At 40.9% G+C, this 128,965-nt stretch overlaps 4 protein-coding genes and 3 non-coding genes across 15 annotated transcripts; 6 read left to right on the top strand and 1 right to left on the bottom strand.

Annotated features, from left to right (window-relative positions):
- The first annotated feature begins 19,313 nt into the window (after nt 1-19,313).
- LOC121325328 (cell wall protein DAN4-like) lies at nt 19,314-22,732 on the top strand. The gene is made up of 5 exons (XM_041267757.1): nt 19,314-20,741; nt 21,312-21,450; nt 21,860-21,976; nt 22,103-22,219; nt 22,712-22,732. Exons 1-5 carry the CDS (start codon nt 19,645-19,647, stop codon nt 22,730-22,732), a joined length of 1,491 nt encoding a protein of 496 aa, XP_041123691.1. The 5' UTR covers nt 19,314-19,644.
- A 1,196-nt stretch (nt 22,733-23,928) lies between these two features.
- On the top strand, nt 23,929-26,005 carry LOC121325327 (adhesion G protein-coupled receptor G3-like). Its single transcript, XM_041267756.1, has 4 exons — nt 23,929-24,019; nt 24,172-24,293; nt 24,912-25,180; nt 25,914-26,005. Exons 1-4 carry the CDS (start codon nt 24,017-24,019, stop codon nt 26,003-26,005), a joined length of 486 nt encoding a protein of 161 aa, XP_041123690.1. The 5' UTR covers nt 23,929-24,016.
- A 4,965-nt stretch (nt 26,006-30,970) lies between these two features.
- Nucleotides 30,971-63,024, top strand: LOC121325525 (protein VAC14 homolog). Its single transcript, XM_041268085.1, has 19 exons — nt 30,971-31,835; nt 33,350-33,500; nt 33,776-33,943; nt 34,457-34,519; nt 34,969-35,076; nt 35,160-35,269; nt 35,411-35,532; nt 35,921-36,058; nt 36,332-36,472; nt 39,175-39,238; nt 40,781-40,925; nt 41,207-41,272; nt 45,268-45,415; nt 48,833-48,965; nt 54,368-54,542; nt 55,248-55,366; nt 56,854-56,933; nt 58,157-58,307; nt 61,337-63,024. The coding sequence occupies exons 1-19, from the start codon at nt 31,732-31,734 to the stop codon at nt 61,494-61,496; spliced, it is 2,346 nt and encodes a 781-aa protein (XP_041124019.1). The 5' UTR covers nt 30,971-31,731; the 3' UTR covers nt 61,497-63,024.
- Nucleotides 36,793-36,863, bottom strand: trnag-gcc. Its single transcript has one exon. It is a non-coding gene; the product is annotated as a tRNA-Gly (tRNA).
- Nucleotides 37,057-37,127, top strand: trnag-gcc. The gene has a single exon. It is a non-coding gene; the product is annotated as a tRNA-Gly (tRNA).
- On the top strand, nt 37,588-37,658 carry trnag-gcc. Its single transcript has one exon. It is a non-coding gene; the product is annotated as a tRNA-Gly (tRNA).
- Nucleotides 63,025-64,806: 1,782 nt separating the features above from the next.
- mtss1lb (MTSS I-BAR domain containing 2b) lies at nt 64,807-109,584 on the top strand. Of its 9 annotated transcripts, XM_041268094.1 has the most exons (16): nt 65,316-65,410; nt 72,184-72,245; nt 72,651-72,724; nt 96,768-96,852; nt 98,244-98,335; nt 98,857-98,931; nt 100,509-100,517; nt 101,282-101,439; nt 101,834-101,941; nt 102,730-102,827; nt 103,916-104,135; nt 104,413-104,487; nt 105,455-105,604; nt 106,413-106,589; nt 107,166-107,331; nt 107,482-109,584. In XM_041268094.1, the coding sequence occupies exons 1-16, from the start codon at nt 65,342-65,344 to the stop codon at nt 108,276-108,278; spliced, it is 2,415 nt and encodes an 804-aa protein (XP_041124028.1). In that variant the 5' UTR covers nt 65,316-65,341; the 3' UTR covers nt 108,279-109,584. The 9 variants fall into 9 exon arrangements, with proteins under 9 accessions (XP_041124024.1, XP_041124025.1, XP_041124022.1 ...); XM_041268090.1 differs by lacking the exon at nt 105,455-105,604 and having other exon boundaries at nt 64,807-65,410; nt 104,003-104,135; nt 104,413-104,532; nt 107,482-109,583; XM_041268088.1 differs by lacking the exon at nt 105,455-105,604 and having other exon boundaries at nt 64,808-65,410; nt 107,482-109,583.
- The last annotated feature ends 19,381 nt before the right edge of the window (nt 109,585-128,965 follow it).

Raw genomic sequence — 128,965 nt, 5'->3', positions numbered from 1 at the left:
CAGGTTACAATTCACTGAGAAATAAATGATTAAGAAATTCTGTATATTTACTTGACCTCTGATCCTTATCGGTATGCAAAGTGGAACACCTTATTTTTAAAGGCTAGTTAATGCTCGATTCCAAGAATAATTTAAAAAAAAAATTACAGTTTTACTGTTTGTCACTTTCATCTTTAAGAAGGGCTAAGCTTCTGTTGAACAGATCTCTTCACTCTGTAACCTGTAAATAACCTGGGTTATAATTCAGCCCCTGGGGCGTGTGTGTATATAGTGCTATCTGTTTCACTTGATGTGTCAGTGTACCCACTTTGGCAACGGAACGTTCTGATGGATGGGTGCGGGCTATGGATAGCATTCTGATGTCTCCTTGGTAACGTCTGGAAGGAAAAGAAAGAAACCTAGTAATAAAATTAGACAACAGTTTCAATGAGAAGGCAATAGGCTTGATTCTCTAAGCTATTGTAGCCATGAGCACATTTTTTTTTTTTTTCCAGAAAGAAATAAACTCACCTGGTAAAGTTACCGAACACTTTTAATGAAGTGCTTTTTAAGTAGTCTTAAGGTATTTATTACTCATTTTAGAATTGTGATTTGTGTTTCTTTTCTTTACGAAAAAATGTGCTAGGGACAATTTGAAGCAAGTACAGTCTAGTGCAGTCTTCTCTGTATATTATAACAGAGTGTTTAAAGTTACTCTCTGCCCAGTCCTTTAACCTTAGATTTAATTCGCTCTGCCATCTGCGAAACACTCCGCTGCCTAACCAGAGTGCTGTCCAATAGACAAACTAGACAGCAGTGTTTTTTTTTTTTTTTTTTTTTATGAAAAGCCCATATAAAATGAGTTGCTTGCAGTTTCATTTTCATGTCAAGGCTTTCCTAGAACCCATCTACTGTAGACAGTGTGCAAAGATCACTTTCTCTTTGTTCTAGAACTTGAATTTCTGCCTTAAGACTGTTTTCTGTTTGTTTGTTTGTGTTAGGGGGTGGGTGGGTGGGTGGGTGGGGGGGTGGTGGGAGGGGGCGTTACAGTTCCTCCAGAGAAGGGGAACCAGGTGTTTGATTGTGTTGAAGCAGATCAACCCTGCTCATCCTACCAGTTTGACTCGTGCAGATAATTCTTTTGGTTTTTCTGATATTCTTTGGGAGGGTTGTGGTGAGAGAGGGAGTGGGGAAGTTTCCTGGTTCATCCACAGCATTTGTCTGTTAACTAAGCCTTTCTGTTGTATAACGTCTAAATAAAGATTGATTTGTATAGTACAACATTGGGATAAACAAATAAACTCGCAGTGGCACAATGCTAGATTGATTTGCATTGCACAACATTGGGATAACCAAATAAACTCGCAGTGGCACAGTGCTGCTCAGCTGAGGGTTGGGAACAATGCAGTCCTTTATTCTGATAGTTTTGGTTTTGCACCCCTTGCTGTGTGGAGGTGGCATGCTTCAGTTTGGCCAGTCTGTGAAATGGCCCTTCAGGCACTTGTTATATTCAAGTCTGATCAGACTGGATAGGCTCAACAATGTCCTATACTGCACTTGCTTTACCCCCCTTATTTAATATTTATTATCAGGATATATAGGCATTTAGCTGCATAAATAGTTAAGAGGGGAAGGGGAAAGTGGAGTTGGCAGTGAGGAATGCAAAGTCGAATCAAAATGTGTGTGTGCAATACATTATGTTTAAATATTAATGAATGATATTTAGTTGTATTTCAAATGTATTATAGTTAGATATGGTATTCAGTATAATGTGCATTGTAAAATCTGGATGGGTGCCCATCTATTTATCTGTCTGTCCACGTGCAGTTGAAAGGTCTCTTTTGGGTTGGTGGCTGCCCTCTCAAAGGCATGCTTTAAGGCTGATATCACCCACCCCAAGAGCCACTATAGTTAACTCCCCATCTCCACCTCCCCTAGCTAACCCCTGTTTTATCAGGGCAGGACTTAACCTGGTATCTCACACCCAGCTCTTATTACCTCCATGTAAAATACCTCGAACTCACTGTAGATGACCACAGGCCGGATTTGCTCATGTATTATACCATAGAGAGTCAGATATATTCGTGTTACAGGTACCTGCTATGGACATTTTATTTAGATCACCGAAGAGCATGTCGCCATGGAACCCACCCTTGCATGAAATTATGCTCTGAATTGCCATGTGTCTTGTATTGTTTGTGGTACAACGTTTTGCAGTTTTACAATAAAAATTTAAATAATAAAAAACACCCCAAAAACTTTTGCCGTTGTCTACATTAAATGTCATCACCAATGCACAACTAATTGTGGCCTGGCCAGCAGAACAGAGGGAGACTGGTGCTGCAGATCAGGGTGTTTTTAAAGGCTCTGAACCCAGCCTGCATGCTGGTGGTTCACTTCAGAACAGATGGAGACTGGCGCTGGTGATCAGGGTGTTTTTAAAGGCTCTGAACCCAGCCTGCATGCTGGTGGTTCACTTCAGAACAGATGGAGACTGGCGCTGGTGATCAGGGTGTTTTTAAAGGCTCTGAACCCAGCCTGCATGCTGGTGGTTCACTTCAGAACAGATGGAGACTGGCGCTGGTGATCAGGGTGTTTTTAAAGGCTCTGAACCCAGCCTGCATGCTGGTGGTTCACTTCAGAACAGATGGAGACTGGCGCTGGTGATCAGGGTGTTTTTAAAGGCTCTGAACCCAGCCTGCATGCTGGTGGTTCACTTCAGAACAGATGGAGACTGGCGCTGGTGATCAGGGTGTTTTTAAAGGCTCTGAACCCAGCCTGCATGCTGGTGGTTCACTTCAGAACAGATGGAGACTGGCGCTGGTGATCAGGGTGTTTTTAAAGGCTCTGAACCCAGCCTGCATGCTGGTGGTTCACTTCAGAACAGATGGAGACTGGCGCTGGTGATCAGGGTGTTTTTAAAGGCTCTGAACCCAGCCTGCATGCTGGTGGTTCACTTCAGAACAGATGGAGACTGGCGCTGGTGATCAGGGTGTTTTTAAAGGCTCTGAACCCAGCCTGCATGCTGGTGGTTCACTTCAGAACAGATGGAGACTGGCGCTGGTGATCAGGGTGTTTTTAAAGGCTCTGAACCCAGCCTGCATGCTGGTGGTTCACTTCAGAACAGATGGAGACTGGCGCTGGTGATCAGGGTGTTTTTAAAGGCTCTGAACCCAGCCTGCATGCTGGTGGTTCACTTCAGAACAGATGGAGACTGGCGCTGGTGATCAGGGTGTTTTTAAAGGCTCTGAACCCAGCCTGCATGCTGGTGGTTCACTTCAGAACAGATGGAGACTGGCGCTGGTGATCAGGGTGTTTTTAAAGGCTCTGAACCCAGCCTGCATGCTGGTGGTTCACTTCAGAACAGATGGAGACTGGCGCTGGTGATCAGGGTCATTTTAAAGGCTCTGAACCCAGCCTGCATGCTGGTGGTTCACTTCAGAACAGATGGAGACTGGCGCTGGTGATCAGGGTGTTTTTAAAGGCTCTGAACCCAGCCTGCATGCTGGTGGTTCACTTCAGAACAGATGGAGACTGGCGCTGGTGATCAGGGTGTTTTTAAAGGCTCTGAACCCAGCCTGCATGCTGGTGGTTCACTTCAGAACAGATGGAGACTGGCGCTGGTGATCAGGGTGTTTTTAAAGGCTCTGAACCCAGCCTGCATGCTGGTGGTTCACTTCAGAACAGATGGAGACTGGCGCTGGTGATCAGGGTGTTTTTAAAGGCTCTGAACCCAGCCTGCATGCTGGTGGTTCACTTCAGAACAGATGGAGACTGGCGCTGGTGATCAGGGTGTTTTTAAAGGCTCTGAACCCAGCCTGCATGCTGGTGGTTCACTTCAGAACAGATGGAGACTGGCGCTGGTGATCAGGGTCATTTTAAAGGCTCTGAACCCAGCCTGCATGCTGGTGGTTCACTTCAGAACAGATGGAGACTGGCGCTGGTGATCAGGGTGTTTTTAAAGGCTCTGAACCCAGCCTGCATGCTGGTGGTTCACTTCAGAACAGATGGAGACTGGCGCTGGTGATCAGGGTGTTTTTAAAGGCTCTGAACCCAGCCTGCATGCTGGTGGTTCACTTCAGAACAGATGGAGACTGGCGCTGGTGATCAGGGTGTTTTTAAAGGCTCTGAACCCAGCCTGCATGCTGGTGGTTCACTTCAGAACAGATGGAGACTGGCGCTGGTGATCAGGGTGTTTTTAAAGGCTCTGAACCCAGCCTGCATGCTGGTGGTTCACTTCAGAACAGATGGAGACTGGCGCTGGTGATCAGGGTGTTTTTAAAGGCTCTGAACCCAGCCTGCATGCTGGTGGTTCACTTCAGAACAGATGGAGACTGGCGCTGGTGATCAGGGTGTTTTTAAAGGCTCTGAACCCAGCCTGCATGCTGGTGGTTCACTTCAGAACAGATGGAGACTGGCGCTGGTGATCAGGGTGTTTTTAAAGGCTCTGAACCCAGCCTGCATGCTGGTGGTTCACTTCAGAACAGATGGAGACTGGCGCTGGTGATCAGGGTGTTTTTAAAGGCTCTGAACCCAGCCTGCATGCTGGTGGTTCACTTCAGAACAGATGGAGACTGGCGCTGGTGATCAGGGTGTTTTTAAAGGCTCTGAACCCAGCCTGCATGCTGGTGGTTCACTTCAGAACAGATGGAGACTGGCGCTGGTGATCAGGGTCATTTTAAAGGCTCTGAACCCAGCCTGCATGCTGGTGGTTCACTTCAGAACAGATGGAGACTGGCGCTGGTGATCAGGGTGTTTTTAAAGGCTCTGAACCCAGCCTGCATGCTGGTGGTTCACTTCAGAACAGATGGAGACTGGCGCTGGTGATCAGGGTGTTTTTAAAGGCTCTGAACCCAGCCTGCATGCTGGTGGTTCACTTCAGAACAGATGGAGACTGGCGCTGGTGATCAGGGTGTTTTTAAAGGCTCTGAACCCAGCCTGCATGCTGGTGGTTCACTTCAGAACAGATGGAGACTGGCGCTGGTGATCAGGGTGTTTTTAAAGGCTCTGAACCCAGCCTGCATGCTGGTGGTTCATTTCAGAACAGATGGAGACTGGTGCTGCAGATCAGGGTGTTTTTAAAGGCTCTGAACACAGCCTGGTTTGCATACAGTGAATCACAAAGCTTTCACTCAGTCTGTTTTGAGAAGCAAGATTTAACATTACAGTGGTCCAAAAAAGAGTTATGAATTACAATTGTTATTATCTAGATCATTGTAACATTCTTTAAGCACTGTAATTAATTTGAGGTAAGGGCTGTGTGGCTTGGACCCCCATATTAGACAATAAGAATATGAAGTGAATGTCAGTCTGAAACTGCATACTTGCACCATACTATATATCAATATGCACAGGATTCAAGGCCTGCTCATCATCTAGTGCTGTATTGCCTTCAGTTTAAGGCCTGCACGTTGTGACTACTGTGTATATATCACCCCACTTACCGTGCAAGGAATTCAGGATGTTAAATGCATAAAGCGCCGGCTCTTCAAGGGCCCCGAAGTTAAAGAACATGATCCCCCACGTTAATCCCAGCAGACAGAGCCCCAGCAGCGTGCAGACATTCCTTCTGGTGCTCCACTTTTCAAAGAGGCTGGAGCCGGACTTTCCAAGCTGGACTATCTTCAGTGTCACCACTGAGAAAATCACTGTGCTGTGCAGAAACAGCAGTGCGTGGCAGGCGATGGTAACATAAAGGACTGCTGGATCTGTCAGCCAGCACCTGGTAAGACTGAAAACAGAAGGAGTCTTTTTAAAAAAAAAAAAAAAAAAAAAAGCTGTTGCTTTTTATCACCTGTCCAAGCAACACTTACAAAGCTTTATAAATATTTTATGCAGGTTCAAAATGTTATCAGATAACATGTAAGAACTTATTGATTTTTTATCTTTATCGTTTATTGTAAAGCTAACTCAAGCAAAAACAAATATTAACAATCCAAAATACAACTAAATATGCAGAAAATAAGGATTTTTTTTCAGGGAGCCTCAAAATTAAATAAGTAGTAGCCAGGCAAATGTGGCATAAAAAGTGTTTGTTTAAATCTTGAGCATTAGATGCTGCGCTATAGTTCACATAGTCCAGTTTCCTTACAAAGAATAACAGTTGCTTTCTGACTTCTCTTCATCAGTTAATGTTGGGGCTGTTGTCTTTGCAGTGCTTGTAAAAGTATTACTTTATACTGGTGCTGCTTTAACTGAACAACAACAATCTGTGAAAAAAAACAAGAGCAAAACACTTGATGTTACAACAATATGGTAGTGGCATGAGACGGTTCAAATGAAAAAGGTGACATAATGATGTCTTTGTATGAACAATCGACTTTTTAAAAGTGGAATTTCTCGACGGTGGTATTATTATTATTATTATCATCATCAACATCATCAACACCAGGCCTACAGATACCCCCAAAATAAACAACAAAACCCCTGAACCTGAAGTAACACCTTCGATGCTGGTACTGAGTTTGCAACTGCACTGCAAACCTGAAACATCTTAAAGTGGCTCCAGTTTAGTTAAATTAACAGGTGCTTTTCTGCCTTAAAAAAAATATTTCACCCCCACTGTGTGAATTAAGAAGTGTGATCAATACCTGTCTTGGAGGGTTATTGTTTTTACGCCAATAATCTTCATAACATGTTCTGTCATATTCAACATGCTTTTTCTTTATCATGCAGAGGTAAACCTGTATTGCCATATAGATCGTGTTTGGAGGTGGCTGGATGCTCTTGATGTTTTAGATTGCTGCCCCTGTACACACACTGCAGTAACCAGGTATGGGTGATATTCAACCTCTATGGGTCATTCTGATTAGACAAACTAGTATTTAAAAATCACTATACTTACTCATCATGCTTTCACAGGCAGTGGGAACCGCATTACAGAGGTCTAGAATACAACAAGAGTATGTGTCCTTTTTAATCCCATGTGGGCATATTTATTAAATTACCTTTTACATCTATACTGCCCTGATAAATTCAATAGATAAATAAACACAGTGATAACACATGATTATACACCTTATATAAGGATGCAGGCCAAGACAATATCATAATATTCCTCAGGCAAATAATATATACTGTCTACTTCAAATATGAAAAAATAATTTTGATACTGGGGCCATGTGTGACTCCACAGTTTCAAAATAAAAAGAATACAGATTTTAAGGGGACCCATTAACAATAAGAAATGTGTACATAGCCCTCAGTGTACACTGTCATCCAACCACAACAACTGGCAATGCAAGATGAAAAGTTTACATACTGTATAGTTACTGTAATAAAGTGTTTTTTAATAGTTTTTGAAATTGTTTCTTAAACTTAAGTGTGACAGAATTGTTTCAACTTTGGAGCTATAACCGAATGACCTGCTGAATATATAACTCACCTGGGGAAGTGCAGAAGGCACTCAAGGACGTCAGTAAAAGAACACAGTGCCACAGCCCTGCAGAGATCACACAGGAATTCCAAGTGGGCCAGACTATCCTGGAGCTAAATATGAAGACTGGAAAAATATAGCTGAAAATGTCCTTTCTTGGGGGTGTACCATACAGATCATCTGAGCAAGAAATCTGTGATGAACTTGAGTAAAAAACAAACAAACAAAACTTTATTTAATCAATTAAATATATTATAATGTGCAATTACTAATCTTCATAGAGGTATAGTGCTCTTTTTAATGTGATTTTTTTTGTAACACTAACCATATAATATAAGAAAAATCTGCTGTATAAATATAGGCTACAATAGAAATGTACAAAGACGTTAATGTGCACAAAGAAGGAAGCTTTTTCTTTTGACTATTTTTAAAAAGGTAGCTTTCAGCATAATAATGTAATGTTTTACTTTTCCTAATCTTTTTAGCTCCAATATTAACTTCCCTTTTTTTATAAGGTGAAGTAGAATAACTGATTTTAACATTAGTAACTGAATTCAGTTGAAATCATGTTTGAGGCATGAGTTACAGTGTCTAACTTATTTTAATATTAGGTGGATGAATTTATGACGTTTTCAAAATGTATTTAAAATAAAACAAAAAATAAATAAATAAAACCAACATCGTATTTCCTAAATTAGTTTAAACTAGGAAATGTCAGCATTAAGACAAAGGACCACGTCTGAATTTTCACATAGAATTAGCAAATATCACAATAATTCTTAACGCTATTTTTAAAATGATGATTCGTGAGGATTTCATTATCGCCCCAGTCCTACTTTATACTTAGAATCGCACTTTTCAAACTTTGATCTATTTATTCTGTTAGTTTAATTATGTTTGTTTAATTATGTTTATTTTATGTTGTATTCAGAAATGCTAATTTATCAAAGCTACACCGTACATACTGTAACCGTTACCGTAATAAAGTTTATTTCATGCAAAAAGTGAATCAGTTTCTTATTTCAATTCAAAGGAGGCAATGTAGTATATAATGAGAAGCTGCAGTTGGCCTACAGTCTGTGCAGTATGCAAAGTCAGCTGAATTTAGAATTGTGTGGGTGCCCCGACATGTGTTCAGGGAGATGACTATTTTTGTGTGAATAAACAGAAATCATACCACACAAGCTGTAACTGTTGCATAATTCATAACAGTGCTCTGTGTCATTGCACTGTCTAACCCTAGAACACTGCAGGGCGATTTTGTTTCGTGCACAAATTATGCAAAATAATTCAGACAACAAAGCTTACAGTCTTTCCTAAAACAATTGTGCGGCAGTACATTCAATCACTGATGCATGTTAGAATAGGAAGGATACAGTCCTGATCAGGTAAGATTTTGGAGTAATTTTCTTGTTCTCTTTATGCCCACTGTTCAGACATACAGTCTGTTTTATATATATCAGTGTTGAGAGGTTTAGCCTTGAATGACAGTTTTGCATTCAACATCAGAAAGGGTTTTATTTTTTTTGTATCTATCTATCTTGCATTCTTTTAAATCCAGCAACAGAATGACAGACAAAGTGCACTGTCCCAAATGATGGCACATGTGCCTTACCTAATAGTAATTTCATTACAGTTCACAATATCCCTGGCAAATCCTTTACAAGAGGGAAAATAAATTGCTAATTGTTTCCCTCCAGTTTACTCTGTTTTTCTCTACAGTTATACTATGCTTCTCACATTTTAAACACAGATTTTACGATGCTTCATCCTTATCTGTGATGTGCTAACTTTGTCAGTGCTTTCCCTGTTGTTTTCTCTATGCTGTTTCAAACATTTCCTAAGATTTTGTTTAAATCTGGTGGTGGAGTCTGTCGTGTTTACCTTGTCAATGCTTCTTCGTAACTGCTCTGTGAATAAATATTGTTTGAAGGATCTAAAACATTCAGTGAATATAAACTAACCCATAGACCAGTATATAGAAAATATAAACAAGAACTTAGACAATCTGAAGAAGCACTTTCTGGGCGCTGTGCTGCAAATATAATTAGACCACATGATTTCCCCTGCTTTTAGATTGATTATTTACATTACCTCATTGTTTTTCCCCCTGTAATCCACTGACAGGACTTAAACTAGTATCTTGTGTCATATAAAAGGTAATTGCAATCCATCAATCTACACAATGCGTATGCTGTAAAATACTGTGCATTTGCTGGACAATCTAAACCTTCCATTGTGCTCTGCATACATGCAATGATTCATAGCCTGTTTAATAATGGTTGCTTGGTATTCATACTTTTAATATTCATAGAACATTTTAAATGGTATTTTAATAAGCAAAAAATCCCATCCAAGCTGCAATTAATAGTATGCAAAATTTGCACTGGAAATTTCGAGATTAAAACATCGGTGATCAGAACCAGTAGAAAATCTACTGGCATTTTGGAGTTTCCTATTACCAGGATCTCTGATAGATGAAATGGTAGCTGCATCAGTCCAGAGATGATAGACACCTGAAGAAGAGACCTTTGAGGTCTTGAAAGCTTGTAATTAATTATTCTTTCAACTCCGATAAAAGGTATCACATCTCCTTCTATTTGGCTATTACCAGTATAAACTTTACTACCAGTAAAAAGTCCCAAAAAGACTGCTGCCAGCTGTTAATCAGGGCTGAAGAAAGAGAAATGCTTCTATTTTATTGATTTTACGTTTAGAGAAACTGAAATGGATGGTTATATTATTAAGAATTTGTTTTGTGGAATCAGCTGCTAGTGCCAGTAAAAATCCTACTGCAGGAATATCTGCCCTAAAATATACTAAGAAATCAAATTCACCATTTGTTCCATTCTTTGTTATTGCTATATGTTAACTGTATTGTAAAGGTACAAAGCTGAAACAATAGTTACATTATTTAAAATAACCGCCTCTCACAGTCTACCAGAAGAAACACGAAGATTTAAAATAAGTAAAAGTAACACAGCATAGTGTAGTGTGTGAAAGTCTTGTACACACTGTGAAGGTAGTAAGAGGAGGTATGGGAAGCAGAGCAAGTAGAATAATAATGACAATAAAAAATGTCTCTGCCGATTTAGATGACATACCGACTGTATACCACAGTTGAAGGACCAATTGTGCTAATTAAACACACTCATGTCAAGCGAATAAAATTGCTTTTTATTTGTGTTTATAGGTTTCAGGTGTGTAGTTTTTAAGAATGCCCAAAAAAGTTATACTATGCAGATAGATACAAGCTTAAGAGTGTTTTTTTTTTTGTTGCATGATTTAACCAAGCTAGAATATATACATATAATATATGTGAATGTTTTCCAATTCCCACTTGTAGCCCTGATCTGCATTCTGCCCTGGACAGACTGGTAATCTCTGCAATGCTGTGGGGCTGTGTTATGTTACTGCTTGTTCACACTGCCTCGGGCGACTGCAATGGTAAGTGATAAATCTGATCGATAATTCACATACAGCAGTGTGCACATTTATTACAGCACCCCAGTGCTTTTGTTCAGTTGTTGTGCATGTGAAATCAAACCCCTGTAACTGAAAATCTTAGAAAATTATCAAAATAGGCAAACTAGTGATTGTCTAATTTAATGGATGATTTCAATAGGCCACACGTGCAATTAATTTAAAATAGTAAGAGAACACTGAGCCACAAATGGTAAAATGCAGGAGACTTTTTAGAAGTTGTTTAAGATGCCTAATTAAAGCACAAAGTGGTCTAACATTTTCATACACAAGGGCCTATTGTTTCTATATCACAGATTACTGATCGAAAATCGAAATACTCACACCCATGAGGTGTTCATTATGGTTCGCCCCAAGTCATTCTAAATGTGCTGTTTTTACCTGGAACTAAACTAATCCAAATATAATCTGGATATTTTAAAATAATTTTACTCTGTATTTGTTTGACGTTCGTTAGTCTGAATCTGATAATCAGAGCCAACATGGAGGCACATTTACAGTATTGGTTTTCATTGGATGTTGTTGTTTTAGCTGATTTATGTGCACATATACAGTATGTACTTTACCTTTCTGCTGCATTTATAAAAATGTAAACTTTGATTTGCTGTGCTTCTACTAGCAGATTAAATGTTACTCTAAATACAACTGAGTGTGTCGGTTATCACAGTATAAATTGAACTGTTAATTATAGTGGCGCGGTACCATAGGGTTGAGTAGGCGCTTCATTGTTAAACACCAATTTTTGCACTTTAATCATTTCGACCCCGTTAAATGGACTGGCACAACATTTTGCATGAATGGTCTTCGAGTAAATGGCTCTTGACGTGATCAAATTCGTTCAAGTTAGATGTGCGGTTTTTGAGTCTTTTTAAGAGGCCTAGCGCTGAGAAAGTTTGGAGTTTTAGACTGAAATTTTTAGGCTATGAGGGGATGGGCCAAAGATGGTGCATTTACAGGCAATACAAAAATATTAATATCATGTTTAAAAAACACTGCATTTATAGCGAATTTCGGTAAATGTATAATGGTGAAACGTCAGGCTACTCTCAGATCTGTTCTTCCTCGGCATTAAACAATGCAAGCTCTCAGAGTTCACAGCACAAGGCTTTTCAGGAAGTGTCTTACATTTCCCACTTTATAAAGAACAGATTTTATTCTTGATGTTAAATAATTAAATTAATCTTCAAAATTTAACAGCAGATAGTATTTTTTTTTTAATTATACAGGAAACTAGGATTTTCTGAACACTGGTATTGTTTTTCTTTAAAATCAGATTGCTCCAGCTAAAGTGCATTTATAAAAACTATTACGACATAACAATAATAATAGCTTCAGATATATGAATGCACTATGGAAGTTCTAATATAATAATAATAATAATAATAATAATAATAATAATAATAATAATATAATAATAATAATAATATGCAGATATATGAATGCACTATGGATGTTCTAATATTAAATAATAAATAATAATAATAATAATAATAATAATAATATAATAATAATAATAATAATAATAAAATAATAATAATAATAACAGAAACCCCAAATACAACAGCTAAAACAGAAACCCCTAATAAACAGCTAAAACAAGAATCATAATAATAATAATAATAAATAATATAATAATAATACTACAACAGCTAAAAGAGAGACCCCAAACACAGCATCAATAAAATACAACAGCTAAAACAGAGATGCCTAATAGCATCAATAGAAATACTACAACAGCTAATAATAGATAATACAGCATCAACAGAAACCCCTACAACAGCTAAAACGAGACCACAAACACACACAGCATAACACGAGAGACCCCACAATATTCACAGACCCCTATTATATACAACATAACTGAATCCCAAAACAATAAAACAGAAACCCCTAATAAAAAGCTAAAACTAGATACAGCATCAACAGATACTATAATAACACAACATCAACATAAACCCCTAATACAACAGCTAATAATAGATACCCCTAATAAACAATAAAAACAGAGACCCCAAATATAGAAACCCCTAACAGCTAAAACAGAGACCCCAAACACAGCATCAACAGAAACCCCTAATACAACAGCTAAAACGGAGACCCCAAACACAGCATCAACAGAAACCCCTACTACAACAGCTAAAACAGAGACCCCAAACACAGCATCAACAGAAACCCCTACTACAACAGCTAAAACGGAACCTCTAACACAGATCAACCCCCTACTACAAGAGCTAAAACAGAGACCCCTAAAACAGCAGCAACAGAATCCACAACTACAACAGCTAAAACAGAAACCCCTACAGCTACAACAGAAACCCCAACTACAACAGCTAAAACAGAGACCCCTAGCACAGCATCAACAGAAACCCCTACTACAACAGCTAAAACAGAGACCCCTAACACAGCCAACAGAAACCCCTACTACAGCATCAACAGAACCCCTACCCTAAGCTACAACAGCTAAAACAGAGACCCCTAGCACAGCATCAACAGAAACCCCTACTACAACAGCTAAAACAGAGACCCCAAACACAGCATCAACAGAAACCCCTACTACAACAGCTAAAACAGAGACCCCTAATCACAAATCAGCATCAACAGAGACCCCTACATCACAGAAAAGCTAAAACAGAGACCCCAAACACAGCAGCAAAACAGAAACCCCTACTACAACAGCTAAAACAGAGACCCCTAGCACAGCATCAACAGAAACCCCTACTACAACAGCTAAAACAGAGACCCCTAGCACAGCATCAACAGAAACCCCTACTACAACAGCTAAAACAGAGACCCCAAACACAGCATCAACCGAAACCCCTACTACAACAGCTAAAACAGAGACCCCAAACATAGCATCAACCGAAATCCCTACAAAACAGAGACTCCAACAGAAACCCCCTACTACAACAGCTAAAACAGAGACCCCTAGCACAGCATCAACAGAAACCCCTACTACAACAGCTAAAACAGAGACCCCAAGCACAGCATCAACAGAAACCCCTACTACAACAGCTAAAACAGAGACTCCAAACACAGCCAACCGAAACCCCTACTACAACAGCTAAAACAGAGACCCCTAGCACAGCATCAACAGAAACCCCTACTACAACAGCTAAAACAGAGACCCCTAACACAGCATCAACAGAAACCCCTACTACAACAGCTAAAACAGAGACCCCAAACACAGCATCAACAGAAACCCCTACTACAACAGCTAAAACAGAGACCCCAAACACAGCATCAACAGAAACCCCTACTACAACAGCTAAAACAGAGACCCCTAGCACAGCATCAACAGAAACCCCTACTACAACAGCTAAAACAGAGACCCCTAGCACAGCATCAACAGAAACCCCTACTACAACAGCTAAAACAGAGACCCCTAGCACAGCATCAACAGAAACCCCTACTACAACAGCTAAAACAGAGACCCCTAGCACAGCATCAACAGAAACCCCTACTACAACAGCTAAAACAGAGACCCCTAACACAGCATCAACAGAAACCCCTACTACAACAGCTAAAACAGAGACCCCAAGCACAGCATCAACAGAAACCCCTAGAAGACTCCAAACACAGCATCAACTACTACAACAGATAAAACAGAGACCCCTAGCACAGCATCAACAGAAACCCCTACTACAAGAGCTAAAACAGAGACCCCAAACACAGTATCAACAGAAACCCCAAATACAACAGCTAAAACAGAAACCCCTACTACAACAGCTAAAACAGAGACCCCTAGCACAGCATCAACAGAAACCCCTACTACAACAGCTAAAACAGAGACCCCTAACACAGCATCAACAGAAACCCCTACTACAAGAGCTAAAACAGAGACTCCAAACACAGCATCAACCGAAATCCCTACTACAACAGCTAAAACAGAGACCCCAAACACAGCATCAACAGAAACCCCTACTACAACAGCTAAAACAGAGACCCCTAGCACAGCATCAACAGAAACCCCTACTACAACAGCTAAAACAGAGACCCCTAACACAGCATCAACAGAAACCCCTACTACAACAGCTAAAACAGAGACCCCTAAGCACACAGCATCAACAGAAACCCCTACTACAACAGCTAAAACAGAGACCCCTAGCACAGCAGCAACAGAAACCCCTACTACAACAGCTAAAACAGAGACCCCAAACACAGCATCAACAGAAATCCCTACTACAAGAGCTAAAACAGAGACTCCAAACACAGCATCAACCGAAATCCCTACTACAACAGATAAAACAGAGACCCCTAGCACAGCATCAACAGAAACCCCTACTACAACAGCTAAAACAGAGACCCCTAGCACAGCATCAACAGAAACCCCTACTACAAGAGCTAAAACAGAGGCCCCAAACACAACATCAACAGAAACCCCTACTACAACAGCTAAAACAGAGACTCCAAACACAGCATCAACCGAAATCCCTATTACAACAGCTAAAACAGAGACCCCTAGCACAGCATCAACAGAAACCCCTACTACAACAGCTAAAACAGAGACCCCAAACACAGCATCAACAGAAACCCCTACTACAACAGCTAAAACAGAGACCCCTAGCACAGCATCAACAGAAACCCCTACTACAACAGCTAAAACAGAGACCCCTAGCACAGCATCAACAGAAACCCCTACTACAAGAGCTAAAACAGAGACTCCAAACACAGCATCAACCGAAATCCCTACTACAACAGCTAAAACAGAGACCCCTAGCACAGCAGCAACAGAAACCCCAACTACAACAGCTAAAACAGAGACCCCTAGCACAGCAGCAACAGAAACCCCTACTACAACAGCTAAAACAGAGACCCCAAACACAACATCAACAGAAACCCCTACTACAACAGCTAAAACAGAGACTCCAAACACAGCATCAACCTAAAACAGAAACCCCTACTACAACAGCTAAAACAGAGACCCCTAGCACAGCATCAACAGAAACCCCTACTACAGCAGCTAAAACAGAGACCCCTAACACAGCAGCAACACAAACCCCTACTACAAGAGCTAAAACAGAGGCCCCAAACACAACATCAACAGAAACCCCTACTACAACAGCTAAAACAGAGACTCCAAACACAGCATCAACCGAAATCCCTATTACAACAGATAAAACAGAGACCCCTAGCACAGCATCAACAGAAACCCCTACTACAAGAGCTAAAACAGAGACTCCAAACACAGCATCAACCGAAATCCCTAGATAAAACAGAGCTCCCTAGCACAGCATCAACAGAAACCCCTACTACAACAGCTAAAACAGAGACCCCTAGCACAGCATCAACAGAAACCCCTACTACAACAGCTAAAACAGAGACCCCAAACACAGCATCAACAGAAACCCCTACTACAACAGCTAAAACAGAGACCCCTAGCACAGCAGCAACAGAAACCACAACTACAACAGCTAAAACAGAGACCCCTAGCACAGCATCAACAGAAACCCCTACTACAAGAGCTAAAACAGAGGCCCCAAACACAACATCAACAGAAACCCCTACTACAACAGCTAAAACAGAGACTCCAAACACAGCATCAACCGAAACCCCTACTACAACAGAGACCCCAAACACAGCATAAAACAGAGAGACCCCTAGCACAGCATCAACAGAAACCCCTACTACAACAGCTAAAACAGAGACCCCTAGCACAGCATCAACAGAAACCCCTACTACAACAGCTAAAACAGAGACCCCTAGCACAGCATCAACAGAAACCCCTACTACAACAGCTAAAACAGAGACCCCAACACAAATCCCTACTACAACAAAACAGAGACCCCTAGCACAGCATCAACTACTACAACAGCTAAAACAGAGACCCCTAGCACAGCAGTAACAGAAGCCCCTACTACAAGAGCTAAAACAGAGGCCCCAAACACAACATCAACAGAAACCCCTACTACAACAGCTAAAACAGAGACCCAAACACAGCATCAACAGAAACCCCTACTACAACAGCTAAAACAGAGACTCCAAACATAGCATCAACCCCCTACTACAACAGCAAAACAGAGACCAACACAGAAACCCCCTACTACAACAGCTAAAACAGAGACCCCAAACACAGCAGCAACAGAAACCCCTACTACAACAGCTAAAACAGAGACCCCAAACACAGCATCAACAGAAACCCCTACTACAACAGCTAAAACAGAGACCCCTAGCACAGCATCAACAGAAACCCCTACTACAACAGCTAAAACAGAGACCCCTAGCACAGCAGCAACAGAAACCCCTACTACAACAGCTAAAACAGAGACCCCAAACACAGCATCAACAGAAACCCCTACTACAACAGCTAAAACAGAGACCCCAAACACAGCATCAACAGAAACCCCTACTACAACAGCTAAAACAGAGACCCCTAGCACAGCAGCAACAGAAACCCCTACTACAACAGCTAAAACAGAGACCCCTAGCACAGCATCAACAGAAACCCCTACTACAACAGCTAAAACAGAGACCCCTAACACAGCATCAACAGAAACCCCTACTACAACAGGGAAAACAGAGACCCCTAGCACAGCATCAGCAGAAACCCCTACTACAACAGCTAAAACAGAGACCCCTAACACAGCATCAACAGAAACCCCTACTACAACAGCTAAAACAGAGACCCCAAACACAGCATCAACAGAAACCCCTACTACAACAGCTAAAACAGAGACCCCTAGCACAGCATCAACAGAAACCCCTACTACAACAGCTAAAACAGAGACCCCTAGCACAGCATCAACAGAAACCCCTACTACAACAGCTAAAACAGAGACCCCAAACACAGCATCAACAGAAACCCCTACTACAACAGCTAAAACAGAGACCCCTAGCACAGCATCAACAGAAACCCCTACTACAACAGCTAAAACAGAGACCCCAAACACAGCATCAACAGAAACCCCTACTACAACAGCTAAAACAGAGACCCCAAACACAGCATCAACAGAAACCCCTACTACAACAGCTAAAACAGAGACCCCTAGCACAGCATCAACAGAAACCCCTACTACAACAGCTAAAACAGAGACCCCAAACACAGCATCAACAGAAACCCCTACTACAAGAGCTAAAACAGAGACCCCAAGCACAACATCAACAGAAACCACAAAACAGAGACCCCTAACACAGCATCAACAGAAACCCCTACTACAACAGCTAAAACAGAGACCCCTAGCACAGCATCAACCCCCTACTACAACAGCTAAAACAGAGACCCCAAACACAGCATCAACAGAAACCCCTACTACAACAGCTAAAACAGAGACCCCTAGCACAGCATCAACAGAAAGCATCAACAGAAACCCCTACTACAACAGCTAAAACAGAGACCCCTAGCACAGCATCAACAGAAACCCCTACTACAACAGCTAAAACAGAGACCCCTAGCACAGCATCAACAGAAACCCCTACTACAACAGCTAAAACAGAGACCCCTAGCACAGCATCAACAGAAACCCCTACTACAACAGCTAAAACAGAGACCCCAAACACCATCAACAGAAACCCCAACTACAACAGCTAAAACAGAGACCCCTACTACATCAACAGAAACCCCTACTACAACAGCTAAAACAGAGACCCCAAACAACAGCATCAACAACAGAAACCCCTACTACAACAGCTAAAACTGAGATCCCAAACACAGTATCAACAGAAACCCCAAATACAACAGCTAAAACAGAGAACCCCTACAGAAACCCCTACTACAACAGCTAAAACAGAGACCCCTAGCACAGCATCAACAGAAACCCCTACTACAACAGCTAAAACAGAGACCCCAAACACAACATCAACAGAAACCCCTACTACAACAGCTAAAACAGAGACCCCTAACACAGCATCAACCGAAATCCCTACTACAACAGATAAAACAGAGACCAGCTAGCACAGCATCAACAGAAACCCCTACTACAACAGCTAAAACAGAGACCCCTAGCACAGCATCAACAAAAAACCCTACTACAACAGCTAAAACTGAGATCCCTAGCACAGCATCAACAAAAACCCCTACTACAACAGCTAAAACAGAGACCCCAAACACAGCATCAACAGAAACCCCAAATACAACAGCTAAAACAGAAACCCCTACTACAACAGCTAAAACAGAGACCCCAAACACAGCATCAACAGAAACCCCTACTACAACAGCTAAAACAGAGACCCCAAACACAGCATCAACAGAAACCCCTACTACAACAGCTAAAACTGAGATCCCAAACACAGCATCAACAGAAACCCCTACTACAACAGCTAAAACAGAGACCCCTAGCACAGCATCAACAGAAACCCCTACTACAACAGCTAAAACAGAGACTACAAACACAGCATCAACAGAAACCCCTACTACAACAGCCAAAACTGAGATCCGAAACTCAGCATCAACAGAAACCCCAACTATAAGAGCTAAAACAGAGACCCCTAACACAACATCAACAGAAACCCCTACTACAACAGCATCAACAGAGACCTCTAGCACAGCATCAACAGAAACCCCTACTACAACAGCATCAACAGAGACCTCTAGCACAGCATCAACAGAGACCCCTAACCCATCTACGACTAGGACTCCTAGCACAACATCAAATGCAGTGTCCCTTACCACAACATTAATAACTCGGAACCTTATCACAACATCTAGAACACTGTACGCTAACACAGCCTCCACAACAGCGACCCCTACCCAAGTTTCTACAACGAAGACCCCTACCACAACATTTACAATTGAGAGCTTTACCACAGCATTTACACCAGCATCCTCTACAACAGCTTCAATAACTAAGATTGCAACTACAGCACCTACAACCATGGTCCCTACCATGGCATCTACAACCGCATCCCCTGCCCCATCATCTACCACATTATCTACAACAGAGAGCCCTACAATTGAGACCCCTAACACATCTACAAATGAGACTCCTAGCACAGCCTCCACAACAGTGTCCCCTACTCAAGCCTCTACAACAAACACCCCTCCCATAGCATCTATACCAGAGGCGTCTACCATTGCCTCAACAACAAAGAATGATACCACAGCATCTACAACTATTATCCCTACCACTACATCTACAGCTAAGAACTTTTTCATAGCATATACAACAGTAACCCCTACCACAGCATCTGCAACTCAGATCCTTACCACTACATCTGCAACAGTGTCCCCTTCCATAGTATCTACACCCAAGACACCTAACACAAGTCATACAACAGAGACCCCTTCAATTGCATTTACAACAGCATTCATTTCTAAAACATCTGCAACAGTGTCCTCTTCTACAACCACGAGCCCTGCCACAACATCTGGAAAAGAGTCCACTGCACCATCTTTAAAAACCTCTACAGTCTCCCCTACTCAACCATCTAATATAGTGTCCCTGTCAGAAACATCTGAAACACAGACCTCAACCACAGGAAAACATACCATAGCATCTACAACAGTGTCCCCTACAACTACATTCATAAAAATGTCCTCTTCCACAACATCTACAACCAAGAGCCCTTCCACAACATCTACAAAGTCCTCAACTGCAGGACCTACAAAACAAAACTTCACCACAGCAGCTACAGCAGTGCCCCCTATATTTGAACATACAGCTGATCCCCCTACAACAACCTCTACATCGTTATCCCCTAGCCCAGCCTCAAAAGTCTCCCTAACCCACATTTCTACAACAGAGACCATAACTACAGAGTCTCCTACCATAGCATCTACATCAGAGGCCTCCACTAAAGCATCTAGAACAGCATTCCCTACCACTTCTAAATCAGTTAACGTTCCTGTTCAATGCCCTTGTGAATTCATGACAGAAAGTCTACAAAAACAAGATAAGGATTTTTTAAGTCAAATATCCAAGTGTGACAAAAAATCAGTGGAGCAGTGTAATGTCGTCTCTTCAATATTAAGGTAAGTTCTGTTTAAAGTTATATTAAACATTTCATTTAAAATTTATTTGCAACGAGACTCATATATATATATTATATATTATATATTATAATTTTTTTTTTTTACTGGATCTCATTTAACCATAGAGACTACGTAAGTAAATTTAGGTGGTGAATTACAGGGGAATCGCACGTGCCGAGGTTTACCCTTGGACAGTGCGATCAGATGAAAAGGACTTAGGTTTCAATGGCACATATGCCTTTTATTTTTTTATTTATTGAGAACCTCTTTACCGCTTAGGCTAAACCTTGGAATTAAGTTTTCTTTATGTGTCCAATTTTTACCTGACTAATCTCTATATGTTTGTGTTTATGGCCATTTGCAAAATACTAATAAAATAGAAGAGAGTAACCTCACAGCTTCTTTGAATTTGATTGAAAATTATTGGTCATTTAAATATAAAAAATGATACCACATATGTGTTTATGGTGGAGACCTGCATTTCCAGGGTCCTGACACCTGTAAGACGCAGTTTATATCACTGACAGAGGGTACTGTATTTGTACTAATTACACACATTATTCATTGCAGAGGTGTTAAAAATATTCTTACTGACAAAACTGCATTTAATGGGCCAAAGAAGGAGATTCATTTTACCGGTTTTTATGGGGTTGTTGCTAAATACAACATAACTGACGAGAAACCTCTTCTGATTTCATTACCTGTACAAGTAAGTATTGTTCTACTGACCATGCCACGTTTCAATTGCAGTAGCAGACAAACCATATTTAAAACCAGTGATTGAAATAGTTTATAGAAATAATGTTAAACTAAAAAATGCTGTTGATCTTATTATTTTTTTTTTTTCTCTCCAGGCGTTATTTTCTTTTGAACACCATTTACTCTGTGCATGTAATTTGGGTCCCACCTGAGTCTAATGTTCTAAGCTGCTTCTGTGTAGGGCCTGGTGGAGTCCAGAGTATGATCTTTGTGATTTACAATAAGTTAATAACACAAACAAGAGAACTTATTTGACATGGTCTTAGAAGCAAAAAACAATATACAACTAAAGACACCCTACATGCAAAATGCTGTGGCTATTGCAGTTTCTTCCAATTGTCTATGCTCTTCTGTTTCAGGGTATACATCCAGTGGGGATCAAACTTACACCTGAAGCATTACAGCAGGCTAGTGGTCACAATAATGACTCCTCACAATATGGTGTTGGCAGGTTTATAAACTCCAACTTATTTCCGGTAAGGCAGCTCAGGTTTACCCACAGCAAAGATCTAAATTTGGTTTTGTATCTGACCTAATTTAACCAAATACCACTGGTCTTGCACATTAACTGTCTCAAACCCTCATACCCTTGTCTATTTCAGGATATGCAGAACAGTTCTCTTCTCTCAGATGAGGTGATTGCAATTGAACTGGGGAGTGCAATCTCCAATCTCACTGACAACATAACAATAACCTTTTACCATCCAGACACCTTGCAGGTAAGGTCTCTCCAAACTGCTTGATCATTTTGCAACTGTTTGCAAGGACATTTTACTGAATTGTATAACACATTAACACAAATGTTATATATCAAGGAGACTAGTTTCTTTTGTTGATCAGTTTTTTCCCCCCGAGCGCCATGAAAACAGAGGCATATTAGTTACCAGAGACACAAATTAGACACCATTGTTCACAAGTCAGCATCACAATCTGTAAATCACTGAAAAGGCACCTAAACCGAATAAAACAATCCAGTTACATAATGTATATTATGTAGTTATAAAATAACTTGGTGCTCCAACTAAACAAAACCTAGCGAGTCCTCAATCTCACCTCCAATGGAGTTCAGATACTGAGCACTGGACACGTATTACATTGACTAAATAATCCCATTCTCACAGCTATCAAAGAAAGGACATGGATTTTCATTTGACAGGCTAAATAATGACATTGGAGCCATTCTGCATCTCCCCCTACCCCTCTCACTACAGTCAGAGCTGGTGTTGGGCTAAGAAGGTAACAGCAGTGGTAACACATGAGCTACAATTGCTATATGCTAGTTTGTAAACTTCACACACAAAATAGCAGTTTCTCAAAAGCCCTACCACCGCTCCTGCTTCCCAGCCCAGCATTCATACGCACACAAACTGCTCATTAACATCAACATCCTCCCAGCTCTCTCCTCGTTCTTCTTAATTAAGGTTTATAAAGTATTCAGCTACAATTAAACTAATGAATCAATTACAACGCAATTTCCTTACACAAGTTCACACGTGCTTTCAAACAACAATAACATACAATTATAAATACACAATATAGTGTTTAAAATCACTTTGTATATGCATATGTGTATGTTGGACAGTAATGTGATTTTTGAAGTTGCATCTTTTGTGAATTGAAGTGACTGACGTTCTAATTTCAGGGAAATGTACGAGTGAAATGTGCATTCTGGGATCTGATTCAAAATGGTAAATTAAATACGATTTTAACTGAATAAAGATATTAAATGTTATTTTTCTTTTATGTTAATTTAGACAAGCTCCCATGGTGTGTTCCTGCTTTCAGCTCTAACAGTATTTTTGCTTCTACAATGATTTATATTGCTCTAGTCACTTCCTCTGTGGTTAACTGTGCTTGCCGTTGCTTTACCATGCTTTTTTCTGTGCTTATGCTGTACCATGATACAATAAACCTTCATAAGAGGCCAGCACTGCATGTACATTCACATATAAGGCTAAAACATTTAATCATAAGACCATTTTATTACTGTGAATGCCCACATAGATTACCAGTACAGTGTTCCATTAATAACAATAATACTATTAACATAATGTATTTCTGTTGTACAACATACACTAACTAAACTCTAAAAAGTTGTAAATATATAATTAGCTGTGTAAAAACTGTGTAATAATACTCCATGACTATAAAAACACTCAATGGTTGTGTGTGTGTAGGTGTATATATATATATATATATATATATATATATATATATATATATATATATATATATATATATATAGTAATAATACTAAAACAGACTCTTAGACCAGAAGTGTTTCTCAGTGTTTTCAATAAAGCCATTACATGTCAGTCCTTGATAACCACGTCTTGAAATGTTTGAGAAAGTGTAACTATATGAACCTTATTGCAAGGCTTAGCTGTATCCAAGATACCCTCTAATTATTTTTTACAGGGACAAAAGCAATATGGAATGATTCTGGTTGCCAAACATTTGGAGACAAAAATAAAACTGTTTGTAGCTGTAATCACCTGACTTACTTCGCTGTATTAATGGTAAGAATCGCATTTACTGACTTTAGCTAAGATGTAATGCTGGTGAATAATCAACTGTTTACCACACTCCATCAAGCATCGGGACACAGGGGATCAGATTTACCGCTATCCAGGTGTGTTTCTCACTCAGATATTTCCTTATATTCCCACAGAACCCTAATAATATCACCCTGAGCGCTAGCACCTTGAAAACACTGACGTACATCTCCTACAGCGGCTGTGGGGTTTCACTCTTTTTCTTGGGAGTTGTTCTATTCATGTACATTGTTCTATGGTAAGGTATAACTTTCAAACATTGGGAGATAATACTGTAACATGAATTAAAAAAAAAAACAACAACAATACAGACTTACAGCCTTTATGTTGCTTTCTGGATCTATGCACTTTGGATCGGAGAGTGAGGAAGGCTGCAACCTCTGCTTCCTCCTTTTTAATTATATAAATACCTGATAGGAATATATGGATTTATAAGCCTGTGTAAAAGTGTTTTGATCTGAGTTCAGGAGCTGCTCTTCCGTTCACGTTGCCTGCTGTAGATATATGTAACATATGGTAGATCACATCAGCTACTGTAGCATACTGTATTGCTGTCAGGCCACTAGAACAGAGATTCAGATGAACTTGGAAAATCATTGTAAAAACTTCCCCATACAGACTTATCAAAAAACATTTGAGTAATTGCAATTCGAATCATCCAGACTGATCGAAAACATTGTAAAATGAAAGTTAAAAAAAAAATTCTAGCAACATTACTACAGCAGGAAAACACTAAAAATCTATGACCACCCATTTGAGACTGACGGGAACTGAGTTTGTCTTGGTTTTTAAAAAGTAGGATTTACCATTTGCTTGCTCTGGTGACTTCAATAAATACGACCTTTCCTTTCCCCAGGAAACAGAAATCCGATCACTCCGCCGCAATTCATCGGAGCCTGTGTTCAGCGCTGTTCCTGCTAAACCTCACCTTTTTACTGAACGAGTGGCTGGCGTCCTATAATAAAGATGGGCTCTGTCAGTTCATTGCCGCCCTCATGCACTATTCCCTGCTCTGCACCTTCACCTGGTTTGGAATTGAAGCTTTCCACCTGTACCTGCTGATGATCAAGGTCGTCAACACCTATATAAAGCATTACCGGAAGATGCTGAGCCTCGTTGGCTGGGGTGAGGCTCCACATGATGATAGGGGATAGAAATCTAATTTAAAAGCGTTCACAGTTGCATTTCTTAAAAGGTAGAGCATAACAGCCTTGGAACTTATTTTTTGAAAGTTTGAGCTCAGCAAGGTTTATAGCTATGTGTTTTATTTAATTGCAGGAAAGCTGGCGAGACTAATAATCAAATTCTTACTTTTAAAAATACGTTTCAAGGCTGTAATTAAAAACAAAAAATAAAACAAAATAAAAAACAAGAATGGAGAACCACTTGACATGAATGATGATACGTAGGTGACATAATTATTAAATGTTGTGCAACCTATACATTCTACATTAAGAGGTTGAGTTAATTTGATAGTTGGGAAGGTGGGCTTGTGGTTTATGAACCTGGAGCTGCAACTGCTGTACCAGTATAGCTGAACACTATACACCTGCCACATTACTACTAGTGATATTGGTTATTGTCCCACTTTGCCAGAAAAAACTTCGGAACTAGTCATATGGTTTAGCAACTAAGTATAGAATAAAACATGTTCATATTTAGATTTGGAAATAGCAGAGATATGCAGCCTCTTTAATTTCACATGCAAGATATTGAATAGCTGGAGTATGTTTTAGGAATCACTCATTTAGCTTGATAACTCGGGCTGTAAAAATCAAAACCCTGAATCTAATGTAAACACCGGTCCATCCAGATCCTGAGCCACACCATTCCAAAGATACGCCTTGCTCTTTTCCAGGAATACCAGCTGTACCTGTAATTCTGTCAGCAAGTTTTAACAAGTATGGGAAGTATTCCATATCCACAGAGCTGAAGTCTGTTTCAATGTAAGTCATGCATTATTATTATTATTATTATTATTATTATTATTATTATTATTATTATTATTAATAATAATAATAATAAAAAATTAATTAAGAGCAAATTCAAATGAGAGAAAACACAAAATACAGTAAATAATTATGTTTGAGAGCAATTATGAATAATAGTTAAACTTAAAAATATTTTAGAAAACATGGATATGGTTACCTTTAAGAGTAAAATCAAGTACAGGATACAGAAATTATAATTATGATTGAGAGTGGTAGTAGAATACAGCGAAGGGTGGGGCAGTTAAGTGCAAGCACAAGATGATGCAAGTACTGCTATCCAGCATCCAGCTTTGTTTATTTTTCTTCAACAGTTACACATTTTTTGTTTTCTATTATAAATCATGACCATATTGCATTGCTTCTTCTTGAGCCTTTCAAACACCACACTAATTCATCTGATATCTCACATTTGCATTTTCAATCTTACCAGGTGTTGGCTAACAGACCCTGCACTCCTTTATTTCACCATCGGATTCTTTGCAGTGCTATTTCTGTTTAATGCAGTGATATTTACAAAAGTGACAGTGGAGGTGGTCCGATTAAGAAGAGCTGGGGCACCAAAGAAGAGAATATCTAGTAGTGAATTACACACAGTACTGGGCATGGCCTGCTTACTTGGGATAACATGGGGGGTCATTTTCTTCAACTTTGGCCCCCTCCAAGAGCCAGTACTATATGCCTTTTCTATCCTGAATTCTCTGCATGGTAAGAAGAGTGACATATATTCACATAATGCTAGCCTTACATCGGAGGCAACGCCACACACAAAAAGGAAAGCATTCTGTAAAGTGTACAAGCTTGAAAATGAACCGACTAGCATTACTTTGCTCTCTTGAGCAGTTTATTAATCGTTTTAGAAAATTAGCATTCTCCTTTTTGAAGAAAATTTTGAAATTGGAGTAAAGCTCCTTTTGATACACAGCCTGTGTTATTTAAAATTAGATCATATCTCAGTTTCAGAGGTGTCGTGGTGAAGGCCTGTGGATGATGGACAATTATCACAGGTAGAGAAAGCTGCTAGCTGGTAGCAACCACTTTAAAAAGAATGTATACGTGTATAATTCAGATAACTCTTTAAACAGTTAATCCTGCTTTATGGTAATCTTTTTTAAAAGAACAAAAACTCTCATTATTTACACCTACACAGGAGTGAATATTACACACTTACAGAGTGCAGTCTGTATGACACTGGGGTTTATCCCCTTCCTCCTATCGGGTTTCCACTCGACCTGCCAGCAAAAAAGAAATAAATAGAACTTCTAATTTGTTTTCTTCCAGGTTTCTTCTTATTTCTGAGGTACTGGAACTCAACCAAGACTCGCAGATCAACTGAGAAGCTTGACCAGACAAGAACTAACGCTGTTTCGGAAGTAAACGGAACTTGCATTGAAACTCATATCGAATGATACAGGAATCAAGATGTGAAAAACATTTCCATGCAGGTGCAGTTTAGTCTAGTGGGGTCCCTATAGAAACTGAAGACCACTCTAAAGTCATAATTCCACTGTCTGATCCATAAAGTAAGGCTGTTGGGCCCGTTTGGGTTGTCCTGCTGATAGGAAAAGATGATTGAATTAGGAGATGGTAGCATACAACCTGAATAGACATCACAGTGTGGTGAAATTAACAAAAGACCACGTTATATACAAGCAATGCGTAAAGAGTGTGTTTGTGAAAAGAGCCCAGCTCTTTTTCAGTGCTAACTTTCCATACACCAGATACTCGGGTTTATGTTTTTGATGATATTTTTTTTTAATTAAAGTGGACTGATCTTGTTTGTTTAAAACACAGGAATGAGGATTTGCGTTTATACTGGCAGATAATACCCTGAAATTCTGATTCTTGATTGGCTGTGGAAGTGTTCAATGTTCTATTAGATTTAATGCTTGTTTTATGCCCAGTCTGACAGTAGTTTTGAAATTGCAGACTGACTGTGCTTTAGCTTTGGTGCAATTCACATTTGTGAGCATTTCTGATAGTTTACTGCGTGTATTCCAGTCAGTTAACAGCTCTCAAACTTGCGTTTTTAATATCTGTTTTACTCTGCACACTTCATTAAACTCTATTTTATTGTTTTTTTCCCCCATTATGCCTGTAATTAAATGACAATTTTTTTATTCTTACTTTTTTTTTAAATTAAAAAAATAATTTTGGTGTTTTCTGTGTTCTCTCGCTCTCCGTCACAAGTTCCTATGTTATAATGAATTCAATACAACCTAAGCGGCATCTTCAACAAGTCAATGAGGACAAACCCAAAAGTCACTTCACAGGGATAAGGACAGGGAAAGACAAAACATGTTTTATGTATTTCTTTATAAGAAGATATTCTTTCTTTCTATAGAACTCTTGAGATATGCATCTCGTTTCCATGCTTTAAATTTAATGAACAATGGAGAATAAAGAGAATCTCAACAGATTATTGCATTCATTTATTTTCAGTCAGCCGTTGAAACAGATTACTTGCCAGGGTTAGGGTTAGCGTTAGGGTTATGGTTAGGGTTAGATTGAGAGAAAATAAACAGTGTTAACAAAAGTCATTCTTGGCAGTTTTATAACTGAAAATGTAGACAGGGGTCTAGGTGCATTAAGTTTTAACCTTGTTTCCATATTTAGCAATACTTTGAATTTATAAACAGTGTATAAGTTATGGATAGCTGCCGAAGTAGCTTCACATGCATCAGTCTCGCCCGTGCACTCTCACACTGACAGCCCTCCCCTCAGTCCCATAGACATGCTCAGTGCTGGCTGCAGCGTATTTTTAATTTTTTTCATGTTGGACCGATAGCAATACTTGCATAAACAGTGGCACGCCCTTTGAGTGTACAGGGCAGGCGCACACGCACACGCACACTACATGCAAACAGCAACTTTAACTTTACATAACTGCAAATTAAAAGCATCTATTAGGATAATATTTTACTAGTAGGGGCCTATTCAAAATTGGGAGGATTGCCTGCGAAATTAACCTTCAAAGTGTGAATTACTAATAACATTGTTTTAAAACTTTTCTCTCGTCACAGCGATGCAAAATTACTTTACTTCACTGTCCATGTGATGATAATTAAATCCAATCACTGGCTTGCTGAATGAGATTTAATTTTCATGCACACTCACCAGAGACAGAGGATGCGGAATACTGATATTTACAAATAAGACGGCCAGTTGAATGGACGTAAACATAAATGTGAAATCCTGGGCTTTGGGGGTAATATATATGGTATACATTGTTTTATATATTGTATGAATACGAGCTTTGGAGGTAATATATATGGTATACATTGCTTTGTATATTGTATGAATACAACCGCGAAATATCCGCAAATTTTGCCGTGATAGACCAGCGACAAATGTTCATTTCTCCGCGATTTAATTAGACAAATTGCAAGTAAATTTAAGTCATGTTTTTAATTACATACTATCTCACGTGGACCCTAAACTTCGGGGTCAATGTTTCTGCGAGAAAAAATATTAGCTATTAAAAACTTAAATATTTATTTATATAACTATAATTATTATATTATAGGCCTATGCAAATAATATTTTTTTGGTTTAAAAACATAAGGTATCACAGTATAACATGACTGCCTTATCAGTCTAGTATAATGCAGATTAGAAAAAAATAACGAAAAAAAAAACTAGAAAGTCAATTAATTATTCATACTTTAGCAATTCAAAACTAAAATTGATGTGCTTACCAAAACAAGAAGCTTCTTCCGAATCCACCCAGACCTGCCACAGCACTATCACCTATTAGCTGAAAAATATTTTCTTCAAAGAACTTGAAGAAATAGGCGCCTGTTTTTCCCATTGGTGTGACTCGAATGAAACTGTCAAATGTGTGAGAAAAGGATTATTAGGCTACTTAAAACCAAAAGCAGATGTTTGCTTCACTTAGGCAATTAAAAATCAGCCAGCAATAATCAACCTCAGTTTTATTTTAGATGTGACATGGTTAATATGTTATTGTTTTTAATGTAACTATTTTGAATAATGAAGGATTATTCAAAACTATTTAAGCATACTTTCTGACGCTGGTCTAGAGACAAGAGAAATCATGCCTGTGACAGGACACCGTAATAAAGGCTCAATTCGCAGCTACTGGACAGCAAATCAACTGAGAAGACACGACTGGTCCAGACTTCTGTCATCGGCTGGATCCATACCACACCCTCCCTCAAAAATAGACAGTCAAACTCCCAACCCTTTTTAAATTCTTTCAGTATCAGCCAATCACTGCCTGCCAGCTTGAATGACGCCCCGTCTCCAACAAGTTTCGAGTCAGAGCCAATACTACACGGATTGCTATACTGTTGAATATACTGCTGCTTGCTTCTGAGTTTTACTCGCTCTATTCCCTGCCTAAACACCACATAACCTAGGGGTAGAATGTAGCAATATGTGTGGATCGTATTAGTTGTGCTAGTGCAAGCCTTAAACATACAACGAATATTTAATGTATCAGGAAAAATCTATTTTTTTTTTTTTTTGCAGAAAGCAGCTCATTTTATTACACCCACTAAAACTCTAACGCGTTGTATTATCTCGTTATTATCAAAAGTAATATTATGAAAGTAGCGCATTACTGAAGTAAAGCGTTACCGTCAACTCCAGGGATGACCTAAGATAGTACTGTACTAGCTGATACACAAATTAGTACCATAAAAAGGGAGATTATATATTAATGGACTTGTCTTCTTTAGATTAAGTAGTTTATTATAGAAACATGCAGTTTAAAGTTGATATGCTTCTGCAATAATAATAATAATAATAATAATAATAATAATAATAATAATAATAAGCTACATTTTTCACAAACTACACTGTGTTTGTATCTATTATTACTGTCTGTTGTCTCAGCAGCCTGTAAACACAGCGTAGCTCGACTAGCAGGGCTGTGGGGAGTGGAGTGATGGGAACTGCGCAATATGGCTACAATGATTAGCAGTATGCAATCTGTTTAGCGACCGGGCTACAGTGACAATACAAGCACCTCCTACTCTCCTGTCAAATTTAGGTCTCTCTCTGTCTCTCTGCACCTCAGTCGGGCTGTTTGAAGCAGACTCCGGACACAGTGGACAGAAAGCGGATAGAACGAAGGCATTGCAACACCTGGTTTACATGCACTGCCTTCACGTTTTGCGTATGTAGTCTATTGCTGTTATTTGTCATCATTATTAATATAGCTACAATATGTGAACTAATACAAACAAATCTTAGTAAAATATCGCTGTTAAGTTTTTTTTTTTTCTTATCTTTCCTGTAACTTATTTTTTATTTTACTATCGGTATATACGCTATTTGTTTTTGCTATCGAACAGACATAATCTATTCCGGACAATTTCAGAGCATTCATAATCTACAATTTGCAGAAATGAATGAATAATTATTGTTGTATAGAGACTATAAATAAATACAATTATTGTGTTAAGTATCAGACATCAAGAGGACCGAAAACCAGTTAGCAGAACGGCTTAGGAAGAAGAAAAAAAAAACACATGACTGTCATTATTTGGTTCTACGTGAATCCTTGTGTGTAATTTCACAAGTAAGTTGAGCAGTAAAATGACTCAGTTTCAGAAACTTGACTGAATTATCGAAACCAAGGAGCGATATCCCACAAAAAGAAGAAAGCGCGGCAGCGGAAGAAACATTATTGTGGGTTTTTTTTTTGGTTGATGTGTGAAGATGAGTACGGAAAAGGATCTCTCCCCCTTGACCCCCAGCATTGTGCGGGCCCTCAGTGATAAACTGTACGAGAAGAGGAAGGTGGCAGCCCTTGAGATTGAAAAGTAAGAGGGGTTTCTAACCCTTACATCACTAGAGAGTGACCCCTTTTAAGTTATTAAAGTAATTGATTAATGTATGTGCCCATCTTATACGTCAATGTTGTTCTCTCAAACTGAAAAATGTGCCACTTTTATTTAAACCCCATTATTATTATTATTGTTAATGTTTTTTTTTTTTTTTTTTTTTTTACGACCAGGACGGCTTGCTTTAGAGCGCTCTGTGTTTAAGCCAGTGCCTGTCCCAGTATCACGGCCTATTTTTTTTTTTATAGGCTTGATTTTTAACAAGGTAGTTTGATTTCTAGCACTATCCTGTTTGCGTTCCCTATTTAATCTGCATCAGATTTATGTTTGTCTTGGTTTTAATATGATACCGTTTGCCCCTTTGGCCAATTGTATTACCTGTGTGCCTATGATGAGGATGCATGTGAATCCTGATCCAGACAGAAGCTCGGGGTGTATGCAATGAAACGCAAACTACAAAAAATACAAATGACAACAAACTTCAGGATTGTGGTGCTACTGAATGACAGAGAAACATGTTCTAGGAATTGTGAACGTTTACCCTAGCTAGGTTATTGGATGATTGGAGATATATATTTTATGGCATTATTACAGAGAGGTTCAATAAATTAATTTAATGGGTTTTTTTTGTGTGTGTGTCTTTAATATCTATGTTTACAGTGCATTTATTACATTATTTTGTGTGTGTTTTCCAAAATGATGATATTAGTAAGATTTTTTAAAATTTTTATTTTGGAAAGGAAGTTCTTTATCACAGATGATCTACCTCTGTAAGGGGGAGTAGTGAGTGATGATGACTCAGGAGTCATATGAGTGACTCCATCTGAGAGAGGAAATGCTATCATGTGATACTAATAATGCCTGATGCTGGAATATTGGGCCAAACAGTTTGTTCTGTAACCCAGTAATGCTGAGGAGGGAGGTAAGTGCGTCTTGCTGTGCAACATCAATCAAGTAATACTGTGTGTGTCTGAAATTTCTGTTGCAGTAATTCCCTGGCAATATTGAGCCCTGTAAGGACTATGGCAAGTATATTATCCAAGAAAATGCAGCTATGTGCGGCATTGCATTCAGTTTATTGGCTGCAGTGTACTTTTCATAGAACTGTTTTATTTTATTTTATTAATTTTTTTTTTTTTTTGGAAGTATTTGGGGGTTCAGTCTTCCAGAATTGCTTGCCTTCAGCGGTAAAGTTACTTTGGCATTTGAAATCCTTTTCATAATCTTTTTCCATAAGCCACTTTATGGAAGTTATATTGCTGTGCAATTTGTTTTGGTTCATTGATCTAACAGATTAACTGAACCTGTCCCTTGATAGGAATAAAAAATAATAGATTTTGCCTTATAACCTTTGATAATTGTCTGATTTCACAGACCTCGATTAGCACTCGGTTGCCTGACGTAGCATTAGGTAGTCCAGTGTTGGTGGTGTTCTGGTTTTTGTAACCAGCCATGAGCAATTGTTTTTGTTTGTGTGTGTTTTCCGCTTTCAGGCTGGTGCGTGAGTTTGTCGCTCAGAATAACTCAGCCCAGATCAAACATGTGATCCAGACCCTGGCGATGGAGTTTGCCCTGTCCCAGCACCCCCACAGCAGGAAGGGGGGGCTCATTGGGCTGGCAGCCTGCTCCATCGCACTCGGCAAGGTGGGCAGACCCTGCACATGCTTCTCCTTCGGTCCACATTAACAAATAGATACAGGTCTTCTTTGTACTTTTTTTTAGATCTGTTTGCTTAGTGTCTATCACAGTTTACTTGCCTTCTGCCTTCTGCAGGACTTATAACCCATGTCTCCCTCTCTCTCTCTCACACTCATACTTTCACTCTCTTGCTCTCTTTCTCCCCCTCTCACTCATACTTTCACACTCTGACACTCTCTCTCCCTCTCTCTTTCTCTCACTCTCTCACTCTCACTGGACAGGACTCTGGGCTGTACCTGAAGGAGTTGATTGAGCCAGTCCTCACCTGCTTTAACGACTCTGACAGCCGGCTGCGCTACTATGCCTGCGAGGCTCTCTACAACATTGTGAAGGTGGCGCGGGGAGCGGTCTTGCCACACTTCAACGTGCTCTTCGACGGTCTCAGCAAGGTAACACTCGGACAACTGGGATGGAAGGGAGAGCTGGACAGTGAGTGAGGGTGCGGTGGGAGATCTTGGAATTTGTTGCATTAGCTCCCCCTTGTGGAATACAACTTAGTGATGCAGTGTTTTCTTTTGATTGCATTTAGTTTTCTCCCGTAACTTGACTGAGACTGATTTTTTTTTTTTTAACATTATCAGTGAAACAGAATCTTTTAGGCTATGAGAGGATAAACAAAAGTGATCTTTTTTCACTATCAACAGTTTTCTAAGAGTCAACATAACTTTAAAGGGACATCGCGAAACCAAAAATAAAAACCGAAAATGAGGAGCCCTAAGTGTGGATAACACAGTATAATGTATATGGACCTACTGTGGAACTTGAGAGGATAGGAAAGAGGGGAGGGAGAGAGAGAGAGATGTGGGCACGAGAAATGGACAGAGTAGATCTGTATATGTTGATGGACGTTTTGATTATACAGACAGATGATTGCTGCTCATGTTATTTTCCTCCTTCCCCAGCTGGCAGCAGATCCCGATCCCAATGTCAAGAGTGGCTCTGAGCTCTTGGACCGACTGCTGAAGGTGAGTGACACTGCAGGGACATTAACTTCAATCACAGAATCAAAAACGTTTCATATGTACAAAAAGAGAAAGCAATAGGGTCTGTAAAGATATGACACAGCATCCAAAATCAGCCCAGTTAGAGAAGCAACAATTGGGGGTAAAAGATGGAGCAATGTGGGGTGCATAATCTGTTTCATACTTAAAGGGACAGTTGTGGAACGTTATGCAAAGTCACTGGCTTCATAGTCAAACTACCATATAGAGCAGATGGAGCGTTGTTAAAATGTTGTGAACAGGCTGTGTAATGAAGTATATGCATGTGTACTGTATGTTGCAGAGAAATAGATGGGCAGCATGGCAGTGCTATGTGTGTGTGGTAGAGAGAGGAACGCTATGGCAGTGCTGTGTGAATGTGGGCAGTCTGTGTGCTCCTCTCCAGTAGTGCTGCACTGTGTTTACTCTCCCAGGATATCGTCACCGAGAGTAGCAAGTTCGACCTTGTGGCCTTCGTTCCTCTGCTGCGGGAGAGAATATACTCCAACAACCAGTATGCTCGCCAGTTCATCATCTCCTGGGTGAGCCCCCCCCATTCATTTTCATGCTGTACATGCAAGGCAGGGGCTGTGTTCATGCTGACCCCCTGTGCTCCTGTCCCCAGATCCTGGTTCTGGAGTCTGTCCCCGGTATTAACCTGCTGGACTATCTCCCCGAGATCCTGGACGGGCTCTTCCAGATACTGGGGGACGGCAGTAAGGAGATCCGCAAAACGTGAGTCCCTCAAAAAACTGCTTTTCCCCTTTTGTTGTAATCAATATCCCGTATCAGTACATGCATGGGAGTCAGTAGGTTTGAGTTCTGTCTCCCATCCTGTTCCCCTCTGACAGCTGTCAGCTGCTTGTCCCGTTTCAGGTGTGAAGTGGTTTTAGGGGAATTCCTCAAGGAGATCAAGAAGACTCCCTCCAGTGTCAAGTTTGCTGAAATGGCTAATATCCTAGTAATCCATTGCCAGGGATCAGATGAGTCCAAACTGAGTATGTATCAGTGTTTTCACATTCTAACATTATACCGCAATGACCTGCCCAAAGAATCAGTCATTGTCCCCCATTATGTTAATTCATGCTTATTGATTTTGGTAGTACCCGTTCACTGGACAAAAGCTCAGAAGCATTTTGTTTGTTGCATTAGCCCCCCCCCTTGTGGAATACAGATAGAACACATCTATATCAAGTGCTGCAGTCTTTTCTTTTGGTTGCATTTAGTGGGCAGCTCTAGTTTTAGTTTACAGAAAGCCTGTCATGCATAACTGTTTCCTCTCACTGTACAGTACATATAACACAGTATAATGTATTCTGAGAGTTGTGAAATCTATTTTCCATTTTCTTATTCCCATGATAATAATAGCTGTTTTACCTCCCCTAGCGAATGACCTGATCCAGCTGACGGCCATGTTGTGGATGCGGGAGTTCATCCAGCTGGCGGGGCGTGTGGTGCTTCCCTACTCCTCGGGCATCCTGACCGCTGTGCTACCCTGCCTGTCCTACGACGACCGCAAGAAGAGTATCCTTCAGAGCAGGGGGACCGGGAGGCAGGATGTCCCAGTTACTGGAGCTGAGCGCTAGTGGTTAGAGCTGAAGGACTGAGCCAGTGTGGACTTGCTTTCTCAATAAACAAAGTCTCAATAAATGAAGCAGTCAAATAACCATATATGTGCACTCCAAGCATTCGAATGTGTGCAATTGTATCCAGCCCTCTGATTTAAAGGGTGCGGGGTAGGGTTATTCCGGAACCCTGTCAGTTTCTCCAAATCACCCTTAACCCCTTACTGCCCAGGTACCAAGGAGGCAGCCAACGCCTGTAACCACAGCCTGATGAAGTTGGTGACTCTCGAAGATGATGTGGAGGAGGCTGAAGGGGGCAGTGAGCTGCCACAGCAGGACGACACCCCTCCCCGGACCCAGGACACCGTGGACAGTGAGTAGCCAGCTGGACGGCTTCATTGGGGGAGGGGGGTGGCTAATGAACTGTATATTTTCTGTTTTTATTTTTAATTGAAGTCTTACTGAACCTATTAAAAATCCTATAATTTTGGAAAACATAACATAATTGTGTAACTTTAAGTAGGTTATTTTCAAGAAAAAACAAAACAAAACAAAAACCTTTGTCCTGGCATTAGTGGGAAATACTTTGTGAATTTACCTGACATTAAATATTTCTGATAAACAATGTGTTCTCTTTTTAAAATAAAATAAAAAAAATGTAAAAAAAAAAAAAAAAAAAAAAAAAAGTGTAGCTGCATTGGCCGGGAATCGAACCCGGGCCTCCCGCGTGGCAGGCGAGAATTCTACCACTGAACCACCAATGCTGTGCTGGTCAAAAAGAGAATCCTCAAATGTCTGTCTAAATAGAAAGGAAGTGCAGGCAGAGCCAAGTTAGCAATGGGAGGGGGTGGTAGAGAGTATTATCCCCATCCATGCACTGCCTGCCAGTTCAGTAGGGCTCAGGTTTCACTATGCTCTGCTCTACTCTATGGCTCTGAGACAGACTCTTCCAGCACAGCATTGGTGGTTCAGTGGTAGAATTCTCGCCTGCCACGCGGGAGGCCCGGGTTCGATTCCCGGCCAATGCAGCTGCACTTTTTTTTTTTTTTTTTCATTTTTTTATTAAAAAGAGAACACAATGTTTATCACAAATATTTAATGTCAGGTAAATTTAAAAACCCGGACAATGCAGTTACATTTTTACTTATTTAATTTTTTTACTTCCATTTATTAAACATGTTCTACCATTGTCATGATATTTGATGGAGCAATGATAGAAGAGAAGCTGGTTAGAAGATTTCCGCTGTGTTGATAGAGGTTAGATCGCAGTGCTGTTCGGTAGCATACAAGTCCATGCAGTGATCCAGTGAAGGGGGGACCATTGCTGCCGAGTGAAGGTGGTTTTCTGGTTCCCTGTGAAGAGCCCTTTCAGAAGCTGCTCCTCGCTCTGCACATTCCCAGCCCCTCCCACTGCTGATGTGGCTATTCTGCTCTACTCTACACTACTCTATACTACTCTATGGCTCTGAGAGAGGTTCTCCCAGCATAGCATTGGTGGTTCAGTGGTAGAATTCTCGCCTGCCACGCGGGAGGCCCGGGTTCGATTCCCGGCCAATGCAGCTTCATCTTTTTATTTTTTTCTCTATATAATAGAGAACGTTTTGTTTTCCAAAAATAGACATTACGTCTAATGGCAGGCAGATTCACTCTAATTACAGATCAAAGTTTGTGTTTTTTTTCTTGCTGAAAATAACCTACCCAAGATCACAGTTATAATCAAACAGAACATGCCCAGGGACCGGGTTTTTCAAAACTTTTAATCTGGGTAACAGTGATCCGGATATTGTAATCCTATATTTTGTAATCCTTTTATCTGGATCATTTTGACCCAGTTTTTTCAGAAAATGTCACAGCTGGATTACATTTATCCAGATAACAAATAATCATGATTAGGAAATCCATTTTTTTTAAAGTGGGCTAGTTCTTAATAGTGTATAGGGTTTTTTTTTTTTTTTTTAAGAGGCCATTATTATATAGCCTAATATAACAAAATAAATAAGTGTGGTAATAATGAGTAATATACAACTTTTATTTATGTGGTTTTATATATATATTTGTAACAAAAATCACACATCACTTTTAATGTTAGTGCACATGTAACACATGCAAACAATTGTTTATTTTTGCCTACTTAACAGAAATGAAATAACTAAATTTAAATTGAATAAAAATAAAACTTTTGAAAAAAGTGTACGTGTTTTTAGACATCTTCATCGTCTTCCTCGTCAGTCGGGAGTCCAGCATCTCAGACAAGCTTTAAGGGGGTGTATGTGGATAAGGAGGTGCATGTGGATAAGGAGGTGCATGTGGATAAGGAGGTGTATGAGAATAAGGAGGTTAATGAGAAGGCATATGCGCATGTTTTTTTTAATTGTTTTCCGTATTTTCCTTTTTCCATGCATGGATACAAAACTTTAATAAATATGTAAATATGATATTATAACATTCGATTTTGACATTTAGTGTGTGGTTGCTATAATACTTCAAACAAAATATCACTGTTCTGTGATCATTTAAAAGCTAAATCCACCTCTGCAGTAGGATCACAATAATCCTGGTCTCCTCTTTAAATTCTGAAAAACCCAATTACGGCATTTAATTGTGACTAAAAGTGCGAAATCTGGATCACAGTAATCCCGATCACATTTCGATGTTTTGAAGAACCCAGTTGCACAATATAATCCAGATCAAACGTGGAAATCTGATTACCAATGTTTTGAAAAAGCTGCACCTGGAGTGTCATGTTATATAATAGAATAATAAACTACTAAACTGCTAAATTTATATATACTGTATAACAAATGCTGTTTTTATCAATGAACAAAATATTATATATATATATATATATATATAGAGAGAGAGAGAGATAGAGAGAGAGAGAGAGAGAGAGCACCAAAACAAATGAGAGAGAGAGAGAGAGAGAGAGAGAGAGAGAGAGGCACCAAAACAAATGCCGACCATGTTTAAAGAATATTTTATGTCAGTTATTTAAAAAATAGTAGTATCTAATGGTGGCAATGGTAAATTTCTGCAAGTGAATCACCAATTTATTATTTTTTGTTCATTCTTTTTCAGATTCACTGAATGCTTCACAAGGTTCGGTTGGCTTCAGCAAAATCCGCTTTTTCACGCCGGCCAGGTATGTTTGTATTTACACCATTATTACTCTGCCATTATTTTTTATTATTGTTATTAAAAACAGAGATCACCACTTTAAAGTCGTTTTCTGTATCAAGGGTGTCTGAGCAAGTGGCTCCTCCTCACGAGTCAAAAGTTCAAACACATAAACGCGCATGAATTATTTATTTCTAAGCAGAAATATTATTATTATTGAAGCAGTGTTTTCTGTAAAATGTTCTTCCCAACTTTTTCCACAGTCAGTTTTCAAGAACTTTGAGGTGATTTGATAACCCCAGTCTGTCTTTGGCATGTAATCGCGAGCATCCTTACTGCTCACACTCTATTTACAGAACACGTGTCTTCTCATCTCTTTTGTATCTAGGCACTCTGACAATGTGGCTGTTCGTTGGTGGGCTCCACCTCCCCTCTCAGTCTCATTGCAGTAGCCTGCTCCTTCTCTTTCTGTCCCATCCAGTGCATCATCACAGCTCTGTTGTCTCCCTCCTCTCACTCAGGCTGCTCTGCGGTTCTTCTCTTTACCAGTCTCTCTTCTGTATGCCTCTAATTTCCATCTCTGCAGACCGCAGATTGAAGAGTGTAGGAATATCCCTCCACCTATCTAAGTACCACGACCATCATCATTTCATGTCTCGTGACTCTTTAGAGACCTAGTAGTAAGCTAGTGGACTCTGGAAACCGCTTCCTGTGACCCTCCCTAGATCACGGCTTGCTTAACCCCTTAATCTCTGGTATGGTCTTTTCCAAGACCCCCGATCGTCCTCCCGTCATCAGCAGGAATTGCGTGTTTTAGATTCTGTATACCACTTGCTTTAAAACAACTCTGTGCAGTGCAACTCTGTTTAATGAATCTGAACCAACCTTGCTGTGGAAAGCAAGAGGCTTTGCAGATTTATGAGATTTTAATCATTGTTGTTTGGTTATGCATAGAGCATCATGTCAAAAATGGTTGATAAGGGAATCTGTCTCATTCTGCCGTTTAGCTGTTCCAGGTTGAATGATGATCATACTGTGTCCTTCTGACGTACGTGTAATACAGTGTGCTGTGTAGTGAAGATGTGTTACTGTACCTTCACAAATGCACCCGTGGGCTAGTAAGACTTTACACCTTATATGCAGGGCTCCACTGTTACCCATGACATGGATACGTTATGCACTTTTGTACATTTTTAGTATTGTAGATCAAAGCGCCGACTGACCGCTGTCAAAAACACAATTATACTTTCCATATAATGGCCCATGGTGTTCCCTTCCTCTCAGTCTCACTGCTGCAGCCTCCTCTGTTGTCAGGGTCTCCCTTGTACTGTGTGTGTCGTACTCTAGGGGGCAGTATTTGTCTGCTAAACCTTAAAGAATGTATTTATTTATTTATTTATTTATTTTACATCTATAATAAACTCAGTACTTGTTACATCTTCCTGCTTCTTTTTAGATTATAGCAGTGGTTTTGTTTTCAAATAAAACTCCTTAGAGGAGCGCTGTATATGTCTGTTCAGAACAGAGCGATGGTTTAGAGTGCTTGATGAAGCTCGTTTCTTCTCAGCTCAGAGAGGGCTCAGGTGACTTTAGACCTAGACGGGATTGTGCAGGTCCTGGATCGGCACCTCCATGACCCGGCCACAGGAATGATGACCCGCATCTCTGTGCTCAAGTGGCTCTACCACCTGTATATCAAAACACCACGGAAGGTGAGAGGGCGCTGCCTGACTCCTTTCATCCTGTGTCATGCAATGTCATCACACCTCACTACAAGAACCACTGTGAACAAACACTAAAATGTCTTAGTGCTAGTTTTTTTTTTTTAATGACAACAGTAGTGATGCATCTGTACAGCATATTACAGAGCAGAAATAGTCAGTTAATTGATACTGTACATGACATTTTCATGTTCAGATTTTGCAGTATTGGTCAGGTGTGGTAGATGTAGCTAAGCTAAAGCATTTTTGCCTCTCTGTCTGTTTGCCCCCAGATGTTCCGCCACACTGACCGCCTCTTCCCAATGCTTCTGAAGACACTCTCCGATGAATCGGATGAGGTAAGAGAGTGTATATAATATAACCTTGGTATGTGAAGATAGACCATTATACAGACAGTGCTGGTAAATTCTGTCTCTAAAGATGAAGTTCAGATTCCAGAGTTGGGAACTCCCATGTCTGCAGTTCGGATGGGATCTCTATACACATAGTGCTGTGAAGTTCACCCTATCTTTAGGTTACCATTGCTGGTTAGCAAGACAGGCTGAGGATAAATCATCACTTTGTTTCAGCTTCCTGGCCGTGACCCAATGCCAGCTGACAACGGTCTTCAGAATGTGCTGAAAAGCAGCTATGTCTCTATTTCTTTGTGAGCAAAGAGAAAAAAAAAAAAAAAATCAGGCTCTGTTTGTTTTTAAAGATGATTTGCTTCATCTCATGAACGCAGTGGAAGTGGCTGGCTTCCTTACCATTCAGCTCTCCTGGTACACACTGGCTGTGCTGTTATCTCCTCAGTCTGCAATGCAGCAGAGATAAACTGGTTCTCCTGTGAGCTCTGCACCTCTCTGCCTGGCCTCTCCTGCAGCCAACTTCACCTTCCATTCTCTGCAATGTAACATATTTATACAGTGGAGCCTCTTAGGAAATCAGAGCGTGCACACTCGTTTCCAAAGAGGCCTTGTCCCCCTGCTGGACTGTGAAGGAAAGTGAGGATCCTTTTTCAAATACACATACATAGAAACCCAGCCATTACAATCCAGCCATTGCAATACAGCACTTGAACACATATTTGCAGGCCACTTGTTTCAAAGAGGCCCCGTCTCTGTGCTGTGTAAGGAAACGAAGATCTTTGCACCAGGAAGCCCCTCTGTGCAATCATGCTGCACTTTTCCAAAGAACACCTTTTTAAAGCTGTACTCTGAATGTGTTTTTATATACAGTAATTTTTTTTTAACTAATTGGGATCAGGGGTCTAAAATTGGTTTGTTAATCAAATTGATACTCCTAAAATAGGCATGTTTTTCTCCATCACGATTATAAAATAATTTAAATACAAGCAGTGTACATTTAAATTGGCCCTACGTAATGTACCGAACCATACAGTGCTGTCACAACCAGAGACTGGTTCACGCATTTTCTGTGCGACAGCAGAAGAGTGTTGCAGGTTAGCAGAGGGCTGTTCAGATAACAGAGGTGTTTGTAAAGTCTTAATAATCAAGGTTTTAGCGCAGCTTGTAGAGACAGATCCTGTAAGATGTTGGAATTATTTCCCTTTGTAGATCAAAGGTGCTGAAAGCCAGCTTCGATTTAAAACAAGTGCTTAAAAGGCTCCTGTTCAAACAAGCTTTTCCTATTTCATAGCAACACTTGTGCACTTGTACTTGCTGGGACTTTGCAGTGTGGTTCTTTCTGAGAAAATACTGTACAAACAGGGATGGAAGTAAGAGTCCCACTGCATAGCAGTTTGATCCATCCCTGGTTTTTCTAGGAGTTTAGTAAGACACATCTGAGCTTGTTACCTATGCACTGTGGCTAATCAAGCACATGTTAAAAACTGGAAATGGTGAAACTGCTGTGCAGTAGGAGCCATAGTTCCATCCCTGACAAGGTCCAAAACATTCCAGCAGAATATGTTGTGCTTTGCAAGCAACGGAAATGCATACATTCTTTCTTTTATATGTTTGGGTAAGTAGGTAAACAGTTATGAAAACTGTATGCATCTTCATGTTTGTGGGTGCAGTCCGGAGAGGCTCTGGGAGTTGTTTACCAGCCCTGGGGCGAATTTTCTTTTGATTCTCAGCAGCCTTCTTTCATTTTGAAAGAGAACTAACTAACCTACTTTCTCCGCTCTCAATGGAAATGTGACATCTTCACAACAAGGAGAGTTGTTACTTCAAAAGGGGTTATATAAGAGATTCACTGTGCATTGGCTGGCTCACAACAAGACAAGCAGTTCTTCTGCGTCTTTGAGTGTTTTGATGTAATGGATGTGTTTGTTATATGTGAACTTTAACTTGCTGCGCTAAAAGGGATCTCCCTTGAAAATAGCCCTGCTCACAAATAGTCTGTGCAGATAAAAGGGGCAGGCAATGGGAGAGAATAAAGTAGAATACCATCACCCTTCTTCCTCCATCTTATTAAAAATAAAGCAGGGGGCTCGCTAGCAATGTGGTTAAATTTGTTAACTTCTAGAAGTCTTCAGTAGTCTTCATTTCAAATGTATCGTAGTCTGTGTTTGTTTTTAGTCAAGATGAAGGTGCAATGGGTGAGATGACATAGCTGCAGCCAGTGCCCTTGGGTCTTCATTGACATACTGAAATTAATCTCAAAGAATAGAAACGCTAACGTCTTGATTGTGAAAGTCCAGAGATGAGCAGCGCTGGCCTGGAGTTTTCCACAGCCGAGTCACAGTGGAAGGCCCCAGGCTGCATCACACAAACAGCTTCTTGTAAACGTCAAAACTGGCCTAGAGCATGCTAATCCGTCGTTAAAAGGGGCCAGTCTGGAGGGGGTTTCTGTGCTAATGGTGGCCCTGAGATTTATACAGTTATGTGTGGATGGCACACAGCTTTGGAACTCATTTTTTCTTTCGCCAGTTTCATTCACTTGCTGTTGAGTTTTGTAGTCCTTTTTTGTTTCCTGTAGTTTTCTTTCTTTCCTTCATTTCTTCTGTTGCTTTTTGCATGATTGGAAATGCGTGATTAAGCTTTGACATACACTGTGCTGTTAGTGAAGGTCATGTAGAGTCCATCAGTTTTATAAGGCATCCATTAAAAGACATCCTGTAAAGTAAGCCTTCGGAGTCACCTTCTAAATATACTGAATATACTGAATATATACAGAATATACTGTGCACCACGAGAGAAAGATAGAAGAAATGTTTTTTATAAGGTATTTGCAAAATGTGTCCTACAACACCATTACCTGACTGCGCCATCGTTTTTGATATGCTTGAAATAATTTGGTGAATTCACAGGGTATTGTTTTTAGCAGTCCAAGTTTGACATTATCTGTTGAATTTGAAATCATTGGAGTGTATCGGAATTCTTGAGAGAAACGATCAGCTGTAAACAGGAAGCGGCCATGCCAGAGGCAGTGATGAGCGTGATAGCGTGCAGAGGACATTACCGCCGCCGGAAAGGGCAGGGTCACATGACTCCACAGTTACTGCAGTCCCAGAGGCACCTCTGCCAGGTTGTGTGTGCGTGTCATTATTCGGTTCTCGGGGTGTGCTGTCTTGATAATTTGTGGCACGACAGCAAACGCATGAGAATCAGATGAGAGCGGGTACAGTACCGCTGATCAAAATAGTGGTATCAGGGTCACGTGTTGTCAAGTGTTCACCTCTGTTTAAAAAGATGCTGCTATGCTATTTTGATATGCAAGTTTTTACACAAATGACAATAAAAAAAATGTTAGTGTGAGGCACTTCTTTTCATGTTTACAAGAATTGTTTGTAGCCTCATATGGTGTAGTCAAAACTCCAGACTAGGAGAAGGTGTAACTTAAAAACTTAAAAAGTAAATAATACTTAAAAAGAATTGGGCAGACTGGGAGTATAAGAAATAGCTAGTGTTTTCTTGATTAACAAAACCTTTTTGTTGCATCTTTACATGAAACGAACAAACAAATAAAACATTTTGTAGAACAAGAAATTCAACTCCAGTCGCCTGTGTGGCAGCCACAATTTCTTTGGCAAGCAGGGTGGGGTGTTTCCCTGATCTCCTTGTTCTGTGTGGTTTGAAGAATTGCGTAGTTGTGAACAAGAGTGTGAAAGTGATGTCTATGAGTTTGTAAACTTTATTCAAAGAGGAAACGGGTGAATGGGAAGGGGGTTTAGAGGTCATCTGCGTTTGCATTGACCGTTGAGAATAGGAGCTGCTGAATGATCGTGGGAATGGAAATGGAGAGCGGGGCGAGCTATGGACTCGCTCTCACTGCATCAACCAAGGAGGGGACAGATAGCTAGGCAACTGCAAATACAACAGCAATGCTCGTAGTCCCCATGTGTTAAAAGGTACTGTGGAACCTGCAACCTCCCGTCTGTTCTTCACAGGTGATCCTCAAGGATCTGGAGGTTTTGGCCGAGATCGCCTCCTCTCCGGCCGGACAGACAGACGCGCCGGGGTCATGTGACAGCTCGGACAGCAAATCCGAGCTCCAGGTTCCAGGGTTGACCAAATCATTTCAGCCGAGTGGGTTTGGTAAGTGTCTGACCCCAAGATATTCACCTGCTAGATGTGTCCTAATGACCCCTTTATTCAGCCCTATTGAAATGCATTGCTAACTTAGCTGCTTTATACTTGTATATTGCGCAACATACATTGCAACATTCAAGATGATTCCCCAGAGCTATTCAACCACCCATTTTAATACAGAGAATGCACTGCACCTTGTCCTGATCTTTCAGTCACTAAGTTCATTATTTAACCATCTGAAAGTCTCTAATCAAGATGGTGTTCTTGCTTTTAAACTGCAAATGATGGAAGAAGTTTTCTAATTGGTGTTATTATACTAATTGACCACTAGATGCCGCTGTTTAATTCCACTTTAAGCCTCTATTGAACAGACACAGAAGATGCACAAACAGTAGATCTTGCTGGAGTCCCAGAAATATGAAGACAAACAGTACTCCAGTTCACCAGATCTGAAACCTGGAGGATTCTGCATTGTTGCTAACAGCCAACTTCTAATTCTTAGGCTCTCTCTCTCTCTCTCTCTCTCTCTATATATATATATATATATATATATATATATATATATATATATATATATATATATATATATATATATATATATATGAGTGGGGGGGGGGGGTGGGGGATCCCCTGGAGGACATGAAAGAAGACTTTTTCCCGGATAAAGGGATGGAGAGACATTTCCTCTATGGACTACATTTCGTCGGGGAGATTCAACTGTCGCACGTCCTTGTTATAGCCCCTCCCCTCCCTCCCCATATACCATGTTCCTTTTTTATGTACTTCGCCTGGTGTTTCGCTGCATCTATCCAGTTACCACCTCGGGAGGAAATTGGGCATACGGGTTGTGTGTCCAAGGTAACACAGACAGTGACTGGGCATCTGAATTTTGAAGCCAGGATGTGCTGACCCTAAGTTATAAACGCTGTGCCACACCCCTCCTAGTAGTTTAAATGAACAGCTCTGATGAAATGGGTGTACAATTTTGTTGCAAGAAGGTTATCTTGAGAGAGAGAGAGAGAGAGAGAGAGAGAGAGAGAGAGAGAGAGAGAGAGAGAGATTGTGGAAGTGCATGCTGATGGCCTCCATTCCCAGCAGTTGCCATGGTTACTCGCTCCCTGCCTCCTTCGCCCCCAGAGCACTCTGGGATACGTGTGCGCTGTGGCTGGAATTATAAACAGTGCATTGTGATGCAGCGCTGAGGAGAGGAAACCAGGCATTGTGATGGAAATGAGCAGCAGTGCTGCACTGACAACAGATTGGATCACTCAATAACTAAAATGGAGATTTTTTAAAAGCAGCTCTCCGAAAAGGGTTTTCTTGGTAAGAAGTGGGATTTAACTGTTAAAGGGAAATACAAGAAAATCATTCAGTTTTGCTATTCACAGGGTGATCGTGTGGGCTGTCCTCTGGCTCCTTGCCCACCCCCACCCAGCCACCCCACCCAAATCCAAATTCAATGTGTTTGGGGTTGGAGGTCCAGCTCTAGCGACCTAAAGTTTAGCTTGCCAGTGCTGTATTTCACTGGGATCTCAAGTCATCCAAAGTCTTGGAAGCCAGCTTTTGAGTGTATAAACATTTACTTTTCAAAGCGAGCCAGTATTTAACATTCCCCAAGGTTGCGCAGTTTGAAGTGTAACTCGATAGGTGTTGCAGCAACAGAACAGAAACTAATTGAAAATTTCCATCCTGACAGATTCCTTTTACAGGCATTGCTGGTGCTCCATGCAGCCGGGTAGGCAGCGTTGAGTTTCAGTTTATAGTGGAGAGCTTCAGAGCACATCTGGCAGCAGCGGCAGTGATGTCGAAGGGCAGTCAGGAACATTGTAAAACATGAAGCGAGGGTCAGGAAAAATCCCAACTGCGACCTGTGAACTGCCTTAAGCCTGCTTGCTGTATAACATTCTGACGATTACTGAGAACACGCCTGTGTTAGTTTAAAAGCAGAGATGGAAATATCTAGCCACCTTCCCAAGATCCACATGTGGTTAATCTGATGTTTCCATTGCTTTATAAGATTTATTAACCATTTTTTAATTTTATTTATATGTATTTATAGCCTCCCAGTCCCTTAGCTGCTTAACCACACTGCTGCCCAGTCACTGAACCCTGACAAATTGGAACACACATCCTCTGAGCCAGTCGTCTCTAACCATTAGTCCCTCGTCTCAAAGTATGAGGTCACTGCTCACTGCCAACTTAGTTTCTTTTGAAACTGTTGTTCCGAGATAGTTGAGATTACAGAGGGTCCTTTACACCTCTGTATGTCGTTCCTGTTTGGTCCTCAGTGTTGGGAAACTGAGTGCATCCCTTCTAACCTGTGACCCCTAAAAGTTTTTTTTTAATTTTTTAATCCGTGTGGGACAATTCTGAATTTTTTCCACATAAAACACATTCCCAGAAATCCCTGCTAGCGTCAGTCCCCGGGATCGCAGATGGCTCTGATTAGCGCCTCAGTGAAACACATGCTGGGACCGCATTCGCAATGCATTTTTTTTTTAATGAGACTGTTGATATTTTGGGCCATTTGTAACCCTGAAAGCGAGAGGACAGAATTGTAAAGGATAATGATTTTAAAGGCCCTCTAGATACTTGGAGCCTTTGGGAAAGCATTGTTACATGCACAAAAAAAGAAATACCACAGGTTTTGCCTGACAGATAGGGACAAACAGATAGTGGTTCAAATATTGAGTCGGTTAAAGAAACTTTTTACTGCAGGTTAGTTATTCAGAAGTACAGGTTATGTTATGGTACCTACTTTCCCATTTAGATATGGGGGAAACCAGCATACTACAAACTACCCTAGTTCTCATACAATAAGTTTTGTGTATTTTGTGTTTTGATCTGCTATTATTATCATCTGCTTCAGTCTCCCCTAGATTTCTCCATTAAGTAAAGACTGAACCCCCTTTCCACACAGCTGGCATGGAGGTCAGCTTTCACAACAGATGTTTTAGAAATAAAAAGGAACAGCAGATCTGTGAAAGTGAGTGTCGGGGTGTCCCTGTGGGCTCCCTGGCTTTAAATAAATGCCCAGGCTGTATAGGCGACTGGACAGGAGGCGATTTGTCAGGGTCTGGGATCTCCTTGGTGAGACTGTAGGAAATAGTCGCAGCTGCTCTAAGTGCACACACCTCTCTTCACAGCAGCGGAGGGTCTGCAGGGCCCGCTGGAGAGAATCGATGGGCCCTCCCAGCTAGTCCAGCCCGACCACAGCCCTGTATAATTACAGTGAAATAATTTCATAAAACTACCCTGTTGTGCACCTCCATTACTTGTACAGGGCTCAGAAGTTTAAAAAAAAAACATGTTGCAGTCAGCATGTATTTGTTTTATTTTAAAACATTATACCTGGCACTACAGTTGCTTTAAAAGAAGGCTTTTTGCTGACATTCCCTGTCATTTGTTTTTGCTGTGTTCCAGGATCAAAGGGGGCTGATTGCTCCCCCTCCACCCCCAGCATGAACTCCTACTTCTACAAGTTCATGATCAACCTGTTGAAGCAGTTCAGCATGGAGAGGAAGCTGCTGGAGATGAGAGGCACCTTCATCATCAGGTAGGGATGGGGGGCGGGGGCATGGGCTGTCCGTCAACACTGTGAGCTGGAGAGCACAACAGTACTGCTTGCACTGCTTTGTATTTCTCCTTCACTAGATGAGGTAATGCTTTCACTCCCACTCTGATCATTGTGGAGTTGTGATGTTTCTAAGAATTGTTGGCATGCTTTTGAGAAAAAAATCCTTGAAGAGCTTCAAATAACCTCTTATTTTTATTTGTTTTACTGATTTTAATGTTTGCAATTATCATGAGTTCTTATTGCAACTATTTATACAAGGTGGTGATTATTATTATTATTATTATTATTATTATTATTATTATTATTATTATTATTATTATTTTAATAAGTATATGGTGCTTTGACTATGAGTTCAGGAGCTGTTGTAGTTGCCTGCCATATATATATGTAATGTAGGCAAGAGTCTGTATATGCACCAGGACCATCTAGGGCACAGCAGCATATTGCCAGAAAACAAAAATAAAGAGATCTATATTTACAACATATTACTGTACATCTAAATGGAGGTTTACCAGGTGAAAGACACTTCAGAACTGCAGATAAACCTCTTTATCAGATGTTTGACGAGAGTTGGCCTTTGTGTAACTGAATCTGTATAAATCCCTTGGGGAATGTGATGGGGGACCTTGAACTTTTTGGAGCGGTGTAGGGGTTTTAACAGCGAGTTATAAACGATGGTTCATAAATCCTGTCTAACAGTCCTTTCTGGAAAGTGAACCCACATGGCCGTCATAGCGTGTCGAAAACATGTTTCCAAGTAAATATTTTAACCATGATGTTTGGCTTCCTTCAAAACAGGGTTAAAAAAAAATATTTGGAAAGGAAACCACATTTTTGTTGTGTGTGTTTGTCTTTAACAAGACGTTTTTAATTGAGTTCATATTTTCTCCCTTTCTGTTGGGTATTGGGTGCTGTGAAGCAGATTGAGCCTTGCTTTGTAGTAAAATTATTTGCTGCCAAATATGAGAGCAATCCCTGCAACACTGGCTCGCACTTGGACACATGGTCGGGGGCTTTTAAAGGGGCAGGCCTGCTTTCCTGGAATGTTTACCAAAACATTACCATAGCAACAACATCAGAGATGATCCAACTCAACCAATCCATGTTAAAAGAGTTCAGTGGACAACAGCTTTTTTATGTGGTTAAAATAAGAAAAAAATCCTGCTTTTCGATTTATGTGCCTAGTCACCTGTTTACCTTAAAGACAGGAAATGATATAATTGTGCATGATTCTAGTGGCCTTCGGATTAGGAAACCAGCACCACTGTGAACGTTTAAAAAATGTCAATTAGAACAAAACATTTAACATGGGACGAAACTAGCAATTTAACAAGTTAATAATGCAGCAGCTGTGGTACAGGGTCAACACGTTTATTATTAAGCAGTTTATCAGATACTGTTTCAGTGCTCAAACTCCAGAGGTGCAGTGCGCACCTAAGGGCTGGACAGGTTGAACACCAGCCAGTCCCAGCAGGCTCTGCAGTATGAAGATGAATGTTCCCAGTAGAGGGTGCTGTTCATTAACGCAATCACCTTTTTGTTTGTCCTAATTGAATGCACCCAGCTCAGACACAATTGTTCCCAGAGGGGTCTTCTATCCCTGTCAAAGGCTAGAGAAGTTTACTGATGATTAGAGCTATTGATCTGTCAGTGATCTTGCGTGCTTTCATTCCCTCTGCCTGCCTGCCTCCCTCGCTCTGTCTGCTACAGTACTGTATCATCATTACATCTGCATTACATACATTTGATTCATGCATCTGCTGTTTCATTTTTTGGATTAATTCCTTTTGGAAACAAGTAGATTTTTTCAAATTATGAATGTGCCAGCAGTTCATATGGGTTAGACCCCTTTTTGAAAGTATGTGTGCTATTGCTATTCCTGGACCACCAGCCCTCCTGCTTTAGGGATGGAGTGCAGCGTTTGATGCCAACGATGATCCCCTGGCTCCTCTCTATGAGTCAGCGTCATGCTGTCAGCACCAATGTCTCCTGCAGGGCTCCGGCACGAAACAGCATGGAAAAACGGTTGCATAGCACTGTGCAAGACCTTTTTCAAGGCATTTTCAAACATAATTTTTATACAAAAAATAGAAGACAATAGCAGGACAGAACAGAATGTGTCACAGAATTCCACAGACTGGGGGGAGAATTATCCAAATGTTTATTCACCCTTACCCTGAAAAGCAGCAGCAGAACTTCAGGGTTAAAGCATAACCTTCAAGTGGATTCTAAGACATACCGAAGGCCAGCACTAGAATGATGGACTTCTCTTTTGTTTCGTGTTGCAGTATCAGCCCCTTGCTAAGCCTTAAGCAGGGAGAGAGCTCTGAGGAACCCAGTCAGAGCATTCAATTGGGGGAGAGAAGAACCAGCCACAGTGCACAGCTGATACAATAGAGAGGGCAGAATACCCAGGCAATGAGAGGACTGTGCCACTGATCACACGTGACATCAATGCTGCCCCCCCCACCCCCCTTCCTTTGGGCAATTACAGCAGATAGAAAAAAAAGGAATTTCAAAGTGGTTTTCTTTATTTACTCATTCATGTGGCACTTCATTCCTCGTGAATTATTTGGGTTACCCTTCTCTCTTAAATATTTTTGCAACTGCAACTCTTGTCCATTTGCAAATCACATAAAAATATGAGTATAAGCAGGTCTGCGCTTCTGAATGGAGTTATCTTTCCTGGATCTGTATGAAGATCTGCAGTACAAGTATTAAATGATCTGTTGAGATCCCTGCTGAGCTTCACAAACGCATTCTGGCACATCTGGAGGGGAGCAGAAAAGACCCGGAGATCTTATTATCTGACATCTCTGCCCCACCACCACGTTGTTATTAATGGAACATTAAGAATGTGTAGGCAGCTTTAGCCAGTGGCTTTAATGCTAGTGGAATTGGCTTGTCTTTTAAAATGTATACTGTATTGTTCCAGAGAAGGAGAGTGTTGAATTGACCATGTCAGAGGAGTGGAGAGCTGCCTTCACTGGTGTTTCTAAACCACAGCAATGACCTGGGGTGAGAAGATCAGCACAGCAGTGTTCTAGACTGCTCTCAATTCAATAAGAGACGTGTTTGAAATGTTCAAACACGTCGGCTTTCCTCCGAGTCACATTCTGACTGGCTTTAAAACCAATTAGCTAAAAAAAAAAAAAAAAAAAAAAAAAAAAAAAAAAATGCCAACAGTTAACAGGGATTGTATGAGTTGCCTGCTGGCCTTTGTATAGGGAAGTGTGCAAGATAGCGACAAGATCGCGTTGACAAGTGTGCAAAAGTGTGGACAGACATCCAGGAGTGTGAACAAGCATGCACAAGTGTAGCGCTTACCATCATTGCTTACCACTGAAAGACAATTGCAAAGTCGGACTGGTGTGTGTATATATATGTTTCCTTTGCATGAAAGGGTCAAAGCGTTTACTTATGATTAATGCCACTGTTACAAGCTACACCTGAATCTCGCAGCACTGCTTGCCTTTGTTCAGTTCTGTAAAGTGTTTCAGCAAACTGCTAACAAGAACCTTCACTGTCAAGGTTATTTTTCAAGGTTTTAATTTGAAACAAGAGATTGAACTTTTAATGAGAGATTTAATTGAAATTTTTGCAAATAGAAATGGAGGCTTTTTTTATTCCAAAATAAAAAAAAAACCTGAAGATTTAGCTCAGTGTCATGTTCAAGTTTAGACTGGCTTGTTCAGACTGGTTGAATTGAATTGGTAGAGGGTCAGGTTGCTGTTTTTAAGTATACCTGTGTGATGGAGTGCAGTATATTTTAGTAAATTTGCTGTGGCAGTGTCACCACTTCCTAACTTGGAAACCATTTGACATACAGCCTTCACATGCACAGGGTTCTATAAACTCCTTGTGTTAAATGTACTGGTGACCTTAATTTAAGACCGGATATGGCTGCCATATCTGTGATTAATTGCCTTTTTTTTTTTTGCTTTGCCATGAGATTTTGAACATTAACGTCACATCTGGTACATACTCTTTACTTTCTTACAGAATTACTTGTGATACCTCAGAAACCATATGAGATGCACTTATTTGCAGATTAATATAAAAAAATACAGCAGTTGTGCTGAGCACAAGTTTTCTTTTGTTCCAAAGTGGACAATCACTCCAACTTTTAGCACATACAACTTTGGTAAAGTTTTGTATACTCTACATAGTATGACATTTAGCAAATGCCTTTATTTATTTATTTTTTTACATGTCTGACAGTGACTGGTCAGAGTGATTGATGGCACTCATTTTGTTGTTGTGTCTTTGCAGAAGACGAGTTAGCGGAGCGAAAATGACTGCATTGTCTCCTAAACTCCGAATTGTTCAGAATTCAGTGCAGGAAGGCTACAAAGTCACTTAGCCACACTGTACTGGAGGTGGCATTCACAGCTTGCAGGTTGCAGGTTCAAGGAGTTTAGCTGTCCCTGCGGGCGTTCCAGTATGGCAGAGGAAGAAAGGAGGTGAAATTTGCATTTCCCTGAGTCACTGGAAAATCACAGACTAGCAGTAGGGGGAGGATTTCAGCTGCTCTCTACCCTGGCCTACTTTCCACTAGTTCACACTCTGCTCTAATTCACCTACGAGTTAGGAGGGGGCGGTGAATCACTGCTCTCCAAATCAGCTGGAGCTCCTGTTGAGGGTGCGGGGGTGCAGAACTCATTAAAGTCCACCCTCACTGGAAACAACATTAAAATTATGAATTCCTATGATGCTTTTAGCACTGCGTTTCTAATTTCTCCTCTTCCACAGTAATGTTCACAGCACTGCTTTATTTGAAATGAGCAGCAGCCAAAACTAAAAGCTAATGTAGCTAATTGTTTCACTGAAGCCAAATGCAGTGTTTCAGTTTCATTATTAAGATCGTTGTTGAAAGATGGTGGTCTGTGACCTGTTTGTTAAGACAGTAATGGAAATTACAATTTGATGGGATTACTTACCTTTGCATTGGTGTTTTTATAATTATCTGTCATTTGGTTTCTTCAGTGTCAATAGCTGCTCTGGTTGTCTTTTAAATGATGTAGCCTAATTACTTCATATTTCATGTCTGCCCTGTAAGCCATTGCCCAGTTTATTTGTATTTGGACTTTGCTCTAGATTATATGTACTGGACAAGCGTGTGATATGCAGTTAATTTTACAGCAGAATAATACCTTGAATTCCACAACTATTTATTGGAAGGTATGTGTGTGCCATAAAAAAAACAAACAAACAAAAAAAGTTCAGTTCTTTTTAGCACTACACTGCAGTGGATTTGGTGGGCGCTGTGATGTTGATATGTCTGAACTCATTGCAAAAGTCTCTTGTTGAAACATTTCTTTAGTTTACTCAGATTTTATGATCGACTGTTTGGGATGATGTGTTGTGTGACCTCTCCCCAGGCAGCTGTGCCTCCTGCTCAATGCAGAGAATATCTTCCACTCCATGGCAGATATCCTGTTGAAAGAGGAGGACCTCAAGTTCGCGTCCATCATGGTGCAGACTCTCAACACCATCCTGCTGACCTCTGCTGAGCTCTTCCAGCTCCGGAACCAGCTCAAGGACCTCCACACCCAGGTACCAGAGCCATCACACGTTCACCCTCACTGCAGCACACGTCTCACTCCAGCACAGTGCCATCACACGCTCACCCTCACTGCAGCACACTGCCATCATGCTCATCCTCACCCAGCACATGTCTCACTCCAACACAGTGCCATCACACGCTCACCCTCACCCAACACATGTCTTACTCTGTTACTCTCACTCCAGCACGCTGCCATCACACATTCTTCCCTAACCCTAAAATGTTGTCTCACTCACTCCCCCTCACTGCATTGGACAATGACTAGCATCCTAATACCTCCTCTTACAGGCGTTGGCAGACTCAAAACTGTCTCCTTTCTAGCATTCATCTTCTGTATAGTCTTTCACACACTTTTATACTCACACTTGCCCTCATCCACACACACATCAAACACTGCCTCACCCTCATATGCTTACCCAGTCCTCCACCCCATCACATACACACCCTAATTCCTTCATAGCCACACAGCTATCATTTTTTTCATATAGATATACGCAAACTGGGTGCTTCGTCAGTGTCCAAGCTGTTCAGTTCTGAAAATCCGCAATGAAAAATAGGCTAGCATTTGGCTCGATAGAAACAAAATGCCTGGTAAGCTTGACTCCACTCTGTATAGCTCAAGGTGTCTTGTTCTGCTTGCTCACCCTCACGCAGCTCCTCTCTCTCACTCTCCCAGTGCTTGTGTTTCCCTGCAGGAGAGCTGTGCTCTGTTCTGCTGCCTGTACCGTTCCTGGTGTCACAGCCCAGTGGCCACTGTTTCCCTGTGCTTCCTCACCCAGAACTACAAGCACGCCTACGACCTCATCCAGAAATTGTATCCTTTTACACGGCTCTTTGGAGCACACAGCTTCCACTTTCATCTGGGTCGGAACTCTTAATTGATTCTCAGTTTTCCATCCTGTTGGCAGTGATTTTCTGGCTCTGGCAGATGAAACACACACACAAGCTGGCTTGCTATGACTTTACCATTTATAGGAATGAGTGGAGAAGGAGTTGTTTACATCAGGATAGGAGCAGCCCTGGCTGAAGATTTTCCTTTTCTGAATATCTAGATGAATGTGAAAGGCGTTTTACAATGTGTTTTATTAGAAAGAGGTACTTCAAGTAAAACATCTGCCTTTTGAAACAAAACATGCTGAGAATTGAGTGCGTTAGTCTCTGTTGTTAAGGTGCCAGGGTGACAATGCTAGTGAGCTGAGAATGGAGTGTTTATTATTAAGGTCCTGGAGGATATGCGAATGGAGTGTTTAGTGCATATTATTAAGGTACTGGAGGATATGAGAATGGAGTGTTTAGTGCATATTATTAAGGTACTGGAGGATATGAGAATGGAGTGTTTAGTGCATATTATTAAGGTACTGGAGGATATGAGAATGGAGTGTTTAGTGCATATTATTAAGGTACTGGAGGATATGAGAATGGAGTGTTTAGTGCATATTATTAAGGTACTGGAGGATATGAGAATGGAGTGTTTCATGCTCATTATTAGGGTTTAGGGGGAATGACTGTTACCACAAAGGGGGAGCCATGTGGGCAGATGGAGCAGCGCAGTGCTAAGGGGGGCAGCCAGTCCAGGAGATAGAGAATGGAATGGGCATTGTTATTTTATTATTCGTGAAAGAAAATCTGCCTACAACATTAAATGATTATAAATATTTTAGACTGCGCAAATTTAAAACATGTAATGAATGCAGTTTTTCCTCAATGCTCTCTGCCTACCCCCGTGCGTGTGATCTGTTGCGCTGATGTAGAAAGACATCTTGGGATATTCTGCTTATTGTACACATTTTTATAAAGGTTTAACAGCAAATGGCCATTTGTTATGCTGTGGCTTTTATGCAGGCTTAGAAATATTCAGAGGACAAGTGTAGTGCTTTAGAAGTTGGGGATTGACAGCACTAGGGATGGAACACGGGTCAACCCTGAAGAGTACCAAAATAAGTACCTGTAAAAGAAAAAGCACTGAACAAACAATTTCTCTTAATGTGCATTGTAGTGTATGTTCTGATCTTTGACGTAAAGGTGAGGAGTTAAGAGAGAGATGCTACTCTGTATAGTAAAAAGCTTTGCCAAAACACCTCAGTCCTGACTTCGCAAGTCTTTGCAATTGAGTCCTGGGGTCCTCTCATTGAACTGAGCTTGATAAATTGCAGGTGGTTTAGTGAAGTGAATTAGGTTTTGACAACTGCAGCTCATTTCTTAAGCTTGGTTTGATGCCAGCGCTCCACAGTTGAAAGGCTAACTTGAGCCTTAGAGCCACAGCTCCTGATGACAGGAGTTTTCCTTGACATCTGTGCTCAGCGGCGACCTTGAGGTGACCGTAGACTTCCTGATGGAGGTGGACAAACTGGTGCAGCTCATTGAGTGTCCCATCTTTACATGTGAGTCCTGCTGGCTTTGTGAACTGGCTGTAGGTGTTTAAGTGTGTTGTTTGCAATTTGCTAATTTGTGGTGCTTTTTACAAATGCATCTGTCTGGTGGTGGTGGTGGTGATGAATTTGCCATTTTTGCGTCAGTGTGGATATCTGTGGCTAGATATACTCATGCATATCAGAATATGCATGTGTATACGGTATGCAAGTGTATATGTGTGCTGGTATGGAGAGTTTTTCAGTATGAGTGTGTGGATGATTTGATGTTGATGCTGTTTCAGTAACTGGGGCAGAACTGATTGCTGATGGCTGCAGGCGTACAGAGACCTACATTGAGCAATCCAGGCAGAGTTCTGGATTAGAGAAAGGAGCTGTCCCCAAACACACTACCCTTAACCCTCTCCCTGCACCCAGCCCTGCACCCAGCACTGCACCCAGCCCCTATCCAGGAGAGTGTCTGAACAGGCCGGTGCATGCAGCCCAGCCTCTCCAAAACCTCCACACCAGAGGGATATGCAGATGGGAAGGATGGATTGGTTAAAATGCAAAAGACAGAAAAGAGAACAGTAGAAAAGATCCATACAGAAAATACATACAGTGCAACTTATGTGATGTAGAGTGATGCAGTTTTAACATATGTTCCATTCTTAAAACCTACAAATCCATACAAGTCAAACAATGTGGCATACACACAATGTGCATTGCTTTTGCATTGATGGACACACAAAAAGACAAAGAAGTTGTAAGAGAGGCACTGAGAGATAATAGAAGTCCAGTGCAGGCTTTATGTAGCTAAAGGCCCCTCTCTGCTTTAATAGTTTGCCTGCAGGAGTACCAGTCATTTCTACTCCTGGAGGGCCTCAGGTGACATTTTCAAAGACGAACAGAGCAGACTTGTTCATCACAGGGGCCAGTTCTTTAGAACAGAACGCGCTGTGCCTCAAGGAGACAAGAATGGTTTGAAAATTCATCGTTTTAAACTGTCACTCAATTTTTTTTTTTTTTTTTTTTACAGGAATAGCTGAGAGGGAGTCATTGTGAATTTTCAAGTGTGTAGTAAAAATGGCGATTTACAGAAATGAAGCTCAGCGTATGCAAAAAGGGTTTCTGTAACCTACAGGCATCCTGAGGCAGTGTTACAGGAGGCGAATTTGAGGAGTGACACTTTCTCCCCCTAAGTCCTCTGCCGTTCTCTTCAGGTCTCGTGCTTCTATTTCTTCCTTGCTGTCTAGATCTTCGTCTTCAGCTGCTGGATGTAGAGAACAATCCCTACCTGATCAAGGCCCTTTACGGGCTCCTCATGCTGCTGCCACAGAGCCAGGCCTTTATGATGCTGTCCCACAGGCTGTGCTGCGTCCCCAACCCGGAGCTGATGAGGGCTGCGTGAGTACACTGGCACACAACCATGCTCATTGGAACAGACTATGTGACTCATATGACCTGCGGAGTGCTCTGCCCGCATGGGAGCGGGGTGTATGACGAGCATTCTGTCCTGATAAACGACCCTGCTCGCTTAAGCATATCATTATCTCAGCCGGCAGACCTAACCGAGAGAACAACCTGTGCCTCTTGTGCAAATAATTAGTTTAGACAAAACATTCTCAGATATTTTTACACACGCTCACACACACTTTCTGAGAGATGAGATTGTACGTCTAGGGGTTGAGATCTGGTTTGACATTGCTAACATGTTTTGCGTGTGTGTGTGTGTGTTTCTTTTTTTTGCGACCTTAGTGGGGATTTGAGCATTCTCTTTTTGAGCAAAAATGTCTTTAGAGGATAACAAGGGGTTAAAATCAGCCCAGCATCCAGAACCCATGGCGATTAGGAATGTGAATCCTGTTCATCCACGTAATGAATAAACGTTAACGAGGGTCCCTCTCAGTTCACAGCAGTAGTCTGCACACAGCCGGGGTGGAGGGGTCAGGCCAGAGAAACGATGCTGAGGTGAAAGGCGCTGGTCTGTCCCAGTAGGCCTTTCTGCTCCCTGGGCTCTCCAGCCTGTGTTTTGGTTGGATTTCTCAAGTTCAGAGGTCAAAGCCAGGTCACCACCTCCTCTCTGATTAATGTTAGTACAACCTTTTGTTGCGTCATGGCTCAAATATTGTCAAAATTAAATAAGAAGTGTGTTTGGCCACACACTCACTAATGATCATACTCAGATCTAGTAACACATGAGTATTTTCTGGCTTTTGTGTGAATGCTTTGTTATGACAATTTGTGACTGTGTGTGTTTTGTTCTCCCACCCTTATGAAGGCATATTCTGATTTTTGTTCACAAGTTATAAGACTCACAAGCTTTTATAGAGCTAAGCCTACAAAAAATATCTAAGCAACTATACCTTATTAAACAGAGTGTGCTACAGGCTTGCACACGTGGTTATTTCGAGTTCATTTTCATTTGTCTATGTGGGGTAACCTAAGCATGAATTCATAATGTATTGAAACAAACATAAAAAATGAGTTTGAAAAGGAAAGTAATCGAAGCGCACCTTTTAATATAAAACCCTTTAAACGCTTGTAATGATAAGTAATGCACTGCAGTGTGTGCACCACGTTTTTAAAGTGTGTTGGTCACATTGCAGGTTAGCACTGTGAAGCATTCAAGGCTTCACAGTGCTGTCTAGCATGCTCACATTGTAGGGGGGTGGCTGTTGTCTGTGGTGACGTCACTCAATGTAACTCTCCCTTGGTAGGAAATGGAATTGTTTCACTGGTGATGGCCTGTGAGGAGGTGAGGAGTTACTGCTGGTGTTTAGTACTGTGCTTCTCTGTCTTCACCATTTTTAAATTGTACAAAGTAATCTATAAACCCAGAATACAGTGTAGATGGCATATAACATATAACTTTAATGCTACTGAATGATGAAAGAACAAACAACAGTGGGTCCAGAATTGTGCATATATGCTTCCCCACATATCTACTATCCATTGAGGACTAAGCAGAAACCACCGAATACATTTCCATGTGCTGTACTAATATTCATGTCTGCACAGTAGTACTATTATTACATGTGTTTTTAGTTTGCTTTGTTTATTCCACTGTGGCTCTTTTTAATTAGCTGGTCTCATCTAGATTTGGCAACACACACTGTCACTGTGCTGCGATCAGTGTGTGACATTCATTTTCACCCAGTTTGTCGGGGGATTGATGCTCCAATTGTCCTCCTCATTTCTGGACACTATAAAATAGCTTTCATTGTAGTAGGATAGTTTGAATTTCACATGCACTTCTATGCCACATGATAAAGTGCATTAAGATCATTTATGTGTGTGTATGGATGAATCGTGAAGGTAACTTAAATGACTCTTTATAGGATTCAGATGTGTGTTGTATTACGTGACCCAAAGCACTACTGCACATTGCTACTCATAGTCTAACCAATTGCTCTTGAGTAGCTATTTATAGCTGCTTACATGCCACGCTACCTCATTTAAAGTTTTTGCCTTTTAACAAAAAAGCCTCTCATTTAATGGTCATGAAATCGTATTACACAATTAGCCTATCGAGAACATCTCATGCATTGTACTGTGACTCACTCAAGTGTTTTGCTTACTGCCCTATCCATTTAATGATCATTTTAATCAACCAGATTCTAGGACTGACAACAAAGGTCACACAGGGGATGCTGTATCAACAACTTTTAGTGTCATTTTGTTAACTTTCTATTTTGTCCTACGGTTGGCTTCCATAGATAAAAAAAAAAAACAGCAACAGTGCAGCATTTCCATAGGGACACACAACCGTTGTGACGGACGGTGTCCTTCAGTCGGGTTAGAAAAGGCTATTTGTTTTTCTCAGTGACTTAGTCACTTTAAAACTGCCTAATAGATGTGAGGAAATAGATTGGCTGCAGAATGGTACTGTATTAGACCCTGGCATTAATTTTATTTGGTGGAACAGCCAGCCTAAGCGGCAGAGACAGGTAATTAGAGCGAGGGAGCACGTGGGACTGATTTTAAATTAAAAGGGCTGTCTGGGGATTACTGACTGTGAAGCGTCCACAGACCCCCAGACGGCAGTCATTACCTGCCCTCTCGCCACAAGGTCACTGGACGGAGTGCAGCAGATAAACAGGCAGCCAAGGGAGAAATAACTGGCTGCCTTTTATGAAGGCTGGGTAGGGGCTGTGTTTGGAAAGGGATCAAGTAGTTTAATACCAGTCCGGGCAAAGTGACCAGGCAGATTACTGGGGATCGCTGGTCATTTGAGTATAAACCATTCTTTATGTGAATGTACTGCCAAAGATTTTTGTTTTGTTTGTTTTACTAATGCCTCTTTGAATAAATTGATAAGTTGATGATCTGTCTGCCATGGATTCTTGCTTTGCATATGTGCAGAAACGTATTGAGAGAAGTAAAAAAAACAACAACTACACTTAAAGTTTTTCATTGAATTACTTATTTTGTAGGCCCCAGAAAAAGCCTACAGACTCAAGTAAGGCTACCCCAGTGCACATTAACTACGGGGAGCTGCTGCAGCATTTTGACCGGGTCCAGAAAAAACACCTGGAGGTCCGGCACCAGAGAGCAGATCGAGCCAAGCACCTTGACCGGAAACTTGTGCTCTGATTGAAGGAGAGGGGACCTGCCCAGGCAACACATCCCACTCAACTTGACTGACCAGCCCACCAGGACTTTGGGCATTCCTTTTTAAATTGATGTGTGATCTGTTTTAGAGCTCTTTACGAAGGTGCAGAATGCACAGGCCTGAAAATCTGAGAACAGAGTTATTTACTGTTGATTAATAGTAATAAGGTGCTGGATGTGCGCTAACTTAGTCAAATGGCTTCTCCACTGCCCCACAATGCACTCTGTTCTCTGCGGGGGATGTCCTTGTTGAAGCATCTCTGCTTTCGGATCATGTGCCAATCGAGGTGGCTTTGTTAAGCTGGAAGTGAGCTGAACCTGCTCCCCCATTCACAGGCAAAACTTGAATATTTTTAAATACAGACTTGTCATGTTTTTCTATGGTCCTGAGAACCGTTTGTTGTTTTTAGCATGACACCTTCTCCAAAATGAAACGTGCTTCTCCTCATTCTGGCCTTTCAGCAGCATGAAAATTCCATCACATGCTTATAAACAGGCAGTTTAATTACATTCATTATGACAGGTGTAAACATACTGCATGAAGCAGGAAGTTATTTTGAAATGTCTTCTGTAGCCCGTGTACTGATTCTGCAACAATATTAATAAAGTTCTGCCAAAAGTTCTTCTGTGGGAAGCTGATAATGACTTTGTAGTTTCACTGCCTCTGTCCTCACCTGTTGTTTACTGTCTTATGTTGTTTGTTTATCCTTCCTTTTGGTCTTTCAGTGTCTCTCCCTTCTTCAAATCAAATTGTATTTATAAAGCGGCTGTCATCCCTTCTCATTCTTTCTCTCGTTCTCTGTGAGATGCATGTTGCCTTAGAATTTACGTAATCCCTCTGTGAAACAGAATGCACTCTATAATGCAGTGCAACATTAAATAAAATATTAACCATGCTTTATCGGTTTATTCCACAAAACAGTTGTTGGGTTTTGCTTTCTGTCACTAGTCCATTTGGTCACCAGCATGAGGCACTAAACAGCATTGCCTCTATTGGAGGGAGTCCACTTTGATCAGTGTTGTCATTGAGTGCAGTACCACTCAGTCATCTTGTCTTTAAAAAAAAAAAAAAAGGTACACCAAGAAAATCAGGTAAGAAAACTTTCAAATGAAGGCAAATGTGATTAACCCATTCCAGTTTTAATTCAGTCAAATCAGGAATGGATCAAAATGTTCTGCAAATGGGAGTCTTATTTCCATGCCTGTTAACTGGGCAGGCACCCAGGGCTGTTGCCAGCTTGATTAGGGCTTTTGGAGATGGAGAAATGAGCCCTGAGCCCCACTTTACAGTGCAGAGCTCAGTCCATCTGCGCAAAGGCATTGAGTAGCCTTGCAGCCATGTAGTCTCCCCTCCCATTAAAACTAGCAATACCCTCCCTTTTGACAGAAAGTAAAAGTGATGAGATTGTGTTAAACAGTGGTCATGTCTGCTCTGCAAAGGGTTAACCCTGGGTCCACAGCTTATCTCCTCTACAAGGTAAAATTCAATATCCCCCAAGTCTTCCTCTCACCCCAGCTTCTGTGCAGGGGGGACATTCATATGAAAAAGATAAATAAATAAAAATTAAAAAAATATGTTCCTTGTTGGCGTGAATTGGGCTACGATTTGGAAATTAGATTGTTGGATCTCCTGAGATGCAACAATCAGGTTTACATATCCTCAGGTTGAAACAGGACGCTTCTAAAATATCACAGAATGACGGCCTGAATGCTGGTAATGGATTTATTTTTCCTTTCGTTATGCCTTCTTGAACATAAGTAAGTAATTATATACCTGACTAATGATAACTTCTAGCTAGTCAAGGTTAAGCCATTGAATTGTGAACAGCACTTGCCCGGTTATTGTCTTGTACACTGTAGTGAAATAGAACCATATATTCATGTGGCAGAACAGAAAAACAAACAGCAGGCACTTCTTAATGTACGTCTCCTGATTTAAACAAGGGTGAGTACACAGTTAAAATACATTGAGTAAGAAAAAGGCCCAGTTACTGAACATCATTGTAAACCAAATAAATCAACTATGACACCCATCTCCCTTAAACTCACAAACAACATATCTGCTAGCAGTTGTAATTACATAATAGGGTTAAAATAATACTGTGTAATAGATTGAAATGTTCCCATTTATTCAAGTTAAACACATTATGCAACAATGTGATCTATATAATAATATTTAGCCAGCTTAGCTTTTGCTAAAGTACACTAGTCTGCCACAGCTGTGCATAAAAATGAGCTTAATATACATTGATAATATCCACCACACATCTGGAATTACCAAGACCACCGAGTGGTAATGATTAAGCATGAGCTTGCGAATTTATATCGGACAAAAAATGATGAGTTACAGCTAGTGTTGATGGCCCTACTTGAAAATGTAAACAAATATCCAAACAGAGAAACAAACTAAGTCAAAGAAAGGTACTTTATGAATAAACAAAGGGAAAAACGCGAATCTTTATGTGTTTCTGTATTTATTTTCAAGCGGCATTTATGTATTTCTTTTACTGATGTGTGTGTGTGTGTGTGTATTAGAAATTATAACATTAACCAATATGAACAGACGTATTTATGTTAACGCCGAGTCCCCAGTTGCGCACAGAATGCCGCACCCTACACAGGACGAATGGATCATTAGAAGACTTTCTCATTAAGTTGACATTTTTGCGATATATTTCAGGAACTCATTGGCAGGCAAACAAGAACAAACGTTTAGGTAACCGTGTAACACCTGGCACTCCTCTGGGACATTGGCCTGGCCTAAATCTTGGGTTATATTTTACATATTTAATAACAACTGTTTACGTATATTTCATAAAACTTACATATTTTGTTTTAAAGGCCTAACCTCTCAATTTATGTTACCAAGTTTTCAATTCTGGTTAACACAAGCAAATTAAACATACACTTTTTTTTCAGTCAGTGCCACATTCACACTTTCAGTCTGAGAAGTCTTAGATTGCCACCCTCACTCTCAAGAGTCAAAACACAAATGAGAATCAGCGACCCTTCGTTCTCACACACACTGACTCTCCTGGTTTGCTTGCCTTTTATTTTGTCTCTCGCTCGCTCGCTCGCCCACACACACACACACATATCCCCCTGTTTCCCCCTGCCTGTCTTACTGAAAAGCAGTAAATCTCTTTGACATCTCTTTGACGTCTCCCCCCCTCCCTTTTTTTTATCACCAAAGTCAATGCTGGCTGGTGTTGTCTATCTGTGACGGGGTGTCCCTCCCTCTCCGCTCCATGTGACAAGAAAGCTGACCGGCCCCCCTGCGATTCCCATGGATCGGATTACACAGCCTGTTTGCTGTAGTGCTCCTAGTTAGCCTATAGCACCGCTACAAACTGCGGCTGCCGATCACACCGGACTACTGTGACCATTTCACATTTCGATACACCGCTATAATATTATTATCCCTTTATTAGCCTCGGTTGCAGCTTCGTTTTATATCGAGAATAAGGGTGAAAAATGCCCATAGCAGAGACGTCTGCGCTTCTTCTCGTCTCCTGTCGCGGGGAGTAAACCGGGATTTGGGAAGAGAGAATACATAACTCTCTTCGCCTCACCACCGCTGGCTAATTTCTCTTGGTCACGGAGTGGCGATTCATTAGTAAATAGGGACAGCTCCTGTTTCTGCGTGTGTGTTTCATATTTTTTTGTCCATTAGCATACTTGATATCAGACTAGAACATTATCTTGGAGGGGGAAAAAAAAAAAAAAAAAACAGCTTTTTTTTTGTCTGCCTTGGAAATTTTTCGTGGAGGACCATTTTTATTTGTTTCAGAATTATTTAATTAATTTTATTCCGTGGATGTGTTAATATGGAGAATGTGGAGAAAGAGTGCGGAGCTCTGGGTGGGCTTTTTCAGGCTATCGTCAATGATATGAAGGTATGATTCATGTACATCCGAAGCACTAACATGGTTTATTTATTTTATTGTGCATTTATTGCATGCATATACAATTGATGGTGTTTTGATTGAGTCATTTAATATTCATTTGAGACGAGTTGCCCGTATTAATTGCAATGCAGCATTGGTGGCAGCGTCACTGCATTATTCTGTTATATGCAGCATTTTTTGACACGGGGTTTACAGTTATTTGCTGTATTTCTCATTTAAATAAATCATTAAAATCTATAGTACCATAGTATTATGAAAACAAATCAGAGTGCATTTTTAACGTTTAAGCGAATAAACAGTAATTCGATGATGTTGCATGTTGAAAGGATGCATAGCGGTTTTTGTTCTGCTGTAAATACATTGTATTACTGCCAGTAGTATTTATTTTAAACCCAGTGAAAGCAAGATGGGCTAAATAAAACGACGCAAACAGTACCGGTTTGGTCGGTATGTCTGCCTGCTTGCCGGTCTGTCTGTCTGTCTCCTACACATAGTGACAGAGCTGGGGGTCAAAGTCGTCAGCTGACACGCATGCAAAATGAGTAGATAAAAACACTAAAGTGCTAATGCCGATAGAGCCACTGGATTGGGGAAGAGCAATCCACGGCACACAAACCCACACATAGCCTTGCACCCACACGGCTGCCGCCTCTTATTACGGCTATTGTATCGTTAGTTGTAGCAGCAACTGTTAGCAGTAATCTTAATAACAAAGCGATGACAATGTTGACTTTAATTGATATTTTCAACTATATATATATATATATATATATATATATATATATATATATATATATATATATTTTTTTTTTTCACTTTAGTGTTTTAAGGTGCAATTTTACAGATCCAGATTTCTAGGTCTAAAGGGTCAACGGGAACAAAATATGTGTAGGATACAAACTCCGTACGTTATGGCATATTATCTATAGAAATGTATCGTTACATCAAACCTTTATCCACACACCCCTATTTAAGTATATTTATTTATTTATTTATTTATTTATTATTATTATTATTATTATTATTATTATTATTATTATTATTATTATTTTGTGTATAGACCTCGTCGTTCCACCCCTATCCCCTCAGTTTGCCCACAGTGTCTCTCCTTCATATTTCAATAATTTACCTCCTCCGAATAATCCTGCCCCCTGTTTAATGATTGAAGAAGTATTAGTGAAATGGTAACCACGGCAACAGCTATGAGCTTTTAAGGACCGCATTATTAAGTAAACATACAACCCATTCGGTGGTGGATACTGCAAAATGTATAGAGCTGTCATCTGTCTATCAGTTTATCTATGTGGCAGTTTTAGATCTTTCCCAAACATTGATCGTTCTATGTTTTTTCTTCTGCAAAATAACTTGATGCCATCTACTTTCCTGGGCATGACCCCTGTACATTTACCAGTAATATAATTATGATTGTTACAATAGTGTTACTTTCTTTGTGATGGTGGTGAAATAAAAAAGTTCTTTTTTTATTTTATTTTTTTACCCTACTGTGTTGTCACAATGGGTAACATATACATTGGTTGGTTGCTGCACACAGGACTGTCGCCTGGGGATAGTGCATTGGACAGAACTGGGTATAGAGGGGCTGTATCTCTGCTTCTTAAAAACCCACCCTACCACCCGTCTCCATATCTTTCTTTCACTTAGAAGATGTTTTGCAGCAGCTACAGTAGTGACAATTGGGAACTCTTCAATATCACTGCGTTCACCCCCTTTCTATATACCTTCCTGCTGGATTCACTCAAGTTTGAATTGCTCAGTTTTGCATTATTCATCCTTCCTGGCTCCAAGCTCCTGTTAAACTCTAAACTAAAGGCGTAGTCAGCTAATTCACCCTATTACATAAGTGTCTTTTTTTTTTTTTTTTTTTAAATCTTGGGTTGGTTTCACAACAGGGCAGTAGGAAACCTCAATCATGAAAAACACAATGACTAAAGTGCCTTTTACATAACGGAGAAGAAGAAAATAATGGAACTCGGACTCAGCTAACTGTGAGATGGGTTCCCCCAGTTTAGACCCAGTGCATCTGGAAACATGCTAGTTGCTTACAGTTTTTCTGAATTTAAAGAATTTCAAAACTTGATTTTGTCACACAGTGTTTAGGATATTATAAAATTGAAAAGTAATTCAAAATCAGTGTCTCTGCCACTTTGTTCTCTCTTGTCTTCAAAAATGTTTTTTTCTTTTTTTTTTTTTTTTTTTTTGCATTGCTTTTTTTCTGTTCCTCCTGCTTCCTCCCCAGATGGCAATTTAAACACCAGCACAAGACTGTTGTAAATACAGCACTGTGCTAAAACAGGGGAGCCATTTAATTATACATAAAGGCCTCTGCAGCTTTATTTCTCAGTGTTGGTTGTTATGTTAGCAATTACAAGGATTTTTCAGAGAACATTTCAAATGCTTTGGCAACAGACCTTAATAAGGAATGGATTAAGTCGATCCTCTCAAGTGTAGTTATTACAGAATGGAAAAGATGCAAAGAGAAATCTGAATAATAAAGAGACATGGATGCAAGCGGTACCCAGGGATCCCCGTGCATATCCATTGACAACTGTGCTTGTTCACCTAAAGAAAATACGTAATGATGAAATAATCATTGATAGACTATTTTATTATTGAAAAATGAAAAGCTATATTCATACACACTATAAAGGATAGGGAAATTGGCCCAGTAAAACAATCTTGGCAACATATGTAGGAAACAAACCAACTTTGGGATACCCACAGAGGTCAAACGTAAGTTTTCCTTATTTTTTCCTTCCCTTATTTTCCCACTGGAAAATTAGTTGAATTAATCATTGAGTTTTTCTAATAGTCCGCGCAACAAAGCCCCAGACTTAACGCTTTGTATCTCAATGGTTAAGTAACTTGGTACCATGGTGGGAATTGTTGCAGTGAGAAACATCAGCTGATGAAAATGCCTTTCTTTGTAAGGATCCTGCTCATGTAATATGGAGTGCTTCTGATCGAAAGCCTTGAACTGCACAGCCAGGATAGGAACAGCTGGTAAAACTGAAGTTTTGTTTTTAGTAAACTTGCAAATCTGTCTAAGTACTATAGAAAGTAATGTTCTGTTTACTGTGAGCTGGACACTTCTGAGCTTTATTTGGCAAACCAGAAAGGGAAAGCTCAGCTGTGCCCAATCAGACTCAATCTTATTTCCAACCCTGCAGCATGCTGTGTAATATCAATTAAACCAGCGGGTCTCTGTGGCAGATGTTTTGAAAGATGAGATAGAATGGCAAATTTTGTCAAATGTACTGTATCGGTGTATTCATTTTTGTAAATAAGTACCGTTACTGTGAAAAACACAACTGAGGGTTGTCCTGAAAAACACTTGATAGCCCACAATTTAGTTATCGTTACATCACCCATTCATTCTTCAGACTGAATTTTTAATTGTTTTCCATTTTCCAGAAAATGTTTTTGATGGAAATGTTGATGGAATTGTAGGATAGCAAGTTTTTTTTTTCCAAGAAACCTCCCTACATCAGGAATGGAAGTAAGACTCCTATTGCATAGCAATTTCACCCATTGCAGATTTGAATATGTGCTTGATTAGCCCTGAGATCTAGGTAACACACCTAGGTGTGTCTTATTATCAAAGTGCTATGCAATGGGAGTCTTATTTCCCTCCCTGCTCTCCAGTACATACACTGACAAAGTTTTGAAAGTAATCTTCAGAAACGAATCACTACTGCTACAATGTCAAGCACTTACTGAGTTTGAAACTCAGGCTTCAAAACATTCTTTGATTTGCGTTCTATCTTATCCACCTCTTGTACTCAAGAGACTGCCTAGGGGAGGCGGTCTGATATTGGCATTGTATCAGTATAGGGACGTGGGGAAGTGAATATTACAGCTATGTCAGGACACAGAGTTCTAAGTGGAAAATGTATAATGGCAGCACTGCCAAGTGAGTATTACTGTGAAAAATAAGTGGGGCTGCCAACTGTGTGTGAATACCAGGCTCTGTTCCAGTGGTATACCAGGGAATTGAGTTGAATTGTGTACACTGCCTCTTGTCCAACATTTACTTGAACAGGACTGGTCTTGACAGAAGGTAAAGAGCTGTGTTAGCGTGCACGCTACAGAGTTATGTCTACTGTACACCACCCTGTATATATGAAAGGGATATGGGTGTCGGTGGAATCAAGAATAGCCTAGTAGTGAGAATGAGAAGGGCCCTTGTTCTGATTTTGTCACATCCTGTGCAAATGACAGGGCTCTAAAAGATGGGGATTGTGACGGATACAAATTAAATATTTACTGTACGGTGGACGTTGTTTTACCTTTAATGGAACACATTTTTCCATGTGTATCAAATCCTATGTTGTGGAACTTCAAGTTTAGCATGAGAGGTGATAAATATGCAGAGGTGACATGTTTAAAGATGGTGCTCAAAAAAATGGGTGCAAAGTAGGAAACATTCTGTTCAAATGGGCCTTTGTAGGATTCCATGCACATGAAAAATCAGTTCTGCAATATGACTATGCTAGTTCCATTAAAGGTGAACCAACGTCCAAAGTAAATATTACATCTTTATCGTGTCTCTCACTCGTAGCCAAAACCCTAAACGAATCCATTTGGCATCTAGGCTTCATTTACTCTGCAGTGAACAGCCCTTGACGTCTTCGTCATAACAGTGCATTGACAAGCACATCGCAGGAAGAACAATAGTAAATCAGAAATAAAAAACAAAACCCAGCAAAGAACAGTATCTACGCTGTGTTCTCCATTCATCGTTTATAAAGCATATGCCCCCACCCTGTCTCTTGCAGTATCTTCTGACTCACACGATGACAGACAAGCTCCTCTCAGACGCTACAGAATAAAATAAAACTGCGACACAGAGCCTTTCAGCTTTAACTAGCTTTCCTTCTGTTTGCAATCACTGCACCCCCATCGACTTGCTTTGTAAAGTTGCTTTAGGGCATGTGCACTCTAGAAGTGCAAGATTAAAACAAAAAAAGAAAGTGTTTAAAATTGCAATTGGTGTCCAGATCAATTTCAATGGAATCCATCACCCTTGTAATTACCTGCACAAAGTGTCATGAAAAACTATGATAGCTGTAACTGTTATGACCCTTGAAATAAGATGAATAGATTTTTTGGTTTCCATCACTTCTACCTTCCCCAAAGCTTTTGCAGATCCAATAAACTGTATGTTATGATTCACCTTGTCTCTGTTATAAAGATGGAAGCTGCGCATTAGTGCTGTAGATTAATCGGGCACAGGCAATTGGTGTTCTAGGGAGAAAGACACTTATTTTTTGATTGGGAGAGGAGGGAATGAAAAAAACACAAATTCCAGGATTTCCATACATTCTATCTGGACTGCCAGTTTATCTCAAGTCAGAAAAAACATTGCAACTTTAGTATTAAACGTAATCTAGTGATTTCATGATTAATTCATATTGGAGCCCCATTCATAACGCATCCTACTCATAGTCATCGACGGTATTACAGTATATGACAAACCAGCCTTTATAGTTAAACTGTAGCAGAGAATGGAACTTCAACCAGGCTGCTTGCTGGAATGCGCTTGGAATGAAGAGAGAGAGAGCTGGACGTTATAAAGGAACATTTCGATAGCTCAATTTAAAGTAATACAAACATTTACCTGTTTATTTTCTCCAGTTATGACAAACAATATGTGGATGAGATGTATCTGATCTAATGTATTCATCCGTGGTTAAAAAGTTATAGATGTGTATGAAGATTGACCTTAACTTCAATGTTACAGACTGCAGTTATAGTATGCTATTTGTTTTCCCTATGCATATACATTGCATTTTCTATGTATGCAATTCTTAACCATGTTTATACAGTCTGGGTTTTACCACGCATTCATGTGCGTTGTCTTGCCATTACCACAGTGTAGCAGAAAATAAAAATAAGAAACTGTTACAGGTAATGCAGACTATTGGACCTGTGCAATTCCAAGATAAATTGCTCAAACATTCAAGATTCCTACAGTTTTTAATAGCTAACTACTCCACAATGAGAACAGGTGCATTACTCCTCTGTCTTTGGACCGGAGACCCCCGTCGATAACCCAGGTACAGAGTTTTAGCTTTGATAAGAAACACTAAAATGCACAGATGTTTGTTGAGAGTAGCTGCTTGATAATTGGAGTGGATTGCTTCGAATTGATTGAGTCTATTGACAGGAGTGTGCTCCATTACTTGAGAACTAGGGCATTGAGGTTGGGCGGATATTAAAACCGGGATATGGTCAGCCTATCCATAAGTAATTATTTAATGGAACCAATTATTAATAATTATTTAACAACATTAATTCTACATATAGTTGTGTTGAATGTACTCTATATGTTGTATTGCACAATGGTATGTTCTAACAATGTAATTACAAAACACAGCACCAGTACGTTAATTAGAAAAATGTCCAAATTAAAGATACTTAAAGAATAACCATACACTGAGAAAGGGCAGATTGTCTTTCTGCTTTGAGTAGTGATCAACACTTTCTAAAGTTACCAATGACTAATATATAAGTTTGGGTTCTTTGTTATGTCTGTCTGACTCAGTCCAATGTCTCCTTCTGTCCTTACAATCTTTATAAATCAGCTTAACTTTCTTACTTCTTAAAACCTGTCACTATAATGTTAGGAAAGCACAATGATGATGATTCTGTTCTCTCATTTTTTTTTATTCAAATAAAATCTAGCAAGGCTCTACCGTATAACTAGGAAAAACTAACGTGCCTTCTCTTTCCCATGGCAGAGCTCCTACCCCATCTGGGAAGACTTCAATGCCAAGGCCACCAAACTGCATTCTCAGCTGAGGTGAGAACCATATATCTCTCCTTAACTCCATACCTCCATACTGCATTCTCAGCTGAGGTGAGTACAGTATCTCTCTCCTTAACTCCATACCTCCATACTGCATTCTCAGCTGAGGTGAGTACAGTATATCTGCCCTTCTCTCCATTCCTCCACTCTACGGTACACTCAGACACCCACTAGCTGTGTGTCCAGGGTGGTGGACTGGCTGTGTCCCTGTGAAAACTCTGTTTTTGGCTCATGTGTGTTCAGCTCCTCACCCCTGCTCTCTGGATAGAGGTGTTCAGCCTCCAGTACTGTCTGCTCCTTACCTTGCACAGGTAATCCTTGTGCTGGAGCTGCCCTGTGAACAGAGAGGCAGGCATATAGATGGGCAGGAATGACTAACGCTGACTCTCTCTGTCCCAGGACCACAGTGCTGGCTGCTGTGGCTTTCCTGGATGCCTTTCAGAAAGTGGCAGACATGGCGACCAACACCAGAGGTAAGGAGACTCGTCTCTTCCACATTCGGTAGGAAACTCTGTGGTCAGGAAGCTGGGGGTCATCGAGGGGCTGGGAGGAAGCTTGCGTGCTGAGAGATATTTCCTTGTGCTTAGTTTTTTTGTGGAACATCTGCACTGTTGTGTTGTGGATCATTGGTTTGAACAGTGGTTTGAACAGTGGTGGTTTGTGATTCATCACGAGAGGTTGAATTCTTGTGTTGAAGGTGCTGGATCGGACATCTTGTTTTATAAAGATAATGTTGAATGTTTGCACAAATTTAAATAAATACAAACACAAAACCATTTAACTGTTCATAAAAATGAACGCATTGTGCATTGTCTAATTAAACATCTTGTACAGCCTGTGGGCCCTTTAACTCGCACTGCAAGTCCGGAGCTTGGCTCTGATCTCATGCAGTGCTAAACTCCATAAGGAAACAAAGACATTCTAGGTACATAAGATAGTCTTTTATAATGGCAAAGCATTTAATTACAGCAGGGGTTTTCAACCAGGGGTACAGCTAAGGGTGATAGGGGGTACGCAGGATGACTCAGAAATGCACAAATAAAAACAAAATCATTTTTTAACAGTATTATATAGTAGCTCTAAACCCCTGTGCATAAATATTACATTTTTGTTTACAGCTCAAAATGAACTGCAGATAAAATAAAAAAAAAATAAAAAAAACAAAACACTGAATATATCACGGTTGTACTTATGCATGCGTGATTTCAATTGAGCGGAGAGGATTCCCATTAGGGTGGGTGAAGGAGGCGTCTGGTGATTGTGCCTATGGAGAGCACTCTGTGCTGCTCATGAGCTTTGCTGTTTTGAACTTGTTGTATAATTGAATACTAATTGTTATTAATATTATTTAGTCATTTAGCAGACGCTTTTATCCAAAGCGACTTACAGAGACTTGAGGGTGAACCCCCTGGTAATAAGCCCCTTTCTTTAACCATCAGACCACACAATTAGGGAAACACAATCTTAATGCGTTCTTTAGAAGTATAGTATAAATGCTCCTGTAAATATAATTATTAATCACAATACTTTGAAGGTTTTGTTTTATTTATTTATTAGGCGCGGCTGCATTTTAGTAACAGCAATAGCGTCTGGTTGAATTTGTTTTCAATCTTTGATGAAATGGATACATTACTTACTTGCAAAACAAAGGAAGAAAACACCAGAGTCTACAGGAAATGCAAAGCAACAGAAAGTTATACCAAATCCCTTTGGATAATTTTTATGTTGGCTTTAATAAAAACGTTCATCATTGTTAGTAGTTATTATAGTTTTATCTTCAGGTAAACATTTTAAATGGCACATAATTATGTGGAGCTGGGAAGTAAACGCTAACGTAACAGACATTTACAATGCACACTGTTTTATATTATTTTTACGAACTTCGCCGAATAGAAAGCGATTACGACTGTTTCCAAAGAGATTACAAAATACTTTTAATTCTGTGCATCCAAGTAATTAAAAGTTTTAAGAATTAAGCCTACTGTTTATTATTCAGTCCTAAACCAGCAGTTTGTCACCCAAACTGTTGTGACATAAATTATTTATTAAATAAAGGGGAGGAAAAGAAATGTGTTAATCAGATTATTTTCCATTTTATTGCAGATGTTGTCAATTCAGTAGAGTGAAAATTGTAAAGGGGTACTTGAGCTGAAATCTCCAGACAAAAGGGGTACAGTTCTGTTGAAAACCCCTGCATTCCAGCATTGCATAATGCTTAGCAGTTCCCTAGAATACAATGAGTACTGGAATAAACAACCAATCAACGTTCCATATTTTCCTTATTTTGGGACTCTTTGCATCCAAGCGCTAACCACGTGGCTGAGCGTGCCTATTAAATGTAAAAGTTTAATATAGGTTTATTTTCGGCTGCTGCTTGTTTTTCAATAGGAGTCTCCCTCTTTCATCATTGCCATGCCCTCTGGTGGTTAACCTTCCTGTGAGGACTGGGGCTATTGTTACCAAGTCCAGCCACATCCCTGAGCCTGAGCTTCTGTGTTCAAATATAGGCCCTTTATATTATACCATTTTAACCATTAGAATTGCCTTTTGTAATGTATCATGTCACTCCGCACCCCCCCCCCCCCGCACCAGGAACCATCTGTTTCCTATACTAGCATAAACTGGTCCCTTTGCACAGGTTAGACAGGTTTATGACATTTTATTGGATTGTTCTTATTCTACATGTCTTGTTGCCCTCAACATCTGTTACTAATACGGTACCAATTCCAATGAAAGGTGTAGTAAAGTTCTAAAGTGCTGTAGGACCACAAAACATCCTGTTTTTATTCATGTGTTTTATTAGCAACAGATGCTGGTATATTATAATGGTACTCCTGCAGTCTCGTTTAAGAGTCTTTTTGGGAGTCTCAGCATAGCACCAGAGATCTGGAGGGTGGAATAAAACGGACTGTATCGAGGAGGCACAGATGTGTCGTCTTCTCTTGGGCATCATTCGTACTCCCGTCATTCCTTCACAGGAAACAAACTCTAATTAAGTTTTCAGTGTGGTTTTGTTGTTTCCTCTTCCCTGTTTCCTGGTTCAGACACTCCCTTTTGTGTGCCTGGGAACCTGCACAATATGTATGTTTTAGAAACATTTGCACATTTGTGTTGCACCTAACCGATTCCTTTGAAGATCATTGATCCAGCTAACAAATGGTAAAAAAGGACAACATTAAATACATTGAAAGAAAACATATCATGGATTTAAAAAAAAAAAACATGTCTTTTAAAACCTTATCAAAAATCTTCATGTTCCCAAATGAAACGTGTGGTTAATGCCTAAATTTATCCCCCAAACTCCGGTGAGATAATCTGATAATTGCGCATTATATCCATTAGCTCCAGAAGCAAGCCTTTTCAATTCCTTACCATAGATATGATATACTAGAAGCATCAATTCAAAACGTTTAGCAATAAAACAGGAGCTAAGGGTATACAGTATGAAAACAGAGGGACAGTTCATAGAGCAGGAAGCTGGTATCAGATTCATTCTAAAGACCAGTTCTGTCTGTATATGTCTTATTTACATCTTATAGTGTCATGTGCTTAGAACCTCAAGGCTTTTAAAGACCCTACAGTACCACACATTCCTGATCTCTCAACCTGTCAGTGTCTATCTCAATGAGGATTTGGAATGTACCATCTCCACTACGTGGGGGTGTCAGTTTTATTTTATAGCAGGTATGTGAAGCAAGGGCCAGCTATTTCTATTACTGTATGAACTACTGCTTGTAATCCGTCTGCACAAGATCCAATTCAAACCCTTGTAATGGATTGAGTGATACATATATACTATGTTTGGAAAGACTTGCAGTAATATGGTCAATGAAGACAGGACAGTCTGCAAGGTGTATAAGTTGTTCTGATGGGATATCTGATCATTGCTCTATTGTTCTCCAATTCCTTGGAAAGGGAAGCGTACCCTATCAAAGTCTGTATGATCTAGCCTACAGAATACGTCATTCCATCAGTAAGGTGATGGAGAGCCAGTATGCTACACATCACAGAACGTTATTGCCTCATCCTTGTTCACAAATATACTAATGTACCAAGAAGAAGAAACATAGCATTGAAGAACACAGGTGAGTAAGCAAAACTCCTCTATACAACGTACTGTATCTCCAAGCGTGCCAGCAGTTTGTGTGAATTACAGTATTGGATTACTGCAGATTTGCAGGGCAGGGCAGCAAAGGTCACAACGTGAAATGTAGGTCAGGGCTCTCCATGGCGCACACACACACACACACACACACACACACACACACACACACACACACACACACACACAGACACACACACATACCTGGCACATGCTTCTCAGGAATTCCTTTCAATATTGGATGCTCTCAATATTGCTCTTTTAATGTCTTAAAAATCTTCACACGAGAGGCAGACAAGCACTTGCTCACACACACACACACACACACACACCAGAGAGGAGGGAGATAATGAGGGAGCGAGAGAAACAAATAAACACACAGATGGTGGGTGTGGGGGGTCTCTGCGCAGAAACAGTGTCCTTCTAATTTAGATTAGTAACATTTCACCAGTAGATCTTCCGAATTCCAAAAGATTCACAGTAAGCCCGTCGTGGATGTGGCTAAGTGACACTTAAGTCATGACGTACAACCCAGATTCAATTTCCTGAAGCATAAATTAAGCGTAATGCAGGCCTTAACAATAGTTAAGATAACCAGCTTTTCTTCAATGAATAAACGCAATACTTTGAAAAAACCTCATTCATTTTACAGCCTGTAAAACTTCTAGTTGGGGCCCGGCACTTCACAACCAGATCATGGACAGTTCCACCATTCCAGGGAATTTAGCCCAAATAAGGATGCATGTCTTTAAATTTGTTGGATTACATGCAGATTCTGTAACTGGTGAGCTGGAGCGATATCTGCTTTAAAACACCAAGAGGATTCTGAGTCACCATCTCGTCTTCATTAGCGTCCCGTGGGAGATAATGAACAGGCACAGAGGTCACTCACACTGCTCCTGATGCAATACCAGCTAGCAGAGCCACGCATTAGTCCAGAGCAGCACTTTGCCAATAACACATTAAGAGATGGAGTTGGAACTTGATGAATCGATTGGGAAAAACTGATTGAGAGCAGTACAGACCTGGAGTATTGATTAAATGATTGGACCATATTTACTTTAAAAGTCAAAAAGTGAATTGAATCGATTAGGTATGATGTGACGTAGGGTTGAATTTACATAGAGGTAGATTTAAGTGAATATTATCTAAAATTGTAAGTTACAAAGCCCTAAGTGTCAAATGACAAATACATCTTGTGAAAGCATGTTATGTAAGCTGATATATTCAGCTGAGCCTTTTCCCATGACATATTTAGTTTGCAATTCTTTGCAACTGGTTTCAAAAAGTATTGTGTGCCTGTCATCTATTTTTTTTTTCTCTTTCCGCACACACATGCACACACACACCACACATACACACACACTCACACACACACAGACGCACACTTGCAGGCACGCACACACACGTGTTTGCATTCCTATATTTGTAGGGACTTCTCATTGACTCTCACTATACTTTTATTTACTATTTTTAACTCCAGTCAGACAAATCTCCTCACGGTGTGAAAGTTGACAACAAACTAAATATTTTGGCACTTTTTAAATTTTTTTTTGAAGGCATGTTTAGTTCTTAAAGCTGTTTTACAAAGTTGGGACATCCCCACAATGTCATTTTTTCAGGAGATACTATCTCACACACACACACACACACACACACACACACACACACACACACACACACACACACACACACACACACACACACACACACACACACACACACACACACACACACACACACACACACACACACACACACACACACACACACACACACACACACACACACACACACACACACACACACACATCGGCCTGTCGTTAGTTGGAGAGAAATCTGAGGTCAAAAGTGAATGGTGCAGAATCTGTAGCTCAAGGAAACTGCACAATTCACTACTATCCTACTGTTATATGGCACAAATACCTTTTAAAATCTGTGACTAAAAAAACCCACAGCTGTGGCTGGGAAAAAAAGACAAACCTGATTGTTATCTAGAGGTGAAGCAATTTTTTAAAAACTTCATGACATGATCTGCAGCGTGCTACTTAATGCTGTACCATATATCATCAAACACTGTAGCGCTACTTGCAATCCGACAGGAAGGATGTGTTGGACTGGGAGGGGGGTCCCTTGAGACTCTCTACTCATTTCAAAAGGGGTTCTCTGCCAAGACAGCAGCCTTACGAAAGAAGGGCTCAGACCCACTACTGGCACAGTGTATCGTCACTCATTCATTATAGCACAGATCCACAGCCATGTATGTTCAAGAGATCAGTTCAGATACCGGGTTCTGTTCAGCGCTGACCCCAGCATGCACAGGTCTTGACTTGAAGAACTAATTAAACTTACATATAAAAGGAAAAGCAACTTAAAAGTGTACTTACTGTACTTTTGCTTTTAACCCCCCCCCCCCAAAAAAAAACCCAAAACATTTTAATACCCACATTTTGAACTGTGTTTTCACCCTTCTGTAACTTTACACTAAGAGTTAAAGCTACAAGGAAACCACTGTTTCAGTTAATGCCCTCGTCTTCTTGAACTTTTTCATCTAGTTTTTTTTTTTTTTTTTTTTTTTTTTTTTAAACGTCAAAAGTGTATTTTAAGCTTCCCCCACACTCGTTTTTCTTGCCCACTTAGGGAAGTGTGTACAGTACAGTAGTGGAGCTGCACCTTTGAGTAAAGGGGCTCCCACTAGTTTTGGATCACCTTTTTTTGCATACATTATTAGGTCGCTTTGTGATCGTGTGCTATGTGGATAGGGTCTCTTCAGGGTGATGTAAAAGCTGTGAGTGAGCTGGCACAGGTTTCAGCCTCGGCTGACTCCAGATTCTGACAGCACAGCCGCTCTTTCCCAGCTTATTCTGCCCTGCGATCAGGGAGTGACTGAGCTGCTGTTCTCCTGCCAGCCTGTTCATTGTGCCCTGATTAAGTGGAAATTCAGTCCCTTAACAAAAGGGTCCCAGCCTGGGGTCAAGGCCTCTGGCAGGGCGAGCAGAGAGGGACTGTTGTTGGTTTGCTGTGTGTGCTGCTGGCATGGCTCTCTGAAGAAGCGCCTGCAGCCGGCGCTGGAGTCTATTCGCAGCACTCACAGCTCATTAGGAGGAACTTGGACTGGAAGCAAAAGAGTTTTTATTCTGTTCCCACATATAGTGGAGGCTTTGTTTTGGCAGGTCAAGGCACAATGAGCCTCTCTGAGATGAGGAAGTCTCCGCTGCAGTGAGCAAGGGACACTGAGGGCCTGTTTGACACTCCAGAGAGAGGACTAGAAATCTCTGTGACCTCTTCTTAATTGGACAAAATAATGTTGTTTTTATATATTAAAAACAAAAGGAAGGGCTCCCAAGTGGCGCATCCAATAAAAGCACTCGCGTAGAGTGCAGGATGCGCCCTATAGTCTGGACGTTGCCGGTTCGAGTCCAGGCTATTCCTTTGCCGATCGAAGACGGGAGGTCCCAAGGGGGTGGTGCTCAATTGGTCGAGAGCCGCCCAGGTGGAGGGAGGGTTAGGTTGCCCAGGGTGTCCTCGGCTCACCGCGCACCAGAGACCCCTGTGGTCAGGCCGGGCGCCTGCAGGCTTGCCTGTAAGCTGCCCCGGACTGCGTTGTCCTCCGACACTGGAGCTCTGGGTGGCTGCATGGTGAGTCTGCAATGTGTAAAAAAGCAGGCGGCTAACGGCACACACTTCGGAGGACAGCGTGTGTTCATCTTCGCCCCTCCTGAGTCAGCGCAGGGGTGGTAGCAGTGAGCTGAGCTAAACAAAATAATTGGACACAAGTAAATTGGGGAGAAAACAACAAAAAACTAATTGGTGACTACTAAATTAAAAAAAAACAAGCAAACAAACAAACAAAAGGAACAACTCAAAAAAGCTGGGGTAGTCTGGTGGTTAGAGATGAGGGACTGGGAGGCAGTGTGGCCTAGTGGCTAGAACTGAGAGACTGGAGGCAGTGTAAATTACAACCACTAGACTTAGTGGAGTCTGTTCATGTCAACTCTCAGCCTCCAAGGCAGTGTCCTCATTATCCTGTCAAGGCATAGGCTCACACAGTGCTGCAGATAGGCGAGAGAGGGGGCGAACAACACAGACCAGCAAATAGGCAGCCCAGATTAAGACGAGGTAATCCCTGATATTAAGTGTTGGGAATCAGGCATGATTACTCTCAATATGATTGTAGCGCTGTTGCTGGCTCAGCTGGAGTTTTTATTTGACACATTTCATTCCATTAACCCTGCACTGGCTTTCACTCACACTCCCCCACACCCCCAATGTACATCTGGATTCAGCTCAGTCCTTTCAGAGTTGTCTACAGAGGCATTCAGCATGGTTGTTAATAATTTATTGTTGCCATTGTTTGGATTAGCATGGCAACATAGGTAGATGCAATGAGAACACATAAAACACATAGCAGGCGTGTATGTATATGCAGCATTATTGCTAAATTATTGCTGTGGTTTTACAAACCAGCTTTACTAGGCGTTCCTGTGTAAAGGTTTTGGAGAGACTGCAAGTGTTTTTATTGTGATGGCACAGGGACACACCCATGACTGGCAAAACTATGCAGCGTGTCCATCCATCTGTCTGTACATCTGTCTGTCTGCCACCGTTTACAAGGTGAACAGGATAATGGCCTTGATTTTGCACACTCCTAACCCATAGTTGCGGTTTGTTAGATGCAAAAGTTAATGATTAAACCCTACTTAATAGCTGCTTGTTCAAGACGCGGCCCTTCCTGTATCTCTGTCGGCGTGGCTGTGAGAGTTATCATCTTGGATTGCATTTAGCTATAATCTAATAAATTATCTATGATGCGGTTATGAATACCCTCTGTAAGCGTGTACACGGCTTCCTATCTTTGTGGCGCTGTGGATTTAATAGCAGCATAGAAAAGGGCAATACAGCGGTAATGCATGTCTTTCTTGAATGAATGACGCCTTATTCATGTGGCGCTCATCCAAAATGCTGTCATTGCATGGGACTGCAGAGCTGTTGCTGTATTGAACGGCTTCAAGAACTGCCTTATTCATCAAAGTTTGAGTTTGAGCAGCTTTAGAGATTTTACACATGGTTAGTGGGGGAATCATTCCAATGTTTTTGTAAGTGATAAGTTTATTTTGGATCCTTGCTTGTGGAGATGGCATGGCGGTCACTCCAGTGTGATGACCTGTATTGCTGCAGAGCGATGTGAACAGCTTCCATTTCCGGGAGCAGGGTTCAGAGGTCAGCTCTGCATGTTTACTGTGGCAGGGAGCCAGGCCTGAGCTTCACACACTCTCACACTCACAGACTGCCTCTCTCACTGGAGAGCAGGGCAAGAAAAAACACTGATATTTATAGCTGCTTTTTTCAGGTTCCTGGGAAGCTTGTTTGAGTGGTTGTATTTAAAAGCCTGAATTCACTTTCCAGTGTGTCCTGATTTTAGCTTTTTTTTTTACCGTTGTATTGGTGCCAATTGTTGTGGCCTTCTTACACCACAAATCATATATTCCAATACTGCACGCTGATTACTTTAGTAGCAAGCTGTAAGTAATTAAAATTGTCATGAGTGTGCAGCACTGTAACTAGCCATACCTGTCAACACACTTAAGACAGATATAGCTAGGAAGCTCACAATGAATAATATCGTGCAAGTCACTTCAGGTTGATGATATTTTGTAGCTGAATGTACTGATATGGCCAAAAGATTTGCATCATCTAGAATTTTAGGATTGAGAGGATATATATAATGTAGATCTTTTATTTAACATCATGTCAAGAAACTAGAAAATGATATTGCAAAAGTCTACCGGAAGCCATAATGGCATAGAGTTTTTCATGTTGGATTGTGAAATGTCACATTTTTCACATTAAATGTCACATTACAAAGTACAGTACAGTATTTAATTCAGTATGCTAACCTGGCATTATTCAGCAGGTTTTATTCAACTTTCAGAGAGCAAAATGAGTTAATTCAGTAGGGAGATGCAAAACTTTTGACGACAGCTGTAGATTGATGCCATGTTATTGCTGAACTGACTTGGTGACTGACAACTACAGAAATACATGGTAAGAGATCAGTGGGGCTAATGGAGTAGGGCTACAGATTATAATGTTGAGCCGAGATTAAAAATCCTGATTTGGGGGTCTTGGACTGCAGACAGTGGAGGGGGGCTGTCAGAGTTTATTGCACAGAGGAGATAGAAATCGTTCAGTACTCTCTGGGAGTATAGAGAATCAAGCCATGCTTGTCAGATTTTTAATTAGCACAGCGATCATAATAAACTGGTGTGGCACTTGGAGACCCCTGGAGAATTGAGTGAGGCTGTCGGGTTTTAATACTGAGCAGAGATGGAGATTGCTTTCCAGCACCCAGAGAGCAGAGAGCAAGTACAGGCAGCTCCGGGCTGCCGGTGGGTTTGAGCGTTCCTTGTGCTTCTCAATCCAGAGTGACCTATAGAATTAGAACCATCAACTGCGAAATGTAAATTCGGTTATGTTCTGATGGACTGCACTCTGAAATAAATAGCCCTAGCTGTTCTGGAAAAAAATAAGTATCTCTGCTGGACAGTGGATACTTATTGGCCTGGTGCCCCACTGAAAAGCTTCCTATTGCTGATTGTGGCACTGCCAGCTTCCCTTCATTGCCTCCAGTTAAGTAGTGTTGGCATGGAGCTCAGCCCCAGCCTCCCTCCTAATCCTGACCCATCATCCTGCGTGTGACGGGTCAGTGTAGTCACTGTCATCCTAAAAATACCCAGGATCTGCTTCATCTGCCAGACAGCACCCAACCAAGGTATCAGAGATGTCTGGATGTGCCTGCAGGAAGGTAAGAACTTTGGAACCGGTTTGTCTTTACAAAGCAAAAGGAAATCTGAAAAGTTCTGTGGCATATAGACTGATAGATCATCAGCACTCTGTGAACATGCTATATACAGGGATTGTGGTAGCCATGGAAGAGGGATACAGTTCATTCATAATTCTGGCATGATGGATGGGTGCATTATCATCTTAAAGGTAGCCACTGCCATCAGGGTGCAGCATCCTAATAGAGAAGAGGCAGTGCAGATAGATAGATATTGCTTTTTAAAAAAAAAAAAAATGGAATCACCAATTATTTTTCTTATTTTCTCCCCAATTTGAAATTAATAAATTAAAAAAAAACCAAACAAACAAACAAACAAAAGGAACAACTCAAAAAGCTGGGGTAGTCTGGTGGTTAGAGATGAGGGACTGGGAGGCAGTGTGGCCTAGTGGCTAGAACTGAGAGACTGGAGGCAGTGTAAATTACAACCACTAGACTTAGTGGAGTCTGTTCCTGTCAACTCTCAGCCTCCAAGGCAGTGTCCTCATTATCCTGTCAAGGCATAGGCGAACAACACAGACCAGCAAATAGGCAGCCTAGATTAAGACGAGGTAATCCCTGATATTAAGTGTTGGGAATCAGGCATGATTACTCTCAATATGATTGTAGGGCTGTTGCTGGCTCAGCTGGAGTTTTTATTTGACACATTTCATTTCATTAACCCTGCACTGGCTTTCACTCACACTCCCCCACACCCCCAATGTACATCTGGATTCAGCTCAGTCCTTTCAGAGTTGTCTACAGAGGCATTCAGCATGGTTGTTAATAATTTATTGTTGCCATTGTTTGGATTAGCATGGCAACATAGGTAGATGCAATGAGAACACATAAAACACATAGCAGGCATCCAATGTCCAATTTATTTTTATTTCAACCCAGCTCACTGTTGCCACCCCTGCGCTCTTGGGAGAGATGAAGATGGACACATGCGTCCTCTGAAATGTGTACTGTCAGCCACCTGCTTCTTTTCACTCTGCTGGCCCTCCATACAACCACCTTGGAGCTACAGTGTTGGAGGACCATGCAGCTCTGGGTGGCTTACAGGCAGGCCTGCAGGCACCTGACCAGTTTACAGGGGTTGCTGGTACACAGTGAGCTGAGGACACACTGGCCTAGACCTGACCTAGACCTAGACCCTCCCCACCTGATGTGGTGCTTGGCCAATTGTGCACTGCCCCCTGGGAACTCCCGTCCACGGTTGGCACTGGACTTGAACCTGTGACCTCCAGGCTGTAAGGCACACCCTGCACTCTGCACGGAGCACCTTTACCGGATGCGCCACTAGATAGATATTCTTAGATAACATCTCACAGTATGGAAAGGTATTAGTATTCCTGTATGGTCAGCACGAGTTTGAAGCTGATTGCTGGCAGCTATCACAGTTATGTTTATCGGTGGATTCCAGCTCTGGCGCTTGGGATGGTAAAGTGTAATCTCTCTCTCTCTCTCTCTCTTTCTCTCTCTCTCATTCTCTCTCTCTCTCTCTCTCTCTCTCTCTCTCTCTCTCTCTCTCTCTCTCTCTCTCTCTCTCTCTCTCTCTCTCTCTCTCTCAATGACACACAGACTGAGTTCCAGTGGCTCTGCCTGCCCTGGATCAGTGTGTCAGCAAGGGAGCGTTACATCTTGTAGTTCAGGCTGTAAGCCCCTCCCACTCCCTGGCTTGGCAGATGGCAGCGACTGGGAGAAGATGGCTGCTGCTGTACAGTATTGATGCTGGCCATCTGGAAGTGTAGCTTTTTCTCCCATCTCCTATCACTCTGTGCTACAGGCTTGCTTTTAATATATGACAAACTCTGAAGCTGACCTTTATACAACTAAAATAAATCATTGTATATGTGCTTTCCCAATCTTCTCTTTTAAAATGCAGACCTGAAATGCAAAACCAAATATCAAATATTTCCAAACATTGAGAACTATAGAAGTGAGTGGCTGTACTGATTTCACTGTAAGTTTCTTCATCTCCAGGGTTCTGCTGTGTGTGTGTGCACCAATTACCTTACCAGCTATGGGAGCATGGAACTCCAGCAACCCATAAACCAAAGAGGTACCCTTATCATACAACAGCAATTTTGACTTGAGTTGTTTTATGGGTAATTTTGAAATTATTATTCGCAGTTACAGACACTCCGGTGACAGAGAAATTGCAATTCAGATCAGTCATACCTGGTAGACATAATATAGCCTGTACTGATTACCTGCAGCCTGGAATCTGTCACTATACACCTACGCTGTTCTCCAGACTGCAGTCCTTCATTCATATTATCTTGATGCAGATGGTTGCATGGGGTTTGCATTTTGAATGGAAGTCTTAAAAACTAAGGATCTGTTTTTTAAATAAATAAAACAGACATTTTTCTTTTCTATTCTCCTGCACTGATGCCCTTTCACAGAGAGAGAGAGAGTGTTTGCTAAGACACCAGAGGCTGCAGAGTGTATCCCATCCCCTTGTCTTTGAATAATTGAAAGCGAGAGCTGTTAGGAGACATTTCTGCCGTTCCATTTTATACTTGCTTTCCTTTACTGCTCCTGTGTTATAGAGTTATGGATGTTTGGATGTCATGGTTTGTCGTTCAAGGTTACTAGGAACTGTAAACAGCTTGTCTGTCTACTCTCTGTCTCTGGAATTATGTCTGTTTGTTGATTTATACTTAAGTAATATGACCTGAAGAAGAGGGCTTTACATCTGCCGAGGAGGAAAAATGTGAATTACAAAAATTCATATTTCCATAATTATTTTTTTTTGTCAGATTGAATTGAGATTGAACTTATTTTGACGGGTAATTGTACATGACAATGTATCTAATTGTATAAGTTTATCTAATTGTATATATGTATCTAATTGTGCTGAAGTGGTTTACAATAGATCAATAGCATTCTTTTTTTAAGGGGGGGGGGGGTGTTAAAATAATTTCCCTTCCTTCCGCCCCCCATTACAGGCACTTGACCTCTTTGGAAACGGGCGTGCATGCAGCTCTTCTGTTTAAATATATTCATTTTCCCAAACCAGCAGTAATGGTTGACGGGGCTCCCTGTCTAAAACCTTACAACTAAATGACTTGGCAGTTTCTGTCTTTTCCTCCAAACAAGCATGCAGATGGACATTTCCCTTCCAGTAGCCTATCTGCACGCCCCCCAGCACGGAAGGGTGTCCAGGCTGTTTAACAGCACGTATGCAGTTTATTCAGTTCACTGTTTGGACTAAAGGGGCACATTTCCAAAGTGTTTTCACCCTAGTCTTGAACTAACTACGCATTAAAAGTTGTTTAAATTTGGTATTAGAAAGTATCAGAGTTTTTTGTGTACAGGTGTCAGAAGGTTCTGGAAACTAGTCCTTGGTGATATGCAATCTTTAACGCATGTTTTCTAGAGAGTTCTGGAGATTTCCACCAGTATAATTAGCATGTGCGGTTCTGTATGAGATACAGTGCAGTGAGAACTGCAATGCTGTGGAGGTTTGTATAATTCAGAGTAAAGTGCCAGTCTTGTCTGCCTGCTTATCAGAAAACCCCCTGCAATCCTTCTAACATCTTAAAACATCAATTTAATAGTCTTAAAGGAAGAGGGAGCAGAAATGGGGATACGAGGCAGTAGTTTGAAACGAAGATGAAGGGTGGTAGATAAGAAATCAATGTTATGGGGGAGCGGAAGAGGTAAGGAAGAGTTTCTCCCCCTTTCTGTGCAGTCGTGCTCAGACTCTGTTGTTGCTTTCCCAGGCCTGGACTGTAAAGGCTGTTTTTGGGAATGCTGTTCTTCTTGGTTAAATGAAAAACACATCTGCTGGATCCTATATTTTTAGCAAGCCTGTCCCTGCCAGGAAGTTCCTCATGCAATAACTAGCCGATCTCTCCTCCTTCCCAGCTGGTTGTAATAACTCCCAGAATAATTCCATCCAGAGCGTGGTTTGGGTTGTGCTGCTCGCTCCAGCTGACTCCAATCAGCAGTGCCATCATTCTTCAGAATCTCTGCATCCGAAACGCTCCGCCCAGCCACTGCTTTGGCAGGCCTTGCGGCTCGACTCCTTCCCAGACTTTCCGGGCCAGCTCTTCTGAGATTTTGCTCCATTGCTAAGTTTTGCACCATGGTATTAACTCCCATACCTCCGGTGCATCTGTTTCCAGCTGGAAGGGATTGTTGGCAAAGATGTGCTTAACTGTGATGGATGCAGTGAGACAGTCTCTATCGCAACCTGGTCCTCAGATAGATCAGAAATGATTGCTGAGGGCAGGCTCAACCAGACCTCTGGGGTCCTATCAGCCGCAACAAGACTGGGTCGAGTGCGAGGCAGCCATGTCTCAGGGACCTTGAATCACTCCCAGGCCAGGCCAGAGAGAGAGAGCGAGAGAGAGAAACTGTTACTGCCACTGTCTAGCTAAATAACAGTAACTCCTTCATCTATTTATCAGCCCCTCTCTGACTCATACAGACACGACCGTCCACCAGCAATCCTGGCTATTGTGCCAGCATGTTGTGATTAGCACAGTATCTGACAGCGATGGGAACTTGACTGGAAATTAACCAGAGACTTCGTCTGACATTGGCTTTTCTGGTCACATAATTGAGCCATAAAATGAGAGGTTTATAGACGGTAATATGTCACACTGGTTTGTAATCTCAGTTATTTCTGAGCACGCGGGAAGTCCCTCGTTTTTGAAACTGATAAAAATGCTTTGGCATTTCTGACATGCTAAGATTATAATCGGAGTTCAAAGGTTCTTGGTCTAACCTGGTACCATATATCTTTAGTAAAACAGTTATGTTAAACAAACACTTTGACAAAATTGTAAGTATTGTTCTGAATGGCAGGTACCAAAAATAAAACTTGGTGGCGTTTGATACCTTGACGCATGACACTTCTGGTCAAAGCTTACCGTTTGAACTGCTTATGCTGTTGCACTGGTGGCTTCTGTTCAGTTCAGTTCAGCAGCAACATTTCTAATCCTCCCTCCCTCCTAACAAATGCACTTTTAACCTTAAGGGATATGTTGGCTTTCTCATGGTTCCTTGCACTCCTGAAGAACTTACTTACACAGCAAAGTAAAACAGAGACAGAAATAAACAGAAGTATTTGTCCACACATAGACTCACATTCCCACCATTGTAAACAAGCTCTACATACCTTGGAGGCCACAGATTCCAATACAGTGTAAGTATGGATCACGCTCCCTGCTATGTGGAGAATGGAGGTCTTGAAACCCTTTGGAACTGGGGGATTGAGGGGGGTGTGTGTGTGTGTGGAAGAGTTGGGGCATTGAAATTGACTAATACCAGTCACTCCTGTAACCTGGTAGACAAATAAATCAGTTTTCTTTGAAGTACTGTATAAAGCCATGAGGTATCTACAGCAATGTAATTGCTGCAAATCACCTCAGTCCTCTTATTTATGTTGAAAGGCTATTTAAACATAATTTGGTGACACATAGAAATGCGAGTGGGTGTCCGATGTGTGTTTCTGTTTTTGTGTGCATTTGTGTAAGTGTGTAGTTCAGCGGGTTTGTGCTCAGGAATGTGTGTGCGTGCTTACTGTACGTGTTGGAGACTGTGTCATGGTTCTCTGTGTGTTCATTGCAGGCTTGGCCCAGTTTGTTTAGCACTGATTGTTCATTCGGAGAGCCAGCCGCTGCTCTCCCTTCAGCGCTTCTGTTTGGATAGAAAGTAGGACAATGGCCTGTCTGGTTTGGCAATCGATAAGTTGGGCAAAAAAAGTGAAGTGCGTTTTAACTGGGGGCCTGGCGCAGTAGCCTGAATGCTCACTCACAGAAAGTAAAAAGTGTGTGGATGCATCACGGCCTATCAGACAAAGAGACCTCATCACCATGAATACTTAAAATGGGAACTAGCGTGGCCAACATTTCATGTGTGGTGAAGTGTTTTTAAAAAGGACTAAAAAGACCAATACAATTAGAACTTCAATTACAGAAAACAGCATATTTTTTCTTTCTATTTTTTTTATTCTGATTTAATGAGTATTAGATTTGTGTAAAGAATTCTGTTAATATGTATTTGTTTGAATAGCAGTTTGTTTGTACATTTCGTATTTAGTTTTGATTCCTAGTTGTTTGGAATCTTAGAAGAGTCTTAATCACACGTTTTGTAGGAGACACAGCGATTGGAGGTCCAAAGGCTGCTAGTTTTGTGTCATAGCAGAGTGTTTCCACTGCTTCCAGAGTGAGCTTGTCTAGTGAATGTTAGTGCTGGGAAGTACAGGAACCTGTCGGTGGGATGAGGGATTTCTCCAGTGGCTGATTGAAATGGATCAAACCCATTATTCCAGGGCTTCCCTAATGCTGGCTCAGAAGGTTAATATTTAAGGACAGTCAACAGTAATCCAGATTGGAGTAGGGAGAGCACACACACACACACACACACACACACACACACACACACACACACACACAAACAGGCTGCCTTGTACTAAAACACACCAACACACATACAAACTAGCATTTTTACATATCATGCATTTTTCCATTTTCAGATAAATAACCCGATTTTGTTTTTTCCTAGTAGATCCTAGTAGTCTGTTAACTTGCAATCCCTGGTTGTTACATGTGTGTCTGATTTTATGACCAAGCAAGCAAGATTAACAAACAAAAAGCAACATCTCAGGGGAGGGCGGAATGTCTGGGTGGGGTGGAATGTCTGGGTGGGGCTCTGTTGTTCAGGTGTGGATTGAGGTGTATGGCTGAGTTAGGAAGCTCACATTACCTCACCTGGCTGTAACCGGGGCCATTGTCCTTTACCTTTTCATGAGCACTGACATTCACAAGCACAGAGGGACAGCGCAGTGTTGAGGCAGCACTCCAGGGACAGCTGTAGGAATGGAGGAGCCAGGGTGTAGGAAATTCCAGGACAGAAACAGGATGTGGCGGCTTGCAGCTGAACCCTTGTGAAAGGAAAGGGTAGCCCTGGGGGGGGGTGGGCTGAACAACACTGGGGTCAACATCGCTGGGGTAAAGTGCAGTAAAGGGTGAGCATGTATAATAATTCGAGCTGTACAATCAAAAGCTTTTGAGTGGCTTTATACCAATTGGTTTAATGTAAAATTAAAAATAGATATAACTGTACACCGATGCAGCTACCTGGAGGTCATTTAAAATTTATTCACAGACCAAATCCTAGATATTAACAGTATGTACTGTGATGGGTACAAGGCATACCAGAGTACAGCCATTTTAGGTGGTCTTTGTGTGTGTGTATATATATATATATATATATATATATATATATATATATATATATATATATATATATATATATATATATATATATATATATATATTATATAGAGGCAGGATACAAAACAATAAAAAATAAATGAAGAAATAAAATGATTTAGTATGGTATGGTTGGATTTTTGAAGGCTATTTTATAGCGCTTAGTGTAAAGCAAGATTAAGTTCAGACTGTATTCTGCAGCAGTGAGAACAGACAAAGTGTAGAGAGCGAGGAGAAAGAGCTGATGGCCTGTTTTTGTTGCTTAATCCCTCTGCAGATTCCATCTCCCAGGTTGCTATGGAAACACTCTAGAGGGAAGGCCAGAAAAAGCCTGAAGCATGGGGAATGCTTGTATATGTGTGTGTCTTTGAGAGAGAGAGGAGTGGGGACGGGGGATAAAGGAGATTAAATAGGGCTGAAACATGTAACAAGGTCCCAGAAATTGAGTTTCTTCCGTTTTGCGGAAAAAAAAAAAAAAAAAAAAAAAACAACAAAACAGTGTGCATTAACATTGAGTTAATGAGTCGAAGTGATTGGGTTTGTTTGGGATCGCTGGGACGTGTACAGGCGGATTGCTTTCCGCCTCAGTGTTCTCAGAAAAGAACTGAATTCAGTGCAGAGATTCAGCCATGTCCGGAATGATGCAACCCCCAGGGCACCAACCCCCCCAAAAATCAGCACGTTTGATTGGACACCATGCTCATGATGGCACATTAAAAAGGATCTGTGAAGCAGACAAGCAGTTCAGCAGACTCCATCTCTTACTGCTTGGACTGATCTGTGGTGCACTCAACACAAGAAGTGTCTTAAAGCCCTTTATACCGTCGTCGGACTACACTGTAGATTGTAAACATGTAATGAGAAGAGGTTACACTAAAATAAATTACTGTTAGTAATCCTCACAGTAACATTTTTGTTGGTACAAGATACAAATTAGTGCAACAAACAAGTAGTCCTGCTTCTGTTTAATGAAAAATAATAATAATAATAATAATAATAAAACATTCAGTATATACAATTTAGTATAAAATCACATTAAAGATGGCAAAGTGTCTCAAAGTATTTATCCAAAAATGCAAAAAGAAGCTGCTTGGAATCTAAACGTGTTTTGCTGAATTAATTCCGCAGCAAATAATCAATTTTGATTCTCAAAAAAGCTGCCAAATAAATGCATTATGCATTTTGTCAGGGAGAGATTATGTATACCCTCAATGAGCGAATGACCTCCCTCTCTCTATCTCTCTGCCTGTACTCAGTCTGCGACGTCGTGAGTCTGTGCTGTATATGAGTGTGAGTGTTGAAGGACAGGCTAGCTACAGGAATAAAAAGCAGGGCTTCATGGGGCTGACACTTTACCGCTCGCCCACAGCTAAGACAGAGCCTTGCTCTCATCAGCCTGTCAAAGGTTTCTGTGCAGCTCATTTCAGCTCCAACAAGCTGTTACTCCAGCAAGAAAGTGGGGGTGGGGGTTGGTCATATTAAATGTTCGGTCCACTCTTATTGTCGATAAGACCCCCGGAATCCTTTCCAATATGAAGCCTGGCAACCGAAGTGCCGACACAGAGAAGGTCGGGGGTCAGTGTTGTCACGGCAACGTGCTTGCCTGGGAATTGATTTCTCAGAGAGTTGTGCTGGCTTAAAGGGCATACTACAGTATCTCTCTCTGTCACTGACAGAATAAAACAGGCTGGGCATGGCAAAGGAGTAGTGAATCTGATCAGAATATACTGCATTCTCTGTACCCCAGGCTCCCTGGCTCTGCAAGCACAAGCCCACACCAGCATTTACAGCACGTATTAAGGCTGCTGCTTGCCTAACACGCACACACACAAAAGGCACATTTTCAGAGGATTCATTTAACTGCAGCTCCCCGCAACTAAGATCCAATTGTGTGTTAGCATCACTCTGTATCTGACAGTTTAATTGACTAGCACCATTGACCAGGGAACTATTGCAGATCATAAAGCTGTGCTGTATTTTTCAAATGAATCCAGTGCAGTGGACTTCATATAAACTAAATACATGCTTTTTGGTTTAAACTGTGAATCTGTGCAGCATTAACTAAGCCTGCATTCACTGGTTGTAAGGGTTTCCACACCAAAGCCTTTGGTCTCATTTATTTGTTTGATAACAGTGAGATCGAATGGGAGCAGTTTCACTGCTTCCATGGGCAGGGAAGTGAATATATAGCATTCATAAATGTCTGAATGATTGGCTAGTGACACTGGTAATTCAGGGGGAACTGCTGGCTGTTTCTGTGTTTCCCAGGGGGCCACTGAGCATGCAGCACCGGAGTAAACAAGCTCTAGGCACAGTGCCATGGACGGCACCTTAATGTACCACCCTTCCGCCCCTATCCAGGAAGTTCTCCTCACTGAATTGAGAAGAGCCAGTCTGCACAGCAGCCCTCTGCTCTGAGCATGTTGCAGTGTCCGTGCATGGCAGGTGTGCTCTGCGGGGAGTGAATTTCTATGCCACAGGGATTTTTGCAAAATCAAACGCATCAACATTTCCCCAATTCTAAATATTGTTGATTGTGCTTCTTCGATAGTTGCTGTTCCTTGTTGACATCACAATAGGAAGCTAGTGAAGAACTTTGAATTTGATCAGAGCATGAGCACAATTACCAGAAGCTAATCTGGGTGTAGGTTTAGTTCATTTGGAGTTAGGTGAACTTGCTGAGTGACCCGGAGGCAGTGGTCTATTACTGAGGAGTGGCAGAGTGCAGTTTCCTAACCCTTGTATGCTGGGCAGTACCACATACACATTCACACACACGCACTTCATGGTGCCAGCTTGTTTGGTCGTAAATCAGCAGGCTGTCCCAGCGTGCATTGTTCCTGTAAGGTGTTTTGAGGAAACAGTGCTGTAAACAGCGTGTTCTCAGGAAAGGCAGAGCAAGGAAGGCTGAATGGAGGGATATCCCATCTGGGAGTGCCTGTTCCTCCTGGATGGGGGCAGGGCTGGGGTGCCTGCCTATAAATCACTACTTGCCTGCCTGCCTGGTTGGGCAGCTACAGCTCTCTTTATCCGCAACTGAGACCCATTTGCCCTGCCGATTTAATTAAAATTGTGTGCCTACAGCTTCATAAAGGATATACACTGTAATCAGTGGTTTTGAACTTCAAGAGAAAGCAACAGGTACTGCTGAAAGTGGTTAACCCTGTACAAAGGGGCTCATGTCTTTTATCTGCCCCAGATCGTATGGACTTCTGCAGCCTTCTCATTTAAACCTGCACCCCATGGAGTGGCTTATAATTAAAGTTGCAACCATCCCTGCGGCAAGAGAACTGATACTTTAGCCCTTAATTACTGCCTCCCCTCTTAACTTTGACGCTGAGGAGTTGTCTTTATGGTCTAGGCTTTCTGTATATAGTAGTAATGCCTCTGAACCCCACTGTCTAGTAGTGCCCCCTGCTGGGAGACTGGAATATGTGAAAACATCTCCATGTTGTCTGGAAATAAACAATTCATTCCAGCTTGATATATATGTAGACCAGCTTTTGAACTGAAGTGAACTTTAGACTGAAGAACTCCTTCATAATACTAGCTTTTTGCTATGACCGTTTTACTCCTAACAAACGGAATAAACTGTAATCTAAGAAACTCTGAGAACCGAAAGAGATGGTTCTAGTTTTAGAACATCATTTGCTGTGGGATAAAGCTCCCCCTAAGACCTTATAGTGCTATTACTAGAGTCTACCATCAGGTGCCTCCTCAGCCAGGTTTCATTGCCGTGTAGTGAATGTTTGTTTTTTTGCTGGTAATCTTAACTGCTTTAATCTGCCAGCTCAGTATGTGGCATTAAGGAGTTGAAGCCTGAGGCTATATTTTAATCTCAGCTCAGGAATGATAATAGGCTGCAGTTTTACAACGTTTAAACCAGCTGCTGTAAATGTGCGGAAGTCGTGACTGAACCAAGCTTGTGTGTGTTACTCAGGTCTTGGCCTGTTTCCGGGCTAGTGACGGTGCTGCGGCAGATGGGATCTGCTCTGCGGCCCGCAGTTAACAATTCCTCAATGCCAAATATTGTAAAATTGACCAATCGGTGCTTTATAATAATGTGATGTGGAGCCGACACCATCAAAACTGTAAAGACACAATGATGGTGCCAGCCTCTGTGTTGCTACCCTGTCTTATATATTCCTGTAACACACTCCCTGTTTTAGGTTCTCTGTGCCTCCTTTTGCTCAGTAATCACATCATTTCCAGGGGAAGCTCAGGCTGACCAAATGTCATGAGAAAAATCAATATCCCCCCTGCCTGGCCAGCCCCGGTGCATTGTGGGAGCTGTGCAAGGAGGTGATGGTAAACAAACTACAGCGTCTGATAGATGGCTGGCAAATACGCTCGCAGGACAGGGCCAGCTCCTTATTACTTTTACAGGCTTGTAATTCCATTTTTGGTTCGATGCGGCTGTTTACTCAAAGGGCAGCTAAATAGCGATTGCCATCGTCTAATATTAGGCTCTTAGCTACTAGCTATCTTGAAAGAAAATCATTTTCCAGCCTTGCCATGTGTGTAGATGTGTCTGCTTGCCTGGCTCAGCAGAGTTTCAGCCAAGTTTCAACTAACCCCCAGACCTGTCCTTGCATGCCCCTATATTTCTTAGGACATAAAGATTAATTTGCACAATCCAAAGCAGTGAAGCAATTACACACACGGACACACGACACACTCCCCAGCCGGCGGAGTGGGGTGGCCCCCCCCCCCCCCCCCCCCCCCCCCCACACACACACACACACACACACACACACACACACACATACACACATACACTGAGACAGAGACACACACACGCACTTTACTTGCATGCATACTCACACACAACTGCAGAAACACGCAGATTTATAGTAAGACAAAGGTATTCCATTACTGTAACAGACTCTGTGAAAGTGAGCAGAGGTGAGTGATTGCTTTCATGGCTTTGGAGTGTATTAATTAATCCTTTATTGCAATGGTGACCTACACTAGCTGTGATCCATTAGAGAATGTGGTGGGTTAGCGAAATTGAACAGCTTAGGTTTAGTAAATATTTAATAACATTTACATGCTTTTTAGTGGGGCCTCTTGAAGGAGCAGTCCAGTTGATGGCTGTCTAAAATAGAATGGTGTAAATACTAAAGGTGCACTCCCATAGGTTTTAAAATCCACTTTCCTCCTTACAGTAACTGCAATTTTCACTTCGGAATTGTTTTCTTCACTGTTTAAAAAGTCCCTGAAGCCACGACACTATGGATCAGCCCTCTCATCCATGTTGGTCCACAGCTTTTAAGGTCCCCCAGGCTTCCTTTGTTGGACTGCACTGTAGGGGGCTGTAATTGTCTTTGAATTCCCATCACTTACTTGCTTAAGAGGCTGGCTTGCAAATACATCGTGCTTCAGAAACGTATATGGTCTCTATAATGATACAAAGAGTGGAGGATCTTTAATATTACCCTATTCCTAGTATATTTTGAATGTAGGGACCCTGTAGGCACTTCAGCGAGTATTATGTTGTTGTTTAGATTAAATGATTATCCTTTTATTTGCCGTTGTGTCCAGCCAGCTTCACTTGTATGTACAGTGTGTGTATATACTCTTCAGTATAAATGCTGTCCAAGAGGCATTTTCTTATGAAAGCATGGATTTAAACCGCACAAGAAGCCTATTCTCCTTTTCTCTTTACTGTACCAATTCAGTCGCAGTGCTGTGTGTCTGCCAGTCGGGGGAGGGAGTGGGGGGGGGGGATGCTCTACAAACCTCACAGATGTAAAGCCTTTGAAATACTGGAGCTTTGAGAATGTGACAGTGACAGAGAGGATCCATTTAGAGGATCTGTGTCTCTTCCTTCAAAGAAACAAGTAGTTACCCAGCACAGCCCGGCACAGCCATCTCGTCTCCTTTTCAGGATGGGCCTGTTGCTTTTACCCTGTTAAAGGCTAAAAAGCATGAGGAGATCAAGAGACTTGGTTTGAGTAGTGCTAAGCCTCCAGTTATATAAAGGTTTCTTGACACCCTGTCTCTTGCCTCTAACCATTAGACCACACTGCCTCCCAGTATCTCCGCTTTTACCTCTAGACTACACTGCCTCCCAGTTCCTCAGCTTTTACCACTAGACCAGACTGCCTACCAGTTCCTCAGTTCTTACCACTAGACCACACTGCCTCCCAGTTCCTCAGCTCTAACCTCTAGACCACACTGCCTCCCAGTTCCTCAGTTCTTACCAGTAGACCACACTGCCTCCCAGTTCCTCAGTTCTTACCAGTAGACCACACTGCCTTCCAGTTGCTCAGCTCAGAAATCATCTCTTGGTCTTTAAGGCGATGCTGCCCCTTGCTGGCCAGTGTTGGAATGACTTTTTTGTCTTCTCTTTCCAGGCGCCACCAGAGATATCGGCTCAGCTCTGACCCGGATGTGCATGAGGCATCGCAGTATCGAGTCAAAACTGCGGCACTTCACCAAGTAAGAGAGAGAGTTGCTTACTGCTCTCCCGTGGGTTCTATTGTCAAAGGGTTTTAATCTATATTAATATTTTTAATGAACTCCTATTTTTTGAAAGGCAAATAACCCATGTTATAAAACAAGAAAGAAACAAGTTAGTGTGCGTACGAGACCTTCAGTTAACCCTTTCAGTCCTGGCGGGACCTCAAAGACTTATTCTTAAAGTACTGACAGGACTTGAAGTTCCATTTCCCAAAATATATGTAAGAAAATATGTTTTTGTCCTGTTGTCATGTATACTCAATGAAAGACTTCCTTTTTGAATTTTATAGAACTTAATTTCGCATTCGATAAAAATAGTTACGGTTTTTGTTTTGTAAAATTGAACATAGTTTTTGTCCTTTCATCAAAATAGGAGTAAATTACAGACTAGACTCTTTGATTGTTGGCATCTTAACTGTGAGTTGCAAGATGTGAGTCCGTTATAAAAAATAAACAGTCTGCTTTTCACCATCTCTACTGTTCACACAGCTGACACGGGAAAAGATACACTTTTCAAAGACTGGTCAAATTTAAAAAGTGGGTTATGGTTATATAACAAAAAGACAGTGGAGAAGCAGGTGAAGTGGGAGTTCAAATAGCATTCAGTTACTGCCCACAGAGCATATTACCTGCATGTAAAATGTTCTTGAGTTTATGAGCGAAAACAAAAGGTTGTCACGAAGAATGACGACAATCCATTTCATTTTGTGTTTGAAAAAGCCAGCCTCAAAACCTTTATTTTTTTATTTTTTTAAGAGACAAACACCGTAGGTGTTTGATGTCTGGAAGACGTCTGATGGCTATGCTTTACCTCTGTTTATTTGCAGATTTAAATATGCTTTTCAAAGCTTATGCCTTTCAAAGCTTTCCAGCATTCCATGCCTGCCCTAGTAATCCTCCAGGCATCATGCTATTAAGATTATTCTTCTGTTTTGTTTGTCTGGATGTTACAGTATATGGATAAATCTGATCCACTCTGGTTTTATGTTTTAGCTTACTCTTACTGTCTTTTAAACATGTACACCTCTATAACCAAAATCTTTATTTAGAGGAAGAAAATAAACCACATTGAGCTTGTCATTAATGAGAAGACACTAGCTGGCAAAAGAGTTTTGCATTTTGATTTGCATGTAGACAGTCGTGGTGTGTAGTGGAGGCCACTGTCTGTAGCTAGAAAAGTGGAACAACCAAGGTTGTAGCACCAGCATCAGCATAACTGGTGACCAGTGGAGGAATGCAATGGATTTAGGGCAGGGTATGGTGGGGCAGAGCTGATTAACTAAAGAGCCTCTCCCCTAACACTCCCAGGAGATAATAAGGAACATTGCTGAGTTGTGTTGGTTGTGATCATTGTGGCTTCTTTCGTGCAGTTCCCTGATGGAGAGTCTCATCACACCACTGCAGGACCGCATTGAGGACTGGAAGAAGACCGCCACTCAGCTTGACAAGGACCATGCGAAAGGTGTCCTCTTCACTGCCTGGTCTCTTCGTGCCTGTCCCTCTGTTAGGCTGTGTGCGTCTCACATTTCAGTGTCTGTCTGTCTCATGTTTATTTGAAGTAATTTATTAGACACTGTATGTGGGGTGTTTTTTGTTGCAATAAATGGAAGATTGTATTTTTCCCTTTTGAGGGTGTCAATGATATGCATTGTTCTTGTGTTAATAGGTGCTTGTGTGTGAGTGTACAGTATCATTTTATTGAGAAATAATCAAATGACCAGGCCAGACAAGTCATCTTTTTTAACACATTGTTTTTGCTACATCCTTTACAGCACGTGGGTTATTAATAAAAAGCAAGGATCTTGCAAAACAAACTCATGCTGAGAGCTTAATATTCTAATATTGATGCGAAAAAAATATGTATCAAGTTTGATAGGTGCCGAGACTGGGTGTTTTACAGAGCTCCCACACAGTTGCTCAGATCTCTCTCTCTCTCTCTCTCTCTCCTCCTCCTCCTCCTTCTCTTCCTCCTCTCCTCTTCAGAGTATAAACGTGCCCGTCACGAGATCAAGAAGAAATCCTCGGACACACTGAAGCTGCAGAAGAAGGCCAGGAAAGGTAAGCCAGGGGAATTCCACTGGGGAAAATTGAGGATGTGTCAAAATGCAATATGATGCTGTGGACATCGCTCCGAAATGACTGGAAACTAGAAAATGCGTCTAATTTATAAAATCTTCATGTGTAATAGCAGGTGTGCTGGGAGTAACAAATGGTTGATTGTTACTACAGGTACAGCAGTATCCCTCTATGCTTGAGCAGTTTTATTTTTTATAATGGAGAGCTGGATAAATATTGAAGGTGCTTCTGTCATTCACATCTATTTAAGAGAGAAAGTGTTTTACTGGCTGCTTCATTAAGGTGACTGGAATTATAGTCTTTGCTGTATTTCAAGATGGAAATGCATGCTTAGGTACCACGTGTACATTCTGTTCGGCATAAAAAAACCTGCCCTTTGGAATACAAGTGGAATAACTCGATGCATTTTGTCGTGTATCTGCGGTCAGTAAAATGCTGGCGTTGTCAGCAAAAATGAGAGTCCCTGTCAGTATTAATATTCCCCCAAGTGGTTTGTTGTCAACTCTGGCACTCACACAGCAAGAAAAACAGGCTGAGAGTGAGTAAATGAATCAGTGAGATGTTTGTGCAACGTCTCCACCTGCAGGTTTGACTTTGCACGGCATTATCATCACCAGCAGAGAAAGATTACAGCAAGGCAAGGGGATTTATCAAACAATGAGGCCCTGTCCAATCAGGAATGGTTATTTTATTCCATTCCACTGCTGTCTAACTACATATTCACATGCCTGTATTAGTGAGGTGCACTCCTCTTGGGTCACATTCACAAATACAGAGCCATTTCATACTTATGTTATGTCCCTTTTCTAATGTAACCATGCAATATGAAAACTGAATTTTTTGATAAAAAAGAACTACCAACATTGAACAATCCACTCAATACATGAACAAAATGTACCGATCAATCCTAGATCTTGCAGCCAGAGATCTTCAGAATAGCCAAACGTCTATTTTTATACTGCAGATATGGTACTCAGGAGTCTTGACAACCATTGCCTTTGGCGACTATAGAATTTGTATATGATCCATCTCTGCTGTAAAGGTAGCATAAGAACCTTGGGAACTTTCCATTAAATAAAAAATGAAAAAAAGCTTTACTGGGGGAGATAAGCTGTATTTATGAGCGATTGCTTGGCCTGTTTTATGGCAGTAATCTGATGTCCTGTGTCCTGATTTATAGTGAGTTGGTAAATTAGGAAATTGCACAAACCTATTGTTTAAGTACAAGCCCAAAACAAAGACAAGGAAGGGGTTTTACAAAAACAGTGCTGGGAAAAAATATCCTATTTGAGTACGTCCGAACCTGCTGTAATCCGGCTGCTCTTGTCCTGATTTCAAGCTTGTCTCTCTGAAGTTACCTCTGCCTTGCTGTGCAGGCTGCAGACTGCACAAACGCACCGGATTTGTGCAGCACTGAGACATGCTAATCCTGCAATGGCTTCTTTACTAACCTTGACATTGAGCTCCTGTCTCTGCTTTCTCTCTCTCTCCCTCCCTCCCACCGTCCCTCTCCCTTCCTCTCTTTCTCTCTCTTTCTCCACCGCACATTCCACTTGTAGAACTCCTAGGTGAGTACAGAGTAACTGAGGCCTTGCTTCTCTTTGCTGAATCGTATGTTGATAACACAGAGGTTCTAAGTCTAGTTGTGGTCTGTGTGCACTCAGCATTTATTTTAAATGATAATAGAGAATAGATCATGTTAATGTGAGTCTGCCAGATAGGTATCACGCTGAATTGTACTAGTATTGGCAGTTGCTGAAAAGTATTTTTTTATGTACATATGGGAAGATTTTAGATATGTGAGATAAATTACTTTACATGAATCTTTTCTCATAATCAGATCTTATTCTGTCTGCATTAGACCACTTTAGTTCAAGGCTAGCCTCATATAACTGCTGTTTGGCTCCATGTAGATTTGCACGCTGTAGAACCCTGTGCGATTCAGCCTGGCTCTAGAGTTTGTGTTTCTGTGTCGCACGTTCACTGGTGCTGCGAAGCCCTTTTTTCTTTTCTCCTTTCTGTTCTTCGCTCACTCATTTCTTTCTGTCTCCTGTTTCCTGCATGGTTCCAGACACCATCGTACCTCATCTGAAGGTTTGCTCTGTTTTTAGTGTTTCACAGCTGGGTTTAGTGAATTCCACACCTGCACTTTTAGTATAACTTTTGTTTTGTATTTGTGGTGATTAACTCTAGTACTTATTTTTTGCACAATTCTAACTCTTTTTTTATACCTCTTCTTTCCTGTCATATCCCTTTTTCCTTCATTCCTATTGCTCTCTTATCTCCCTCTGTCCCCTCCCCTGTTCTGTCCTTCCTCCCCTTCTCCCCCCAGGTAAGGGTGACTTGCAGCCTCAGCTGGACAGCGCCCTGCAGGATGTCAATGACATGTACCTGCTGCTGGAGGAGACAGAGAAGCAGGCGGTCAGGAGGGTTCTGGTGGAGGAGCGCGGGAGGTTCTGCACCTTTATCGGCTTCCTGCAGCCCATCGTGGTGAGAGAACTGGGGCCTGGGAGAGACAGGGAGGAGAGAGGGGATAGGAGAGACTGAAAGGGTAGCGTTGCAGGGAGGCTGGAAGGGGAGAGGGTCTGAGAAAGATTGGGAGGAAATAGGAGGGGTGGAAGAGACTGAGAGGGAAGCAGGGAGAGACAGGGGGGACAGGAGATGGGACATTGGAAGGGGAACAATGTAGGGAGAGTGGAAGGGGAGATCAGTGATATTGATGGGGTCTGATAGAGACTATGAGGTGAGAGGGGTAGAGAGAGCTACTAAAATGGGATGGGAAGGAAAGAGGGGAGTGGAGTGGGAGAGGCTGGAGGGGAAGAGGAGCTGTCATGTGGCGCTCCTGGATTCAGTGCATGGAGACAAACGAGTTTCTTTTCCTCAGAATGGAGAGATCGCCATGCTGGGAGAGATCACTCACCTCCAGGCCATAATTGATGACCTCACTGTCTTGACCGCTGACCCTCACAAACTGCCCCCGGCCAGCGAGCAGGTACCCAAAGAACTGTTCAACTCACACCACTGCCCTCCACACTGCAGCCCAGCACTGAAACCACTGAGCAACTCAAACACACTGCCTTCCACACTGCAGCCCGGCACTCTAACCACTGAGCAACTCAAACACACTGCCTTCCACACTGCAGCCCAGCACTCAAACCACTGAGCAACTCAAACACACTGCCTTCCACACTGCAGCCCAGCACTCTAACCACTGAGCAACTCAAACACACTGCCTTCCACACTGCAGCCCAGCACTCTAACCACTGAGCAACTCAAACACACTGCCTTCCACACTGCAGCCCAGCACTCTAACCACTGAGCAACTCAAACACACTGCCTTCCACACTGCAGCTCAGCACTCTAACCACTGAGCAACTCAAACACACTGCCTTCCACACTGCAGCTCAGCACTCTAACCACTGAGCAACTCAAACACACTGCCTTCCACACTGCAGCTCAGCACTCTAACCACTGAGCAACTCAAACACACTGCCTTCCACACTGCAGCTCAGCACTCTAACCACTGAGCAACTCAAACACACTGCCTTCCACACTGCAGCTCAGCACTCTAACCACTGAGCAACTCAAACACACTGCCTTCCACACTGCAGCCCAGCACTCAAACCACTGAGCAACTCAAATACACTGCCTTCCACACTGCAGTTCAGCACTCTAACCACTGAGCTAGTCAACACCAGTACATTCTACATTGCACGGCAGCAATATAAACACTGAGCTTCTCAACCCTATTGCTCATGACTTCTGTGCTGTATGTTTCAGGTGATCATGGACCTGAAGGGCTCGGACTACAGCTGGTCCTATCAGACCCCTCCCTCCTCACCCACCAGCTCCGGCTCCAGGAAATCCAGCATGTGCAGGTAAGGAGGGAGAGACAGCTAGAGAGAGGGTGTGATTGACAGAGTGAGAAAAAGAGAACAAGTGTGTGTTTTGAAGGCAAGGAATAACCTAATTATAAGGAGGTGAATCCCAAACCTGTAAACTAGGAGAAAGATCAAGTTTGGAAATCCATTGAGAGAGGTGTGCGATGCCATTGAGAGCAGATGTAAGGAGAGTGTATTGAGCGTGATGTGGGAGAGGGTACAAAACCAAAGAGCTGTCACAGTTATGCAGATAAAATCACTTGGCCAGCCTGTCTGATTGTCCTTCTGTCTGTCTGTATGTCTTTGTCTGTGCTCAAGACCCATATGCAAAACAACTGTTGTTCAATTCTCTTGAGTTTGTGTGACTTTACTGCCAATACTGCATTTTAAGTGCAGTTTTTACACTATAGTTGCTATGTAGTTATTAGGTAACTATAAATGCTTGAACTACATTACAGTGCTAGTTGTTGTTGCTATGGGGAGGGCTGTAGGACAGGTCACAGGTTAAAGGTGACAGGTCCTTGAGCTATGTGTCTGCTCTTCTTCTGTCTGCCAGTCTCTCGTTCTTACTGTCTCAATTTGTCTTTTCCGTGCTTTCTTCCCAACCCATTATCTGTCTAACAACCCCTACCCTAAAATCTCTCCTCACCGCTTAACCCTCCATTCCATTCTTAACCCTTTCCCATGTCACCTGCAACACTCCCCCTTCTCCCCATCTCCCTTGTGTTTACCTGTTCTTACCTCTCTCCCTCCTCTTCACATCTCCTCTTCTCCTCCCTTGTTTTTCTCCCTATCATCTTTGTCATCCTCCTCCCTTATTTTCTTCCACTTTATTATCCCCGCCTTTTTTCCCTTTTTGTTGCCTCTCCTCCTATTGTTTCCCTCATTCTTTTCCTTTCCCCTACTCCCTTGTTCTCTCCCCTTTCCTCCTCCTCTCTTCCCCACTCTTCTCGCTACCCCTCCTCTGTCTCTTCTCTCATCTCGCTTGTTTCTCTGTCTCCTCTCTCCTCCCCCCATCTTCCTTGTTTCTCTGTATCTCTCTGTTTCTCCTCTGTCTCCTCCCTCCCCTCTCCCCCGCTCCGCAGCAGTGTAAACAGCACCCACAGTAGTGCATCTCGCTCCTCCGGCGGCTCTCAGACTCACTCACCAAGTTCATCCTATCGATACCGCAGCCTGGCCCACCCCCCGCCCGGCGGGACCCAGCGGCTCAGCAGCGTCTCCTCTCACGACTCGGGCTTCATCTCGCAGGACGCCGCCCTCTATTCCAAGCCGCCCTCGCCCATGCCCTCTGACATCACCAGCCAGGTAACACAGCCAATCAGAACTCCCAGCGCATAGATAGAGGCCTGTAGTTTGAATTAAACCGTATTAAAACTAGACTCTAAAAAGCATGTTGTCAGCTTTCAAATTATAAAACACACACACACACACACACACACCAGAATTAGTCTGATATGCAAATATACTTCAATTTGTTTTCTTATGTGTTCTCTTGTATACTGTAAAATATTGTCCAGTTAGTTGACTTCTGGATGAAGTGAAGTGTTTCCTGGGACTGTGACCCTCCTCTTTCTCTTCACAGAAGTCATCGAGCTCTGCCTCCTCTGAAGCCTCGGAGACCTGTCAGTCAGTGAGCGAATGCAGCTCTCCCACCTCGGTTAGTTCAACCTCTACCGCCGGGGCCGGGTCAGGGGGAGAAAAGGTGAATTCACTCCCACACACTCTCACACACGCACACACTGCGACTCACCGTCTCATCCTTTGACACACTATGTCTCAGCTCTCTCAGTTGCTATGTCTCACTCGTTCACACACTCACTTGCTGTGTCACACTCTTTCACACACTCAATTGCTGTGTCTCACTCCTTCACACACTTGCAGTGTCTCACTCCTTCACACACTCAATTGTTGTCTCATTTCTTCACACACTCACTTGCTGTGTCTCACTCCTTCACACACTCACTTGCTGTGTCTCACTCCTTCACACACTCACTTGCTGTGTCACACTCTTTCACAAACACGCTCTGTCCGACTTGCACTCCTTCACCTTGGTAAGTTCTGTTGTGGGGGTCTGTTTTGAGTAAAAGGAAGGATGGTGGTGAAATGGAGGTGACGCCCTAGTCACTGTATCCTTTTCTCTTACCATCACTCTCACCCAGTCTGTGCTGGGAAAGTGGTGTACAGTTAGTAGGGTTTATTTTAAGTGGTGATGATTATGCTGTTGGATCATTACTATGACACAACATGTGTAATTACAAGCAGGTAACATCAGAAAACAAAATGTGACTAATATACAAAAGTTAATTTGGTATATTTTATATTTTATGTTTTTTTTTTTTGTTTGTTTTTTTTAAGTTAGAAGCAACTGTTCAACCACAGGCAAATTTGGAATAAAATTATTTTAACTGTTTAAGAAACTACTGTGATATAAAGTTGCACAATTATCCACTTAGCCACACATGCTTATTTGACTGCCTGAAATTTGACTTATTTGTAATGCCACTTAGACTCCCACCTTGCTGTATTTTGTATAGAGGGGTTTCCACACCAAGGCCCCGGGTCCTTGTCTCTGGGCTGCCCTGAGCCGTGCCCGCTCTGATTATCTTTGTCTTTACGCTTCGCAGTTCGGCTCGTCCTTCGCTACCTTCCACCCTGCTCTCTCTCTCACTGGCTCCATCCGGCCTCTCTCTGTCATTCTTCCTGTGCCCCCACCCCATAATCGCCCCCCCGGAACCAACACTTACACTCCCTCATCAATGGTTCCTTGCTGGAAGGTTTGTTTTCATTTGCACTTTTTAATTATTTTTTTTTTTTATGTTTCGCTGTATCTCTTGAACTAACGCTTGTTTGGTTTGGTTTTGCTGATTGTTTTTTTTATTCCTTCTTTTCCTTTATTCATTCACTTCACTGCTTGTTTAAAACCAGCTGCTTCCTGTGGGTTGTCAGGGGTGACCTGAATTCCATGCGTAAGAGTTTGGCTAAACTGAACATGTCTTGTAAATACGGCAAACCATTTTTCTTAGGGATTTTCAAAAAAATCGATTCGACTGCGTACACTGTAGCAATGAAGGATTTACTGGAAAATGATTGGACTATTTTTTTGGTGCAATTAGCAGTCGTTTAGGTTAGCGTATCAACTTACATAAGCAAAGAAATACATGGCATACAGTAACTTATTGATAGTAATATTCTGATGAACTGCTGTACAACAACAGTATTGAGCATTCTCTGATAGACCAAAGGAAACACTAGCTTGTCACATGCGATGTTGTATGAAAAGCAATCGGATAGAATTGCATGTGTAAAAATAACAGCTGGGATCAGTGTCAAATCAGATCCTGCTTCTATCAATGAACAGTCCCAAACCACTGTGATCTCATCTGTTCAGTTAACTCTTGCATGATTCAATTCAGGTTATGCTTCATCACCATGGTGGAAGACAGCACAGAATGGGCAGGTTCATGGGACACTGAAACCCAAACGCTGAGGTGCCAAATTTGGAGGCCTTGTGGATAACTAGCCCCTGTGCTCTGATAGGCTGCTCCCTTCTCTGTCCCTAAATAACCCCCTCCCCCTCATCAGGATTGGTCCAAGCCGGGCCCCTATGACCAGCCAATGGTCAGCACGTTACAGCGGAGGAAGGAGCCAGCCGAGCGACACAGAGAGTCTGAGCTGGCCCCACCCCCCCAGGTGTACCCTGGGATACACCCAGAGGATGCCCAGAGGCTCAGGATGACCCCGGCCACCATCGCTGCCAAGGTGACGGCGCTTTCAGTCACATCAGTGTGCTGTTAGCAGCCTGATGTTCTAAAACAAGCCCCACACACTTACTGGGAACAGGTTGCTTCCCATTGATGTATAAATTAAATTGCAAAACATAAACATGAAAAAAAAACTGCCCAAAAAATGAGGACCAGGACACAGTAGTGATTAAGCTATATACAGGAATGTGGAGCGCTCACCCAGTTGTTCCTTGGTATGGGCATTCCTTAGCACAAGTTTAGTTAAGGGTGAATTGTGAATAAGTTATGGCCGCTGAATGGTTGGTCTCCTGATGGCTCCACTGTATCTAATGAACCACTTTAGTTGACAGTTACTTAAGTTTTATTTTTGATGAAACTGTGCATGGAAATTTCATCTACTATTCTACACTGTGCAGATGGATGGCCTACTTCCCCAGTGTACTGTCACTCATACAGTGTGTATGTATTATTTATTTTTGGATTTATGTACTCACTTTCTCTTGTATGTCCCTGTGGAGTTTAACACAAAGGAAAGCAGAGAGACACAGTATGCTAATAACCTCTCAATGCCCCACCCCCTTGCATTCTCCAGCATGGTGAGGAGGTGTCCCCAGCTGCCAGTGATCTGGCCATGGTCTTGACTCGCGGGCTCAGCATGGAGCACCAGAAGAGCAGCCGCGACTCCCTGCAGTACTCCAGTGGCTACAGCACCCAGACCACCACCCCCTCCTGCTCCGAGGACACCATCCCCTCGCAAGGTAACAGACAGCACCCTCCGGCACTACACCTTCCTAGTAAAGCTTAAGGGATTGATCTAGTGGTTATTGTAATAGCTGTTTAATTGAAAACAGCGGTCAAAGCCTGAAATAAATTGAAGAGTTGTGACTCCTCTCTCTCCCCCTCCGTAGTTTCGGATTACGACTGCTACTCAGTGAACGGGGACGTGGAGGGGGAGGTGCAGAGCGAGTTTGACAAGTCCTCCACCATCCCCCGCAACAGCAACATTGCGCAGAACTACCGCCGCATGATCCAGACCAAGAGGCCAGCCAGCACTGCAGGCCTGCCCAGCGGAGCCGCGGGCCAGGGGGGGCACCCGGGAGGGGGAGGGGGTGGATTGACCCCAGGGGTGGCCACCATCCGCCGCACCCCTTCAACCAAACCCTCTGTGAGGCGCACCCTGTCCAACGCCGGACCCATACCCATCCGCCCGCCCATAGTGCCGGTCAAGACCCCCATGGTGCCTGATTCCCCGGGCTACACAGGCCCTCCGGTGAGGGTCGGCAGCGAGGAATGTGTCTTCTACTCCGAGGACACGTCACCCAACGCTATGGATTTTGTCAAGGCCTCTCCCAAGCGCCTCAGCCTCCCCAACACAGCCTGGGGTTCCGGTGCGGGACTGGAGATGAGTGTCTACACCCAGCCTCCCCCTCCCATAGTCCTGACTTCTGAAGAGGACCAGCTGCTCGCTGCTAACCGCCACAGTCTGGTGGAGAAGATTGGAGAACTGGTGGCCAGCGCCCATGCCCTGGGGGAGGGCCAGTTCCCCTTCCCCTCCCTCCCCGGAGATGACCTCATGGCCCCGCCCCCAGGCCCTGGCGTGGCAGAGGAGCCGGCCTCCGGCGGAGACATGCTGGTGGCGATTCGGAGAGGCGTGCGGCTGCGCAAGACGCTCACCAATGACAGGTCAGCACCCAGGATTTTGTGATGACCACGGCCCGCAGACACAATTCACACTTCACGGACTTCTTAGAGAAATTTAAATAAGTCAAATAAAAAAATGAATACATAAAATAAAATAAAAAATAAAAAAAATGAAGAAATAGTTAAATAAAGAAATAAATACCTGGGCCGCTACCTTAGCGTGTACGGACGCATGTTTTACAGTTTCTAATTTATGCCACCAGTGTATCGAGGCACTGAGTTACTGAGGGGGGAGCCTGTTTCTACTTACAGCCCTCAACCACCCAACCAACCCAAGCTCAGAATGCCTGGAGGGATGCAGGCAGAGGGACTGATCACTGAGATCATTGCCTGCCATTTCTCGACGCTCCTCTCCACTCTTATGGACTTCACACTGTAGGCTTGTTACTATGGTAACACTCTCCTTGTCTCTCTGTCTTTCTGTCTGTCTGTGTAGCTGGCTGGCTCAAGGGTGTGGAATACAGTCTGTGCTGTGGGTTTTTTTTTTCTTAAATATTTTAAAAAAACAACATTACAACATTTAAACATGTCCATCCGTAACAATCAACAAATTATTGTAACAATAACAGAAACATTTCTGTGCAAAATGCTGTTTTTTTCATATGTATTTAAACACACCAAGTATTTGTTTATTGAAAATTACAGGAATGACTGTAGTATGAGTAAGGGAACAGCACTTCATTTGTAACAGGATGTAATTCATATGTCTACCACCAGGTTTCAGTGTAGAGTAAGCAATAAAATCACCCACACAGGAATAATGATAGAGAGGGGGATTAATTCCATGGTACACCAAAATTTGTCACTATACTTTAAAAATGAGTGTGTCATCTTGCAGGGCCTTCCCTCGCTAGATATTGTGGTAGATAAATGAATGCATACATGCAAACATGTAGACAGCGATTTGCAAGAATGAAACGGGACATTGTGTTGGAAAGAGTGAGAGAGAGCAGGACGTGAAGGAAAGGGTCTCGATAAAGAGATGCAGGAAGTCTGGTAGAGAACGAGTTGTTTGAATGGTCGGTAAGCTGGGTTGCTGCTGTGGTTTTAAACATAGCCTGGGAATCTGTAAAGTGCAATAGAATAATAAAATGGAATAGCAATTACAGTTCAGTATATCTTTTGTATATAACTCCATGGCTCTCTATCCGTCAAACAAATTGATGGTCCATATTGTGTTATTATTTAGAGTAGCAATAGTGCTTACTTTGACTTTTGATTGGGGTTTCAGGGATAAAGAAGACCAAAATATGTTTTCGTTAAGGTGTTGTCTACCCTCATTGTGTGTGTGTGTGTGTGTGTGTGTGTGTGTGTGTGTGTGTGTGTGTGTACAGTACCAGTCAAAAGTTTGAGTACATTTGCTGGAAACTAGGTTTTTTTCATAAATGACAATGTTTTACGTTGTATACATTTCTGTAAATACTTGAAAATGAAAACACATGTTACAATATACAAAGCAAAACATACAGAGTATCAAAGCAATGTTCAAGAAAATTGAAAATAGTCTCTAAATCTTGGATTCCTCGAAATAGCCACCCTTTGCCTTAATAACAGCCTCACAAACACGAGGCTTTCGGTTACAGTTACAAGTTTCAGCAGGAAATCACCTGACATGTTCCCAGCTCTTCTGCAGCAGTTCCCAGAGATGTAGGGCACGAGTGTAGCTTTGCTTTGACTCTTCTGTCCAGTTCATCCCATACAAGTTTTATGGGATTGGGGTCTGGAGACTGGGCAGGCCAGGTCATTAGATTGAGTTGTCCTTCACTTTCCTTCTTCGCCAGATAGTTCTTGCACAATTTTGAGGTGTGTTTTGGGTCATTATCTTACTGAAGAATGAAGGGCTGCCCAACTAGCTGTAATCCTGATGGAATGGCATGCCTCTGAAGTATGCTATGATAGCCATGTTGGTTGAGCTTGCTGTGGACTTGGTAAAGATCACCAACTCTGTCACCAGCAAAGCAACCCAAGACCATGACACTGCCTCCTCCACGCTTGATAGTGGGAACCACACATGCAGAACTCATGCGCTCACCCCCTCTGCGTCTTACAAATACTCAGTGGTTGGACCCAAATATTTCAAATTTTGACTCATCGGTCCATAAGACCGACTTCCACTCATCAAACGTCCAGCTTCTGTGTTTTTTGGCCCAGGCAAATCTCTTCCTTTTATTCTGTACTCTTAACAATGGTTTCTTTGCTGCAATTCTTCGAGTTAGGCCAGCTTCACGCAATCTCCTCTGAACAGCTGATGTTGAAACATCTGTACTTCTAGTAGCATTTAGCTGAGCTTGTATTTCAGGGGCAGTAAATCGCTGGTTTTGCAGACTTGAACTTGTTCTCTGATTCTGAGGTCACCCTTGGCCTGCCTGACCTTGTTCAGTCCTCATGAGTGCGAGTTTCTTCAAATGTTTCTCTTTTTTCTTAACTCAGCGTATTTTGCCATTTTCTGCTCCCTTACATTCAGGAATGACAAACTTGTGCCTGTGCTGCCTATATTTATAGTAATCATAGACCCTCACCTGTTAACAGTAATTGGTGACAAAAGGTTAATTAGGTAACATGCTAGTTAACTCAGAGAACATCTAACAAAGACACTTTTATACTTAGGCCAGTGTTCTAACACTGTGTTATACACATTTCAGACTTTTAACTGACGGGCTTCAGACTGAAATCCCCTTGCTTTGGGTGACGATTTCATTGAAATTGACAATATTTACATTTTCATTTAAAAATTAAATTTTTGAGTGCAATTCACTTATGATTATCAGCTTATATAAGTATCCGTATCATATAATGAAATATTAAGTGTTTCCAGACAAGATTATACAGTTAAAAGCATAGATAATCATGAACAGCCTGGTTTCAAGCAGGTGTACTCAAACTTTTGACTGGTATTGTATGTGTGTGTGTGTGTGTGTGTGTGTGTGTGTGTGTGTGTATATATATATTATTTGTGAAAATGAAGTTATTAAAATGTACAGAGTAGTAGAGTAAGCCCAAACTTTAATTGAAGCTCAAATTTTATTTGACCACGTGTGGGTATTTTTTAACAAATTGTTAGTGGTTTTATTAAGAATTATTTTGAACCGTCTGAAACTAGCAATAAAGTGTGTGTTGCTTGTGTATCGGGAAGACGGCAGGGTGTAGCTGTGCAGTGCATTGGCCTGGGATTAGGGGATATCAGGTTTACTGGAAGCACAGTGACCTCAGGAATGAGTGAGTGCTCAGCTCTGCGGAGAGTGGGGGTGGGGTGGGGTGTTTACAGGCGTACAGGGGCACTAGCTGGAAAGCTTCCTACTGTAGCAATGCCCTACCGTTATGGAAATATCTTAAAAACAAAAACAAATAATATGATAGTACATCTGTAGACGGTCTTCTCGCCAGAAATTCGGGCACATTTAAGGAGATCTTATCACTCTGGAATAGTGAGTATCATCATTGGGTAAAAAGATTGTCAGTATATATAATATATATATATATATATCTATATATATATATACTATATATATATAGATATATATATATATACAATATTTACGGAAACCTTTGTTTCTAAAATGTTCATTCCGATCCGGTGAATGGTAGGTTTGGCATCACAGCCCACCTTTAGTCATAGACTGTGTGTGTGTGTGTGTGTGTGTGTGAAGATGGGAGCTTCATTGACCACATCGCATTTCAGAGTCTCCCACCCTCGCCAGCTGCCAGCAGTCTCTCATTTGTAGTTATAACGTAAAGCACAGGTCATAACCTTGTATATAAATGAAGAATGTGAACACCAATTGTATAAGTTGCATTGCAAAAAATATTGTCAAGAAGTAATGAACAAAAAAAAGCAAAAGTCAAGTCTTAATGGGAGCACAGAGAAATGTGTTTTTAGCTGAACTGAGTTAAGTAATAATAATATTAATAATAATACTAATACTAATACAACTGTTGTATATTTTTCATATATGAATTTGTGTTAAAGAAGACTTGCAGGAGAAACTGTACGATTTAATCTGGTGTGTTCCAGGTCTGGGAACGCTGATACACAGGAGATTACATGTGGCTCTTGATTGAGTTAATTCAAGATTTATTGCACCACTATCATAAATATAGCAGCGCTATAATGCCATAATGTAACAGGTATCTATAGAGAACAACATGGCATAGTGGTGCTGTAATTTTGGGTTAACCCAGTTGTAACTCAGCCTTGTCAAGAGATAGAAATGCAGTGGGGGTTGATCTGAAAAAAGTTCCCCAATCAAGTTCCATGTTAATGTTACACCCTATCATACGTTCTTATACACACACCCACCCACACACACACACACCCACACACACACACACACCCACACACACACACACCCACACACCCACACACACACACACACACACTGCTGTGCAAAAGTCTTAGACGTTGAATTTTTCTACTCTGATGCATTATGAGCATCAGTAATTTACTCAGAGCCTCCACTAGTATTTTCTGCTATTATAACAACCTTGACTTGCATAAAGAAGGAGAAACATTGAGTGAAATAGCTTGCATCACTTGATTTTCAAGGTGTGGTATCTGAAGCATAATCAACATGTACAGAGAAACATCATCAGTAATTGACAAACCCAGGACTGGAAGACTCAAAAAGCTGTCTTACAAGGATGAGCAATACTTGAAGATAATATCCTTAAGGAATAGAAAGAAGACAAGTGTTGAATTGACAGCAGAACTGGCAGAAGGCACAGGTGTCATTGTTCATCCATCAACAGTCCAAAGCACCTTTGATCATTGTTCTATAGTCCAATTTCTGTGTTCTTGTGCATGTTTTAGCCTTTTAGTCTTGTTCCCCTTTCTTAACAGAGGTATTCTTACTGCAACACATCCTTTAAGTCCTGATTTCAAGAGTGACCTTTGTACTGTTGATTTGATGGCCAACGGCACCTGTGCCTTCTGCCAGTTCTGTTGTAAATTCAGTGCTTGTTTTCTGCAGGCAGTTGGCCAGGGATGAGAACAAGCTTGTGTAGGGACATCTTTCCAATTAATATTTGGAGGCCATGTAGAAATAAGAAACGTATCCCTAGTAAAAGTAGCTGGACAACCATGTAATGAGTAATGGTGCATAATGCATTATCCAGTACTTTGTCTTTGATATGGTTGTCCTGTGTGCATTATGAGTGGTAACTGCTTGTTTAGTCCTAATTCTACAGAGTAAGAAGGTTTGTGCTGTAGCTCCCTGGACTGCCATTCCAGATCGGGGATTTGATGTTTATTTAGTATGATTCATATCTCATGTCCTGTTACATTTTGCGGTCTCAAGGTTGTGACTGGAGGTGCTATTATAGTTTACATCTCAAGCCTAGGACTTGTTACACACGATTGTTTGTATTCATTCTGTACTCAGGTAAACGCTGAACTTTTTGTCTATAAATAAGGTTGTAATTCTATAGGTGGAAAGTCAGACACTGTTCGTAGTTTTAGACATTAAAAGAAAAAAAAAACATGGAACTTGCTAAGGGTAGTAGGAGTAAAATAAAGAAATAAATAAAAATGCTGTATATGTTTCCTCGAACGTTTCAAAATATTATTAAATCACCTTTCCAGATTCAAACTGCAGAATGTCAAAAGCAAGGGTCAAAAGAATGTACAATGTTGCTTTTTGATGTCTTAAAAGATTCGGTGTGATTTGTGAATTTACTTCTATGCTGCATAAGTTACTGGCATACACTTATTTAAATTAAAGAAAAGAAAATGCATAGAAGTGAAGCGCCTGTTTCAGCCTCTTGTAAATTTTATTCTTAAGCCTTTGCCTCTTCTGAGTTTCTGGGAGTCACAGAATTCTTTTGTGTTTACAAAGTAAAATGTTCTCACTGCCTTGCAGCCCGCAGTTCCATTTTTCTGCCTTGTCATATTGTAAATAGCACAGATTCTGATTACCATTGCCACTGCATTACCCTGTACTCACATACATAGCAAGCACACATTACCACGCCGTGCTGTTGAAAGGCGGGAGACGCCTCCTCTTGTTACGTCACTGCAATGTACGTCTCCAGCCTGTTAAACACAGTTTTTGTGTAAATGTAGGTTTCATGAAGTTCTGTTTTACAAAAAGCTTCTTCAGAGTGGTTTATCCAGACATGTAAATACATGAAACATAAATAAATAAATACATTGAAACCCAGAAATTATGTGATGCTGTCTAGAGGTACACTAAACCTTAGGGCCAACCCTAACAAATAAAAGTAAAATGAGCTTAACATGATCAAAATTGCCATACAAACAAACAAGTTGTGTTAACACTTTGCAATGGTGGGAGTCCCGTTGCAATTTGGAATGTAATATGACCAGCCTTATTCTAACCTGTGTTCATATATACAGTATTGTTATTTGATTTAATGAAATCCAAACAAAGCAAGAACTATGATCTTCTTTTGTTTTTGTGGTTGTTGCAATTTTTCTTATTTAAAACCTATTTGAAGGTTTCTTCAGTGTACAATTACTAGATATGTTACTACTGAGTTTGCCATAGGTAGTCAATGGGTACTAGTTTATTAGTTTATTGTATGTTTGGTTGATCCCTGTGGTACCCCCCATAACCTCACTACTGAATACCATCTAAAAACACAGTCTCTAAACATTTGCCATGTTTAAAAAAAAAAAAAAAAAAAAAAAATATTATTTATTATTATTATTATTATTATTAATACTGTTTTTTTTAATATCGTGAAGAGATATGATGTGTGCATTGTTTTTGTACAAAAAAAAAGTGTATCGTTTCTGGTGCTGTTGTTTTCTGGCATTTCTCCTCATTTTGTTTTATTTATTGTCGTTCCCCCCCCGGCTTTCCCCTAAACTACAAGTTTTTGTTTTATAATATTTATCCTTTTAATTTGTTAACTTTATTCACTGCTAGCGTAACGCAATGCACGGTGGTGATTCCAGTATTAATAAAAGTTAGACTGAATTAAAGATATTTTTGCTTGTGTTGTGTATTTGAGTGCATTGTTGCTGTAAATGCTTTTAGCCTATGCTGGCGGACACAGCCAAAGTCAAACAACTTTGAGCTTTATATACCTCCTCTGGGAATAGTATGTGTTGAAACCAAACCAAATTATTTTCAAGAAAAAAAAAACAAAAAAAAAAAACATTATAGCCACTGACATTTTAATAGTTAATATTTTTATTAAATTCTTTGGCAAATTCTTCTGCCAAATGTATTGACCCATTCTGCGAATTGTGAGAGGGAGTCAGTGCCTATCTAGTGTCCAGGGCATCTATAGAACTCATCCAAATAGTACTACCAGGCTGTTTTCCCAATACAGCCAGTCGTTTACACGTGTTTAACTCTATGATAAATGGTTGGAGGTTAAAGTGTGATGCAATTAAATCTGTGAGCACCAGAGGGAGCCACAAACCTTTCAGAAAAAGACAGCAGAGAGCTGGGACTGTGCGCTGAAACTGTGCTAAAATGAGCAGTGCAGTAAGTATAACCTGGGGCCCAATTGGTCATGTGCATCCTTATCCAATCACATGTGACCATAACATGCTCACTTAAACTCGCACATTCTGCTGTTTAACACCTCGCTGAAACTCTGCAGGCACAGATGGCAGGAGGGTGCGACGTGATGCCCCTCACTTTGCTGGCTAGCCCTGTTTTGGCTGGGGTTTAATTGGCATGGTTTGTACAGGTCAGGACTGATGTGTCAGGAGTTTGTTAGTGTGCAGAGAAGGCACACTATGGTTTTGTTACATCTATACCAGCTCTCAGTACTGTGTGCTCTAATAAGGAATCCTAATAAAATCAGGTTTTAATTTTTATAAAAAATATGGACTCTTATACATTGATCACATCCGTCTGTCACACTCTATTGGTAAACACAAAAACTGCCTTGAATGGACATTTTTCAAACTCCAGGCCTAGAGCCATTGTGGATTACTTTTGAGTACAACCTTTAACTATATCTATATCTATATCTATCTATCTATCTATCTATCTATCTATCTATCTATCTATCTATCTATCTATCTATCTATCTATCTATATATATATATATATATATATATATATATATATATATATATATATATATATATATATATATATGTTCCCTCTCGTTTCTGATTGTTTCTTTGGATGAAAATGCAATTGGTTTATTGAACTGGCTCTTAATTTTAACGAGTTTAGTATGAAACCAGTATAAGGAACAAGTTATTGACAATGTAATTGATGCATTAGGAAAGGCATTATGTAGCTTCTTAAAGTAGAATTTATGTTGTCCTTGTCTCTGCAAAGACAACAACAATTCTACTTTAAGTTTTCGTTAGTTCATAATTATTTTATTTTGTAATTTTCCACTTACAATATGTGAAAGTATTTGTATTTGACAAGTATTTGTCAAGCACAGTTAGTAATGACCATCCAGATACTTGCTACATGATACTGACCAAGTAGGTATGGTAAAAGTGAATTACAGTAACTTTCTAATTTGTAATTATCACTAAACACAAGTTGTGAACTAAATGGCATTTCCTGAGCGCACTCAATTCATTATTTTGTGTGCACTGGCGTTTTTCTAAACTTCGTGATGCATTAGGAGCTGGTTAGAGTACAGGAGGGCTAGTGATATTTGTTTCAGAACTGATTTTACTGGAGCTGTCCTTACGTCAACCCCTGGTCCTTCTTGTAAAATACAAGGACAGACCTGAAACAGTCCGAAGGCTGCCTCAGACCTCGGCCCTACCTGTCAATACCAATCCCGATTAGCCATCTGATGAAGGCATTCCTGAACGGTCAGGAGATACCGCTCTCTTTCTCCAGTAGTTGGAGCTCAATCCACACACTGCCCCAGTCCACTGAAAGAAACCACACCAGAGCCTCAATTTGCCCTGTCCCTCTCTATGGTTCTCTGTTGGAAGTTGGAATGGATCCTGGGGCCATTGGAACATGTTTGAAGGTTTTTATTTTTCTTCTTTTTCTTTTACCATAACCTGTGTTAAAGCGTGGCACTCCGCTCCTTGTATGGAAATGTTTGATAAAACCACTGAAATGAATCTCATGTCTAAACAGCTTGCAGATCGCTGCCAATCCCAAAGCAGCTCTAAAGAGACTGCAGAGCTCCCATTCCTCTCTCCCTGGAGCCCTTCAGCTCTTTGCCCCCTCTCGCTCAATTGGATCATCTAGCTAGGAAATAAGCATCAAGATCTATTTTTATTAACCACTGACAATACAGCATCACACATACCTCTCAGTATTGTTGTTCAGAATGCAATATTTCAGTGGCTAATGTGTTGTAGGAAGTGGGCTTCAACAATAGCAGTACACCTCTGTTGAATTTGAATGTAAACTGCACAGTATGTGAGCATCATTATAAACTAAAGATGGAAGGAAGCATGTTGAAAAAGGGAATGGCTTGTTTTTAGCCCATCTGCATTGCAATGAATCACAGTTAATAAGTTAATAACACTGACTTCACCATAAGACCCCACACTTACCTCTCCACTACAGAGCTTGCTCTTTAGCTGAATGGAACGACAGCTGTCTTTCAACCGTATGTGGTTCACATCCAGCCCTCACCTTTCCATTCAAAGATGCAAAGTGGGAATTAAAGACGCTAGCTGATCCAACCTACATTACACACAGACCTATCTATGTGGCAGTAGACCTGAAGAGCAGCATCAGTTGAAAGCACCTTTAAACGGACTTATCGAGAAGACAAAGACAAACATGAAATGTGAATCTACTTGGTGTTGTGTGAATAGGGCCAATGCTGTTCCATAAACTGAGCATCTATCTCTATTGCTGTTGGCGAGTCAGTATTCCGCTGGCTGGAAGTAGGTCAGAGACTGGGGATGGTGAGGCTTCAGGCTGAGTCAAAGGTGATTAAACTCTCCAGGCTGGACAGTCATTCACAACCCAACCCCATTCAAAACAATCAGCGTCTCCCTTACATTATAACAAAAAAACAAATCCTCAGCTCGAAATTTCCATATCACAATCATTTCTTTACATATGCAGTACAATAGAGGTTTTATTAGTGGTTCTTTTTGCTGTTTTTTTTTTTAATTGTTATTTTTTTCGCCATGGGTTAAGATAAGGTGTATTTTGGTTCAATGTACCAGTATCTATTCCCATATTGTAAAATGCACAATGGCATTGATATACCCTGTATTTTAGTGGGTTGTCCTATTATAAATATACAGTAGATTTAATCAACACTCAATTTAATTATGTTGATTGTTACAACTTTGTTACCTCACACATCCAAAGGAGATTTCAATACATCCAGAATGTTGCTGCAATTTGAGTACCTGGTAAACTTTCAAGTTGTGACACCTGGAGACCAAAAGAACTAGCTTTATTACAAGTAAGGCAAGTTTGTTTGAAGGAAGTCTAAGCTCTATGAATTATTTCTGTCTTCAAAAGTTTGTTCCCACAAATGAGCAAGGATTTTTTTCTTTCTACTTTTCTTAACAGTTTATCATTATTATAACCGGTCAACATTGCTGCTGCTGTTGATAGACTTTATTCCATATGAAACTTTTAGTATTTAAAAAAATGTAATTATGGTACAATATGATCATTCATTTGAGATACAATATTGTGTCGAGCGGGATGGTAGAGGCTCAGTGGGTTTATGCACTAGCCTTTCACATTTGAAACTACAGACCACAAGTGAAACGATGGTTGTGTGGGCAGTACATGGTTCACATTACAAACCATGATTGAAAGCACAAGTTCCCACTGCTTGTGTCATCTCTGCTCTGGATTTACTAGAGAGGACTTCAACCTCCTTGAGCAATGCATTTCATCAAAGCCATTAAAAAGAATTATACTCTGAATTTTTTTATTTATTTTTTTAGCAAATTGGTTATTTATTTGGACTTGTAAGAGGATCAGCCCTGTTAAAGAAAGGGACTGATTAAGTATTGTTTCTGTGAATGGCATTACTTCATTGTGGTTTAGGAAGTAATGACTAATATTCAGTTTCAGAAATCCTGTTGAAACTCAACTCATTGTTAAGACAGGTGCCAAAAATAAAACGTTTACAGGATGAGATTAGAATAAAACCCTATTTAACCCCCAAAGAAATGGGCGGTTACAGAACTTTGTTGTAAGGTGGGGGGGGGGGCTCTCATGTATCTGACCCCCTCCTGATCAGCTCTTCAACTGCGCTGCAGATGCATAAATGATTACAAGTAAACTTAAAAGAAGTGTCTGTTTGGAGAGCACCACATTTGGCTTGGCTTGTTGCTTCATATGCCAGTTACACATTCAAACGAGGTTATTCAGCACACTTAAGAAAAGCTGAATTAATTAGAAACTTCAATTACGGGTTACCAAGACACATTCTCTCAGGGTATAATTAAGAAGTGTTTATTTGAATATAATTTTCCTTTGAACAGAAATACACTGCTAATTAGAATTCTTTTTAAAGTCATGTGCCCCACAGTGTTATGGAGTTCCTGGCTTCACCACTGAGTAAGAGTTAGGGACTCCAATTAGAGACTTTGGGACAAATATAATTCCGTATTTAATGGTTCTGTAGGTGCAAAAAAACCACATTTAAATAGAACACAGATATCAGTAATGCTAAGTCAGTGTTAATGAGGATTAGGAATCTTGTTCTGGAAGAGCTAATGTTTTGGTTAACCATTCCAACTATTTTAAAGAGCTAAGTCGCTGCTGACAGGCCGTTTTTCAAATTACTGATCTATCTTGTCTTCTGTTCAACATCTTTTGGTTGTTTTTTGCTACATGTGCTTAACCAACTCATTACTATTACATTGGTGTTAAAGGAAAGCAAAAAGTTGTAAATTAAAAATAAAATTATCGCTAAGAGAATGCAGCTAAGCCAAAGAAATGATTTGTCATTGTGGAAGGGCGCAAGTGTGGTTTTGGTGTTGTGAAAATAAAGTTTGATTATTTAGAATTTAAGTTTACAGAAAGCTTAGTCCTCCTGAGTGCCTGCTAACTAATTTCTCAGCCCAGTCTTCTCTGTGCATGCCTCTCTATCAACACCACCGATGTGCAGCAATTGTCTTTCCTTGGGATGTTGGCTTGGCCTGGCTTCTCATACCTTTCTTTGGTTAACCAGTCTGTCCAACCCCCCAAAAATGAGGGTGGGTTCACAATAAGCACAACTGAGGAGAGAGAACAAAGGATCCAAATGCTTTCCATACAATTGCATCAAAGCTTTATCTAGTTATCTTTCTTATTCATTAATCATACTAATTAGCAATCTGGATGTTTATTTAAAGCGGCTCTACTGATTTGACTAATTGCCTAATTTCTGTTCTCAAATACATTTTTCTTTTTTTCTTTTTGAGACATGGTTGTTTTTCATGAAAATTGCAATTACAGGATAATTTAAAAAAAAATTAAAAGTTAACTCAGCCAATTAATTATAAAGCAGTTCAACCTTCTTTGCCTTTATAGTTAGGGAAAAAAAAAATCAGAATTGGAAAGATTAAACAAAAGTACAGCATTTTATAATGTACCGTATTTTATTTATATCATTTTGGCAAATGTTAAGAAGAATGACAGTTTTCAACTACTTGTGTTTAACTGCAAAGTAGTTCATAGATCTCAAGCAGTCAGAGACAGAGGGGAATAATTTGAAATTACAAACAGTATTTCTCCTATTTCCCATCCCTCAGTAAAGCCCCTGCACACAGTGACAGAATCCTTTCTAATCTATTTTAATCTTCTTACGTAATTTCCATATTCTCTCCCTCCCTTCATATTCATCCATTTTCCCCAAGTCAAATGCATTCTGTTTGTAGCCACTGAAAGAGAATATTCTATTTAGGGTCATCACTGAGGACAATCCAATACAGTGCATACTTAATATGAGACCAATAAGCTTTTAAAAAATACCTTAACTGTATTTACACCCAGATAAGTTAACCTCAAGGGCAACATATTTGAAAAAATAACATCACAATCTTTCATTAACTGGCCTGCAGCTGTGATTCCTATTCTTTAGAGTATTGCAGGCCTATACATGTACTGGTGAGCTTATTCTTTAAAAATATGTGTCTGTGGCCAAAATTGAAAGAAAAAAAAAAAACTAAAAAAGTCTGCACATTATTCAGCAGCCCAACTAAAGTATATTGTCAGTCAACGTTTTATATAACACAATTATATGAATTCTAAAATTGTAATATTAAATAAAATTGCCATTGTCCTTTTTCAAAAGTCAAGGCACTCTGTATTTCACATACAAAGTGGCCACACAGGCAGTCAAAAGGTCATTTTTCAAAGAAATAATTAAAAAAAAACCACAAAAAACATTGCCTTTAATCACTGCATTCATGCACTTCCTGTGTTAAGACCCTGCTCGGAAACGTGTCTGTGAGGGTTTCCATAGCTTATGAATGAGAGTATGCAAAACCTAAAGCAAGCATTTGGCCTCATAATGCATATGACATAACAGAAAAGCAAGCTCATAGATCAGACAGGTAACCTCACCGGTAATCTAAATAAGTAAATAACAAAGTTCAGAGCAGGTCAGTAACTCACCTCAAACAGTTCCTTATCTTTTAATGAAGACTGTCCTGCTCCAGGGATAAGCGGTGCTGGAGGGCAATTCTGCTCCAGGTTTGAAACATTATAATTAAGTTATGATTGAAGTACATCAGCACATAATGGAGAAAGATTGAAGTACATCAGGGCCCATATGGAGCAAAAGGGTGACAGGAAACACAAACTAGCAAGAAAACATTGCAGGAAAGAAAAATTAAGTTATTGTCATAGTCTCTTATTCCTAAATTAAAATGACTTTCAAAAGGGGGCCAATGCTACCCACCCCTGACCCCTCCAACAAATTTCACTGCCCTGTACAACCTGCTTATCCTCCCTTTATGCAGTGTGTCTACTTACCGGTCTCCACACAACGCATGCAAATGACCTACTCCTGGCAGGGTTCGTCAGTTGACTAAACCTGCCTTTATGATATCAGTGAAATTGCTCTTAAGCTTAATATATATACATAGACTTGCGAATAAAACCTTCGATAATAGACCTTGCGTCCTTTTAAATCTGCCCATTATGATTATTACTTTCTGTTAAAATATAAAGAGGGCAATATGGGGAATGTTTCAGGGATCACCTGGGATTGACTCAATGTAGGTTGCATCGATGCCAGAGACTCATTGACAGAATGATGTGTCTAAAGCAGTCGTGGGTTGAGAGTTGAGGCATATGAGTTGCTGTATGGTGCTAGTAGAGTCGATACTTTAAATACATTCATCTTTTCATCCATCCGTATGGGTATATGCCCCCGACTAGCTGATAAACAGTAAAGTTCCACAACCTTTGCAATATTCTGTATTATCTACTGTAATGCAGCACCTAAAAGAACAGCCCTCAAATTTTTATAAAGTGGAAAGTTAAGCTGTTTGGAACCTCTGTAGAAAGCTTTTTTACATTGATGTGTCATCAGCAGATCTGTAATTCAACTAATTAGCTGTAACAGATGCTGTATTATACAAGGCGAATAAAAGCCAACTCCTTCCTCATTACTGCAAGTCTCAACTATACCCAAGTGCCAGTCCAGATAAGAAGACACACACTGAGATGGGAATCTGTTAGCCTACAGCGATCTCTTTAATAAACTCTTCTGTTGCAACGATTGCAGTGTCTGTGATGTCCTATCATGCCTCACAAAGTCTCTTTTGCACTGACGTTGTCGGCTAGATATTAGGAGCAGTGATGCTCCAATCGCACAATAACTGCCTTCAGAAATGAATGGAGGCCCCGCTGGGTGCAGCTTCAAATGAGACAAAGACACATTCAGCCATCTGCTGAAATCTGCGTAGCAATTAACCACCCAGATGTTCATTTTTACACTGTCTCCCTAATCAGCATCTCTGTGCTGGACTGTACTAGGCTTGATCAGTGCTGATGGATTCATGCAGCTTGTTGGATTTGACTGATAAGCTTCAGCAAACACTGCAAATTAATTGTATGCGTGAAAGAAGAGATCTCTCTCTCTTTCTCTCTCTCTTCCACCTGCCATTTCAAAAGTTTGGTAACTTGGGTTGAGTATTTCCTCCTGGAATTCATTCAATTTTTTTTTTTTTTAATTTGTTGAATGTATAGTTGTTTGAAACCTGAACTTGAAACCATATGTTTGAAATAATGCTTTTAGTCATGCCGACTTAAAACAAAGGTCATAACTACGTATTTTGAGGATTTCACGCTGGGATTATTATTTTTAACTCTGTCTGGACTGCTGCGCTCCTTAAAGCCCCAGGTTGTATTTTGTTATTCTATTTGAGTGAGTCAATCTGAGTGTTTGAATCCAAGCTACTGCTGAACCACACAGTGACTGAGCTGCTGACTGTATGACAAGATGATGTGATGCATATACTGTGGTATGTTTGGAAGAAGGGTATTCTCTTGCCTTTACATTTCGACTGAAACTAACCCTACTCAGAAAGAGCTGTCACAGAACATTTGGTTTAGGTCTGGGTATTCTCCTGATGTCTGAAATACAGCTGCTGCTGGCCCAAGAATTGAATTCATTCTCTTATGGTAGCAGCCAAACATGCCACAAACCTTTCCACAGGCGTTGGCAACTGAATTGTGCTGTGTGGGACATAATTAGATTTCTTTTTTTTATGCTCAAAACCAGAAAGATAGCAAATATTCTGTGAGCTTGCGCACAACATTCAGTCAATATACTACACAAAGACCATTGTCATTCAGTCTGAACCTCTTCCTCATCTCATCATCCAAGTAATCTAAAAGTATTCTGCTTCTTTTTAGATGAGGAAATAAACAACACTCTCAATTAGGAACAGAAATCCTATTCGGCAGACTGCAATTGACCTCACTAGCCTCAACACTCCACGTGCAGTAATTATACAGAGGCCCCTCATGGTTAAGACTTAGTGGGTTTCAACAGCAATTAAGGGCTGTATTACAGCAGAGAAGAATATTAAAGCATTTCCAGACATGTGCAACGTTAGAATGTACTTAATGTGTAAATATTAATTGTGTACATTGTGCACAAGATCTACACATAAAGTACATTGTAACAGTATATAATAACATTGTTATTATGTGTAAGTACACATGTAATAATAATATTTTTTATATAGCGCCTTTCATAGAGGACCACCATCACAAAGTGCTTTACTAGATATAAAACTAGGATGTGTGAACTATGAATCAGCTGCAGACTCACTTACAACAACGTCTCACCCGAAAGAAATTTGAACCGGGGACCTCCTGCTTATAAGCCTGTTTCTTTAACCCCTATACCTCCTGTATTTACTAAGCAAGTACTATGTAAATGCACATTAATTAGAGATACAATTTAAAGTGTTACCAATATTTAATTAAAAAAATGTTCAATTCTAATTATCTCCCATAATATAAATAGCATATATAGAGAGCTTATATTTTTATCCATAGAGAAAAGCTATGAACAAACCCCACCCATCCCCCAATAGCAACGGTGACTCTAAGCTGTGCTTAGCTACTCAATGCAAATATAAATTGAGCTGCTATATTCAAAAAATGTTAAGTCTGTGCCACTGAGTTTAAATGTAAGCTGTAATTAGGAACTGCAAAATATAGCCTTGGAGATTGCAGTAATCTTCTTAGAATATTGCTCTGATTTTTTCCCTTTCTTTTCTCTTGCAATCGGTCGGAAGCCCCCAGTTACTAATGAGCACAGCTGTTAGAAGTCTTCATAGTGCCTCACAATTAAGAAACAATGCCTGGAGCAACCACATCTACTAAACGCTTTCGAAAATGTGTTTATGTAGAGTTAAATATTTGATATATTTTAGTGAAACTCAGGATACACGCTCACTTCACTATTGGTTCATTTTATTGTCACTGTAGTATATGCAGGAAAATGCACTACCAGTAACAAACTTGATAATTGTTTGAAAGGGAATGTAGTCTTGGAGCTTGTGGATACCAGTTAAGGTTTAATTCTTTAAACCAAGCTGCAAGATGTTTTCTGAAAGGCCGCGCACCAGCAGAAATGTTCTCTCTCTCTCGAATGACCCCGACACCTGACAAAGCAATGTTGTTTGGTGCTTGGGGTTATTTCAACTGCACAGTATCACAACCTGGACCTCAGCTCCATTGTACAATTGTCATTTCCAATGCCTTTGCTAATTCATTATACAACATGAAAGGGGGGTTTAAGTAGAACAGAGCTTTGCATTTCTATAAATGGATGGGGCCTCAGTCAGGACTCTAGAAATTTTTTGTGTGGCCCTTGACAGCACAGACTTGGAAAAACAATAGTATAGTAGATGGCAGTGTTCAAAAAAAGGTCTTTAACATTGTGTTGTTGATCCTAATTGGTGGTGGCCACTTGTTAGACATCCAGTTCAGCGATGGACAACATACAGTCAGGGATGTGGAATACTCCCTGTTGGTCTGGGGCTTGGATGTGTGAATTATCAACTTCAGACTTGCATGCTATAAACCACTTTGTATGTACTGTATACTGTTTTTAACATCTCAATAGCTTTATTAGCATTATTACTGGCATCAATTGAAAATATTTCAAGGTCAACACTAAAAACTGCTGCATCCTGGTACCTTTGTTGTAGGTCACATAGTCTGATTGAATAGCTTGCAAGCTTGTGAAAATCAACAGTGTCCAATTCAAAAAGACCCTTGCTGTTGCCACAAAGAAATGAACAAGATGCAGCAATATAAGAAGATCAAAGACCGCAACAGCCTTTCGTAATAAAAGCAACGGGACCCAGGGACCAAGGATTAGCAAGGTCTTTGTTCCAGACTAGCAAGAAGCATGAAGTTGAAGGTTAAAAAAAAAAATCCCTTTGAAAACCAGGCACAAGAATAAAGGCACACAGGAAATGCAATTAATTTAGAATGAAACCCCCTCCTCTGCCCAAAAAAACCATAATCTCTACAGACACGTTTGCTTTCTGGTAGCGCTGCTGACCTGTGTCCGTTTATCTAACAGACATAAGCTGCTGCTATTCTTACAAAATAAAAGGATTTAGTAAATGACTCATTAAGTACATAGGAATTTTATATTGCATGTGTAACTGAAGTATCCAGGCTCAAGGCCACTTCAGGCATTGTGTCATTACTAGAAAATAGAACGGAACGAAAGATCCAGAGAAATGTTTCATTAATCACAGTTTTTTTTTTTTATTTCGATGAATTTGCTAATAGTGTTTTCAGTAACCCTTGTATTGGCTGTTAGTTTCAGCAGTATGTTTATAACAGCTTGCACTACTGTATTTCCTGCACACTCTCACTTTTATGTAACTTCTCCATTTTACTCTCCAAGAGAGCCACTCTATTAGATGCTCCTTCTTTGTATTGGAGTCTGTCTTCTTGTACAGTATTTGCCCGGTGAGCGGTGTCTATACTCAACTGTAAACCACAGACCTACCCTTTTGAATGCCACGCCATTAGAAAGCATACATGGAATGCAGATTTCTAAGAATTTTACTGTAAAAGCGATTTGATTAGTTTTACACTTTGTATGTGCATTTCAATTTGTCATGCTGAAAAGTGTAGTTACGTTTAGAATACATTTCACTAGACTGCATGTCTCTTATGGAACCATTTCTTTACCTGAATAATTTTCTTATTAACCTTGTTAACTTCATCTGTCAATGATGGCTGAACATCACCCAATACTGACCGCTACACAAGCAGCATCCTGAGCACCAATGCCTGTAGAATGATAGATATACGAATGATAGATATACAATAACAGATTGACCTTTGAGCAGGCTTTGTGACCAGTCATCAGCCTTTCAGCTAAAGAAAACCATTTCAAATACATTTTTCAAGACTGTTTTTTAAGGTTCAACTGTTTCCCACCACAAACAAAGAACAGTGTCCATTGAAAACCTATGGCAACCAAGAGATGCCAAAACACAGTATTTCATTAATATAGACCCATGAAACAGCCAGAGCGGTGAAAAATGTTAGCATTTTTAACTGTGTGGAATTGTATTTAACAAAATAAATAAATAATCAGAACAATAATAATTGGATTCTGTCCTATTAAATAAGATCAGCTTAGTTCCTTCCCAAATTTTTATTTTTTTTATCAGCTGCTATTTTGCCTGAAGAAGAGCTGTTTCATCCCCCAGTCACATGGAGGGTTCCCACTCTGCTTACTTTGTGAAATGTACTGCACTGGAATGAATCTCTGTCAATGCATGTTGTATGCCAATTTGTACATACAATATTGACAATAATAGGTTGATATACGAATGCGTTTGTTGCTCTGTACAATTTTCAGCTCTCATCCGAATATTGTATTAATTCTATTTGACATTCATTCAACATTCAAGTACTGTATTATATTTTATTTTTTAAATTAAACATGTTTAGTGAGAATAACTTGATTCCCCCTACTACAGTTTGAATAGGCCTGTCATGTTTGTTGGTGAACTTTAGCTATTGGTACTGTTGCACTATTTGAAACTGTCTTGGCCTCTGACCTTGGTAACTGTTAATTCTAGATCAAATCAAATCAATGTTCTAAGGTGGTTATAAGGGAAACATTAAAAGCTTTAGAAACCTGTTCCATTTTTTATTTTCTACAACAAAGCGATTAGAAGATTATCCAATTCTAAATGCATGCATGTCTGGAAGCAAATAGGCCTACAAAGAAGAATGAAAATCTCAAGCTGAACGATTTTGCTCGTCTCCCCAGAGGTAGAATAATTAAAGACTAGGAGATTAGTCTTGGAAAGAAAGAAAAAAAAAGTTGTAGAAAATAAAGGAAACAAACAACCTTCTTGTAACAATCTGATTAGTAGAAAGGATGTGCTTATACTTGGTGATCTTGAGACTGGGCCTTCCAGCCAGATCATGGATTTGCAAAGCCATGTGACTGCTCCCAAGTTACAAGCAGTGGCTGGAATCAAATCAGCTGCATCACAGTCATCACGTGAGGGCTTTAAGGCTGTATGAAAAGGTCAATAAGCATTTCAACATGTGACAGAAAAATAGTACAGCAAACACTGTAGAAGATTACACACGAAGGAATCATGTTTGAGAAATCAACTAATCACTGTTGAAGATATTTAAAAATCTAATCATGTGTACAGATCTCATCCCGAGAAAGGAGCATACAGAATAGTTGTAACAATCCTTTTTATGTTTAATAGTAGTTCAGTATAATCTTCATGTTTGTGCTTGTGACAGCAGCAGAGAGACACTGGAGATGTCAGGCTGAAATGCCAGCTTGGGAAAATGTTTAGCTGGATACAGAGGTGTAGTGCTGGGGGGTAGAATATTGAACTGTTTTGCTCGTAGATACATGTGTAAAACCCATACAAATAAACCAAACGATAAACTCAGTCACAACAAGTAAATAAAAGATACCTGTAGGCTTACACATCTTTTTAGATAATAGCGACCCCTTGCTTCTAAATATAACACTGCACCACGCACTGGATAACGGTAATGATATTCCAGACCATGCAGGTTTTTTTTTTTTTTTTTTTTTTTTTTTTTTTTTTTTTTCCCCAGCAATAATTGTAATTTAACAAAATGGGAAAAAAAACAGGAAAAATTATAACTGTGCAAAACGCGATGAAAACAAAAGATGCATTTGGCTTGGTTTAAAATGAAATGACTACCCCACACAACAAGTACAGCTCTGTCTCTCACTACACTTCTTTTTAATTTTTTAGTCAAGTTTTTTTTTTTTTTTTTTTTGTTATTTCCTCCTTAATTTAGCAGT

This window comes from Polyodon spathula, chromosome 13, assembly GCF_017654505.1.
Source record: "Polyodon spathula isolate WHYD16114869_AA chromosome 13, ASM1765450v1, whole genome shotgun sequence".
Lineage (NCBI taxonomy): Eukaryota > Metazoa > Chordata > Actinopteri > Acipenseriformes > Polyodontidae > Polyodon > Polyodon spathula.
This window is presented reverse-complemented; position numbering and strand designations above follow the sequence as displayed.

Bases quoted from the DNA above. Each gene is read 5' to 3' on its own strand.
- LOC121325328 (XM_041267757.1), top strand. From the start codon at position 19,645: ATGGTCCCTACCATGGCATCTACAACCGCATCCCCTGCCCCATCATCT. The intron at 21,451-21,859 runs GTAAGTATTGTT...CTTCTGTTTCAG, and splicing joins TGATTTCATTACCTGTACAA to GGTATACATCCAGTGGGGAT. The intron at 21,977-22,102 runs GTAAGGCAGCTC...TGTCTATTTCAG, and splicing joins TAAACTCCAACTTATTTCCG to GATATGCAGAACAGTTCTCT.
- LOC121325327 (XM_041267756.1), top strand. The intron at 24,294-24,911 runs GTAAGGTATAAC...TCCTTTCCCCAG, and splicing joins TTCATGTACATTGTTCTATG to GAAACAGAAATCCGATCACT. The intron at 25,181-25,913 runs GTGAGGCTCCAC...GCTCTTTTCCAG, and splicing joins GCTGAGCCTCGTTGGCTGGG to GAATACCAGCTGTACCTGTA.
- LOC121325525 (XM_041268085.1), top strand. From the start codon at position 31,732: ATGAGTACGGAAAAGGATCTCTCCCCCTTGACCCCCAGCATTGTGCGG. The intron at 36,059-36,331 runs GTATCCTTCAGA...CTTACTGCCCAG, and splicing joins CTACGACGACCGCAAGAAGA to GTACCAAGGAGGCAGCCAAC. The intron at 41,273-45,267 runs GTAAGAGAGTGT...TGTTCTTCACAG, and splicing joins TCTCCGATGAATCGGATGAG to GTGATCCTCAAGGATCTGGA.
- mtss1lb (XM_041268094.1), top strand. From the start codon at position 65,342: ATGGAGAATGTGGAGAAAGAGTGCGGAGCTCTGGGTGGGCTTTTTCAG. The intron at 72,725-96,767 runs GTAAGGAGACTC...TTCTCTTTCCAG, and splicing joins CATGGCGACCAACACCAGAG to GCGCCACCAGAGATATCGGC. The intron at 101,942-102,729 runs GTACCCAAAGAA...TGTATGTTTCAG, and splicing joins TGCCCCCGGCCAGCGAGCAG to GTGATCATGGACCTGAAGGG.